The sequence below is a fragment of the Taudactylus pleione genome, unplaced genomic scaffold (assembly GCF_031769625.1).
Source record: "Taudactylus pleione unplaced genomic scaffold, aTauple2 ptg000013l, whole genome shotgun sequence".
Taxonomy (NCBI): Eukaryota; Metazoa; Chordata; class Amphibia; order Anura; family Myobatrachidae; genus Taudactylus; species Taudactylus pleione.
The window spans coordinates 3,630,605-3,741,025 of record NW_028284416.1 but is presented as its reverse complement, the minus strand read 5'-3'; the positions used below and the strand labels follow the sequence as shown (position 1 = coordinate 3,741,025).

At 47.9% G+C, this 110,421-nt stretch overlaps 3 protein-coding genes across 6 annotated transcripts; all 3 read right to left on the bottom strand.

The window, feature by feature from the left end:
- Window positions 1-9,359: 9,359 nt before the first annotated feature.
- On the bottom strand, window positions 9,360-17,885 carry LOC148542337 (transforming protein RhoA-like). Its single transcript, XM_088470317.1, has 5 exons — window positions 17,780-17,885; window positions 13,133-13,290; window positions 12,929-13,049; window positions 11,398-11,528; window positions 9,360-10,571 (listed from the first exon to the last, which is right to left on the bottom strand). The coding sequence occupies exons 2-5, from the start codon at window positions 13,286-13,288 to the stop codon at window positions 10,398-10,400; spliced, it is 582 nt and encodes a 193-aa protein (XP_088326443.1). The 5' UTR covers window positions 13,289-13,290; window positions 17,780-17,885; the 3' UTR covers window positions 9,360-10,397.
- Window positions 17,886-31,796: 13,911 nt separating this feature from the next.
- Window positions 31,797-63,734, bottom strand: UBA1 (ubiquitin like modifier activating enzyme 1). 2 transcript variants are annotated; one of them, XM_088470311.1, is made up of 26 exons: window positions 63,621-63,734; window positions 54,524-54,634; window positions 54,384-54,442; window positions 53,879-54,047; window positions 53,655-53,789; window positions 49,052-49,158; window positions 48,185-48,275; window positions 47,163-47,295; window positions 46,899-46,996; window positions 46,624-46,770; window positions 46,346-46,522; window positions 46,158-46,268; window positions 45,979-46,059; window positions 45,261-45,416; window positions 44,890-45,055; window positions 42,559-42,755; window positions 42,352-42,416; window positions 35,860-36,055; window positions 35,664-35,738; window positions 35,368-35,557; window positions 35,163-35,251; window positions 34,971-35,063; window positions 34,265-34,456; window positions 34,078-34,179; window positions 33,745-33,845; window positions 31,797-32,652 (listed from the first exon to the last, which is right to left on the bottom strand). In XM_088470311.1, exons 1-26 carry the CDS (start codon window positions 63,717-63,719, stop codon window positions 32,517-32,519), a joined length of 3,276 nt encoding a protein of 1,091 aa, XP_088326437.1. In that variant the 5' UTR covers window positions 63,720-63,734; the 3' UTR covers window positions 31,797-32,516. The 2 variants fall into 2 exon arrangements, with proteins under 2 accessions (XP_088326437.1, XP_088326428.1); XM_088470302.1 differs by lacking the exon at window positions 63,621-63,734 and adding an exon at window positions 57,814-57,933.
- A 9,583-nt stretch (window positions 63,735-73,317) lies between these two features.
- On the bottom strand, window positions 73,318-109,224 carry CCDC120 (coiled-coil domain containing 120). 3 transcript variants are annotated; one of them, XM_088470294.1, is made up of 11 exons: window positions 109,154-109,224; window positions 90,106-90,157; window positions 85,507-85,579; window positions 83,604-83,737; window positions 82,446-82,562; window positions 79,019-79,259; window positions 78,370-78,420; window positions 78,091-78,253; window positions 76,812-76,913; window positions 75,831-76,709; window positions 73,318-75,004 (listed from the first exon to the last, which is right to left on the bottom strand). In XM_088470294.1, exons 3-11 carry the CDS (start codon window positions 85,541-85,543, stop codon window positions 74,896-74,898), a joined length of 1,833 nt encoding a protein of 610 aa, XP_088326420.1. In that variant the 5' UTR covers window positions 85,544-85,579; window positions 90,106-90,157; window positions 109,154-109,224; the 3' UTR covers window positions 73,318-74,895. The 3 variants fall into 3 exon arrangements, with proteins under 3 accessions (XP_088326420.1, XP_088326421.1, XP_088326422.1); XM_088470295.1 differs by having other exon boundaries at window positions 109,159-109,205; XM_088470296.1 differs by lacking the exon at window positions 109,154-109,224 and adding an exon at window positions 109,116-109,133.
- Between the last annotated feature and the right edge of the window lie 1,197 nt (window positions 109,225-110,421).

Genomic DNA, 110,421 nt, shown 5'->3' with positions numbered 1-110,421 from the left:
TTGAAGAAGGTGATGCAGAAGAGTATTTAGAAGTTTTTTTGGGGAAATATAACTATGCCCATCAAATTTGGGGTACTTGAAAAGGGGTGCAAGCATATTTTTAAGTCCCATAAATGATTTTTAAAAATTATGCAAAAATGCACCTGCGGCATATAAGGGAACCCCTCTGGACTCCATTCCGCTAATCTAGAAGTGTGTTCCCAATTTTTTAAACCCCCAAATTGAACTCATTTTTTTGGGGTGTCCCTATTTTTTTTTAAAACTTTTTTTTTACACAGATCATTATAAGGGGGCATTCCCAAGGGTGCAGGATAATTTTTTTTAAGCCTGCACCCCTCAACTCCAATTCTGCACTTTTTTTTTCGCCAGCTAAAAGCTGGCGAGTATTTATCCCTGTTTTTTTATATTGACTTTTTGCACCGGCGAAAAGTCAATGTAATTGAATACGGGGTTAAATGAAATAGGCAAAAATGACATAATCGGCGATAAATTAAATTGAATACGGACCATAGTCTGTGTGTTACATAGGGCTTGATTTACTAAGCTTCTTGGTAGATATGGCCTTGAAATTGAATTAAGCACCAATATTAAATGAGAAGCGCTCCATGTTTCACATTGTAGCGCTGCTTCTAATTTCAAAGTCAAACACCGCTGAGAAGCACTTAGTAAATCTAGCGTCTTGTTTTATGACAGTTTTGTTCCCAATTGTAAAGTGCAATAGAAGATGCTGGCACTATATACACTCTAATAACAATAATAATATATTAAAGAGGGGGGTGTTTTTGTTGCTGCTGATGTTTACACTAACGCTGTACCCACAGACCCGAGAATTACACCCCCTAACAAAGCCGCGAATTGGGATGAGTCTCTAAGCTCTCTCAGTGCAAACCTACAGACATTTACAATGGAGTTGAGCTTTGGTAATGTGCCCCGAATGGTATCATCTGGTGTTACGGTTAAACATGGGAGTACATTTACTAAAGGTCGATTTTGGTTTGTTTTCGGCGATTTTCCGTCAGTTTTGCAAACCGATCAAAAGACAGTTACTAAAGTCAAATCTGATGGAAAACCGACCAAACAACTGACTTTAGAATGGTTTAGAATATCGGACAGAAAAAAAAATCAATGATTTAACATTGATGTCTATAGAATCCCAAAATTTACTAACAATCGGTTTAAAAAAACAACAAAGACCCGACAACAAACCCACATCCAAACAATAGACCTGCCCGTGGCGAGCGAGTTTGGGAGAAGCGATGCACAGATCACTATGATCCGTGCTTGCTTTGTTATAATAAACAGTAAAAAAAAAAAAGGGTTTATAGAAAAAAATGTGTGGAGACCCCCTCAAATCAGTAACCAGCCCCAGACCTCTCACCCAGGGCTGGTATGGGGAAATCGGGAGGAACGTGGTGTGGTGATCCCCCTATTTTGTTATAACCAGCAGGGCCACCATCCGGGGGGAAGGGGCTGCCGGTACTCCAGTCCCAGAGAGAGAGAGAGGGGGCCCGGGAGGGGCAGGCACTGGCAGGGAGAAAGAGCATCCATGATCGGCGCAGCGCGGAAGCGGTATTTGAATTATGGAGCCGGCCGCCAGCCAATGACAGCTCGCGGAACGGCAGCCAATCAGGAGCAGCCACTTCTGATTGGCTGTCGTTCCACGAGCTGTGATTGGCTTGCAGCTGGCTCTATTTTTCACATGCCGCTGCTGTGCTGATGCTCTTTTTCCCTGCGAGTGCTTGCCGCTCCCCGTGCATTCCTCGCTACTGCCATCTGGCCACCCTCTCTCAGGAAATGACGCCGGAGCTTGTGTTCCTTTTATGAAGAAACTCAAACCAGGTATGCTTACCCCCCACCAGCCTGCCTTCCCTGCCCCTCCACCATTCCAGCCAGCTTTCCCTTCCTAATCCAGCCATCCAGTTTTCCCTGCCCTGCACCACTCCAGCCAGCATTACCTGCGCCCCCCTTACACCAGCCAGCTCATCTTCCCTTCCCAGTCCAGCTAGCTAGACCGCCCCTCAGCCATAGTCCAACCAGCCTTCTCTAACAACTGCCCCCACAGCCCAAACTTTGAGAATGTTTAAAATGGTTTATGCACCAATTGTTGCCCCACCCCCATAGTGGCTCCACCCACCTCTGCAGCATACCTCCGGGCGGGGAGGGGGGGGGCCCTACCTATTTTGTCAGTACCAGGCCCCACAACTTCTGATGGCAGCTCCAAAAACCTACACTGGGCTAAACCAGCTGGGGAGGCTATAGTACGAGGACACACAGATGGGGTCCCCCGCCAACACATTAACAGCCCCAAACTGGTCAACCCAAGGCTGAAACTCCTTAGAAAGTGGGCCCCCAAAAATAAAATGGGGTCCCCCCCCTTCCGAGGAACAACCAGCACCCCAGCGCCACTTCCCACATCCTTGGTGGTAATGGGTGCGTGAGTTAATAGTTAAATAATAGTAAATATTGTTCCTTACAAGTGGACGATAAGTCCTAGTCAGCCTCCCCCAGCATGATGGCATTTGTTGAACAAAGAAAATATTGAAATAAACACAAGACATACACGCCCCCTGTTTTAATATTTTATTAAAAATAGAAAAAATATTTTTTTTAAAAATCAGTTACCAAACCCTTAGGTGGTCTCTTCCGGTCCATGTAGGCATCCATAGGTCTTTTGAAAAAAACCTTGTGATCCCCATAGACAGTAGTGTATATACTGTACTACACAAACCTCAGCTTATAGGTGGTCTCCGGTCACTCCATAAGAACGGTGCGCTTCCCCTCCCTCCTCTCATCAGAGTCAGGCTGCCTTGTGCCCGTTGCTGTGGGGACCCGGCTGTCCCGTTTGCAGTGCTGGTGCACCCGCTGATTGTCTGCTGGCTGTCCTGGACTCCCTCCGCTGGGCTGACCAGGCCATCGAGGCTGCTCCTGTGCATCTCCTCAGCGGTTATCCACCGTTTATATATCATATATTATGGCCATACTGACTTCCTGCAGTTTTCTTTTTCTAGTTTCACATATACTGTACTATGGTCTGTGCGGAACATTTGCACCTATTCTCAGAATAACTATACAGGTTTAATGTATTTCTGCCTTTGCTGCCCTCTACTGGACATTGCTTCACTTTACTTGCATTTTCTTGTACAGCCTGGAGGGCACTTTACTTTCATTGTTGATTGATTTACTCCACTTATGTTAGGCTGGGTACACACTAAGTCAGGGGTAGCTAACCTCGGTCTTCGAGAGCTACCAACAGTTCATGTTTTCCAGATCACCCAGCAGGTGCACAGGTGTATTCATTACTCACTAACACATTATCATTATCTCGCTCTGCGAACTTGGGGGCATAGCTGCGTAGTTGGTGGGCTGTCTACTAAGATGATAACATAGAACACTGGGACGGCCCAGGGGCCTTGAAGACGGTCATGCAGGGTCACTTAATTAGGTATGTAGCTCAAAGACGGAAGGAGGACAAAGCTAATTATACTTCTCTCGATCCGGCCTCTATAGAGACATATGATGACTGTGTGACCCAACTGACAAGACCCTGGTGACTTAGAAACAAGCGCAACAGTTACTGGAAAATGACCTTGTAACCTGGAGCCATGACACATTGACGCCAACTAGACTCAAATACTGTAGGTGGAGAAACGAGACGGGACGATTCCTTGCGTCCATGTCTGGTCCCTGAAAGACACATTCTGGAACCCTTAACTCATTGTTTATATACAAAATCAGCCGACATTTCAGCTCAGTTCCAGGAGGACTAGACTACTCTCCATGAGGGGTATTCAATATGGGTGTTTTTTGCGTTAATATCACTTGTTTTACTTTTACACCCTATTCAATTTCAAAGACTTTTCAAAACTGCGATAAGTCTTTGATAAAAAAACGGGGATAACTTTTCACCATTGAATAGGTGTAGAAAAAAAGTGCAGAATTGGGGTTTAGGGGTGCAGGCTTAAAAAAAATAGCCTGCACCCCTGAGATTGACATTTAAAAAAGAACTGTGTCAAAAAAAAGTTTAAAAAAAAAATAGGGACACCCCAAAAAATTATTTTAAAAAATGGGGTGCAAAAAAAAAAAAAAAAAGGGAAAAAATTGTTAAACAATAGGGAAATAGGTTCAGGGCTATTCTGCATGTATGCGGCAGGTGTATTCTAGAATAGGCTATTAGCGGCAGATGTTTTCTAGAATAGATTATTAGCGGCAGGTGTTTTCTAGAATAGGCTATTAGCGGCAGGTGTATTCTAGAATAGATTATTAGCGGCAGATGTTTTCTAGAATAGATTATTAGCGGCAGGTGTTTTCTAGAATAGATTATTAGCGGCAGGTGTATTCTAGAATAGGCTATTAGCGGCAGGTGTTTTCTAGAATAGATTATTAGCGGCAGGTGTATTCTAGAATAGATTATTAGCGGCAGGTGTATTCTAGAATAGATTATTAGCGGCAGGTGTATTCTAGAATAGGCTATTAGCGGCAGGTGTATTCTAGAATAGGCTATTAGCGGCAGGTGTTTTCTAGAATAGAATTATAGCGGCAGGTGCACAAATGCAGAATTTAAAAAAAATTACTTTAGGGACATCAAAATATGCTAGTACCCATTTTCATGTACCCCAAATTTGATGGGACCACTTAAAAAAAACAAAAAAAATAACCTAAGTGCTCTTCTGCATCACTTCTTCAATGTTGGGAAAAAAACACCTGCTGCGGCTATTTAAATCCCCGACTTTCAATTAAAGGCTAGAACGGGGGTACCCATAGTGTTCCCCCATGTTTTTACAACTTTAGGGGGGTCTTACAATTATTTTCAGGAAAAATTCGTAACTTTACGCAAATCCAACTTCGGAGTTTCCCGTTTTCATTAATTTTATTTTGAATACGGGGATAAGCGGGAGCGCGCACCAGATTTAACGAAGAAAAAAAAACTCCGATATGAAACGTTAACTTCGGCAGCGAAGTTAACGTTTCATATTGAATACCCCTCTATGAATCCACTTATGTTGATGTGACGCTTCCATCTCCATGTTCCTAAATTGACACAATCACAGCGAGATGTTCTTTCTGCAGACCTATCTCTGCCCTGACATCTCACAAAGCCCCCAGCCCAGCCCGTCTAACGACTACTACAACACCCAATTGCCCCTACCCGAGTTGAACTAATCCAGACTATACATAGGCAAACTCTCTACTAATGTTCCAGGGCTGCCGCATCACCTTTTATTTAATATTGCATTAGACCCTATATTGCGAATTTTGCTGAATTGACCCTTTCAAGGAATCCAAGTGGGCCAGAAGGAGATTAAACTCTTGGCCTTCGCGAATGATATTCTGTATATTTTCAACCCATGTTCATCACTCCAGTAGACCCTTGACAAACCTCATTCCTTTGGGCTGACAGGTTTCATCATTGACACCAATAAATCTGCTGCAATACTCAATACAGATCATAGGTGCCCAACTTGGGGAGAACACTACCCACTAAGGCCCGTATTCAATTTGAGCTGAGACCCTTTTTTTCGCCTCCCGGACTTTTCACCTACATCGCGTGTTTTGCAGGCGGAAAAGTATCACGCGTGTGCCCACGTATCGCCGTATTCAATTTGAAAGTAGGCGAAAACGGGACCCGGCGAAACTTAAACAAGCAGAAAGTACTGTCAGATTTGGGGAAATCAGCCTGACACCCCCCAACAGATGCTCTGACATGGGGGTTAGCTATGGTTACCCCGATTTGGCTTGCTGAAGGTATTTGGTGTTTTTAAACAGGCTCAATAGCTGGTAAATAGCGTTTTTCTATACGTGGTGCAGAATAGTATTCAGGAGTATTTTTTGCAGAAAATAACTTATCCCAGCAAATTTGGGGTACTTGAAAATGGGGGTCAGTATATTTTTGTTGCTAGAGTTAAGTTGGAAAAAAAAGCGTGAAAAATCCACCTGTCGCAAGCCCCAGCAATGGAGAAAAAAACAAAGAACACTCGGGCATACTTGGGGGCCCCCTCCCCCTTCCAAATTCAATACGGAGTAAAATCAAAACAGGCGAAAATGACGTCATCGGCGAAAAAGTTTTCGCCAAAAACACACGAAAACAGCTTTTCACTCCACATTGAATACGGGCCTAAGTTGGGATAAAGCCTGGACAGCCTAACATACTTGGGAATTCTATTATGCCAAACTATAGCTAATGGGGTCATACCAGACATTGCATTGTCCAATCAAGCAGCAACCTTGCGTTATATCAGGGACTGGATACATGGCAAAGACATATATGCTAATACAACACTTGGTAGGAACTTTCTCGCCTCCAAGGATCACAAGTTTCCTCCACCAGTATGACCAGGAGCTATCCTTTCACCTACACGATAACCCCCTGCTATGGGCAACACACAAACATTGGCACATACTGCGTTAGAAAGCTGGCCTTAATGCATACCACTCTATGCCTTTTATGGGTAACCCAAGTTTCAAGATGGCATGGCTTCCTATCCCTTCAAGCTGTGTCATAAGCCAAAAACCTATGTGGAGGAGTCCGATAGGTTTGATATTATACTTCCCTCCCCCTCTGGCATTTTTACAAGCCCAGCACTACATCAGCCAGGTTCTGCGGCATTGGTCCAACTCTAGAGATCACCTGCTTGCCCAAACCATACCTCCCTGTGAGGCCATCTCTACAGACGTATCCAATGGTAAGACAAGTGGCTTTCGTTTTTTTTTTGTTCCCTTACTATTCCTACATTGGTTCAGGCCCTAGCATTCTCCCAAAACAAAGTTTCTACCAGTATTTATATTATAATGACCTTTTTCCTCAATATTTTCAGCAACACCTACTTAGCACCGATCTGGTTCTCTCCACCACCCATACTTGCCCTAAATGTGGCAAAGAGCAAGCTGGCACCTATTAGTTTATAGGAATGCCCTTTCACTACATATTTCTGTCATTCTGTTCAGACATACGCAGAACAATGGACTAAATTATATTCCCTTCACCCCCGAATGGGCAGTTCTGGGATTTATGTCCCCGGGACGTGAGACAAAGGGCTGAAAGTCACTATTGTTAACCATCAGTGCGGCTGGTGGAAAGACAATTTTACAGAACTGGACGGGCTTCGGACCCCTGGAAATACAGGTGTCCCCCTATCTCCTCTGTTTTGTTTCTGCGGCCCACCTTCCCCCCAGGAAAGAAAACATCTGTTTTATTACCGTGTTATCACATTTTGTATTTTTCTTTTAAATTCCTGAACCCGGCGACTCATATTGGTTTTTCCTGCTGTGTTTACTGTGACCACAAGATTTTTTGCTATGTTCAATTATTGCAATTCCGTTTGCTCATTAGTATGTGACCATGTTTCAGTATTTTGCTGCCATTTGCTTCAATAAAAAAAAATATATATATATATATATATATATATATATATAAAAAACATCAAATAGCTTTCCCTTCACTCATTACGCTGGACAGCATTACTGGAGTCCATGAATGTGACTGATGAACAGAACAGGAAGCCTGGATAGCATCACTGCCTATGCCCTGAGTAACCGGCGCACCACAGCTAGTATAATCCTGCAACCCAATAACAGCAGCCCATCTAGGCTGCGTCCAGAGCACTACAGCCAGAGCCCTGTACCCAGCCTACTACACTACGTCCAGAGCCCTGTACCCAGCCTACTACACTACAGCCAGAGCCCTGTACCCAGCCTACTACACTACGTCCAGAGCCCTGTACCCAGCCTACTACACTACGTCCAGAGCCCTGTACCCAGCCTACTACACTACAGCCAGAGCCCTGTACCCAGCCTACTACACTACAGCCAGAGCCCTGTACCCAGCCTACTACACTACAGCCAGAGCCCTGTACCCAGCCTACTACACTACAGCCAGAGCCCTGTACCCAGCCTACTACACTACAGCCAGAGCCCTGTACCCAGCCTACTACACTACAGCCAGAGCCCTGTACCCAGCCTACTACACTACGTCCAGAGCCCTGTACCCAGCCTACTACACTACAGCCAGAACCCTGTATCCAGCCTACTACACTACAGCCAGAGCCCTGTACCCAGCCTACTACACTACAGCCAGAACCCTGTACCCAGCCTACTACACTACAGCCAGAACCCTGTACCCAACCTACTACACTACAGCCAGAGCCCTGTATCCAGCCTACTACACTACAGCCAGAGCCCTGTATCCAGCCTACTACACTACAGCCAGAGCACTATACCCAGCCTACTACACTACAGCCAGAGCGCTGTATCCAGCCTACTACACTACAGCCAGAGCGCTGTACCCAGCCTACTACACTACAGCCAGAGCGCTGTACCCAGCCTACTACACTACAGCCAGAGCCCTATACCCAGCCTACTACACTACAGCCAGAGCCCTGTACCCAGCCTACTACACTACAGCCAGAATCCTGTACCCAGCCTACTACACTACAGCCAGAGCCCTGTACCCAGCCTACTACACTACAGCCAGAGCCCTGTACCCAGCCTACTACACTACAGCCAGAGCCCTGTACCCAGCCTACTACACTACAGCCAGAATCCTGTACCCAGCCTACTACACTACAGCCAGAGCACTGTACCCAGCCTACTACACTACAGCCAGAGCACTATACCACAGCCAGAGCACTATAATAACCACCTATCTAGGCTACATTCAGAGCACTATAATAACCACCATCTATAATGAACATAGAGCCACATAATAACCAATATCTACACTGCATCCAGAGCACCATAATAACCATATACACTGCATCCAGAGCACTGAAATAACCACCATCATATGTATTAAAAGGCCAAAACTATAAATTGTTTTATATCAGAACTCAGCAAATTTTTTGGACTGTATAAAAGCCATATATTTGTATTATCATAGTAACCATCGCCGACATTGGATACACTTAGAGGTAAATTTACTAAAGTGACTTTTTAGAAGTGAGTTTTAAAAGTGAAGTTGAACATAGCAACCAATCAGATTCTAGCTATTATCTTCTAGAAGGTGCTAGTTAAATGTTAAGTAGAATCTGATTGGTTGCTATGGGCAACATCACTTTTAAAACACACTTCTAAAAACTCTCACTTTAGTAAATTTACCCCTTATACTTCACAGGACGGGGGTCCACCATTGTTGCCATGTAATCATATTCTCATTTGCCAATTCCAACAATAATATAATTAGTAGGAGGGAGGTACATTATCCCATATAATAATTAGAGAACTCATCTGCAGTAGCCAAACACATAGGACAAGAAATACATTATCCTATAAACTGTAGCACAGGTCCCCCCCTCCTCCCAAAAGCTGCTCAGCGGTCGGGCACATTATATGGCAGGAAATCCATGTCTATGAAGGCAGGAGACAGGTTTCTAAAACATGACTACACAGTTTTATTGTGAAATTCTGCTTGCTGAGAAAGGGTGTATATTCAGTAAATCTTTTTGAAAAAAAAAAACAGACAATATCAACATGAAAATAGGAATAAAATTAAACAGCTTTAAAAACACACAGATAAAGCGACTGCTGGGTCCAGACCTCGGGGATACAGAGGAACAGGATGGGGGGGGCTGGGGGCGATATGATATGGCACAGAAACAATCAGAGCGCAGGCTCCGATCACCATTGTACTCTTCTGCAATCCACTTCCTTTTCCTGTGGCCAAAACCCACCCTGACATCAGAGGCTCGAGGCCCACACGGAGGAGCTCCGTCACACCAGCGTTCCTCTCTGGGACAGGACAGAAGCTGCCAGCGGCATTCCAGATACGGCGGAACTAGAAGTCCCAGCGCGGTATGCCGGAGAGCCGCAGGCTGCCCGTCTCTGCTGTAGGAGATCAAGCCCAGCTCACTCATGTACAAAAACATCCGAGACACGTATATATATGTATAGAAAGGGAAGATCAGTTCTTGTGAAGCAGAATAAAACCCTCCCCCAAATTCTGCTGCTCTGCCACCCAGCACTGATAACTGGAGAGGTCAAGCAAAATGTGGCACTGCCCGCTGCCCCCATGAAGATGGCACTGCCCGCCCAACTCCTCCAATAGTCCTAGAAAACATGGCACTGGAGCCCAACCCTTTCTGGAAAAATGTCCCAAGGAACATGGCACAGCGCATGTCCCCCATCAATGGGACCTGCAGAACATGGCGAGGACCATATCGCAGGGGGGAGGGGACCTGCAGAGGAAGGGATTTGCCTCCCCGTTCTCCCTCTTGAGAGGTCCCTCCCAATAAGGCAGTGTGGCTGACACAGAAGGAGCAGTGCACGGCTTCATCGCGGGACCCCCTCCTCAGCCCCAGGTGTAGGACAGAGCCGGGGCCGTATGGGCAGAGAGGGGAGCAGACTGAGTGCGTGAGGAAAGGGGGGGCGGTGGGGGAGGTTGTTTCCATTCGCAAATCGGCTGGGCCTTACAGCAAGTCACACGTGTTCTTCTTGCGACCTCGCTTGGCCTGTAGAGCAGCTCTTGTTGCCATCTCAAAAACTTCCCGCACACCGTCCTTCGTTTTTGCAGAGCACTCCAGGTAGCCGAAAGCGCTGATCCTGTTAGCCATATCTCGCCCTTCTTCTGGTTTCACCGGCTCCTGTGCGGAAGAGCAACGTCAGGAACATAAATGCACAACTCTCCTTTCCTAATAACATTAAATGTTCCTTTCACGAGCGCTCCTGCTAGGCTGTTTTAGCGTGGTGCCGCGCCCTGCACGATTTCAAACGGGCAGAATCTGACCTTTTAAAACTTGCTGAGTGCCGTCCCCACCCGCGGGCAGGAAAAATACTGGTGCATCTATTCACTCAGAGACGAGAACTTGGGGGCAGCCCGGCATGTCCGTAAGTGCCGGGCACGCCCCCAAAGAGTGTTAAAAAGGGAAGACGCACTCCCTTTTCGAGCGCATGCAGAAGTACCTCTTTCTAGGTCCGATGCCGGACAGAGCGTTAACATCATTTCACCCCTCCTACTGCCCAGGCCCCTGACCACTCCCTCGCTTCCACCAAAGGCCAGACTGCTTCCTTTCCCATCATACTGCCCAGACAGGCCCCTGATCACTATCTTCACACCTGCTAATGCCCAGGCCTTTCCCCAATGCGCAGGTCCTGGACCACTACCTTCCCTTCCTGACGCCCAGGCCCTGACCATCCCCTTACGCCCTGTCCTCAACTGCTCCCATCCACATGACCAGGTCCTGACCATCCTCTTCCCGATGCCAAGGACCCAAACCACTCCCTTACCCTTCCAAGTACACCCCCCCCCCCCCCCCCCAACTGCTCCTTTTCCCTTCCAGATACTCAGGCCCATGACCATTGCCTTACTTGACCATTAGGTCAAACCCCGACCACTCCCTACCTTCTAATACAGAGAACCACCTCCTCCATCCTCCTAACATCGCTATGTGTAAAGTCTGTGTTACACACCTGCTTCATTTTGGCCAGCTCACGGCGGGTGTGCTCGTCATTCCTCAGATCTTTCTTGTTTCCCACCAATATTATGGGCACATTGGGACAAAAATGTTTCACCTCTGGAGTCCACTTCTCAGGGATGTTCTCTGAAGATTTGAGAAACGGAGACAAGGTGAGACATCACGAGTGACCCCCAAGTGAGTGGGAGAAAGTACCGCCAGTTATACAATAGGCCACATCATTCATTGAAGGGAGGCATTCAACTTTGTGCAACTTTAATGTTTCAGATTAAAAATTGTCATCCACCAACTTTTACTAAAGCTGGGCACGCACTGCCTGATTTTTTGGGAAGGCAAACAGGGCGATTTTATTTGGTACACCAAAATCCCCAATACCAGCCTTACACATTATGCGATTTTTTGATTAAAGTTACAGATTTTCCGGAAAATCTGTAGGAAATATGGGGAGATTATCGAGAACGCACACACTGCTCGACAACGGGAGATTTTCTACCTTGGGCGAACCATCGGATAATTGAAGGAATGAGTTTGTGGAAATTTTTTCAGTTTTGTCGCCAAAACGCCCATGCCTACACACTATGCAATATATCCGGCCGATCGCCCTTTTATTGGCAATTGGGCAACATAATTATATAGTGTGTACATAGTGTTCTGCCCAGGCTGTTTTCTGCGGGCGCATCGCCCGGCAGAAAGCCTGCCGCCCGGCACTTTTCCCCGCTGACCCCCGCAGTGGAACGCTGGCCTCTGAAGTGACCGGATGCTAAAGAAGCCTCCTATCGCTTCAGAGGCCAGCGTTCCCAGTGATGCACTGCGCGGGTGACGTCATGACGTCACCCGTGACCTGTGGAGCCTGCCCCGCGCGCCTGCTGGATCTAGTTAGGTCCAGTCAGCGCGAGCGGCCAGCAAGTAAAGGTAAGTGCTAGGCTGGGGCCAGGACCAGTCTGGGGGCACTATTTAAAGTGTGGGGGCACTGCATAAGGGACACTATTTAAGCCTGGGGACACTGCATAAGGGGCCAGCCTGGGGGCACTACTTCAGCCAGGGGGCAATGCATAAAGGGGAAAACCTACAGGGGGCACTGTATAATGGGTACTTTTGACAGAGCCAGTGGGGGAGCAGCCTGAGACCTGTCGGGCTGGATTGGTAAGGGAGATACCCCTTTTCCCGGCGCGCGCATAACTGCGAAGGTCCCCGCCCGGCTACTTTTGGATGCCAACTGGCTGGAAAAAAATTCTGGGGAGATCACTGCCTAGCATTAGGCAGCATTTCACTAAATGAATCCGGCTTTTTGCTCATTTCCTGCGTTTTTCACTATTCCACTTATTTCCGTTATAGCTTTTGGCAAGTTAAATTTGCATGAAAGTGGAACGCTCCATCACACCGTGCCCATTTTGAGAACATGCCTCAAGCTGGTGCAAACAAACTAACTTTAAAGGGCAAAAGACCTTAGAAAGTTACTTCAGCCTGAACTCACTCATCCCTCTAACCTACACCTAGAGAAATGTCCTCAAGATTCATGGACTCACCCAAACTGTCAGGGCTGTCGATGGAGAAACACATGAGGATGACGTCAGTATCAGGATAGGACAGTGGTCGGAGACGATCGTAATCCTCCTGGCCAGCTGTATCCCAAAGAGCCAGCTCAACCTGCAGAAGAGAGTTATTAGGCGCAGCTTTATCATCAGACCTTATTGCTGCTCTCAATCCACGTAGCGCGGCCCTCGCCTTACCTGTTTGGAGTCAACCTCTATGTCAGCCACATAATTCTCAAACACGGTGGGCACGTAGACCTCTGGGAACTGGTCTTTGCTGAATACGATGAGCAGACAGGTCTTCCCGCAGGCCCCGTCCCCAACGATCACAAGCTTCTTACGTATGGCAGCCATTCCTAGGAAAGCAGAGAGGCGGTCACACGCGGCAGGGAGCAGTTGTTAGCAGGCATGTGAGGGGGTGAGAAGCTCAGTGAGTTACAGGAAAAACGTCAAGACCTGTGATGTCACATGTACTGCAACATGCAAAGATGCGCCTGGCTGCAGCCCAACGTCCTGGGCCTGCGCTAATGATACAGCGTGCCTTGGACACTATGTGGGTGAGGTTAGTGGAAGCTGCAAACGCCCTTTTGTTTAGCCTTATTCCAATTGTATATAGGGTGCCAAAGTCTTATTTACCAAAATAGAATGGGTAATATGGCAATTTTAAAATAACAATTACAAGGCCTGGATAAATAGTACCGGAGAAGATCATGCCGGCTACAGCGCATGGAGGTGAAACTTAAGGTAAGAGGCCAGGATGGGCCAACAAGGTAAATCATGGGATGCAAGTAGGGTCCTCAGCAACATGGCACAGAGACACATGGGGGCCCCCTGGAATGACGGCACACAGGGGCCACCCTCGCACCCAATAAAGACATCACAGCAATGAGGTCACACCTCCCCTTAGTGTCTCTGGATACCTCGTTCTAGATTTAGATAATTGTCTAACCCACTGGTGTCTAGGGACATGTCTAGAATGTGAGCTCTTACCAGCAGGGCCCTCTACCCTCTTGTGCTTCTCCCTACTTTAATTTCTTCTACTTCTTACTCAGCACTAGGGAACCTAACGGTGCGTACACACTGGGCGATAAAGTGGACGACTGAACGATAACGATATCATTATCGTTCAGTCGTCCACTTTATCGTCCATTTTTAACACCAAAAAGATGAACGATGACGACGACGCGTCGCATGAACGACATTGAGCACAGCCTGCCGGGGACACACTACACGATATCGCTCAGGGTACATGTCGTGTAGTGTGTACGCACCATAGCACTTGGATGCTTATGCTCTGTCGTTTATCTGGGTGTTATGGTCACTAATGTAGCAATATACACTGGTGGCCAATATTGCGGACAGATTTTGAAATTTGAATGTTCTTCAACCTTGAATGCTTATAAAAACGGTTTCACTTCGCGCAGTGCAACGATTTATAAATCAAATGAAAGGAAATGTAATACTGAATTCAACACAATAAACAGGAGGTGAAATATTTGCATTACAAGGGAAGTTATGCTACTTTCAGTCAAAGAAGCACAGATGCCTTAGATTCAAGTAGCGGATTGTAGTAACAGCTACTACCAGCCAATCGGAATCGCCGTTCTGAGGACCAATCAGCTGTGGTTTATGAGTAGGTGCAAGGTCATGTTCAGAGGTGGGAAAGGTCAGTTTGGAGGTTTCATTTTGCAGAATAAAGTTGGTTACTGAAGTGCGATTATGGTCGGATGTTTGTGTGTATTGTTTAGTGCTAACGACGGTGTAAAAAATAAATACAACAATGTCATCCAGGCAAAGTGGTGACTGGTCACCCAGGAAGAGATCCAGGATTGTGGCGTTACGTGAAAATGGTCTTTCGTATGCAGCAATTGCCAGAGAAGTTGGTGGGAATGTGACAACATCAGGAGTACGAAAGTTTTGCTTACGTTATATGGAAACACAATCTATACAAAACAAAGAAGGAAACGGCCGGAAAAAGTGCACAACAGCTGTTGATGATAGGAGAATAAAACTAATTTGCGTCGGGGACAGATGGATGTCATCTGCGGCCATTAGCAGTGACCTGAGTGCAACTGGTGTTTTTGTCAGTGCAAGAACGGTACGGAAAAGACCAACGGAGGTTGGCCCAAAAGGTAGGATTCCCCGAAAAAAAGCCATTGCTGAATAAAAAGCAGCGGCAGAAACGAACACACGGGGGGAAAAGAACACATTGCATGGACACAAGGTCAGTGGAAACAAGTGTTATGGAGTGACGAAACTAAGATATCAATCTTAGACAGTGATGGGAGAAAATATCGGAGACGTCACATCGGGGAAGAGGTACATCCAGATTGCATTCAAGCAACAAGAAAGAATCCTACAAGTGTTATGATCTGGGCATGTATGACAGCAGATGCTGGAGGCCGCCTTTATGTCATAGATGGCACACTGACACCATCCTACAAGTGTTATGATCTGGGCATGTATGACGGCAGATGCTGGAGGCCGCCTTTATGTCATAGATGGCACACTGACACCATCCTACAAGTGTTATGATCTGGGCATGTATGACAGCAGATGCTGTAGGCCGCCTTTATGTCATAGATGGCACACTGAAACCATCCTACAAGTGTTATGATCTGGGCATGTATGACAGCAGATGCTGGAGGCCGCCTTTATGTCATAGATGGCACACTGATACCATCCTACAAGTGTTATGATCTGGGCATGTATGACAGCAGATGCTGTAGGCCGCCTTTATGTCATAGATGGCACACTGACACCATCCTACAAGTGTTATGATCTGGGCATGTATGACGGCAGATGCTGTAGGCCGCCTTTATGTCATAGATGGCACACTGACACCATCCTACAAGTGTTATGATCTGGGCATGTATGACAGCAGATGCTGGAGGCCGCCTTTATGTCATAGATGGCACACTGATACCATCCTACAAGTGTTATGATCTGGGCATGTATGACAGCAGATGCTGTAGGCCGCCTTTATGTCATAGATGGCACACTGAACAGGAGAAAGTACATTGACACCATCCTACAACCAAAACTTCTACCTTCTATCAGGGATCTTTTTCCAGGCAATGCCCCATTTTTTCCCATCAGGATTCAGCTCCCTGCCACACTGCACGGATATGCAAACCGTGATACACGGAGAATGACATACAGGTGCTGGGATGGCCAGGAAACGGCCCAGACCTGAACCCCATAGAACATTTGTGGTTCAGTTTGACAAAACTGGTACATCTGAGGCGTCCATCCAATAAAAGACAATTAATTGAGGCTATAATTGTCTCATGGCACCACATAATAAAGTAGGAAGAGCTCCAAACATTGGTTGGCTCAATGACACGTCGCTGTGCTGCGGATACCCAACGAAATACTGACAGGACAGTAACATCATAACTACACAGGGATTTTCACCCTAAGTGTTGATTTCACTGCATAACTTCCCTTGTAATGCAAATATTTGACCTGTTTATTATGTTGAATTCAGCATTAAATTTCCTTTCATTTAATATATGAATTATTGCACTGCATGGAGTGTAACCGTTTTTATAAGCATTCGAAGTTGAAAAACATTCAAATTTCAAAAAGTGTCTGCAATTTTGCCCACCACTGTATATTATCCATGTCCTTGTCCTGTAAGTCACTTGTCTACAATTTATGTACTTTGTAAGGCGCTGCAGAATATATATATATATATATATATATATATATATATATATATATATATATATATATAATAATGTAACCCACTAATGACATTACAATGAGGCTACATCTCCCCTTAGTGTCTCCGGAATACCCACTTCCTTTATTTAAATAATGGCATCACTGTGATGAGGTCACACCTCTCCTTAGTGTCCCCCTAAACCACTGACATCACAGTGATGAGGTCACACCTCTCCTTAGTGTCCCCCTAAACCACTGACATCACTGTGATGAGGTCACACCTCTCCTTAGTGTCCCCCTAAACCACTGACATCACAGTGATGAGGTCACACCTCTCCTTAGTGTCCCCCTAAACCACTGACATCACAGTGATGAGGTCACACCTCCCCTTAGTGTCCCCCTAAACCACTGACATCACAGTGATGAGGTCACACCTCCCCTTAGTGTCACCTTATCCATAAACCACAAATGATAACAGTGATGAGGCCACACCTCCTATTAGGGTCTCCAGTAACCCACTAACGATGTCACAGTGATGAGGTCACACCTTACATTAGTCTCACTACATCTCAAATGACGTCAGAGTGATGAGGTCACACCTCCCCTTAGTGTCACCTTATCCTTAACCCACCAATGCCATCAGTGATGAGGTCACATCTCCCTTCATGGTCTTTAGTAACCCACTAATGACATCACAGTAACTAGGTCACGCCTCCCTAAGTGCCTCCGGTAAACCACTCATGACGTCACAGTGATGAGGTCAGTGTATCAGTGACATCACTACCGCAAGGAGACTTTCTGATCAGAGCTAGGAGACGCCCTTATCCCACCAACCCTCTTGTATTTATCTGCCCCAGTCTGACCCCCGGCTCTGTAGCCCCACCCACACGGACCATGACGTCAGGACCACCGCCTGACGTCACTACCACAGTGCATCCTCCAGACACAACAAGCGCATCTATGCGGGTCCTCTCATACCCGGAGACACCCCATACATTGTGTTCTCATGACGTCACGCTTCCGCTATGACGTCACACGACCCACGGGCGGGAAACACCCTAAACGCGCGTTCTCGTCTCTTCGCGCAGGAACCCGTCTGACGCAGGCGCAACTGCACCCTTTCCCGAGGAGACGGAGACGTGGCTCGGGCTGTAAGTACGAGGCCAGGGCACCTACCGTCCGCTCTATCCCGCTGCTTCCACCCGTCCGACCAGCCGTGACGTGTCAGCTACCCCGCCTTTTCCGCCAATGGCAGCGAGCGCCGCCCATGACTGACAGCCCGGCCAGCCAATAGCGGGCAGGAACCGGAGAGATTACAAGTGACAGGAAAAGGATGTGATTGACGCTTCAAAAGAGCCAATCACAGGCCTGAGAGAGCAGCTAATCACCGCAGCATCTCGGCAGTGACGCTGAGTGGCCGCGCCGGTCACATGACAAGCCGGACACAGGGCCATATTGGGAATATGAAACCTGTGTATGTGATCACAGTGAGTGCTAGGTGGAGCAACCCTAACCTGGGAGAAGAGTTTAGACAGACGGGGTGGAGATAGCTGCTGTCCCTCCTCACTGCTTAGGGTTCTACAAGACATTGAGGCACATTTACAAAACTAAACTGCAGCAGCCAATTAGACATCGGCTTACAATGTGTAACCTGTGAACGCCTAATAAAAGCTCGCCACTGATTGGTTGCCGTGTGGAAATGGGCAGTGAAAGCTAGCATGGGCTTCAACCATCAAATTTTGCATTGCGACGGTAACAAACCATCGTATCAAAACTATTAGATGGAAGAACCATCACCAAGGTTTGCGCATGTGCGAGAATTGTGGTTTGCGCAAATGCAATACAGTCTGCAGACCATCGCTCTTAAACCATTCAATGGCAGCGGATATCTGAAAGCTATCACTTAGAAAAACCAATAGCATCGGAGAAAACTAAAAACATTAATATTTGTACTATCGCTGTCAGTGCCTATTTCTGTGGTAACAGGAGATGTTTGTGCCTAGATTCAGTGTTAATATAGAGCTCTATTAATGTATAAGAAAATTCGAGGGTCCAATAAAACAGACGAAGGGGCCTTATCACCACTCAGAGGAACCGTGGTGACAATTATATTCCAATCCATATCTTTACTTTCTGCTATGTGTCATTGTATGTTACAGATTGCTCTGAATATACAATCCTATGTAATATGTCCACATGAAGCATAATCATTTCTTTTTCATCTGTATGGGGGACACTGCGACTGTGTGAATGTAGAAGGTGCTCCGGTAGTTAGGCACGCTACAGCAGCGTGTACTATCTCCTTAATCAAGCTAGGTACACAACGTACAAACGTGCAACCAGGTGCTGCAACGAGACATTGTGCACGCCGTACACGCCACATCAATTGGTGTTCGACGGCGCAATGTATCATTGCATGTAACAGCACAGCGTTGTTTATTACGTCGTCCAATCTGCCGTACAGAACAGCAATTGGGACGATGCAATGAACAACTGATCGGGCACACACTATATGATGTGAACGATTTATAGTTTCAGTCTGTGTCGGAACGATGTATATCGCACAATACATCAAAAAGAGTATACCCAGCTTAAGTCTGCAGTAAAGACATAGGAGTCGTCACCCTACCCCCAATTTCATCAGGAAAGCCACCGACGCAATCTGGTCGCTACCAACTATAGTAGAGAATAAGAGTAATATGTGCCAACAAGCACAGATCAGCCTGTGCTCCCATAGGGAGGAGGTGGTTGCCTATTAGTGGTCAGTGCAGTATAGTTTATCAGCTGGGGCAGATCATGTAAGACAGCAAGGGGATTTATCAAATAGCCATCGCCTTAGGGGAGCTGCATATGCCCACCATTTTAATTTCCTCATTGGTGGGATGTACCTCTAAACCAGTGATTCCCAACCTCGGTCCTCAAGGCACACTAACAGTCCTGGTTTTAGTGATATCCATGCTTGAGCACAGATGGTTAAATAAAAATACCTAAGGTACTAATTAAGTCACCTGTACTCAACTATGGCTATCCTTAAAACCTGGACTGTTAAGCTGGCCACACACTAGACCAACTTACATCCAACCAGCCAACTTGTTGATTGGTTGGAATGAAAATCTGGTAAGGAATGAAAGCAAATGACAATCAGCAATTTGCTCCCAAACGCCGGAAAATGAACAAAAACTGTTGTTTGAACAAATTGTTTAGATCAAACATTTAACAAACTTGTCTGACCGACCATTTTCATCTGTTTTCTGGCATTTAGGAGCAAATTACTGATCATCATTTTCTCCCATACGTTACCAGATTTTCATTCCAACCAATCAACAAGTTGGATGTAAGTTGGTCTAGTGCAGGGGTTCCCAACCTCGGTCCTCAAGGCACACTAACAGTCCAGGTTTTAGGGATAGCCATACTAGAGCACAAGTGACTTAATTAGTGCCTCAGTTATTTTGATTAAACCATCTGTGCACAATCATGGATATCACTAAAACCAGGACTGTTAGTGTGCCTTGAGGACCGAGGTTGGGAATCACTGGTCTAGTGTGTGGCCAGCTTTAATGTGCCTTGAGGACTGTGGTTGGGAACCCCTGCTCTAAACAGTAAAACAGCCAGCCAACTGTGTACTCTCTTCTGTATCTCCCCAAAGGTAGACAATGCACCGTTATAGGTTTGTACTACGGTTCAATAATATAAACATCTAGTTCACGGTTATATTGTGCACTACACCAGTGGTTCTCAAACTCGGTCCTCAGGACCCCACACAGGTCACGTTTTTCCAGGTCACCCAGCAGATGGACAGGTGTAGTCATTACTCACTGACACATTTTAAGAGATCTACAGGTGGAGCCAATTATTTCGTCTGTGATTCTGTGAGACCTCTCTTCTCTTCTGACAGATTGTACATTGCACAGCCCATTAAGACTACTCATTCTGTAGATTCACTCTGTAATAGATTCTACACTACATATGCAGAGATACTTGAGTCACTTCCCTTTGAATGTAACGTCCTGTTTGGGCCGGAGTTAGGCAGGTAGAGGGCACCGAAGGAAAATGTTTTGACATTACCAGACCTAGAGCCCCAAATTATCAATACTTTCATTAGATCTGGGCTCTTCCATACCAGAGGAAATTCTGCTTTCTTACCCTAGGCCAGAGGTTCCCAAATGCGGTCCTCAAGGCTCCCCAACAGTTCTGGTTTTGGATATATCTATGGCTGAGCACAGGTGGTTAAATCAATTTGACTGAGGTGCTAATTAAGTCACCTGTGCTCAACCATGGATCTCTCTAAAACCTGAACTATTGGGGAGCCTTGAGGACAGTGTTTGGGAACCTCTGTCCTAGGCGAAGCATATAGGGAAACAGGCATGGTCAACCAAGAGATCAGCATCTACCTTTGATAAGCAGCTAGTATGAAAGGCTCTTGGCCCACTCATGAGTTCCTGTAAGGTAGTCCGCCTCCTTCTCTTCAAGGATCAGTGGTCCTGGCGAGATGAATAAAGGAGCTAAGACCTTCTGAAATTCCCTCCAAAGAGATTTTTAACTACCAAAGAGGCAGGGTAAAAACAGATGGGCAATCAGGGGGTGCCATTCTTTATTTGATCTCCTCGGGAGTGGTGGTTCCAGTTACTGAATAATTGAGGGGGGTTGGGATTTTATTTCAAACTTTTTTTTTTCGGCCAAGATGGACACTTAAATGAGTAAGAAAGGGCATGGCACAGGACGCATTACTGGTCTCCATACATTATCAAGGACACGTATCCTTCTGTCCCAATCAGCAATTATGTCTTTACTTCCAGCCCGGCTGCTGAGATGAGAGTTTTCACAAAAATGATGGCCGTTGTGGTCACTCTCCTGTGAGCCAGGGGAGTAACGGGGATTAAGTTACAGGGAGAAGGGACCACTGCACCTACTAATAATAAGGACCCCAATTGTTACCAATTATGCCAATGTTAAAGTATGGGGGTGCTGCCAAGGACCAATATGAAGACTCATATATCAGCACTCCAGGAAAATGGAAAAGAAATGTCCTATAGTGGCGGACAGGAGAAAAAACTTGTAATTCAAATAAAATATCATCTTTATTATTCGTTAAAACCTTATTCAGTTAAATATGCTAAAATTGTATAGATATAAGAAATAGTGGGGGAAAAAAAAAAAAAGAGGGATTAAAAAAAGTGAAAATAAAAGTAGACCCTGACACACTAAAGCTGCATACACACACACACACACACACACAACGATTTAGTAAATTAACAATTTTAGTAAACGATTTTCGTTCATTTTTTCAAGGGAAAAATGAACAAAAATAGTTTAATCGTTCATTTACTAAATGTAATGAACGATTTTTTTTTTTGAACGACAAACGATTTTTGCATATTCCCATACTGAAAATCGTTGAGTTGGTCAGTCTGAACTACAAACGTGAACTCGCATGAACGATAATAGTTTAATCGTATTAACTCAGAAAGTGAACGATTTTTTTCAACGATTGAACAATATTGTTATCGATAATCGTTCAAAAAATAGTTGTGTGTATATACACCTTAAATGTTACAATCCTACAATAAACTAATTATATATTATTACTGTCTATGACTTATTTGTAGCGATTTGTGTAGATCAATTAGGTTACCAATTAGGAATAGAGGGGAAGCCGACGGATGAAATCCTGACCGCCGGTTTCCAGACTGTCTAATCCCGGCAAGGTACAAATGACAGGCGTCAAAATCCCGACACCTGTCATTAGATCTACGCCAGGAGCCCGTCACCTGGCTTACAAATCGAAGGTAAGCCAGATGGGAAGAGGGGGAGGTTAGGCAGCACGCAGGTGACTTAGGGTTAGGCTGCAGGGAAGGAGGTGTTAGGTTTAGGCACCCCTAAAAGATGGTTAGTTAATACTTACCTTCCTAGCTTTGGGATCTTCACCCCTGCCGGGCTTCCGCTGCCGAGATTAGACCCGCCGGCCAGTGGTAAATCATACTGATGCCCCTTAGATTATACTGTATAATTGTCAAATTCAAGAGCAATCAATATTTATATCCAAACAATGAGAGTGGTTTCAAACATATAAAATATAGTTTCCCAGAAAAACTCAAATAAAATAAACCCTTGTTAGATATATACAGATATTTACTTCAATGTGAGTTTTTCTGGGAAACTCTATATATTATATGTTTGAAACCACTCTCATTGTTTGGATATAAATATTGATTGCTCTTGAATTTGACAATGATTCAGTATACTCTAAGGGACATATCAACTAGATAGCTATTCCGAATGCATTGGTAACCTAATTGATGTACACAAATATCCCTACAAATAAAAGTCATACACTCAGTAATAATATATAGTTTGTTAGGTTATATTTTATTTGAATTACAAGTTTTCTCTCCTGTGCGCCAATATAGGACATTTCTTTTCCATTTTTCTGGAGTGCTGATCTAGGAATAATGGGGGTGACCTATCCTTTCTCTAGCCGCTAGAAACAGGTAAGTGCATACTCTGGCACCACATTCATGGCTTACAGATCACCTTGCGCTCTCCCTATGAAAGGTAATTTAAGGACGGCTATGCTCTACTTTTCTTCAGGGTATTTTTACCAGCAGGCAAGGTCCTAGATCTACAGAGACAAATATGGTCTTTCCTTCATGCCTAGAGAACGTTACTTCTGTTATGCATGAAGGGACTGGAGAACACGTTTCATAACCAAACTCAATAAGAATTATCCCTTCACAGCTCGGGGGGCTGGATGATTGAGGTATAGTACATAGTGGTTACAGACAGCATAATTGCAATCACGCTTATGGCTAGGAGCTACCACAGTGCAGAAAGTCATTTCATAGTGTGAGGGGAGAGGTTTTCATACCTCCACTTTTTTGCAGGATGGTCTAAACTGTGGTTTGAGACTTTGAAAATAAATGCAAAATATGTCTTCAATACCCAAAGAAAAGCATCTTTCATGCTGTTGTAGAACTGGAAGTGTTTTCAGGTTGGTCTCGCTAGATTAGTATATAGTACAGCCCTGTCCTGTTTTTCCAATACGCAGTTCAGCAGAGCATTTGGCCAGTGGCACAAAGGCATAGACTGTACATTAGTTCCAGAAAACATGTACCTGAGATTTTTGCAGCTAAAGATGCACAGCAAATTTAGGCCGCGATTTAATTCAAAGCGATGAATAGCCCTGGGAGAGAGCTTCTGGAGCGATTCAATTCAGAGCACTGTTTGGTCCATTTAAAAAGGATTTCTTCTCATACGTTCCTGCGGGTGCACAGAGAAATCAGACGCGCGGCTGTTTTCCAGCTTAGCGTGGCGCTAGCAGCCTCGCGGCCGCTACTTTAATTGGTGAGAGTCAGTTCTCGTGATTAAACACCCAGGTTAAGTCGTGAGAACCAGCATTCTCCGACTTAACATTGTGCTGAATTGAAGAGCTCCGGGAGCTCCCTACCGGGGCTATTCATCATCGCTTTAAATTGAATTGCGGCCTTGGGGCGGTATGTACTAAGCATTGCATCAGCGATGCGGTACATCCCGCCTGTCTTCAGGTACATACCGTGGTTGATTACCGCGGTTTAACATCCAGAAGTCCCTCTGGCGTCCTTCTGCGCATGCACAGAAGGGGTTAGAGAGGGATCCAGTCAGATCCTTCCCAAGGGGAAGCGACCCTGAAAGAACCCCATGGGCGCCACCTGGAGGTGGCATTACCCACGGGTACAAAGCATCGGTGGGTTTTCCCCTTTAGTACATCTCGGCCTTAGCGTGAACCAGCACTTAACTATGACCATGAGGACTCTTAAGTATCTCTGCTGGGAGGAGATATAGAACGGGAGGAGCTTTTCATATTAGTGTATAACTCCTGGAGCGCCTTCTATACCCCCAATGTTTAAAGAGCTTCTCCCTCTCCCATCCCCATGAACTCAATGGATTTAAAGTCCAAAAATCTGGTTCTTTACAGTAAGATCTCGTTTTGGGTTTTAATTTAATGTTTCCAGTATTTTCTCATTCACAATTGCAGGGGAAACTCCCAATACAAACTATACACCCACGCCAGAAACCGGATTCTTTTTAATGTTGTTGTATTTATCATTATGAAGCCTAGCTGTGTATATACTCAGGACAGTCCCAGCTCAGCTCTGGAAGCACAATAGTGTGTACACTCAGGAGAGGCCCAGCTGTGTATATACTCAGGACTGGCCCAGCTCAGCTCTGGATCCCAGTATGACGCGCCCCTTTTCATAACACTTAGTGGCATGCCTGGCACTTACGGACATGCCGGGCTGGCCCCAAGCTCTCTTGCCTCCGTGGATAGATGCCGGGCAACTGGTGGTGATCGTTGCACCACTGTTTTATCCCACCTGCAAGACAATGCAGCTCGTGGGAAAGGACGGCACCCACCATGTTTTAGCGGGAATGCTAGTAGCAATACCATGGTCCATCGCCCTTTTCCTCTTCAGGGTCTACAGGCTCCACAGGGAGACCTTGGGGTATAGGTGATGCAGAGTCATCCGGGCACCTTACGCAATAAATTTCTCTCCCAGGATACACTCGGGTCTCCCTCTATACCCCGCCACCGGGCCAGAGGCACCTCAGTTTCGTTCGGGCTACTGATACGCAGGGGGCTGTAAACAGCCCCTGAAGAGTTTTTAAAGATTCTTAATTCCAGGGGACGTCCACGCAGCCACTCTGTCACCCACGCTGGCACTGATCCGGGGATCTCGGCGGGCCTCCGGGGTCTTTGGACCCCGCAAGGATCCATGGACTGCGGCCGGACGCTACGGGGAGCAGGTAAGTGGCGGGTCACCACGAGCGGTGAGCAACAGTCTTTTCCTCCAGGGCTAAGGGGACTCCCTGGGGATGACAGCAAGTGGAGCCAGGCACAGAGACCTGCACTACCACTAGACCACCAGGGACACACGCTGGCTATGTCTGGGCGCAAATCCAGTGTCCCGGGGATTAATCGCCGGCCAGGGGAGGCAGCCTTCCCTGTTTAACAGCCGGCTCCTCCCCGCTGCACAGCGCGCCTTTCCACTGTGGTCTGGTTGGGCAGAGGCAGCTCTACTCCTCCAGATACTCGCCCTCAGGGGTCTCTGGCAGCCATTTTCTCCTGGCTAAGTCACAGATCTTACAGGTGGTGCGGAGTCCGGCTCCCCCTACATACCTCTCCTCAAAGTGGTCAGCGTATGTAGCACTATAGCCTACCAGACACAGTCTGTGTAGTTGAATGGTAGTGCCATGTGTGCAGGTGTATTATTCTGCATTGTATGTGACTTTATGCTAGCGCTGTTGTCTATTTCTTTTTCTGTCAGCCATTTTACTTTCCCTGTGCTTTTTCTCACTGAGCTCTTACAGTCCAAGTGTTGTCAGGGTGTGTATTAAACCTCAGAGTTTATTTTTTTTTTTTCTGTGTGGTGGGTCACCTACAGCATACTCGCTATCCTCTACATTATGAGTGAGGATGAGGTGGAAAACTTGGCTCCTGACCTGCTGTCATGTAAAAGATGTGCTGCAGGGTTAGGTGTGGGAGACATAACCCCTCACGTACTGTGTGTGAGGTTATGCTCCTCCAGGTCCCTCTACGGTCTCAGCCACCTCCCAGGAGCCTCCTTGGGCGTGCTTTGCTCAAGCTCTAACGGCCATTGCGGGACATTTGGCAGTCCCTCCTGTGTTTAACCCGCTGGGGTTTCCACAGCAGCTGATTGGGCCCTCTCAGAGCCTGCTTCAGCAGACTGCACCCCTACAGGTTGTTCCTGAACCTCAGTGGGTGGATACTTTCACTACTGCGGTGCAGAAACGGAGGGATATGCTGCAGGGGGACACCTCCCTTAGACCCCAGGGTAGGTCGACTAAAAGACCATTGCTGTCACCTCAGTCTACTCAATACAATGGACGATGACATGACGTCTGATGATGGGGAGCTTCCTGATGATTCGGCCTCCTACCCCTCTGCACGAGGTGGAACCCAAGTGAAAAAAAAAATGTGTATTCCAGGTCCGATACGGGCAATGCGTACGGCCTTGGTCATAGAGGACGAACCTCCAGCCCCTAAGTCCAAACATACCTACTTCAAGGACATAAAGGTGACCGCTGCCATATTTCCTTTATCTGATCAGCTGGTAGACCACCTGGAAGTGGCATGAAAATCACCTGGTAAGCATTACCAGCCTCCAAAGAGTCTGGCTTATGCATATCCTTTTGCTGAGGAGTATTTTAGCAAATGGAAAACTTCCCAAGCGGTGGACGCTCATGTGATACGCTTGGTTAAAAGTGCGACTCTACCTATGTCATCCTTAAAAGGACACTACGGATAGTAAGGTGGAGATTTGTTTGAAATCCATATATTCTCTTTCAGGGGCAGCTTGCAGGCCGGCCATGGATATCTGCTGGGTAGCCAGGGCTATGGAGATCTAGGCAAACTCTTGAAGGGTTCTTGTCTTCAGATGCTACCAGAGAGCAAGTGAATCTAGTGGGCAACATCTGAGATTCAGCAACATATATTAACGAGGCGGCTCTGGATGTCAGCCTCTTGACTTCCATGATTTCGACTGCGGACATTGCAGCTCGCCGCACCCTGTGGCTACGCTCTTGGAGAGCAGATGCAGACTCCAAGAAGGGTTTAGAATGTTCACCTTATAACGGTAAGGTTCTGTTTGGTCCTGACTTCGACGAGATTGTGGATACGTTGGCAGCAGCTAACTCGGCGTGCCTGCCTTCTGCTCCCTCTGGGTCTCGGACCTTGTCCTTTCAGACCTATCGGCCCTAAGGTAAGCCTAAAGGTCAGTCCTTTCCTAGGTAGGTCAGTCTCCAAGAAGACTGCCAAGTCCAAGAAGCAAGTTTGGAGTGCGAGACGTCTGACTACCAAGTCTGATGACAAACCCTCAGCCTAACGGGATGGGCCTCCACTTGGGGGATCCCAGGATAGGAGGCAGACTTCTTCAGGTCGCCCAGTTCTGGTGTCAGACCACTTAGGTAATAGAAGTGATCTCTCACAGGTATGCCCTCTCCTTCCGAAGACCTCCCCATCAGTTTTTCTGCACAGGCCTTCAGTCGGACAAAGACAAGGCCTTACAAATCCAGAAAGCAATACAATCCTTGCTTCAAGCAGGAGTCATAGTACCTGTCCCGTTGGCCCAGAGGGGAACAGGTTATTACTCCAATCTCTTTTTGGTTCAAAAACAGAGCGGATGCCATTGGCCTATCCGCAATCTCACGTCACTGAACAAATTACTCAGGGTACCTCGGTTCAGGATGGAAACCCTACGCTTAATTATACTGGCTATGGAACCTGGGTATTTTATGATGTCACTGGATATTCGGGATGCATACCTGCATATTCCAATTACTTCGGCTCACTAATGTATTCCCAGGTTTGCGGTTCTGTTTCGGGTTCTACCGTTTGGCCTCTCTACTGCACCCCGGGTGTTTACCAAAATTATGGCAGTAATGGCAGCCCATCTGCGGCTGCAGGTGGTGTACCTGTTACCCTGCACTGTTGGCAGGGTCTCCAGAGATACTTAACCACCACCTACAGCTGACAATATCTGTGTTTCAGGAGCACGGGTGGTTGATCAATTGGAAGAAGTCCTCCTTGATTCCATCCCAAAGGATGCTCCATCTGGGAGCTCTGTTGGATTCACAACAGTATCAGATCTTTCTGACTGCGGAAAAGATCTCCACTTTGCAGATGCGAGTGCGCAGATGCCTCTACAGTTGCCAAGTGTCCATCCACTCAGCAATGCAGTTACTGGGATCCATGGTATAGACTTTCGACATTGTGGAACATGCCCAGTTTCATTCCTGGCCTCTACAGAGATTGATCCTCTCCAGGTGGGACGGATTACCCCATCGCATAAAAAGGCACAAACGATGGTGCTCTCTCAGGAGGTGCGTCTGTCTGTCTTAGTGGCTGTAGATGGGCCACCTCACCAGGGGGTGCCCCTTTTGGATTCTGGACTGTGTCCTCCAGACGACGGACGTCAGTCTCCAGGGTTGGGGTACAGTGACAGGTCCACACTCCTTTCAGGGGCGATGGACAGTAGAGGAGTCTGCCCTGCTAATCAAACATATTAGAACTACGGGCAGTCTTCAGGGCCCTGCAACAGACCAGACTCATACTGCACGGAAAGCCCGTGCAAGTTCAGACAACGCCAACACCATGACCGTGGCTTACATCAACTATCAAGGAGGAACTGGAAGTCAGGCGGCAATGACAGAGGTGTCATGCATTCCGACATGGGCGGAAGGTCATCTCCCAGCCATATCGGCGTTCTCAATTGGGAAGCGGACTTCCTCAGCAGTCGCGACGTGCATCCAGGGGAATGGTCTCTTCACCAAGAAGTGTTTCAGCTCCTAGTGGACAAGTGGGGCCTTAAAGACGTGGACCTCATGGCCTCCCAACACAATCACAAACTGCCAGTATACGGGTCCAGGACAAGAGATGCCAAGGCTATCTTGGTAGAAGCTATGTCAGTCAAGTGGTCCTTCCAGTTTGCGTACCTATTTCCTCCAATCTCCCTTGAGTGCTTCAGAAGTTCAAACAAGGAGGCACTGTCCTGCTGGTGGCTCCAGCGTGACCCAGACATCACTGGTACTCAGATCTTCAGAGTCTCTCCATCGCCACTACGTTGCTGTTGCCTCAACGTCCAGACCTGTTGTCTCAAAGGTCCTTGCCTTTACCCAGACCTGGGTCGTCAGACCTTAGAAGGGATGTCTCAAGAGTCATGCCGTCATAGACAAAGGGTTTTTCTGGCTCTGTGGTTAGCACCATGCTCAGAGCACGTAAACCAGCCTCTGCCAGGATTTACCACAGGGTGTGGTGTCGTCCCAAAGGTTACAATCCCCAGGTGTTTCGGATATCCAGAGTTTTGGCTTTCCTGCAGGCGGGTTTGGATCTTGGTCTCCACCTTGCCTCGCTGAAGGGTTCATGTATCTGCTCTTTCAGTGTGGTTCCAGCAAAGGATTGCTCCTCTTCCCGATATCCACACTTTCCTACAGGGTGTCCTTCGCATTCAGCCTCCCTTTGTCCCTCCTGTGGCACCTTGGAATTTGGCTGTTGTCCTTAGTGGATCTCAAATGGCTTACAGCCAATACGGTTTCTCTTCTGGCTATTGCTTCTGCCAGAAGTGTGTCAGACTTAGGGGGCTCTCTCTTGCCATTGCCCATTTCTAGTTTTTCACCAGGACAGTGCGGTGCTTCGGACTCGCCCTGGGTTCCTTCCCAAGGGGGTTTCTAGTTTCCACATTAATGAGGAAATTATTGTACGGGCCTTTAAATCTCCAGACCTCTCAGTAGATGAGGCCTCATTGGATGTGGTACGTGCCCTCAGTATTTATGTGGACCGTACCAGTTCCCTTCAGAAGCCAGACTCCTTGTTTGTCCTCTACGGATTCCACAAGACGGGATGGCCAGCCAATAAACAAACTTTGGCCAGTTGGATTCACTTGACGATCTCTGAGGCTTACACTCATGAGGGCCTTCCAATGCCACCCTCGGTTACTGCTCATTCTACTTGGTCTGGGGGTCCTTCGTGGGCAGCTCGCCGTGGCGCCTTGGCTTTTCAGACCTTTGTAAGGCGGCCACGTGGTCTTCTGTCCAGAGGTATTATGCATTTGATACCTTTGCCTCTCAGGATGCTTCCTTTGGGCGGCGGATTCTACTCTCTGCACAGGAGCGTCCCCACCCTTAAAGGGACTGCTCTTGGACATCCCCAAGGTCTCCCTGTGGAGCCTATGGACCCTGAAGAGGAAACAGCGATATGGTAAGAATTACCTTTGTTATCCCTTTCCTCAAAGTCCGCTGAGGCACCTGTGCTTCAGATGGGCTTCGCTCTGGTCACCGGATTTTCCGTCTCCTTCTGTGTGAGAATGTGATTGAGTGTTCCAGACTTTCTTCTCCCTCTTTTATCCGCCTTCGGCTTGCTACGAAACAGAGTTGCCTCTGGCCCGAGGTATAGAGGGAGACCCAAGTGCATCCTGGGAGAAAAATTTACTGCGTAAGGTGCCCAGATGACTCTTCAATCACCTATGCACCCAAGGTCTCCCTAAGGACCCTATGGACTTAGAGGAAAGAGATAACAAAGGTAAGTACTTACCATCTCTCTCACTTTTAAAGTTCTGCCACAAATCCGTGCCAATAGCTGAGACTGGTGGTTAGAGAAAAGACTGGTGCATAATCCCAGAACATTTATAGAACACAAAACAGTTTTTCAGTGCAGTGGTCCTACGGGGGACATTGCGAATGATATCATGCTGCAGAAGAACACGTCCATCCAGGGCCGAAACTAGGATATCTGTCACCCGATGCAAGGCAGCAATTTTGCGCCCTCTCCCTTACCGTACCTGGATTTGTCCTTGCTCCTCCACAAGGCAGTGCACTACTCAGACGTCCCTGGTATAGTGACTTAATTATTCCACACACCATAATGCCCATTACACATTATGCAACACACTGTAATGCCTATTACCAAAGTGCCACTTACATATTTGCCTAACACCGTTTTATACCCCACAGTAAGGCTTCTAATTACTTTAAAATTACCTGCTCGTTGCCAGGGGGTACCATGCTCGTTGCCATGGGGTTTATATGCTCGTTGCCAGGGGATTTCACGGGAGAAGATGCAGCTTTCAGCATCTTCTCCCGGCAACGCCAGCGTCCCCGGTGCCGGGAATGCTGTGTGCATTGCACTGGCCTAACAGACACTAGAGGTCTAGTAGAACCTCTAGCATCTGTCTCCTCCTAGGCGGCGGCCATTTTTGGATGGCCGTTTTCAGCAAAGTCCATGCGGCATGGAATTTGCAGAAAACGGCCATCCAAAAATGGGCGCTGCCAAGGAGACAGACACTAGAGGGCCAGTAAGGACCTCTAGCATTTGTCTCCTCATTGGCGGTGGCCGTTTTCTGAGTCTGCAGCCCCCAAGCCACCTCAAGTCAGCTTTTTTCACCCCCTGAAATCCGGCACCCAATGCACGTGCACCTCTAGCCCCCCCCCCCCCCCCCCTAGTTGCGGCCCTGCGTCCATCTCCCCTATCGGCAGCGACGGGGATCCAGCATGCGGCAAGTGCATACACACTTGCCGCACGTTAAGTCCCATCGCCAACGGTGTCATGCTGGGTACACATAGTCTAATGTGTACCCAGCTTAAACTGTACCTGCCGATCCAAGTAATACTAGAATTTGATAAAGACACTGAAATCAAAAAAATCTATGGTTTCATTTTTATTATTTTCAGATTTCAAACACAGTATAAAGAAACATTTCTACAAGATCAGCAGTACTGTATTTCTCGTTACACTAAAGCTGTATCTTACTGGTCTTTTAGCCCTCGGGTAACTGGCATGGTCTGTGTGGGCAAGGCAAGAATGCACTCTCCATGCAGCTTGCGTTAAAAGTTAAGAGCACTGTACTCTCCAGCTCATCTCTCGACGGCCAATAACCCTTCCTCCGGCAGAAGCTTTCGGTCCGGAGGAAGGGTTAAAGCAAAACGTGTGCACTACTACTACTGACGATATGGAGCAGAGGATGTATCGGAAAGGCCAGTGCTTCTAGGACCGAAGCACTGATGAGACTGGGCAAGTTTAGGGTGAGAGGACCAGGCTTGAAAGTGAGCACCATTACAGGTGTTGGGAGTGTGGGGAGAAGGGAGGGTGCAGGTACGGTGATCTAGGTGTTAGAAATAGTAATATCACGGAAAATGCTCACTAAACCCACACAATACCAGACGGGTGATAGGATAAATTACAATGAGGTTCGTGCACCCCCTTTGCCATGGTCCCTTCGCTGGATCGAAAGGGTTAATATCTAGCAGTAGAACAGTCGTCCCATATCTTTAACTCCTCCCCGTAAATCCTGTGCCCCCATTCCAATCTGCTCCAGGATCCCAACCCTCCCCCCGATACGCATCGCTGGTGGAGATGCGGCGGTGCTCAGCGCATGGTGTAACGCACGTACGGGACCTCCACGTCTTCTCCCAGGTCGTCATTGCAGCACAGCTCGAACACCAGAGCTTTGACGTGTTTCCCAATCTTCTTCTTGGACACTTTCGTCACAATTTCGGTCATCCTGCAGGACAGGTGGGAGCGCATTACAAGATTATCCATAACGTTTATAAAACATTGCCCCGCCATGGATTAGAGAGAGAACAGGAAAATTAATCGGATAAAACAGTCGGCTCTACAACTGTATTGAAGCCCGCTGTGCCACTCTTAATAAGCTGGGAGATAGTTAAATAGTCAACATATATGCTGGCGACAGTGTATAGCCGACACTGTAGTAATCTTCTATAAAAGCATTTTTACCAGTGTCAACAATGTAACTATAATCCTGATGCTTTACCATTACAATTAAAGTTATAATGCATATTATAACATTACCGCGACGGCCTTGTCCAGTCGACATTATGTTATCAACAGCGTGTCAACCGATCATACCGAACCCTAAATATCAGCTTGCAACCTTCATTTAAGGCTTAGTACAGACCAGTTTTCAAAAGAGACTATACAACGCACCTAGTTGCATCAGCCGTCATAAATGTTGCTATAAACATAATGTTGTACACAGTTATGCTAGGCATAAATCATACAGTTATCTGAGCAATCGGCGGATCGCCCAGATAATTGTACTCTGTATTCCTGCGACCAAACTCAAAATATCGATCAGTCGGACATGCCGAATCAACCAGCATGTCCATCCGATGAGACAGCCGCATCTTGCCATGTGCGCCCTGCCGCAATCAAACGACAGCAGTTTCCCTTTAATTCACAGGGAAGGAAGCCAGATCGTGTGCGATCATACAATGTAACATATCGCTCTTCGCTTTAGCGGACTGAGAACATGAAAGCAAAATGTCTGACCAGATGCTATTAAACAAATGCCTTTTTGGGTTTGTTTTTTTTAGCACAATTATCCCACTTGTATTAGAGCCCCCCCAATTATGTCTGTAAGCGTTTATTGCCGACTGATCATCGTGAAGGCCTCTATGGCTAACTAAATCACTTCGGCTGTGGGATGGAGACGTTAGGCCCAGAGTATTGCAGCGTATAGATATTGTACAAGTGCACAATATCTATACGCAATATCTTGTGCACCAGGCTTTTGTAGGTATGAAGCGCAGAACGCTAGATACATCATTGGACAGGAAGGAAAGATACGTACGGAAGCTCAAGGCGTTCCTTCAGCTTGGCAGCTTGCATGAAGAAAGAGTACAGCATAGAAACTCCTTGAGACAACATTGTGATCTCCAGCTTATGTTCATTCTGCAGACGGGACAGACACAAATGGTTTAGACATCAACCTGTTCATCCAATGAATTACTGTGCATTGCACATCATTATGTGACTGGACAGAACAGGGAGGAAAAGATAAAAAAAATATATATATATAAGTGATTCTAGGATAGACACATTATCTTCTACAGAGAAGACCTATTCTTCTCCAAGCTTTACTGCCTCAAACGCTCAGGAGAACCAAGACAGGTGTATCGCTCACCTTGAAGTAGTCCAAGAACTGCCTTAGCGTCATCTCGCTACCGTTGTCTTGGACGCCTTTCACCTCAAACCGGTCCCACAGCGTCCATTCATTTTCATAGTACTATTGGGAAGATGAGGAAGGGTCCTTTACTGGAGGTATGTAGGAGGGAGAATAGCGGAGCCAGCCATATAACCGGACCACTCACCTTGTGTTTCGGGGCTGCAATGGGCTCAGAGAAGCCGAAGAACGGGAGGGCCAGGTTCATGAAACCATTCTTGAAGGATTCCAGCTTCTTGTGTCCCTGGACAATCTTAAAGAGCTCCAGACACACCAGTCCCACCACAGCAGCTGTGGTTGTTGCTATGGCCGGGATGATCTTTCCAGCTATTAACTTGCTCTGCAAATCAAGGAGGAGGTCAGAATGAAACGAGATCCACCAGCCATGAAATAATCTCACAAGCAGAGCATTACATTGCAATGCAGGCCAGATATCAAACTACGGCAGCCTCTCAGCACCCAGCCAACTGTTACTCCAAGATGCTCTCTGAACACGAAGATAGTCAACCAAACTAACAAAGTTTCCCCCCTCTACACCAGTCTATTAACAATGCTTTTTACATTAAATTACAAAATCCCCCTTCTCACCGCAAACACTCTAATGTTACTTTGACCGACCGTACTGGCTCTACTATAAAACATACTCCTAACAAGAACTGGACCTTTAAACTACTGTATCAAACAATCAAACTACAGTGCCGCCTGACCAACTACGAAAGTAAAATGAAACGCCATCAGAATGTCTTCTAGCCAATTCCTAAGCTAGTTATTCTGGAAATTGGGGGTCATAATGGTGTTGGTAGTAGACTATTGCCTGATCATTTTACCACCCATCGTATCAGCCACTTACTTACCTTGTGACGGTCTGCTGGTGGGATGTCGTAGTTCTCAGCTCGCAGGTTAGAAGCAGCCACAATAAAGTCCATGTGAAAATTGGAATCATCGTCCTGTGACAGACAACAGTAAGTATGGGAGCGAAACTCCTGGTGTTTAACAGGAAAAGAAAAAAGAAATAAATAATAAAAATGTGATAATAGATTTGTTACCTTTTCAAAGTCGATAGGAAACATTTTGAATCCGCCCAGACTGTCTACTGTGGGGAGACCCTGTTTCAGTTCCTCCAGACGACTGTCATCTAGAATATTTGCAAAATATTATTGGTTTTCAGTTTCTATCACCCCCCCCCCCCCCCCCGCATTGTAAATTGCCACAACCGCCAGGCCCTACAAAGAACACAGGTAATATATGTACCAAGGGAGGCGTGTGCATTCTGCATCTCCTGATCTGACACGTGGATTTTGACTCCAGATTTGGGGGTAAATTCTGCCACTTTGATAGTTTTGAGAATTTCTAACAGAACCGCTCTGTCTGTGGTTACAGGAATACCGTAGGATTGTGCAAAGAGGTTAGCAGCTGCCATAATGTAGTCCATGTGCAAGGTCTGTGAAGGAGGAGGAGGACACAGTATCCAATCAATTCACTTCCCAGCAGCCCGGAGTAACCACCCGGACACAACCCAACCCAGACCACTCCTCAGCACTACTTACTACGTTGCCACTAAAATTCAACGGGTGAGGACATCTTTTGGGGCCTGACCAGAAAGGAGCACCAGAAGAGGTCAGCTAAAAGAAAACAAAAAGACAACTTTAGTAATTTACAGAGAACATAGGATGCCACATTTATAGCAATCCAGGGACGATGACACCAGAAAGCCTCATCTGTCCCAGCTTAGGGCCTACTGACCTGGTCCGGGGGAAAGTTGTGCAGCAACTGGCGGATGTTGTTGGAGTACTGAGTGTGCCAATGACTGCTGGCCCAGGACACACAGTCTTTCCAGCTCTTGGGCCGTTCAGTTATTAGACTTTTGTACACGGCTTCAATGACCTCCAGAGGCTGAGATCCAGGCAACTTTAATGTCCTCTCCATGAACTTTGGGTCTCTGGATGAACAAAGGTGAACTTAATGAAGCACACGTGTACATCTATTTAGAGCACCCCTTTACAGTATTTCCTTAGGTGAACTGTTATTATAAATGCAAAAATATGAGATATGGTAAGAACTTACCCTTGTTATCTCTATTTCTACGAAGTCCATAGGGTTCCACAGGATACCTTGGGGTATAGGTGTGACGTCAGTCGCAGGGCACCAAAGAGTTAAGCTTTCAGCCTCCCAGGATGCACTAGGTCCCCCTCCTATACCCCGCCCCCGAGCCAAGGCACCTCAGTTAGTTACCAAGCCATAGGCCGGAGGAGGAGAAGGAAGAGAGAGAACAAAGATCTGGACACATACAAGAATCACATTCTCACCAGAGGGAGACGGAAAACCGGTGACCAGAGCAAAGCCCATCTGCAGCACAGGTGCGACAGGGCGGGAGTCCTGTGGAACCCTATGGACTTCGTAGAAATAGAGATAACAAGGGTAAGTTCTTACCATATCTCATATTTTCTACTTCAGGGTCCATAGGGTATCCACAGGATACCTTGGGGATGTCCCAAAGCAGTATCCTTTAAGGGTGGGGACGCTCCTGTGCAGAAAGGAGAATCCGCCGCCCGAAGGAAGCATCCTGAGAGGCGAAGGTGTCAAACCTGTAATACCTCACGAAGGTATGGACAGAAGACCACGTAGCAGCCTTGCAGATCTGAACTGCCGAGGCACCACGTCGAGCTGCCCACGAAGGACCCACAGACCTAGTGGAATGAGCCTTCAGAGAAGGCGGGACCGGTAGGCCTTCATGAAGATAAGCTTCAGAAATAGCCATACGGATCCAGGCTGCCAAAGTTTGCTTTGAAGCAGGCCAACCCTTTTTACGGAAGCCAAAGAGGACAAACAAAGCGTCCGACTTCCTAAACGAAGAAGTGCGGTCAACATAAGTCCTTAAGGCCCGCACAACATCCAAAGAGGCCTCACCCACGGAAAGACCCGGTGAGTTAAAGGCCGGAACAACTATTTCCTCGTTAATATGAAACTGGGAAATAACTTTGGGAAGAAACTCGGGCCGAGTGCGGAGCACTGCCCTGTTCCCATAAAAAACCAAGAAAGGGGGTCTACAAGAAAGAGCCCCTAACTCAGAAACACGTCTGGCCGAAGCAATGGCCAGAAGGAAAACAGTCTTAGCTGTTAGCCATTTAAGATCCACTGAGCCCAGTGGTTCAAACGGCGGTCCTTGGAGAGCCCTCAGGACCACAGCCAAATCCCAAGGCGCCACAGATGGAACAAAGGGCGGCTGAATGCGGAGAACACCCTGCATAAAGGTGCGCACATCCGGGATTGTAGCAATCCTACGGTGAAACCAGACAGATAGGGCCGAAACCTGTACCTTCAAAGAAGCAAGGCGAAGCCCATGATCTAGTCCCGCTTGCAGGAAGGCGAGAATCCGAGACAGACGAAACTCCCGCGGTGCATAACCTCTCGGTCGACACCACTGGAAGAACGTATGCCACACGCGATGGTATATCCTCGCGGAAGACGGTTTCCGAGCTCGTAACATGGTACGCACCACAGAGCTGGAAAACCCCCGGGACCTCAGCATGGCCGTCTCAACAGCCACGCCGTCAAAGACAGCCGAGTTAGGTCCGGGTGAAGGCAAGGACCCTGAGACAGAAGGTCCGGTCGTAGCGGCAACCGCAGAGGAATGTCCACGGACAGACCCTGAAGGTCTGAGAACCAGTGCCGTCTGGGCCACGCGGGAGCTATCAACAGGAGCGTCCCTCCTTCCTGTTTGAATTTCCGGATTACCCGTGGAAGAAGGGAGACCGGAGGGAACAGGTATGCGAACCGGAACGTCCACCGGACGGACAGAGCATCCACCAGAGACGCCCCTTCGTCTCTTGTGCGAGACCCGTACACCGGCAACTTGTTGTTGTGCCGGGACGCCATGAGGTCGATTTCTGGAAGACCCCACCTGTCCACCAGTAGTTGAAAAACGTCCGGGTGCAGGGACCATTCCCCCGGATGAACGTCCTGGCGACTTAGAAAGTCCGCCTCCCAATTGAGCACTCCCGGGATGAAAACCGCTGATATGGCCAGAAGATTGCGCTCCGCCCAAACCAGGATCCGAGAGACCTCTACGAGAGCCGCCCGACTGCGAGTTCCTCCTTGCCTGTTTATGTAGGCCACGGTGGTAGCGTTGTCCGACTGGACCTGCACCGGGCGACCCTGGAGAAACCGCTGTGCCTGCTGGAGAGCATTGAAGACCGCACGGAGTTCCAAGATATTTATTGGAAGCTCCGCTTCTGTCGGCGTCCACCTGCCCTGGAACAAGTGTGGACCCGAAACTGCTCCCCAGCCCCGAAGACTGGCGTCCGTTGTCAACAGGACCCAATTTGGAACCCAGAACGGACGTCCCTTGTTGAGGTGGGTCGTCTGTAACCACCACGTAAGGGACAGGCGAACCTCCTGGGTGAGCACAATCGTCTGGGACTTCAGAGACTGAGTCAGCCCGTTCCACTTGGACAGGATCAGGTGCTGCAGAGGTCTGGAGTGAAACTGGGCGTATTCCACCATGTCGAACACCGACACCATGGAGCCCAGTAACCTCATCGCCGAGTGTAAGGACACCCGGCGGCTGTGCAGACAACTGCGCACCCTTGACTGTAAAGCAGAGATCTTGTCCTCCGTCACGAAGATCCTTTGCTGTCCCGAGTCCAATAAGGCTCCAAGATGCAGAATCCTCCGAGACGGGATTAGAGTGGACTTCTGCCAGTTGATTAGCCAGCCGTGCCGTTGCAGCAGTGCAATGGTCAGGTCCAAGTGGCGTAACAGGAGCTCTGGAGATCCTGCCACCAATAACAGGTCGTCCAAATACGGCAACATGCGGACTCCCTGCAGCCGCAGAGAAGCCGCCATGACCGCCATCACCTTGGTGAAAACACGTGGTGCTGTTGCCAGGCCAAAAGGTAACGCCCGAAACTGGAAGTGGTCGCTGCTGATTGCAAACCTGAGGAACTGTTGATGGCGCCAAAGAATAGGGACATGCAGGTAAGCGTCCTGTATGTCCAATGACACCAAGTAGTCCCCAGGTTCCAGCGCCAGAATGATGGACCGTAGGGTCTCCATCCGAAACTTCGGGACCCGCAAAGACTTGTTGAGTGCTTTGAGGTTGAGAATCGGACGATATGACCCATTGGGTTTCTGTACCAAAAATAGATTTGAATAGAAACCCTGGCCCCTCTGGGAGAATGGAACCGCCACTATAACTCCAGCCTGGAGCATAGTGTGCAATACCTTCCGCAGCTCCGTAGCCTTGTTCCGGTCTGATGGGAGACCCGTGGTGAAGAAGCGAGCCGGGGGTCTGTGCCGGAAGGAGAGGGCGTATCCGTGGGAAACCACCTCCAGAACCCAAGTGTCTGTCGTAGTAGTCGACCAACACTGGGCGAACTGTAGCAGGCGGCCTCCCACCCTGGGATCCCCCAAAGGGAGGCCCGGACCGTCAGGCCGCAGGCTTGTCATCTGGCTTGGGGGCCGGACGTCTGGTACTCCATGCCTGCTTCCGGGGCTTGACCGATTTCTTAGGGCCAGCCTGTCGAGGAAACGACTGTGGTTTGGGCCTGCCCTGGGCCCTAGATGACCGAAAGGACGATGGTCCCGAACCAGAAGGAGCAGCGGCCGACGGGAGACAGGCAGATTTGGCTGCCGCCAGCGTGGCCACAATCTTATCCAGATCCGGACCGAAGAGAACTTCTCCGGTAAACGGCAACGCTTCCAGACCTTTCTTGGAATCTGCGTCCGCCTTCCAGGATCGCAGCCACAAGGTGCGACGAGCAGCTACCGCTGCTGAAGAAATTCTAGACACCAGAGTACTAATGTCTAGAGCCGCCTCGTTGATGTAGGTGGCCGAATCACGGAGATTGCCAATCAACTCCGCCTGATCGGCCGGACAGTCGGATTCAAAAGAAGCCTCTAATGAATCCGCCCAGCGCTCCATCGCTCTGGCAACCCAGCAAATGGCCATAGCCGGCCGTGCTGCCCCCCCTGCAAGGGAATAAGCGGACTTCAGGCAGATTTCTACCTTGCGGTCCGTAGCATCCTTAAGGGAGGACATGGATGGCATCGGCAATGTGGCACTACGGACAAGACGGGTCACGTGAGAATCCACCTGTGGAGGGGATTCCCACTTCGCAAAATAATTATCCGCGAACGGATAAGCCACCGCCAGGCGTCTCTGCGGCTGGTATCTTTTGCCAGGTTGTTTCCACGCCTCCTCTAAATGGTCCACCAACTGACCCGAAAGAGGAAAGACTGTGGCATCGCCCTTCACATCTTTGAAAAAGGCATACTTAGATTTAGCCGCTGGGGGAACTTCGTCCTCAATCACCAAGGCTGTGCGGACCGCCCGAATAAGTCCAGGAATATATACTTTGGACTTAGCATCAGCGTCCTTAGTATGGAGAGGTTCCTGATCGTAAGGATCTAGAATCTCCCCATCATCAGACGTCCCTTCGTCATCCTCATAAGGAGCGGACAGAGACGCCACCGGCCTTTTATGAGACCGCATCACAGACTCCCCTTGCAACACATCCGACAAGTGCTGTACAGAACTCGTCAGGGAGTTAACCCACGCTGGCTCCTGAGAACCCGGGAGCGGGGAAATAGGGAGACTGTGGGGTACCACCAATTGTCGTGGGAACCCCTGCATGGGTGACGACACCACAGACTGCTGGGACAAACCCATCGGAGTAAACGCGGGCTGCGGAGCTAACTGGCCCACTAAAGCTGTTAACGCCTGAGCGAAACAAGCCCAGGGCGGCTCCTGTACCGGTGCTGTAACCGTAATAGGCCGCGCCATGGACAAACACTGCCGGCAAAGGCCCTCCGCGCTACCCTCCCCCTCCGCTAACGGTACTTTGCACGTGGTACACTGTAGCCGGAGGGTAAAATCACTTTCAGACATGATGGCACCACGTATGTGACCTCTCTCACCAATTAAGTATTAAATAGGCGAGAGACCACCCTGCAGCACCGCACCGCAAGGGCTTTAGCAGAAAGAACAGGGACAGTAATAAAGCTGACAGTTTAGAGAAGAAAAGATTACAGGCAGCAGCGCTAGCACAGTCACATACAATGCAGAAAAATAACAATTCCTGCACTAACAGCGCTGATCACTCAACTACACAGACACAGGGCCTGGTAGGACACAGCGCTGCATACACAGACCTGACCACAGCGGAGGAGAGGTATGCGGGGGGACCCAGACCACGATGCTTCCTTCCAGCGCTTCCAGCAGCGTTCACCATGCGTTCTGGAGAAGATGGCCGCCGAGGAGCAGAGAGGAGGCTGGCCTGGGGGAGGAGCGCTGCCACAGGACCAGTCGGCAGCATGCAGAGAGGGCTGTGTGCAGCGGGGGAGGCGCCGGCTGTGAGACAGGGAAGGCGCGCTCCCCTGGCATGCATTTAACCCCTGGGACGCCGCAGCGCTACCGCTCTGCTGCGGTCCGCTGTCCCAGGGGGTAGTGGAAGCGCAGGTTGGTCGCCTGGCTCCACGCTGCAGCCAGTCCCCAGGGAGCCCCCTGCCTGGGGACTTAGGACCATGTGATCAGCGGGGACCCACCGCGGGACCCCGCTGCTTACCTCTGTCCCCCTTGAATCCGGCCATGGTCCGGAGCATCTGGGGTCACCGCTAGCTGTGACCCCAGACGCCCACCAGCATCCCCGGATCAGTACCGGCGTTCTGGTACCGGCGGGGTGTAGGGAAGACAGCATGGACGTCAGGACTGACTGTCCATGCTGTTCATCCAGTTGTGCAGCCACAGCTGCATGAAGAATAAGCTTCAGGGGCTCTTCTAGCCCCCACTCCAACAGGTGCACCCGACTCCGGCCGGGCACCAAACTAAACTGAGGTGCCTTGGCTCGGGGGCGGGGTATAGGAGGGGGACCTAGTGCATCCTGGGAGGCTGAAAGCTTAACTCTTTGGTGCCCTGCGACTGACGTCACACCTATACCCCAAGGTATCCTGTGGATACCCTATGGACCCTGAAGTAGAAACACTTCGATATAGTGAACTGGTTCAGCACCAGTCATGGCGTGGCCAACATTTGTATTCGTGAGGCACAAGTCCTCATGCTGGAAGATACTATGGAGCAGATCTGTTGGGGAGGCGCGAGGATCGTGTCTCAGAGATGAGACACGCAAGATTGCAATACAAAGCTTGTGTCACACCATCCACGCAAAAGCCCAACTGCTCTATCAGGACAAGCGCCAGAGAATTGCATAAACCAATAAAGGGCCATTGGTCACTCACGTTAAATACTGATTGACGTTCTCGGCTGGTTGCTTAAAGAGGCCTTCAAATTCATCCCGAGCCCACTGCAGATAAGAGACAGAGAAGTTTGGTTAATTTCAAATATTGGCCATATTCAGCTGAACTGTAAACGAATGAATCAGGAATCTTCACACCCCATGTTCCACCATACACAGCTTATGCCCCCCCTTTATCATATCACCCCACCTGTAATGTGTGCTCGATGGCGTTGGGGAAGTTTTTCAGGGTACAGATGGGTATAGACTTCTCTGGAGGGTCCTGGCTGGAGCTGTAGGACTCTGTGAGGAAAGGTATGACGACTTGTACATTCCCTTTAGTTCCCAATGTTCCAGACTCCAGAAGTGGCTTACGGTAGTACACACAGCGGCGGTCCATATACATCCCTGAGGAAACAAAAATCGAAGAATAAGCAGAATATCACAGTATTTCCTATTAACGTCTTAGAAAGTGTACAAGTCTCCTACTCAAAAAAGGAAACGGCCGTTTCATTGGCTAACCCGTTATTCATGAAAAAGCAGGATGTCTTCCTCACCCTATTGAAGAACACTGGAGAAGTTGGGGTATAGCATTAGATCCAGGCTCAGTAAGTCTCCTTGCAGACAGTAAGGCCCCACTTAGGACTAAAATGGCAGAGAGGCTGACCTCGATATCTTAGGACTGGACCTTGGAGTTCTTGATGGGCTCCAACACTGTGCAGAAGTGTGCTAGAGGCGGTAGCCATTTTAGCTCAAGCATTACCATTCTGCACCATGTCTCCCAATAGGTTTTGGGTGATCATTCCTATTTAGTTCCCTCAGATTTACAATGCTCAGTGGGTTGTCTTTCCGATTGCTCAGGTTCATTTTTATATATATTTTTCATATGCTTATGTCCTGCGGCTGTTTGCCGAGTTCTGTCATGTTGGACAGGAGAGCCAAGGCAGGAAGGGGTAACTCCTATAAAAACATAGTTTTAACTTCTTCAAAACGGCCATTATATTGTGCCTGTGCTAGAATGAGGAGCAAGTGTGGCCTGTGCTGGGGAGTACTGAATCCAAAGTGGTGGAACAAGCCTAGGCCAAGTCCGTGGTCAACTCCCAGGAGCTACACACCAGCTGAACAAGTCATGAGGTCCGGTTGCCCCAAATTTGGCCGAGCAGGATCTCTTGGGTTCCGTGGCAGCCGCTTGGAGAGGAACTGGCTTGTGTGGGAGGGTTTTACCTCATCAGTGCAAGAGTCGATAAATGCGACGATATGTGTCCAGCTACATGGTGCGCAAGCGTAGATCCCTCCCTCCACCGCGAGGTTGTCCAACTCCTCTAACATTCTCATCCCTAGTGTAGCGTTCCTGAAGGAAGGTGCGGATTGGATGTTGGAAAGCCTACTTAAAGCAAGTTTTGTAGCAGCTAGGTCCTCTCTTAGGCCAAGGATGGCCACCAAGTGGGCGATTGCAGCAGTAGACTGGTTGAGCTTTCAGGCGTCTTACAGTCCAATAGATCATAATCAGGTTATCTTGGTGTAACATTCTCAGGACACCTTAGAGTACACGGATGATGCAGCACTGGATGCCATCACGAGGAGAAAATTTTATCATCGGCAGTATTTGGCATGCCGGACTCTGGCTCAAGTACTGACAAGCAGACATGTAGTCTAAGGCGTCTCCTGGTCCTATAGGATGCTCAGTAGAGGGGTTTGGCTGGCCTCCAGGATCCATTGCTAGGTGGATTACCTCGACCATCTTCCAGGCTTACAGTGTGGCAGAGCAGTAAATCAAGACACATTTTACCAAATCACGGCCATCACCTGGTCATCTGTTCATACATTCACCAGATTCTACAGGTTCCATGTATTTGCCTTCAGGGATACCAGCCTTGGAAGAAAAGTGTTTCCATTGAGCGTACCCACCCAGAGGGAAGCAACTTCGGGACGTACAGCACCTCCAGTGTTCCCAATAGGATGAGGAAGAAAAATTCTCATTATTCTATTAAATCCTTCTTGGAGTTCATTGGTGGACACTGGGCATCCAACCCTTCCTGCTCTTGTTCTCCTTTGGCTCCTCCTTCTTCCCTCTCTACCCTGTTCTTTGGGGCTTAGTCAACCATAACGAATGTCCTTACATAGGTGTATAGTGAGGCGGGTGCTACACACAAGCTTCAGACTTAAAATGCCTTCTCTCCCGGATCCCCGACATCTTTAGTGTCCCCGAATGGACTCAAGTAAAAAGAATTTAATGTAATATATAAAAATATTTTTTTAATGCCAGCAGAGAACTGCAGCATTGATGTACTCCCCGACACCTGGGCGAGCTTTCTAACCAGAGGCTCTTCTACCCGCCTACTAAAGAGGGTCCCTCTGGATCCATACACAAACTAGCAACGGTGGGCGCCAATCTAATGATTTTATCAATATTTAATTACCAGTCTTCAGGGACGTCCAATGAACATCGTAAATATAGTTGCAACTCAATTAGTAACTACCCACATAGGCATTTAAAAAAAAATAAAATGAAAAATAATTGGTTATTGCTTGGTCTACTCACTGGCATCCACATTGTCAAGTGCGTTGGCGACACCGTCCAAAGCCTCAAAGAAGTCGTCATCGTAGACCTTCTCAGTATCTGTGCCCACGCGATTCTGGTGCCCAGTGACGTTCAAGTGAGGGTTCATCTGCTTAACAGCTGCTGCCGCGGTTTCAGATTTCATTTTCTGATGTTAGAGGGGAAATTACTTACAATTCAAATCCACCAGCGCGGACATGTTGCCTTCTACAGGTCGTTTAAAAATAATTGTTTTCTACATATGCAAGTGGCTAGTTGGCAGGACACGCTTGTTGAAGACACTAGGTGAAGGGTGGAACCCTCCGCGTGGCCAGCACCTGAATAGATGAAAGGGGCCTTTGCTTCGCACTCACCGTGACGTCCCATGGTCTGAAGAGGAACTGTCTGTTCAAGTTGGACTTCTCTATAGTGTCCATGTCTGTCACAGTGATCTCTCCTCCTTCTCCAGCGCCAAGGCCAATCATGGCAAAGTTTTTCAGCAGCTCACAACCGATGGCACCGGCGCCAACCTGCGCAGGGATTATAACATATGGATATTGATTTACATTGAGCGCAGCACACTTACAGCCATCACCTGCCTTGCACGGAATCGGTATGATTTACCGGTATGAATCCCGACAGCGACTGACCGACATGGGTGAAAATCCCGATCATCCCTAAGGTATTGACTAACCTAATTCCCTCCCCTAACCCTCCCTTAGGGGTGCCTAACCCTCCCCCCAGTGCCTAAACCTAACCCCCCCCCCCTTCCCCGCCGCCTAAAGCCAAGTCCCCTAACCCTCCCTCCAAGTCCCCTAACCCTCCCTCCAAGTCCCCTAACCCTCCCCTAGCCTAACCTCCCGGGTGGTGCCTAACCCTCCCCCCCCCCCCCGCGCTCAGCATCTCTTTGATTGTGGATGCCGTGCGCCGGTCTCCCAGCGTCAGTAAACTGACAGGCGCCTAGATTTAGACAACTGTCATTTAACCCTCGCCAGGATTAAGTAGTCGGGAAGCCTGCTGTTGGGATTAGGTCCGCCAGCTTCCCAACTGCACACCACTTGCACTACAGTCGGATAAAACATCAAGACTCACCAGAAAATACTTCCGTTTGCTCAATTTTTCCTGCAGGTCAGATCCGAATACTGCTATTTGCCCGTCATAGCGAGACTGTTTCTGCAAAGTGGAAAAGTAGAAACAGATTGACGTAAGGGCACCGGCTAGAGAAGCCACCTGCAGTTGCTTTCATACAAATACGTCAGAAGCCGACTTACAGGGCTGCAGTTTTCCTCTGTGAGCAACGACTCCTCGTTTTCTTCAGGCAAACATTCTAAGGCATCGAAATACAACCACTGCATGACCGGCATGAACTTCCCCGATAAAGCCTGTCGGCAAGAGGGACGGTCAGGACAGACATTCATAGAATAAAGATAGAAGACGTATGGCTGGGAGCATTCAGTACCTTCATGGCCTCCTGTGCAGCCAGTCCCCCGACGAAAGCATTAACAGGGGCAATGTTCCCGGTGGCCTGGAAGGAAAGCTTTTTCAGGAGACATTCTTTTAGCTCCTCCTGCTTTGCGGATCCGGATAACTTCTCGTTGATCTCTTTGGTAAGAGCCAGCACTTCACTTGCATCCGCCTGGGAGAAATCACAGAAAAAAAACAAAACATAAGAAATCTATATACACAGAGTATTACTGCTCTGTGTGCAGGACATCGGACACGTGCTTCGACGCTCACCTCGTTGCGGGGTTTTGGAAGTCTGCCGTTTTTCTTCTGGAAGGCATGAAGACCCTGGAATCCCAGGTGCAACTGGGACGGGTGGTCGAACTTGGCAAAGTCGGTTATTACGAACTCTGGTTCTTGGAGAGATTTTCTTAGGGGTTTCTAGGGAACCAGAGTAAGAAAGAATTTGTTTTTAGGCATTTTTCACACCCATATAAAAATATTGAGGACAGTCGTACAACATTTATAAGCAGCATAGAAAGTTCTGCGGCAAGTTTGGGGTCACTTACAAAGCTGATCTTTTTCGGCATTTTGACTTGGCTGACGATTCCCCCTCGGATGTAGTCTGAGAATTTGGTTGTGTCACAGATGCTGAAGGTGTAGGGTCCTGGGAGGGAAAGAACAACTAGTATCTCAGCACACAACACGGACTGAAAACATATATTGGGACACGTTACTCTGAATTAGAGAGATACACCCTAAGGTGCATCATCCATTGGGAATGGGTGGGGGGTACAATATCATTTCAAAGGGTATATGAACCTGAAGCTTACCTAGGACTTTGATCTCCACCGGATCATAGTTGTTCAGCTCCGTCATGCCTTGGATTTCAGTGAAAGTTACAAAATCACCACTTTCAAAGCCGTGACGAGCCTCATCCAGGCAGGTAACCACGCCTGGGTTATCCTAGAACAACAACAATCTGTCAAATATGGAGGGCAACTCTCTTCAATAACCAACAATTAAAAAGCCCACAGGCAGCCCTTTCATGGGACGAATCATTATGAGAAAGCAAATAATCAATTCACCAGAACCACCACAGATGCTAGTCTTCGACTTTTGATGCACAGAAGTTAGCATAACACATGTACTAAGTCGCAGATGATCATTAAGTACAACGAAACGTAGCAGGAGCAACAGCCGCTCAGATTTTTAACTCATTTTGCCGAGACCCAGTCGCACACAGAAGTCCCGCAATGCCCATCGATCAGTGTAAGCTAGCAATCTAGTTTTGCTGCTCTTTGTTGTTTTAGCAGAGCGAATAAGACGCTCGGTGCATCCGAGCCGAATGAACCCTGGTGCACCGAGAGGGGGCTATTTGAGCCACTGAATAAGAGGACACATCTGTACACACATACATCATTTCTAAGCTTGGAATATATATTTTTTTCCCTACAATTTGACAGCCCCATGTAGTCCGATAGATCTTCATGCACCCTTGGGACTAGTGATGTCTAGACCTTATAAAGTATGTGAGCTCCTGGAAGGTTCAGTATCTAATACCTCCACTGGACTGCAATCAGGGCCCCCACCAGCCACAGAATTGTGACATCATGGATTATCACCAGGCTTCCAACCCACGCCACTTAGTGTGGAGACCACTCAATCCTCTGCATTCACTCTGATCATCTCGAGCTGGCAGGAGCCGAATCTCTCAGATGCTGCCCCTTTGGCTGTCCATTAAACCCCAATGATTGTGGCTTGTACAGGAGCAAGTTTGCAGTATACAACGATGTGAAGCAATCTACTGCCATGGGTTGCTAAGAAGAGACAGCTGTGTACGTATCTTGGATACCTTTGTAATCATTGAAATCATGGCACTCAGAGGCTGCTCTCCATTGGGATCCAACACGACCATTTCATCACCAAAGTCACAAAACAGCTGCCTGTAACAGAAGAGAGCCAGTGCAAAATGAGGCCGGGAGCGTAACCACACATAACTGGCACGTCCGATGTCTACAGTCGCCAGGGGCTATCCATCACCCATTATCTAACCCACAATAACCCTTTATAGGCGATCAGATAATACATTCACAATACAGACAGTTCTCAGAAGAACAAAACGAGACAACTACAACAATTAATCCTTTTTTTTTTTTTTTTTAAATTCAATAATTATTGATTTTCAGAAAAGAAAGAAAACAAAAAAAACCAAACATACAGTTGACAATATAATATCAGCAGATATAGAATATATCGGATTCACGATAAGATACATAATAGTAATCAACTCAAAGAATATACTGTATATTAGAGAGTACAAAAATCATAATAAATAAAAATGTATAGACCACTGCTATCACAAACCAAACGGATATTACAATGTGGACCCATAGGCGCCATCTGGGCCCACGTATTCTAGAACCATATAGATTAGGTTATACGAGCAGACAGAATATCTTGGCAGTACATATTCTATCCTGGTATGTGTAATTTTTGAAGACTAAGTACAGTAAAAAAAAATTAAAAAATATAACACTTCCACATCTGCCAATATATAAATTTAAACATTAAAATATATAGACCCCCCCCCCCAGAAAATCCCAAAACAACACTCCTCATAACCCCCCACCCTGTATAACCTAACCCCAATCTGGGCATTACAATAATTAATCCTTACAGCACATTTTCCATTTATGGACTAGAATCAAAACCCACTCACCCAAAAAGGCCCCGGGTGTCCGCCACGATGAACTTGATGTTGTGACTGTGGCAGAAATCGCCGACGCGCAGCTGCTCCTCCACGGTTGAGCTCGATAGAATCACCAGCTGAGGAGAGAGGAGAAATTGAGGCAGCGGTCGGGGCAGAAGGGCTCACAGGCAAAGCGATGGATAAACTAAGGGGGTATGAGGAATACCCGTTCCCACCCTCTGATGAGTCTCTGTAGGATAGTGTCAGCATTCATAGGAAGTGGCTATATCAATAACATGTGAGGAATCCCTATACAGGTATAGTAGTGTCTCGCAAGGAGTGGACAGCATGAATGGTCCTGTGATTAAATATACTGGCGATTCCTAGACCATTACAGAGCTTATAACATTGGGCCTGCAGCACTAGCTACTAGCGGTGTCATCTCACTGCAGCACCAAGTCTAAGAAGTAATAGCTTTTTATTCAGCAGAAAAGCAGTGCTTCAAAAAAGGTCAGCATTTCTCGCGCTGCCTGCATAGATATATGTAATATCCGAAAGGTAATTACCGCTGTTTAAAGGCCATGGTGCCAGGTGAAGGAGAATTTATAGACTTCTACTAAAGTCCTGTTTTGCTTGAGCAGATTCCCAGCTGGCACTAAACCGGTGGTCGGCTTGCGTCATGTACAGCTCGCCATTCTCCAGCACGACTGACCATTTATTCATCTGCCACCACGCTCACACGCCCATATCAGGATGGCAGATGAAGTACTTGAGATCTGCAAGTTGGACTTAAGGGCGCTAAATGTAGCTTTCTAACATCTGTAAAATCGGCTTGTGTGACAGTGGCCATTTATTAGAATAACAAGGCATTTAATCATGCTTGATGCAACTGGTGACTTTAGTTTTAGCTCCAGGTACCAGGCGACATGGTATAAGGATGACCCCTCAAATACTGGGGTCATCCTTATACCACTCAGGGAGAGCAGGGACTCGCTACTTAGCATTGCCAGGAATAACTGAACCATACATTATTGTTGGGTGGGGGTGAATCAGAGGGTGTTTTTCCTTGGGGCCATATTGGTTTTCATTTAAAGGCATTATAGAGAGGCAAAAAAAGCATATTATATAACAGGTTTTTTTACTATTCTTCCTTTAGCAACTTTACAGACAGGAATTCAACTTGCAAAACACTTCATGCAATAATTACACGCTGCAAAAAACCCTGGGAATACGACATTAATGTCAATTTGTCACGACAGTAGCATGCTGTAACGCTGGCTTGGGATCAGGGACAGAATATGTAAGTGCACTGGCATGGACAAGCTCAAACTCGGCCAGTCCTTTCTGCAGGGCAATCACCCTCATCACCAGTGTTTGTGTCGCATCTAGAACCGGCGGCACAGGACAGAGTCTTCTCAGACTGGTTTTACTGCAAATGTACACCTTTAAAGCGGTGTTCCCATCAGACTTTGCCGCGTGGAACCTGTGCCCGTCTGTCTGCCTGAGCGGTATTCCGATTCCACCAAGTCTTTCCGATGGCAGAATACAGCTAAACAACCCACAAGGAGGCAGTGTCACCCAGTTAGGATGATGGAGAAAGAATTTTAAAAAATCCCGCATCCATCTGCCATACCTACGGACAATGCCCCGAACAAGGGACCAATGGCTGGAATTGTGGCTAAACAAAATATTAAAAGTAGAAACTAGAAAAATATAAAGTTGGAACGTAAAGACGCCAAGTATCTCAGCTCGCCCATCGCCGACCCGACATCAGGGACAAACTACATTCTGCCACACATTTATTATTTTGTTTCGGATTTGGGAACAGTATTAAAATGATATTCTCCTAATAGTGTAAAAAGAAAGCCAGCTCTTGAGGCAGCAGGTTCAGGGTGTGGATTACAAAAGGGAGATATGGAAGGATTATTTTTAGACAGGGGAACTCCAGATCTGATGATTATTACTCTGCAAGACGGCAGATCTGCTGGGTAGATAAAACTGCCCCAATTGCAGACAGCAAAGGAACGCGGCTTTATCTAACACACGAGCAGCTTTAGACTAAATGGACTCCTGGCAGGACAGGTTTCCAGCGACAGTTCATGCCCAAAACACAATTACGTCCCCTAAAGGACCCTACACACTAAACAATCATTTAAACGATTTGGACGATTCTGACGCAACAAGCCGGTCAATAGTCAAGTGTGTTTGTACTATGCACGCACCCGTGGCATCGTCAGATCTTCTCTACATGCAGGAAGATCTGTCAATCTCGTTAACGATTCCCCTCAGATCGTGCAGTGTGTACGCACTACCGATCGATCAGGCGATATAGTTACATTATATAGCTAACAATCTAACCACCAATCGATATATCTTGCATATATCTCGTTTGTTACATTACACAGTGTGTATGCACTAGATCGTTTGCCCGGGAGTTCAAGGGAAATCATTGACAACATTGCATCGTTTGCAAGTCGTCTAGTGTGTACCACGATACAACAGACGTAAGCCAGCTAAACGACAGGAATATTTCAGAAAATTAAACGCAGCAGTCATATAACAACTGGCGTAACCAGTAATTATGGAGCACCAACCAATATACAGAATCAGATCAATCTCTGGCCACTAACGAAAGCAAAGCACTGGAAACGTTACCCCAAGCTCTAGAGCAGCACTTTTCAAATCCAGTCCTTAGAACACACTAAAGGGTCAAATTTATTAGCCGAGAGCCCCCCCCTCACAGTACTTCCAGACTAGCTGACCCTATAGGGCTGGGTACAAAAATCTGCAAGCCCGGGGGAAAGAGCAGGGCGAGCAGAGGTGCCACTGACGGAATTTCTAATCCATTCCAACAGCAGCTCACTTCTCTCACACATAATAGGATCGACCCCTAGCAGTGCATGTTTTGCAGGTCTCCTCACAGAACAAAAAGTTAAGCGATTGGAAATTCTGTGGAGCTTTTACAATGTATCAATTCGTAATGAATAACTCTCTGCTGTAGCAAGGACATATGGAAAACATGCACTGCTAGTGTGTCCAGAGGGTATCCGGTCTACAGTAAAAAGGTAGACAAATGTCTACATAGACACCAGATATTTGACAGGCAATAGGTTGACAGGGACAAAATGTCGACAGGGTCAAAAGGTCGACACACTAAAGGAAGACATGTAAGAAGGTCGACAGAGTCAAAAGGTCGACATGATTTATTTTTGTTATTTTTTTTTTAGGGTTAGGCACTAGAAGGGACGGTTAGGCACCAAGGGAAGGGTTAGGGTGAAGATTAGGGTTAGGAAAAAAAATAAAATGTCTCGACCATATGCATGTCAACATTTTGACCCGGTCAACCATTTGTACCTGTCAACCTTCTTACATGTCTACCTTTAGTGTGTCGACCCATTGGCTGACTGACATCTGCTGTCTATCTAGACATAGATCTACAGTAAAAAGGTAGACAATCATAGTGTTCCCACTAGCTCCGGCGGCAGCCAGGGCGCCGGAGCTAGAGAGGGCATGCCCGTGCGCGCGCCGAAGGCGCGGGCGCGCGGCCGAGAAGGGGGCGTGTCTATAAGACGCGTCCCCTTTTCGTCACTCTTGGGGGCGTGCCCGGCACTTACGACACGCCGGGCAGCCCCCAAGCCCTGCAGACAGGGAGAATAGATGCATGCGCCCGGCGTCTATTCTCCGGCGGTGACCGGGTCACCGCATGTTTCTCCACCCGCGGGACGCTGCGTCCCGCGGGTGAGAACGGCTCCCGCAGGCTGTTAGGGCAGGGTGCTTTTTGCCCTCCAGAAGGAGGGCAGGGCGCCGCGCCTCGCTAAAACAGCCTAGCGGGAACGCTAAATCAATCCATAACCGTCCCGAGGACTGGACTGGAGAAGCACTGCTGCCGAGCATTAAAGGTACACTAACAGGTACGATTTGGAGTTTCCTCCCACATTATAAAGGAAGGTCATAGCCTGGAAGGGAAGGGGGGGGGGGGGGGGGGGGAAGAGCAACCAGGAGCACCAATCACAAGACAGCTCAAAATGGGTTCTCCCAAAAAAAATAATAAAACCACCATTAAACCATATAGCGTCCTACCGCTAGCCCATTGCTGCCGTGGGAGACAAAAGATGCTTCTCTATCTGAACCAGCCAGCAGAGACTGTGGGACAACGCCATGCTGGCTTTACCTGCAGACATGTATATTGGTGTAGATCATGTCCATAACTGGCCGAAATTTCAGCTTTATGCTCTCTATCAGACCGGATTCGGAAGTGGACGCTCGTGCAGTCACTACTGTGAATTTGTCCTTACGCCGCAGCCAGTCTACCGTCAGAATTGCACGGATCTCTATGCTATTCCGATCTGCGTCCCCAGCGGTAACAAATCAGACACAAGAGCAGATTTAAAACACTGGGCGCATTTTAAAGGCTGACCCTCCTAAAAGATACGACATCAGCTAACCCTTCAGAGTTTTTTCATATATGAAGGTTTAGTCTACCAAGAACAGCTATTCCACGTTTGATGTCCACAAAACCCAAATCTGCATAGGAAGTCAGTCAATGTGCCACGTTAGAAGACATTGACTTATCATATGGGGATAGGTGACAGAAGCCGCAGAGCCGGTCAGATTCAGACCTCTGGTGACGCACCTGAAAGCTGGAGAGGAAGTCCTCGGTCATGGGGCTGCTGGAGGCGGATACAGGTACATAGGTGTTCAGCTCGGCCAGTCTCGGGTGAGAAACGTCCGCTCGATTTTTGCCAATGTCTCCCTCTCGGAGGTAGAACTGAAGCAGGAGACAACATTATGGGTTATTTGCCAGGCGTACGGGTGAATCGGTCTCAGTCATCAGCGTGGTATTAGTGGTCTGCTTACCTGAGAGGACAAATCTCCCCACTCCGTGTTCGCCTGGTCATGGATGGTGACCGACTTTACTCCACCCAGGATAATGTTCTTGGCAATCTCCACTCCTAGACCGCCCATTCCCGAGACGAGGACGTTGGAGTTCTGCATTCGCTTCATTGCCTCATGACCCAACACGTAGCTGAAGAAGGCAACCAACATCGATGAATGGCACCAGGAGGCCAACACCACATTGTACACAGATAGTGGTGGTTTTAATAGGAGCCAGCCTGACCGCTAAAGTCAGAAGTTATCCAAAGCCTTATTCTATAATGCAGATTGCTAACAGACATCCGTTACCGGGAAGAGGAGAGCTAATGGATTCTCCACAGCAATCATTGCAACTACGTAATAAAGTACAACAGCATTATAAAACAAAAGCACACACACAGCACATAGCAAATTAAGACGATTTGAATTAAATGCGTCCATTTTCTTCTTAAGCTTCATCGCACCTTGCGGCAGAGCTCATACTTACAGCTGACGCGAGTAAAGGCCCTCATCGATCTCGGCTTCATTCCCGTTTCGAGCCATGCCCTGCAACAAACCGATATCATTAACGGTTGTGGATACACGCGCTTGTTTGGGAAGATGGCAGGAGGGTGGGCGGATACTTACGTTGGCTGGCGTCTGTCCTGTGCTCACAGAATTGGAGGATGAGCAGTTTGAACCCGTCTTTGTATCAGATACGGCCACGCGACGCTTCTTGGACAGCGGCGAGCTGGACATCTGACCGGGAGGAAAGGAATGAAAGGAGTTAAAGACCCTTCTTATAGGAACAGAAGCCAGAGTCAGCTGTAAGGATCAGTGCTGTGTGTCAAACAGCGTACACTATGTGGTTGGTAGCGAGTGTTTTACAGCAGGTAAAGCCACCGTAAAACACTAAAATAGACAACATGGTACAATTAAAGACTTAAAATAGGCAAACGTGGCCCATAAAAACTGGTTTTAAAGGGGATATTCAACTTTACTAGAATAATTCTAAAAACTATTCAATATTTATTGTACTACTATACAGAAGTGTTATGCTGCCCGTCCACTAGGCGATTATACCTAGCGATGGAGCGATGATGGTCGTTATCACCCGCTAATCAGGCAGTAAAAGGTTAAAAACAACCAGCGATGCGCGCGCCCGCTGGTCGTTTTTAACATCAATAATCGTCCAAACTAGACTGTCAACCTGACGACCGCCTTCGGGTTGAAATGTTCGGGGAAGATTGATCTGCATACACTGAACGTCTCTGAACGTTCAGTGTATGCAGTTCACCCCGCGGGAGACGACGTCGTCGTAATCGTGCCGTCGTCCCGCATCGTTAAATGGATGGGCAGCATTAGACTGCTCTGGCCGGTTATAAAACACCAATATGGCAACACTAGAAAATGATTTGTTCTCAGACACATTTACATATTATTAGTGCTTAAAAACGCCAGTGGATGTGAGGCCTTATTACAGCTATTACACCGAAAATCCACATAAATGCATATATTAATGTTACTCTACTATTTATAATCCAACAGGAATGATGTCACCCACCCAACCAATGAAGACACAGTCAGAAAGACAATTTCAAATTGCCCAAGAAGCAGTGCAAATCGGTGCCCCCAAAATGCCCTGAACACCCCACACATACAACACAGGCAGCACAGTTGGTGTAATAGTTAGCATTACTGCCTCACAGCACTGAGGTATGGGCATCCATTCCCACCAAGGGCCCATTGGTGAGGAGTTTGTATGTTCTCACTTTGGGTATTCCGGCTTCCTCCCACAAGCCAGAAACACACCGGTACGTTTATTTGATGCTGACAATAAAACTAACCCTAGTGTAAGTGTGTGTGTGTACACATGATAGGGAATATAGGTGAGAATTCAGTTGGGCAAAATGTGCAGCGACCGCACAATGGAGCTCTAAGTAAAACTTGCGATTCCGGGGACGCCATGTTGCAGAACGGCACATCACGTCTGTTTCGGAAACTGAATCCCCCCTATAGACTGTAAGCTCCATTGGGGCAGGGACAGATGTGAATGGCTAAATATCCTCTATAAAGTGCTGCATAATGTGTGTGCTACATAAATGTTAATTAAATGTTTCATAGCCAAGAACATCCCCATTAAGGCGTTATGTCGGGTACACACTATTTATTTATTACCAGTTATTTATATAGAGCACACACATTCCGCAGCGCTTTACAGAGCATATTTGGCCACTCACATCAGTCCCTGGCCCAGTGGAGCTTACACTCTATATTCCCTACCGCATGTACACGCACACACATACAAACTAGGGTTAATTTTTGGTAGGAGCCAATTAACCTACCAGTATATTTTTGGAGTGTGGGAGGAAACCCACACAAGCACAGGGAGAATATACAAACTCCACAGAGTTAGGGCGTAGTGGGAATCGAACCCAAGACCTCGGTGCTCTGAGGCAGTAATGCTAAACATTACACCATCTGTGCTGATAGATATGTCGTCCGATCCAGTGGAACAAACACATAGATATGTCTATCCTCTACATCGGCGAGTGTTTACCCGCCATGTCACCGACTATGCGCGCTCCCGTCGGCAGCATGGCCCCCGGCATCAGCAAGTCTGTATGCACTTGCCGATGCCGGGAACCCCCGTTACCCGTCGCTCATGACATCGGCTGGGTACACATCGTTAAATGTGTAACCAGCTTTACACTGCATTATTCTCAATGCCACTGGCTCCCCTTCAGTGTGTCCCTCCTAGATCGTTGCCAATGAGTGCCAGTGTAGAACTGCTGCATGGGAAGATTAATAATACATGGCTTTTCTTTCGCTTTACAAGCATTAGTCAGCATTGTCAATGACACGAGAACAGAGGACTGTGAGTACTTTCCAGAGAACCTCAGGCTAACGTCAGCAGGAGGAGGAGAGACGGCCGACATACGGTCACCTACTGGGGTACAGAACAGATGGGGAGGGACGGGGACCAGGAGGGTTGGAGAAAGCCGGAAAGGATGGCGCTTAGAGCTTGCCGTGACCTCACTAACTTGCTCTAAAATAAACAACAGCCAGAATGACATCATTCATTTCTACATTTCCCTGGAGAGGGGGATAGATCGCTGAGCTCTGTAATAGGATCTCCTGTGCAGCCGGACCACATGTACCGGCATAAGCCCCCCCCCACCCCTCCCATCACTGCACCAGAGCAGCGGCACAGGCAGGCAGGGGTTAAATCAGTGCCAGGAAGAGAGAACGGAGCTCAGGGCGGCGACCGGCGTCAGGTTCACACAACACACGCCCAGGGCACGAATCTGTATGTAATATTATATTAAAGTCATGTCGCCCATGATCAATAGCGCCCCAACGCAAGGGAGACTGGAAAAATACTAATATATAAATATACACACTATAAACACACACACATATATAAAATTGTGTATGTATATATAGTATGTGTGTGTATATATGTATACATACAATATATATATTATATATACACACACACACCATATATTTATATACACACACTATATATATATATACACACACACACCATATATTTATATACACACACACACATATATATATATATATATATATATATATATATATACACACACACACCATATATTTATATACACACACTATATATATATATATATATATACACACACACATATATATAACACATACAATGTATAGACAACTACAGATAATGTACACTTCATCTATCATCTGTAACACACAGTGTGGTCACATATACATAAATATACACGTATAGGACATTACACAGACACTGCTGCTGCCAGTCAGATACACATACAGTAGGATGTACATTACACACACATCTGTATACATATTACCAGACCCTGTCAGTCAGTCAGTATGACTCCGTGTCAGTGACAGCCGGGGAGACCCCGGCCCCCCCAGTCAGCACTCACCAATCCCCCCGGGGCGCGCCCCGCTCTGCTCGCTGACTCCGCACACACCGGCTCCGGCCTAACACAAAAACAAGATGGCGGCCGCCCGGAACACGGCAGAAAAGAGTGCAGCGCGCCCGGCCTCATTAATATGCTGCGGAGGCGGGGCCGCGCCCGTCCAATGGACGGCGGGGGGGGGAGAATCACTAGGCCCGCCTTCTCCTCTGACAGCGCCGACACCACGTGTCTTGCTTGTCAGAGGGGGGAATGGGACGATCCCAGCTTTCAGGGCCCCTCCCTCCTCCTCCTCCTCCTCCTCTTCCTGGCGTGGGGCGCGCCTTAACGCAGCGGGGGCACGAGCGCAGCTAAAATGGCGGCGCGCACCAGGCTGGAACGCACAGGGGCACCGCCGCCGTCAAATATGGCCGCCCCACGGAGCACGTGACGTGGCGGCGGCCGCGCGCAGAGCCACGTGCTGTGGGCTCTATATAGCACAAGAGCCATACATACGACTGCATTCAAAAAGCAGCCATCAAATAGAGAAAACACTACCATCAGAAGAAACACATTGGGCGGAATTCAATTGATTATTCCCCCCTTCGCACCCGACGGAGCTATTCTATTGTTGCTCCTGTCGGGTGCGATCAGCTGCTAGCGCTCAAATTTCAGCTCGCAGCCCCAGAGGGGTGCGGGCTGAAATCGGCTAAAAGTGTCCTGTTTGGGCGCCCAAACGGCACTTTTCGCGATCGCGCCCAGCACTTTGGTCGGGGTTAGCCGTTTTACGCGGCTAAACCCGACCACTTTGGGTGCGCGATCAGCGTGAAACGCTGGCACAATTGAATAGCGGCCCGCGATCTCCTGTCACTTTAGACAGGAGATGCGGGCCGCGAAATCAATTGAATACGCGGCCCGCATCTCCCGTCTAAAGTGACAGGAGATCGCGGGCCGCTATTCAATTGTGCCAGAATTTCACGCTGATCGCGCCCATAGAGGTCAGGTTTAGCCGCGTAAAGCAGCTAAACCCGACCAAAGTGCTGGGCGCGATCGCGAAAAGTGATGTTTGGGCGCCCAAACATGTCACTTTTCGCACATTTCAGCTCTCAACCCCCAGGGGCTGCGAGCTGAAATGTAGCGCTTGGCAGCTGATCGCGCCCGAAAGGAGCAATAGAATAGCTCCGTTGGGCGCGATAGGGGCTGGAGAGAATTGAATACCGCCCATTGATGGTGTTATAGCATCGAGCATTGATGTCCATCCCTAAAATGAGCTTATAGTGTTTTGGAAGGATCCTTTGTGCTAACCTTATACATCTGGGAAAAAACGTGCCCAAATATCCTGGTATGAAGAGTTTCCCCAACTACCCGTAAAGCTGGGTACACACGTAAAGATTCTGTCCAAACATCTAACTAGTTGATTGGTTGGAATGAAAATCTGGTAAGGTATGGGAGTAACTGATGATCAGCAATTTGCTCCCAAATTCCAGGAAAATGGACAAAAACTGTTGTTTGAACAAATTGTTTAGATCAAACATTTAACAAACTTGTCTGACGCCATTTTCATCTGTTTTCTGGCATTTAGGAGCAAATTGCTGATCAGTTACTCCCATATGTTACCAGATTTTCATTCCAACCAATCAACTAGTTGGATGGTTGGACAGAAAATCTTTACGCGTGTACCCAAACTGTAGCCTAACTGTGCTCTATATCGTACAGTCCTTTCTTCCACCTTGGTAGAGAAGATTTTCTGCCTATTAGTCCTTTGCATTGAGCGTACTGATACTTCGCTATGCCTATTTTTAGACACGGGGAACTTCCTGCCACCAAAAGAACGAAATTAAAAACCGCTTGTGTTCCCCTTTTCTTTGCCGGCAGCTTAGCTTCCATAGATCTATCCCATTCTCTTTCCATTTCTCTAGTTCACCTCCTGCTATTTCTATAACCATCCCTGCTACTAACCAGACGGATGACTGGTACAGTATCAGTGAGAAGCTTAAAAGCAGGGCCGGCTCCAGGCACGATCCTTGTGTGCGGCCGCACAGGGGCGCCGAGGTCCGGCTGGAGAAGCTCCCCACCCACCTGCTACCGTAAATATTTTTTTATGCACGGGGGGAGGGCGCAGTGAGGGAAGGGGCGGAGGGAGAGTTTAGAACAGCGCTAAAGACGTTCAGTGACACAAACCAACGTCTAAAAATACGAGCAGGGCGATATATAATTTTAGTTTTAAGAAACGGGAGCTGCTGTATGGGATACTGCAGAGTGAGGGGGGCTGTATAAAAATGGAGCAATGTATCCTGGATAACTGTACCTCATACTGAATCACTGGTCATAGCCATCAAAAACAATATACAACCATATTGTTAAGTTGGCCATACACCAGACCAACTTTCCTTCAACCATCCAACTTTCCTCCAACCATCCAACACAGATTTAACTAGGTTAAATCTGTGATTTAAACAACTTTTCTGAACAGCTTTCCGATGTTTAGGAGCAAATGGCCGATTGTCACTTGCTCCCATGCATTACCGAATTTTTATTCCAACTAACCATCTAATTGGATGAAAGTCTGCTGTATGGTTTAAGTCGCATAGGAGCATTGGGCGCTGAAGCTTATTAGTATGTTAGCAAGACTGGAATAGATGGGATCCCAAAGGGTCTGCTACTTGCAGTAGGTGGTGGTTCAGGCTTAAAAATATAATTAATTATTCTACCATAAAAGAGATAAGGACTACCCATCAGATTTCCTCCGATACCCAGACCAGAGGTTCCCAAACGTGGTCCTCAAGGGACCCCAACAGTTCAGATTTTTAGTAGGCTTTCCGTACCATCCCTTTAAACCGGGATGGTCATGAATTACACAGGTTCTGTGGCTGGCTGACTTCAAGCCTGGATTTCACCTGGTTTTAATGAGCCACAGAACCGATGTAATCCATAAGTGAGATGGTAAGCCTAGGTTTTAGAGATATCCATGGTTGAGCACAGGTGGTTAAATCAAATTTACTGAGGTACTCATTAAGTCACCTGTAGTCAATCATGGATATCCGTAAAACCTGGACTGTTAGGGTGCCTTGAGGACCAAGTTTGGGAACATGGTACTTATCGCCCACCTGATGTCTGTATCACATACTAGGGATGGCCATTGGTGGGTTAACCATCGATGGTACCAACAATGGTTAACCTTGATGGTGTGCAACCATAGGCAGGAAACCATTGATGGTTTCGCCCACCGATGGTCAGTCCTGCTTTACTATGGTGGCCATACATGGTGCGATTCACAGTTGGTAAGATGTGTTGTACGATTGCCCTTGAAATTCTTCATACGATATGGTCAAATGGCGTATGATTGATCGTTACGATCGTAGGATAAGATGCATAGAAGTGTATCACATTGTACTCAAAAGATCGTAGATCTCTGCAAAAACCATCTTATCTGCGATCCAACTAGAGGACGGCGGGGACGCGCATCAGGGTCGCAGAACACACAAAAAACACCTATTTTCATAAGATTGGTCTGTACAAACCGTCGAAACTGTCCATATCGGGTAAAAAAAATCGTACCGTGTATGGGCACCATTAGTCACCAGAACAATCAGATTTGGGGGCTTCGAGGTTCATGCCATGGGTGGAGCTATGCTCTGTGTCCCAGGGCGGAAAAATAATAATAATAAAAAAAAAAAATTAAGTGTGGGTCTCTGTGCCATCAATGGCAGAGTACCACTGTATCTTATAACTGATTGCCACAAGTGTTGAGAAGCACTGTATCTCCACCTACCGATGGCAAAACCACCAGATATTAGTAGTTAACCATCGATGGTTGGTAATCATCAATGGCCATTCCTATCACATACCCAGCTAATTATGTATTCTGTACAGCATTGCTATGTTATAACACACTATATTACATATCAGGTCCATTATGCATTCTAAAATCACTTGTACAATGACCATTATATTATAGATTCTATATCACATCCACAATACAGTATATATCATATATTGCATTTCCAGCTCATGATACATTACTGTACATATCACATCTTGAGTCCACCATAAATTGTATGATATATATCCCTCTAAAAGGTCATCCACAAAACAAGTCATATTTTGTGGATTTCTTTAATCATGCACAGGTTTAGGTAATCAATAAATAATCTATATTCCTGTATTAGTAATTATCCCAGCTGCTTCTACAAAGATAAATCCTAAAAACCATGACCTGTTGGGGATACTTGAGGTTGAGAACCACTGCCTTATACCATCCTTGCTATATTATAGATTCAGTACAATATGCCTGACCCAATATCGGCCACCTCTAATACAGCATCCATTCTGGTAACATCTCCAGTCCTGTATGTACACTATATAGTCATGTCTTGTGCATTAGGTCTTCCATCTCTTGCCTGTGGGGGTTGTGTATTAGGTTCAGAGATTACATAATTAGCAAGATTTCAGCAAGCTCACCGCTAAATTTAAAGAGACAATCAGTAATAAGGATGGATATGCTTTATAATTGATTGCTGCTTTAAAATAAGGAGCGAACTAGCTGAAATCTCACACCGGTTTCGGAAACAATATAAACCCCTATATCTATAGATCATCTGTCTGCTATTGTGCTGCATATAAATCCAGCCCCCAGTCTTATTATATCCACTGTACATTATATATTCCATCTCAGAATATATATTACAACCCCAGTCCACGTGGCATAGGGTATGGCGCAGAGCCTATACACATCACCCCCCCCCCCAGTACGGATGGCGCAGAGCCTATACACATCACCCCCCCCCCAGTACGGATGGCGCAGAGCCTATACACATCACCCCCCCCCCAGTACGGATGGCGCAGAGCCTATACACATCACCCCCCCCCCAGTACGGATGGCGCAGAGCCTATACACATCACCCCCCCCCCAGTACGGATGGCGCAGAGCCTATACACATCACCCCCCCCCCCCAGTACGGATGGCGCAGAGCCTATACACATCACCCCCCCCCCCCAGTACGGATGGCGCAGAGCCTATACACATCACCCCCCCCCCCAATACGGATAGCGCAGAGCCTATACACATCACCCCCCAGTACGGATGGCGCAGAGCCTATGGATCACCCCCAGTACAGCTGGTACAGGGCCCATGGATCACCCCAGTATAGAGGGTACAGGACCCATGGATCACCCCCCAGTATAGAGGGTACAGGGCCCATGGATCACCCCCCAGTATGGCGGGTACAGGGCCCATGGATCACCCCCCAGTACAGCTGGTACAGGGCCCATGGATCACCCCCCAGTATAGCGGGTACAGGGCCCATGGATCACCCCAGTATAGAGGGTACAGGGCCCATGGATCACCCCCCAGTATAGCGGGTACAGGGCCCATGGATCACCCCAGTATAGAGGGTACAGGGCCCATGGATCACCCCCCAGTATAGCGGGTACAGGGCCCATGGATCACCCCCCAGTGTAGCGGGTACAGGGCCCATGGATCACCCCCCAGTATAGCGGGTACAGGGCCCATGGATCACCCCCCAGTATAGCGGGTACAGGGCCCATGGATCACCCCCCAGTGTAGCGGGTACAGGGCCCATGGATCACCCCCCAGTATAGCGGGTACAGGGCCCATGGATCACCCCAGTATAGAGGGTACAGGGCCCATGGATCACCCCCCAGTATAGCGGGTACAGGGCCCATGGATCACCCCCCAGTGTAGCGGGTACAGGGCCCATGGATCACCCCCTGTTCCATCACCTGGTATATATCTACCCCCAAGCCTATTGTTTCGGTGTATATCGCTCACACAGCCCCCGGGGCCCCGTGCGTCCTGCGGCCGCCGCCTGTACCTGCGAGCGGGTGTCACACAATGAGATGTCACTGTCCCTCGCCGGCCGGTCCTCCATGTCTCCCGCGTCGCGCAATATGACGTAAGACCACTGTCTCATCCCTGTGACGTCAGTAAAGTTTGGGGCTACTCGAAAACGTCACTATGGTGCGACCGCCCCCCTCCCTCAGCAGCCAGCACCACAAAGGGGGAGGGGGGAGTGTGTATAAGCTGCTGGTGTTTTATTCATCACAGTCAGTGTGAGGAGGGGGCTATGGGCACCATCCCACCCTTACTGTATATAGGGGTCTTTATAATGTCATAAACAAGCAGCATGTACCCCCCACCTCTCACTGACATGCACCCCAGACATATAACCGCAGTTATCCCCCTCCCCTAATAACACCCTATGCAAGGCTACTCACCTGCCTCAGTTATCCCCCACTCCCCTAATAACACCCCACCAAGGCCACTCACACCTGCCTCAGTTATCCCCCTCCCCGTAATAACACCTCACCAAGGCCACATACACCTGCCTCAGTTATCCCCCTCCCCCTAATAACACCTTACCAAGGCCACTCACACCTGCCTCAGTTATCCCCCTCCCCGTAATAACACCTCACCAAGACCACTCACACCTGCCTCAGTTATCCCCCTTCCCCTATTAACACCCACCAAGGCCACTCACACCTGCCTCAGTTATCCCCCTCCCCCTAATAACACCTCACCAAGGCCACTCACACCTGCCTCAGTTATCCCCCTCCCCGTAATAACACCTCACCAAGGCCACATACACCTGCCTCAGTTATCCCCCTCCCCCTAATAACACCTTACCAAGGCCACTCACACCTGCCTCAGTTATCCCCCTCCCCGTAATAACACCTCACCAAGACCACTCACACCTGCCTCAGTTATCCCCCTTCCCCTATTAACACCCACCAAGGCCACTCACACCTGCCTCAGTTATCCCCCTCCCCCTAATAACACCTCACCAAGGCCACTCACACCTGCCTCAGTTATCCCCCTCCCCGTAATAACACCTCACCAAGACCACTCACACCTGCCTCAGTTATCCCCCTCCCCGTAATAACACCTCACCAAGGCCACATACACCTGCCTCAGTTATCCCCCTCCCCCTAATAACACCTTACCAAGGCCACTCACACCTGCCTCAGTTATCCCCCTCCCCGTAATAACACCTCACCAAGACCACTCACACCTGCCTCAGTTATCCCCCTTCCCCTATTAACACCCACCAAGGCCACTCACACCTGCCTCAGTTATCCCCCTCCCCCTAATAACACCTCACCAAGGCCACTCACACCTGCCTCAGTTATCCCCCTCCCCGTAATAACACCTCACCAAGACCACTCACACCTGCCTCAGTTATCCCCCTTCCCCTATTAACACCCACCAAGGCCACTCACACCTGCCTCAGTTATCCCCCTCCCCCTAATAACACCTTACCAAGGCCACTCACACCTGCCTCAGTTATCCCCCTCCCCCTAATAACACCCCACCAAGGCCACTCACACCTGCCTCAGTTATCCCTCTCCCCTAATAACACCCCACCAAGACCACTCACACCTGCCTCAGTTATCCCCCTTCCCCTAATAACACCCCACAAAGGCCACTCACACCTGCCTCAGTTATTCCCCCCCTCCCCTAATAACACCCCACAAAGGCCACTCACACCTGCCTCAGTTATCCCCCTCCCCGTAATAACACCTCACCAAGGCCACTCACACCTGCCTCAGTTATCCCTCTCCCCTAATAACACCCCACCAAGACCACTCACATCTGCCTCAGTTATCCCCCTTCCCCTAATAACAACTCACCAAGACCGCTCACACCTGCCTCAGTTATTCCCCCCCTCCCCTAATAACACCCCACAAAGGCCACTCACACCTGCCTCAGTTATTCCCCCCCTCCCCTAATAACACCCCACAAATGCCACTCACACCTGCCTCAGTTATTCCCCCCCTCCCCTAATAACACCCCACAAAGGCCACTCACACCTGCCTCAGTTATCCCCCTCCCCCTAATACCTCACCAAGGCCACTCACACCTGCCTCAGTTATCCCTCTCCCCTAATAACACCCCACCAAGGCCACTCACACCTGCCTCAGTTATCCCCCTTCCCCTAATAACACCTCACCAAGACCGCTCACACCTGCCTCTGTAATTCCCCTTCCCCTAATAACACCTCACCAAGACCGCTCACACCTGCCTCAGTAATCCCCCTTCCCCTAATAACACCTCACCAAGACCACTCACACCTGCCTCAGTTATCCCCCTTCCCCTAATAACACCTCACCAAGACCACTCACACCTGCCTTAGTTATCCCCCTTCCCCTAATAACACCTCACCAAGACCGCTCACACCTGCCTCAGTAATCCCCCTTCCCCTAATAATACCCCACCAAGGCCGCACACACCTGCCTGTTATTCCCCTTCCCCTAATAATAGCCCACCAAGGCCGCACACACCTGCCTGTTATTCCCCCCCTCCCCTAATAACACCCCACAAAGGCCACTTACACCTGCCTCAGTTATTCCCCCCCTCCCCTAATAACACCCCACAATGGCCACTCATACCTGCCTCAGTTATCCCCCTTCCCCTAATAACACCCCACAAAGGCCACTCACACCTGCCTCAGTTATCCCTCTCCCCTAATACCCCACAAAGGCCACTCACACCCTCCTCAGTTATCCCCATTCCTCTAATAACACCCCACAAAGGCCACTCACACCTGCCTCAGTTATCCCCTTCCCCTAATAACACCCCACCAAGGCCACTCACACCTGCCTCAGTTATTCCCTCTCCCCCAGTAACACCTCACCAAGGCCACTCACACCTGCCTCAGTTATCCCCCTTCCTCTCCCTCAGTAACACCCCTGCAATGCTGCTCACACCTCCCGCAGTAACACCCCTGCAATGCTGCTCACACCTCCCTCAGTTACCCCCTTCATCTCCCCCAGTAACACCCCTGCAATGCTGCTCACACCTCCCGCAGTTATCCCCCTTCATCTCCCCCAGTAACACCCCTGCAATGCTGCTCACACCTCCCGCAGGTATCCCCCTTCCTCTGCCCCAGTAACACCCCTGCAATGCTGCTCACACCTGCTGCAGTTATACACTTTCCTCTCCCTCAGTAACACCGCTCCAATGCTCACACCTACAGCAGTTATACCCTTTCCTCTCCCCCAGTAACACCCCTGCAATGCTGCTAACACCTGCTGCAGTTATACTTTCCTCTCCCCCAGTAACACCCCTGCAATGCTGCTCACACCTCCCGCAGTTATCCCCCTTCCTCTGCCCCAGTAACACCCCTGCAATGCTGCTCACACCTCCCGCAGTTATACTTTCCTCTCCCCCAGTAACACCCCTGCAGTGCTGCTCACACCTCCCGCAGTTATACACTTTCCTCTCCCCCAGTAACACCCCTGCAATGCTGCTCACACCTGCTGTAGTTATACACTTTCCTCTCCCCCAGTAACACCCCTGCAATGCTGCTCACACCTGCTGCAGTTATACACTTTCCTCTCCCTCAGTAACACCCCTGCAATGCTGCTCACACCTGCTGCAGTTATACACTTTCCTCTCCCCCAGTAACACCTCTGCAATGCTGCTCACACCTGCTGCAGTTATACACTTTCCTCTCCCTCAGTAACACCCCTGCAATGCTGCTCACACCTGCAGCAGTTATACACTTTCCTCTCCCCCAGTAACACCCCTGCAATGCTGCTCACACCTGCTGCAGTTATACACTTTCCTCTCCCCCAGTAACACCCCTGCAATGTTGCTCACACTTCCCGCAGTTATCCCCTTCCTCTGCCCCAGTAACACCCCTGCAATGCTGCTCACACCTCCCGCAGTTATACACTTTCCTCTCCCCCAGTAACACCCCTGCAAGGCTGCTCACACCTGCAGTTATCCCCCTTCCTCTCCCCCAGTAACACCCCTGCAATGCTGCTCACACCTCCAGCAGTTATACTTTCCTCTCCCCCAGTAACACCCCTGCAATGCTGCTCACACCTCCCGTAGTTATACACTTTCCTCTCCCTCAGTAACACCCCTGCAATGTTGCTCACACCTGCTGCAGGTATACACTTTCCTCTCCCCCAGTAACACCTCTGCAATGCTGCTCACACCTGCTGCAGTTATACACTTTCCTCTCCCCCAGTAACACCTCTGCAATGCCGCTCACACCTGCTGCAGTTATACACTTTCCTCTCCCCCAGTAACACCCCTGCAATGCCGCTCACACCTGCTGCAGTTATACACTGTCCTCTCCCCCAGTAACACCTCTGCAATGCTGCTCACACCTGCTGCAGTTATACACTTTCCTCTCCCCCAGTAACACCCTTGCAATGCTGCTCACACCTGCTGCAGTTATACTTTCCTCTCCCTCAGTAACACCCTTGCAATGCTGCTCACACCTGCTGCAGTTATCCCCTTCCTCTCCCTCAGTAACACCCCTGCAATGCTGCTCACACCTGCAGCAGTTATACTTTCCTCTCCTTCAGTAACACCCCTGCAATGCTGCTCACACCTGTTGCAGTTATACTTTCCTCTCCCTCAGTAACACCCTTGCAATGCTGTTCATACCTGCAGTTATACCCCTTCCTCTCTCTCAGTAACACCCTTGCAAGGCTGCTCACACCTGCTGCAGTTATACATTCCTCTCCCTCAGTAACACCCCTGCAATGCCGCTCACACCTCCCGCAGTTATACACTTTCCTCTCCCTCAGTAACACCCCTGCAATGCTGCTCACACCTGCTGCAGTTATACACTTTCCTCTCCCCCAGTAACACCCTTGCAATGCTGCTCACACCTGCTGCAGTTATCCCCCTTCCTCTCCTCCTGTAACACCCTTACAATGCTGCTCACACCTGCTGCAGTTATACACTTTCCTCTCCCTCAGTAACACCCCAGCAATGCTGCTCACACCTGCTGCAGTTATCCCCTTCCTCTCCCTCAGTAATACCCCTGCAATGCTGCTCACACCTGCTGCAGTTATACACTTTCCTCTCCCTCAGTAACACCCTTGCAATGCTGCTCACACCTGCTGCAGTTATCCCCTTCCTCTCCCTCAGTAACACCCCTGCAATGCTGCTCACACCTGCAGCAGTTATACTTTCCTCTCCTTCAGTAACACCCCTGCAATGCTGCTCACACCTGCTGCAGTTATACACTTTCCTCTCCCTCAGTAACACCCCTGCAATGCTGCTCACACCTGCTGCAGTTATACTTTCCTCTCCCTCAGTAACACCCTTGCAATGCTGTTCATACCTGCAGTTATCCCCCTTCCTCTCCCTCAGTAACACCCCTGCAATGCTGCTCACACCTGCTGCAGTTATACTTTTCTCTCCCTCAGTAACACCCTTACAATGCTGCTCACACCTGCTGCAGTTATACTTTCCTCTCCCTCAGTAACACCCCTGCAATGCTGCTCACACCTGCTGCAGTTACACACTTTCCTCTCCCCCAGTAACACCCCTGCAATGCTGCTCACACCTGCTGCAGTTATACACTTTCCTCTCCCTCAGTAACACCCCTGCAATGCTGCTCACACCTCCCGCAGTTATACACTTTTCTCTCCCTCAGTAACACCCCTGCAATGCTGCTCACACCTGCCACAGTGTCGAAGGGGCACTTTTCACAATTGTCCTGTAATTGGGTATAAAGTCCTTATATGTTGGACAAACGGTCAGACCCCTCATATGGGGCCAGTCCCACCTATCTTGGGGCATTCAATTCCCAACAGCGTCATCCTGTCAGCAGTGAAAATCCTGATCATCCCAAGGTATTTTCTACCCTATTCTACCCCTAACCCTCCCTTAGGGGTGCCTAACCCTAACCCCCCCCCCTTCCCCGCCGCATAAACCTAAGTCCCCCGGGGAATGCCTAACCCTCCCTTCCCCTAGTCTAACCCTAAACTGCCAGGGTGGTGCCTAACCCTAAACCCCCTCCCCCAGCGGTTGTCTGCGCCCGGCTTACCTTCGATCGGTAAACCAGGTGTCTGGCTCCCGGTGTAGGTAAAATGATAGGCGTCGGGAATTTGAGGCTTGTCATTTAACCCTTTTCCGGGTTAGACAGTCGGGAAGCCGACGGTTGGGATTCCGTCCATCGGCTTCCCGACTGCTTCCCTTAGAAACCACTAGCAAAATCCCTGTATTGTATAGAGGCCACTAGAAAGCTCCCTGTATTGTATAGAGACCACTAGAAAGTTCCCTGTATTGTGTAGAGGCCACTAGAATGCTCCCTTGTTGTATAAATACCACTAGAATTCTCCCTGTATTGTTTAGCGAATCAATCACTAGAATTCTCCCTGTATTGTATAGTGTTTGCTCTATGTATTGTGAATTGTGTATCTGTCACTAGAATGAAGTCTGTACTGTGCCCCTTGTTGAGAGATCCACAGAATGCCCTATGTATTGTATAGTGGCCACTAGAATGCTGTCTGCATTGAATAGAAGTCACTAGAATGCTCCTTGTACTGTATAGAGGACACTGTGTGTCAAATATGAATAATTAATGCTACATCTATCATATTAGTCACTAGAATGCTCTCTCTCTCTCTCTATATATATATATATTGTCATACTTGCCGACATTCAGCTCCCTCCTTCCGGGAGGGGGCTGAATGTCAGCTTACAGCGGGGGCGTGGCCGCACTATAACGCCGTTGCGGGGGCGTGGCCAGTGCAGGCCGGGGGTGTGGCCGCGAGATCGCGCCCCGCTGCGGGGGTTTCCCTAGTAACTCTGCAGGGGGGTAGGGAGGGATGGCGGCTTGCGGGAGGCTTGCCTGCCTTCCCAGGGGGTCGGGAGCGGCACCCGAAAATCGGGAGGCTCCCGGCCAAATCGGGAGGGTAGGTAAGCCTGTATATTGTATAGAGGATTCCAAAATGCTCCATGTATTGCTTGGAGATCACTAGAAGTACATAGGACCCTAGAATACTGTGTGTTGTATAGAGGTCATTAGAATGCCGTTTGTACTGTATTGATAGTTGGTACTTTATCTCTCTCCAAGCTTTGATACATTTCCTTGTATACATGTTGAGGGTGCAATAGTTAGAGCTACATTACTTCTAGTTACAGTCACATTTTTTTTATCATCAGGTGGAACCTTTATGCCAGTAACATCAAAGAGGAACCATGGTTCATTTCAGTTGTTTCCTCGGACCGAGGACAATGTGTGTGCACCGATACATTTTTGGGTGGTGAGAAACTTTGGGCCTGATTCAGAGCCGGACGCTATTTGCGCTCGCTCGTTCAGAAAAAGGTACCGGATATTTAAATAGAGCGCTCGCTCTTTGCGGTCTGTTGACGCCTCTATGTCTGACCGAGCGAACGAAACATGCGCTCACAATTTTTTTAAAAACGCCCCCTGGCCGCTCGCATCCTACGTCATCTCTGCTATTTATTAGATTAATCGAGTACATCAAAAGGCATCTGAACTGCTCGCAGTGCTTGTGGTAGCATTTTCCTACCGCAATCATGCGAGCAGTTCAGGCTAAAAGACAACCAAGTGACGTGGTCGATGACGCTGCTTTGTTAATTATGCACACCCTTAAAACGCCCGTTTTGACCGTTTGGCACGCCTGCGTTCGGATCTCCACTCCCCGTTTTCAAGCACCTTCCCCTGTTACCACCCACAAACGCCTCATCCTGTCACTCAAATTAGCAGGCATTCGCTATTTTGCGAGCACACAATTTCCGGCCGCAATGACTGGTTCGCGCATGCGTATTACAACCCATACGCATGCGCAGTTGTGCGAACGAGCGGCCGCTTACGAGCGGCTCTGAATCAGGCCCTTTGTGCGGCTGACACAGGTAACAGGAAAGTATATGCTGGAAGATAGGACTAATGCTGGGCATACACTGCCAGATAAAATGTCTGTCACACCGACAGACATTTTATCTGGCTGCCTGCCAGCCGCAGATGTCGCCGGCATACACTGTGAGAGAAATCTCACAGTGTATAGCCCGACATCCGCGCTCCGCCCCCGGGGGAGGAGACATTTCCCTGTTCCTTCCGTAGGAAGTCACACAGGAAATGTCTGTCTGTCGGCCGCGCTGGGCATACACTGCCTGATGCGGCCGACAGTTTCCCGGGTAAATATCGCCTCGGACGGGCATGCTGGACAATCCAGCATGCCCGACCGAGCAATATTTAACCCTCGGTCACCTGCATACACGCTGCAATTATCGCGGTGATCCGCCGATATCGGGCGGATCGTCCCGATAATTGCAGAGTGTATGGCCAGCATAAGTGATGCAAACTAAAAAACATGACTTCATTCAGCTCCTACCTAAACACTGATCTGTACGATACATTACTATCTACAACCCTGCAATTCTGTCACTTAGATACATGAAGCTGTAGATTTCCTGGGAGAACTATTCAGGACTACAATTTATAATTACTAACGTTATCATTTATAATACCGGTAAACATATACATCAATGCCGCTGCTTTAACTATTACACTAATTACAAGGGTATGCAGTCGGGATGCCGACGGTCTAAATGCCGACCATCGGCATTCCGACTGTCTAATCCCGGCAAGGGTCTAACGGCAGGCGTTGAAATCCCGACGCCTGTCATTTTACATACGCCGGGAGCCCGACAGCGGACGGTCAGGTTAGGGGCTCTCGGGGGGGGGGGGGGGGGGGGGACGACTCAGGGTAAGGCCCCCCCCGGGAGGGTTAGGCTAGGGGAAGGGGGGGTTAGGGTTAGGCAACCTCCCAGGAGACTTAGGTTTAGGCTGCAGGGAGGGGGGTTAGGTTTAGGCACTTACAAGGACTTGCACATCTGTAATAGCCCAGCGACTTGTTTATGTGCATTGCTCGCCCATACTCGGATGGAGTAACTGCAGCTGCCATAGCTCTGATGCAAGCGGTAGTTCAGCGTGTACGGACGCAAGACTTCGGAAGCGCACATCTCCACCAAGGAATGACTTTGTAGCAGCATTAGTACAAAGACGCAACTGCGGCAAAGCACGCGGCCTGAGAGTTCTCCCATGCAGCCTAAGGCTCGTGCATCTAAGTGACTGGCCTGAAGGCTCAGATTATAATAAACGTATTCGTTTTACCAATTTGAGTTTTGTATCCCATTGTGGCAGTGGTTTGTCCAGTGACTAAGTGGGGGGGGGGGGGTGGGGGGGGATTAGGAGTTTTGCCATCAAAATGTTGCCCATAGCAACCAATAAGATTCTAGTTATTACCTTCTAGAAGGTGCTAGGTAAATAAGTAGAATCTGATTGGTTGCTATGGGCAACAACTCCACTTCTAAAAAACAAACAAACTGCACTTTAGTAAATATAGCCCCAGTAGCGTAGTGAAAATACACTGCAGCTTTGAGGGGGTGGATTAAAAAATATATGTAGAAAAGTTGTTTACTAAAAGAACTTTGGTTCTATCCAACCACTACATGGGGTATATACCACAAAACTCCATGGCTTGGGGTACCCTCACCACTGCCAGCATCCCCAACTACTCCAGGGATCACAGGCTGCAGAATTTGTCAGTTGATGCCAACCTCCATCTGTGGTGCCTTTTTGTACTTACAGAGCAGATGTCAGTTAGGCGGCGCGGTTGCGGCCATCTTGTGAGAGGAACCATGGTTCAAGAAAAATCCAGCCCCAGTGCCATCGATGAAGCAGATTACATTTTATTAAATGATAGCCTACAGATAAAGAAGGCAGGGGGACCAATATATATGGGAATGGCATCTTCTCAGGAACCAGTGACATCATCGATGTCCTACAGACGGGAAGTTCATCATTCACCCAGTCTACACAATTTCCATTACTATCCTTCAGTACAGGGGTGGGGAACCTTTTTCCCGCCTAGGGCCATTTTGATATGTGCAAAATTATTTGCATGCCACGCCCCCTCCATGTGATGTCACACAGGGGTGGGGCCACAATCGCCAGTGATATTAGCAATGCCCGAAGCATCCTGAGGATGCTTCGGGGAGCTGTAAGGGTAGCGGTGTGACCGTCTGAAGTGTCCTAAGGAAGCTTTAGGTGGCACTGCTGCATAGATTCTGGCTGCAGGGTGACATTCTAGGCACCCTGCTGGCCAGATGAGGCTAGCGTAAAAAAGCTCCGAGGGCCAGACCAAATGATTCTGGGGGCCTTATACAGCCCCCGGGCCTGAGGTTCCCCGTCCCTGCTTCAATATATTCCAATATGCTGCTTGAAGACGATGGAAGAAGCTGCTCGATGTGTAATGAGAAAATAAGCCGTATGACAGAGAGGTATTCATGGCCTAGATATGCTTTGGTTATCCTTCAGAGAATAAAATTCAATATATAAATGTACATATTTTTTCCAGAGTTTATTGGTAAACTGTCTCGCCCCATAAACAAATTAAAGCCCCCCCCCACCCCCAATAAAATTTGAGTTTGTACATATTGCACAGTGTTATCCAGTCACGATTTAGTGTTAGTAACAATAATAACGAATCACAAGAGATATTACAAAGTCGGTCGCTTCTTTGAAGATCGTCCCAACCAACAGGAGGTTGCAAGTCCAGCTTGGCCTCCCGTCCTCCGGCGACCACTTCAATTGCCCCCCCAGTCTCTCCAGTGTCCCTACTTACAAACATTCAGTGTGAATACAGGATATCAAAATATACAGTGCTTTATAGAGAGGCTCCGCAAACCACTGCAGAGCGGTTTTCGTTCCGTTGAGTCCACTGGTTTGGCGAAGGGCTCTGGTACGATTCCACCAGCAGAGAGTGAAACACATGTAAGGTTAGATGCCAGGACTCGCCCGTCAGACAGTGGGTACAGAGACCGAGGGGGATGCAGAGATTCAGCTAGGCAGCATCATTCATTGTACATAGTAAATAGCGTTTTTCTCACTTTACTCCCCCCTAAACACATCAGGAGACACACGCCAGTGTAAGAACTAATAGGACCCAAAACTCATCTGAACATACAAACAGTATTTATACAACGAGCCCCCACCAGGGAGGTTACTTGGCATTTGTGAGATAGAGGGAACAAGAACGCCCTCCTTGCAGCAGTCCAGCCCTGTCCTACCCAGTATGGACAAAAAAATAAAAAACACAAGGGTGGGTACTTATTGCACTTAAAGAATGAAGAGGCAATAACAGCGGACAAAACCCATTGATCGGAGACAATTCCTGTCCTCCTTCCTAAACCCGCACAAGTCGTCTTATTGCTGAAGGACCCATCAGATGAGTGCGGATGCTCCGATTTCTGTTCCTGGTGGAAGATCTGTCTTCATTTCCCAAAGGGATGGGTCGTCATCCAGTGTCTCACACTAATGTCCCGGGCGGAGTACCCTCAGCGGACTGCTCACCCTGTGACCGGGTCGGCATGGCCGTCTGGCTATACAGGTCCTCGTCTAGGTATTCTGAGAAGTGTCTGGTGTGGCGGGCAGGTGACAGATGAGAAGTGTGAGGTGGGGGGGGGAGGTGGAGGCGAGTGAAGGGCGGATCAGGCAGTGTGATAAATACAGGAGAATATATATATAAGATGGGGGGAAAGTTTCGGCATCAGGGTGAAATTAGTAGCGTTTGGGGGAGGGGGGGAGAAGCGCAAATGAGAGAAAAGAGTAAAATAAAATGAAAAAGAAAAGCGAAGGAGTGATTACAGTGAAACAAGATAAATCGTAGTGTCGGTATTGGGGATGGAGGGAAGTGACCAGGAGGGGAAAAGAGCCAGGAATAGATAACAGCATGGGTGTAATATGGGGAACATGGTGTACAGTGGGTGGAACAGGAAGAACAAATAAAAAAGGGGGAAGCAGAAAGAAGTATTAGAGATGACGAAAGCAGCCTACACCCACATTGAGAATTTAAAGGGCCTACCCAACCCCCCCCCCAATAAAAAAAAATAAAAAAATGTTACCCATAATTTACCCTCTGAAAACGTCTATATAGCTCAAATATCATGATATCAGAAAAGGAGGATTGCAACATCTGATACCCCCACCTCTGGTACTCTCTTGTGATTGGCTGTACCACACGATAGGCCAGCCAATCACAATATCGTGCTGTATTTTTTTTTTTCTTTTCATTTTAAATAACAGTGTTCTGTCTGCAGTGGCAAAAAGTGTGAGTCATAATACTACTAAAGGCTGTAATTAAATAAGACTCTTAAGTCATTGTAGAGCCGGACGGACCTGCCAGGAGGGTAGAGGCAGCATGCACGAGAACAGGAGGAGGGGTTTTAGTAAAGCATTTCATACCTGCCATGCAGAGGGGCCCCAGTAAAACTGATTGAATGCGGAAGAGGGGATCCAGCCTGATAGTGTCCGTCATGGTACCCAGTGCGATAGTATCGCTGATATTGCACGTGGGAGGGAATAGGGCCCCTTTGCACTCCCCCAGGTGCAGCGGAGTTGCGCAAGTACCAGTCCCGGAGTCCTTCCAGTGCCAAAGCTTTGTGCACGTTCCTCTCCATTGTCTCAGGGGGAGGGGCCCGTGGCTGACTCCTGGACCGTGGACCTGGGTGGGAGCCCTGTGGAGCAGAGCGATGTTGGAAGCCATCCGAATGCCAAGGCTGCTGAAACTGGGTACCATCAGTCAACTGGGGGCCACATGACTTGTTGCGGGCAACAGTCCTGCGCTGCTGGGTTTCTGCGCGGCTCCGGAGGGCTGGACTTCCTGGATACCCATCGTAATAACCATCTCTTCGTGAGTAATGGCTACTGCCATCGGGCTCTGCCCACCAAGGAGCTTCAGGTTCCACCCACCAGTGGCCTTCAGGTTCTACCCACCCTCGTGTCTGCTGTTGTTGCTGTCGCTCCATATAATAGTCTAGTAATATTTCTTCATAAGGAAGCCGAGAGTTGCCAGTGGATGTCCGGTGATCTGGAGACCTTGCCCCCCTCTGTTGGTGGTGTGATGGTGCTGCTCCAGGCTGAGGCCGCTCACTCAGAGCCTCTGAACTTTTGAAGGACGGTTTTCCCTGCGTCTCTGAAGGAGGAGGTCTCTCGATGAGAGCTTCCGAACTATTACTGCGCCGGTTCCGGGCTGTCTGGACATTTGTGCGGTCACTGGGGAAGCCCACTTGAGAGTCTTGGCTTCCGGACCACTGTTTCTGAGATAACCCTGAACCTTCCGACCTGAAATGAAAGGAAAAGACATTGAAGATGCAGAGATCCAGAATCCATCCAATCCTCAGTCGTCACAGTTATCTGAGCATTGGGGGGGGGGGCCGTACCCACCTTAGAGCAGAGCTGCTGCAGGCATTGCGGCTCAGTATGGGAGTGGCGGGGACACTCCGACCTTCTAGGCTGGACAGACTCCGAGGAAAGGAGCGAGTAGGGCTGCGGGTAGGAAAGAAAAAACTATTAAAACAAATACATTCTTGCGGAAATGCAGATGAATAAATTATGGAGTATGTTTAACAAATGGAAGGCAGCAGAATTTCATGGCGGTGTGCAGTCCATACAGCTCCCAGCCAAACACCCCTGGCCACTCCACTGTGTTCCACCCATCACTCATCCAAACTGCCTCCAATCTAGTCCCTACAGCTCCTCATACAGAACTAGTGCAAACTGTCTGCAGCCATACAGCCCTGGCCATATAACTCCTGCCAAGATACTTCTAGTTCATTCAGTACCCGGCCACACAGCACCTGGCTCTATAACTCATACACAACCTGGCTCTATAACTCATCCAGTACCCGGCCACACAGCACCTGGCTCTATAACTCATCCAGTACCCCGCCACACAGCACCTGGCTCTATAACTCATACACAACCTGGCCCTATAACTCATCCAGTACCCGGCCACACAGCACCTGGCTCTATAACTCATACACAACCTGGCTCTATAACTCATCCAGTACCCGGCCACACAGCACCTGGCTCTGTAACTCATACACAACCTGGCTCTATAACTCATCCAGTACCCCGCCACACAGCACCTGGCTCTATAACTCATACAGCACCTGGCTCTATAACTCATCCAGTACCTGGCTATACATCACCTGGCTCTGTAACTCATTCAGTACCCAGCTATACAGCACCCGGCTCTGTAACTCATCCAGTACCCGGCCATACAGCACCTGGCTCTATTAAATATCCAGTACCCGGCCATACTGCACCTGGCTCTATAACTCATCCAGTACCCGGCTATACAGCACCTGGCTCTATAACTCATCCAGTACCCCGCCACACAGCACCTGGCTCTATAACTCATTCAGTACCCGACCATACAGCACCTGGCTCTATAACTCATTCAGTACCCGGCCACACAGCACCTGGCTCTATAACATTCAGTACCCGACCATACAGCACCTAGCTCTATAACTCATTCAGTACCCGGCCATACAGCATCTGGTCAACCAGTCCCCAGCTAAACAATTCCATAAAAACCTCACATACAGTAATACAGCTTTGGCCCAACTCCTGGCAGAACAGTTCTAGCTAACATATAGATAAATCCTCTGCACTCCCTAAACCTGAGCATCAATGTGCTGCCCCAGCCCGCTCACCGCACCTTGCCGCACTGGCCATGGAATTTCGCCGATTGCGAATCTCACAGTACATTTCCATGGGTGAAGCCTTCCATCCGACCCTCCTCTCCGGACTGCTGGAGATGGCACGGGAGTGCTCAGTGATCCGACCGGTGGCCGGTCTTATACCGGAAGCCAGGACGTCGTCTGCAGGAGAACAGCAGAGTTAGACGTGAAACCATAGCGGTGACTTATACCCTTCACTGTCCTTCTGTCTACCACCCAAACTGCCGATACACCTGTAGCCAGTAACGCGGACTTACCGTAACTAGCGCTCTCTGATAGTGAGCTACACTCCGACTGGTAAGCTTCATCTGCAAGGTAAGAAAACAAATGTGTCACAAAGCATCCACAATCCCCAGACCAGGTCCAACAATGGCGCACTCAATAATCACACAAGATGGCACAATCCCTAGACCAGGTCCAACAATGGCGCACTCAATAATCACACAAGATGGCACAATCCCCAGACCAGGTCCAACAATGGCGCACTCAATAATCACACAAGATGGCACAAACCCCAGACCAGGTCCAACAATGGCGCACTCAATAATCACACAAGATGGCACAAACCCCAGACCAGGTGCAACAATGGCGCACTCAATAGTCACACAAGATGGCACAAACCCCAGACCAGGTGCAACAATGGCGCACTCAATAGTCACACAAGATGGCACAATCCAGAGACCTGGTGCTGGAACACGCAGTCCCCAACCAAGTGACACACCAGGCTGCACAGTCCCCAGGTTAGGTGCCATAGTGATCATGAAATACACCGATGCTCTCGGGCCACATATTAGATGCCACACTAGCACGCCCCCCCCCCAAAAAAAAAAAAACTAGATGAGACCCTAGTGTACACACTCTGTGCCCACTTCCCTAGCAGGTGACACAACGGGCACAATTACTCACCCAGCAGACTGTGTGGAACTCTGTGCGTGGGTCTCAGCCCCAATTTCCTGCGCAGGTTGTTACTTTGTTCCTCTAACTCCTGAAGTCTGCGCAGAGCGTCCAGATAAACGAGCCTCCGCTTTCTGCGCTGCTCCACAGTCAGCTCCGCACTCTGCTCAGCAGCTACACTTAGCTTCCGGGCTGCCTCCGCCATCTGCAGCTGCAGAGCAAAGTCCCTCTCCAGGCGCTCCAACTGTACTTCCTGCAGGAGAAGAGACACGAAAGGCAGGTTATAAAGGGGGGAAAGTATACAACTCATCAACGAACACAACTTTACCGTCAGGGGAACGGTTGCATAGTGGTTAGCATTGATGTCCCTGGGCACTTAGATCAAGTCCAATTCCCGATCATGGCCTATCTGTGTGGAGCTTGTATGTTCTCCCCATGTTTGCCTGGGTGTCCTCACACAATACAAAACGTATCGTAGCGTGTATGTGAGCTTGTATGTTAGGGTATTTAGAGTGTAAAGCTCCAATGGGGCAGGGACCAATATGAATGACAATTATTCTCTTTACAGCAGGGTTGCCGACATTCTGGCTGCGACTTCCGAGAGGGAGCAGCCAGAACGGGATATGGGGGCGTGGCTGGACAGTTTACACTTGATTTCTGGAGGCGTGGCCACTTGATCACATCATTTTGGCCCAGCCCCCACCACACAATGGCAAGATTACCAGCACTGTGAAGCAAGGGGCGGGGCCAAAAATTACATGATTCAGCGTAAATAGTGTCATATCCCCCCCACCCGCTGCGGAGATTTCTATTATAACCACAGGGGGGGGGGAGGCGGATGGGTCAGCAGCCGCCGAGAGGCTTGCCTGCCTTACTGGAGGGCTGGGAGCAGCACCTGATTTTCGGGAGGCTACCGGGCGAATCGGGAGGGTAGGCAAGTATGCTTTACAGTAGTGCGTAAATTGGCGGCGGCCATATAATTAAAAGATAATAATGCACAACCCAGCCAGCTGTAATACTATAAAATAGTCACTAGATGGCAGTCTAAATTGCCAATAGAGATGACCAAACTATTTCAAAACAGTTCCACAAAATGTTTCATTCTGCTTCGGAATTTCATGTCTGTCCAAACTAGTAATTTGGTGGTAGATGCATTAAGCCTTCTAAATAGTGGAGAAGACGGCAAGTGGAGAGGATTCCCATATTAACCAATCAACTTCTACCTATCATTTTATAGAATGTACCTGATAAATGCTAGCTAGAAGTTGATTGGATGCTATATGAGCAGCTACTCCAATCTTTAAAAGGTTTAATAAATCCTCCCCCACCCTAAAGCCTTTCCAGTCATGGCTCAACCACAGCAGATTAATCAACTGTTGTGACCCCAGCTGTATGCATAGATTAGACCTATATAAATGTACGACATAACACGGACTCAGAACTCAGCAGACTGTATTAACGGAAATTCATGCCTTAGCGAGACAGCCTGCGACACTGGATCACATGACTTTGTGCTGATCTCTGCATGCCAGCTTCCTCATATCCCAACAGTCTACATTAACCGACCGGAGTACTCGCGGGGGAAGTGGTTTTACTTAGAATGCAGAAAAAGTCATATTTTCAGTGGTTTGTATGTTGTGATCAGAACTTTGGAGATTTCTTTTCCCCCCCAGTTGAATAATAGGTGCTTGTACATTACTGGGCAACGCCAAAAGTGGGCAAGAGTTGCCAGCAAGGTTAGGGTGAGGCGGGCTAAGAGACAGCAGGAACTAGGGACGGCTATTGGCATGAAGTGCGGGATGGGAATAGTAAGCAGGAAGGATTTGTTGTACGGTGGAGACGCAAGGAAAACAAACATGCATCTGAATCTATGGACAAAGTGCTGCGAACGCGTTTTTTTTTCCAAGCCAAGTTCCGTTGTGCTTTGTATACAGACTCATTTGCACACAGATATACAAGTGTCGCTTATCAAATTAATCAGCGCAGTCTCCTTGCGCGTCCTAGTCCCATCGCGATGTAGGGGCATATTCAATTCGGTGCAAAAAGTCGAGTACTTTTCGCCTTGCGAGGTTTTCGCCGTCATCGCTGGTTTTCCATGCGAAAAAGTATCGCGCGTGTCCCCGCTTATCCTCGTATTCAATTAGATATCGGCGAAAACGGCACCCGGCGTAATGCAAATAGGCGAAAATTGCTGTCAGATTTGAGGAAATCAGCCTGACACCCCCCAAAAGATGCACTGACATTGGGGATCAAGGTAGATGCCCCCGAATAGCCCTACTGAAGCTATTTGGGGCACTTAAATGCTCTCGTTAGCTGCTAATTAGCGTCTTTGCACAAGTGGTGAAGAATAGCATTAGGCAGTTTTTTTTGTTGGAAATAACTAGTCCCAGCAAATTTGGGGTACATGGAAATGGGTGCAAGCATGGTTAAAAATCGCAAAAAGTGAGGTTTTAAAAAACGTGAAAAACGCACCTTCAGCAAGCACCTGCAATAAACAAAAAACTCCCCCATACTTGCAGACCCCTCCCAAAGTCTATTTTGTTAGTTTTTAAGTTTGTACATTTTCGCCCCCTTTTTCCAAAATCTTTTTTTTTTTTGGAGTGTTCTTTTAATTATTTTAGGATTTTTTATGACGCAGTTTACCTTTGGGGACCTGTCCTAAGGGTGCAGGGTGGTTTCTTCACCTTTGCACCCCAAAACCGCAATTCTGCACTTTTTTTTCGACTGCTATTCATAGGCGAAACTTTTCCACCGGGTACATTGCATTGCGTTTCCGCACCAGCGAAAAGTCGCCACAATTGAATACGGGGACAAGTTTCCGCTTGCGAAATTACGTCACTTGCGAAACTTTGTAACCGAAAACGCTAATTGAATGGGGACCTAAGACGCATTTTTGGCCCCCAAAAAAAGGTGCCCGGCACTAGCAGAGCTGCACGGCACCTGGCGACTCACTCACGTCAGGTATCTTGCGCTACGTGGCGTCTTGAGGCTAGATGTGTGAGGACACATCATTAGAATCATATGCAAATATACCCATCCCACATTGCAATGCAGATTTATTACATCATACGGCTATTTGTCCTGGCCGTTCTACGGAAGAGTATGAAACTGCACATCATGATGGCGGCATCAGTGGGGGGGTCTCATTTTGCAGGAAAAGGGGGCACTCTCTAATTAATGGGTGTTAGTACATCCCCCCCTCCCTCCCCGCAGCTAAAGGACGGATTTTTTGGTGTTATTTTTGGTTACGCACGCTCAGGAGGACCTGGCTCTTCCACATTCCAGAAGCGCGTGATGCAGGAAGTGTGTTTATAAAAAAATATGGGCAGAAATACACGAATGTAATAATACAATCAGCTGTGTGACAGTGACGGCTTTACAGCCGCAGCCCCGATGTCTCCTGGATGTCATGGCCACTCATTGCGTTTCATAATCTCACCTCTGCCCTCGTCACAGCCGCAGCGCTCATTCTAAACGCCCTCTGTCTCCTTGCGACGTTCGGGGGCCTCTCGCCATACTCCAGAGGGTACTCAGGGGGCACCTGTCCCGTCAGCTCCTGCAGGGTAGGAAACAAAGGGTTATATTCAGCCCAGTAACTGGCTGCTGAGTAATGAAGGGGTTAGAGAGCGTGGGGGGGGGGGGGGGGGGATTGGTTTGGCACATTACTCTTGGTTTGATGGGGTCAGTCAATACAGCTAGTAGGACAGGACACATTCATTAATCACGGTGTCACCCTCTTTACACCGTCATAATCACACTAAGGGAAGCAGGGTCTAGAGAGATTAGTAATGATTAACGTAAGTGGGCAATTTGCTAAATCGTTCCGAAAGCAGAGAGAGTGCAATAAATAAAAAGAAAGAAAGAATTTCACATTTGAGGGTTGGTGTTAAGACTTCGATAGCTTCAGGGCTTTAGACAAGTTTATGGTTTGGGCTCCAATCAGAACAAGGGCTAATGTTACGTCTAGAAATAAAGCTTGTGGAATGCATTATACCGGCTAATGACAGGGTTACGTAACCGTCGGGATTAAGACGATTGGTTTGATTTTTAGATTTGTTTTCCTCCATTTGACATGCTCCCTAATTATAACGAGGGGTCTTCATAGTGGAATCTAATGGCCGAGCTGCTACCTTTTGCAAATACCCTGTTGGACGTCAGAAAACTATTTCCCTTTTGATAGATTTGTAATCCTAAATAAAGTTGTTTAAAAAAAAATAAAAATAAATCAATACTCAGAGAACCATATAGACAAATGGGGTCACACTTATCACAGTTGAAGGGGAAGGGTGGGGGGGCGAAGAGGATGACGCCATACTGGTAGAAACTACGTTTTTAAAGGCTACCAGGGCTTGTCCTCAGTTGCCTGCGGGGATCACCATGCCCATTGAATAAGAGTGGTCTACACTTCAAAAGACAATTACTTTACTCATTATTAGCCCTGCACAAATACAATCTGTCACTTAAACATTTGTAACAGCATAAAAGCTTATTTAAAAACAAAAATCATCTGTTATTTTGTTTCCCCCTCAAGACCTGCTGCTTGTGTCAGGTGCCCAGTTACACGGCCGCCCCTGGGCGCCAGGCTGGTGATACTCACGGCTTCCTGCAGGCACAGCCTCCTCAGTTCATTCACTTTCTGTCGCAGAGACTCCTGCAGATCTCGCTGCTTCTCCGCCAGCTCGGATATCAGCTGAGCCCTCTGCTTGGAGCTGGCATCAAACAGGGCACCGCCTGGGAAGAGAGGGGGTACATAAGGCAAGGGGGCCCCGGGATTGAGTTTATGACAAAAGGATCGTAGAACTGGATTAAAGTATTGTTTGGTTATACTATAAAAGGACACAAAGGGGGGGGGGGGGGTTAACAAAAGGTGAGGGAAAAATTAATCTAGTAACGGCATATTCCCAACCACAGGGCATCACCGGCCCAGTAAGGCTGCTACATTACCACAATGTAAGAATGGGAAAAGACTCAACAGAAAAGCCAAATGTATTCCCAAGGCAGCAAAAACGGTGTCAAAGTTTACCGATGGCTGTTCGATGACAGCGGCATCGGTCATCAGGGTCTGCGGAAGCACGGTGCTCGCCACAGGTGGAGCCCAACCCCACACGCCACCAGTACGGTGATGCCTACTGCTTTTTACCCTAGGGCAGTGGTCAGGGAACAAGGGTAAATTAACCCACATGGGGTAAAAATGAAATTCCTGGGGGTAATGGACGGACAACCGGGCATGCATATGAATCATTCTATAATATAGATGATTCATATGCATGCCCGGCTGTGCCGCAGGGAGGCTCCAAGCCGGATGCCCGCTGAGATGTTATTACCAGCGGGCGCCCGGTTCCTTCCCTGCACCGCTGAGTTAGCCGGAGGCTGCAGTTCTCTTCTGAACTCCAGCTTCCGGCTCTCTCCATGCGCATTATGGGAGAGACACCATGACGTCTCTCCCATAGCTCCGAGGAGCAGCCGGACGGACAGGACGGAGGCGGATGCAGGAGCGGGGATTAAGGCAAGTGTTTTTTTTTTTTGTACAAGCAGAACTACGGGGGCATTATATGGGGGCACTACTACAGGGGCATTATATGGGGGCACTACTACAGGGGCATAACTATGGGGGCACTACTACAGGGGCATTATATGGGGGCACTACTACAGGGGCACTACTACAGGAGCATTATATGGGGGCACTACTACAGGGGCATAACTATGGGGGCATTATACAGGGGCACTACTACAGGAGCATTATATGGGGGCATTATATGGGGGCACTGCTACAGGGGTATTATATGGGGGCACTACTACAGGGGCATTATATGGGGGCACTACTACAGGGGCACTACTACAGGGGCATAACTATGGGGGCACTACAACAGGGGCATTATATGGGGGCACTACTACAGGGGCACTACTACAGGAGCATTATATGGGGGCACTACTACAGGGGCATAACTATGGGGGCATTATACAGGGGCACTACTACAGGAGCATTATATGGGGGCATTATATGGGGGCACTGCTACAGGGGTATTATATGGGGGCACTACTACAGGGGCATAACTATGGGGGCAGTACTACAGGAGCATTATATGGGGGCAGTACTACAGGAGCATTATATGGGGGCACTACTATATGATTTCCTTCCTTTCAAATCAAGGGGGTAATGTCGGCCTATCTAAATATATTTTGGGGTAAAAGGTAAAAAAGTTCCCTGACCCCTGCCCTAGGGGGAGATATCCCCTGCTCTCCCTTCAGTCTGGGAGTGCGACACTGGACAGTGACCTCACAGCCCAGCACCATCACTGACACTGAGGAACAGCTGCCGACAGCTATGAAGTAATTGTTCGTTTCTCCTCCATGTCAGCGATCATCACTGGCTGAGTGACGTCATAGGGCGTAGGATGGCCTATTGGTAACAGCGGCCCTGCCAGGGGTGTTTATTTAGGGTCCCACACACACACTCTTATATTACACACACTCTTATATTACACTTATATTACACTTACCTGCTGTAGTAATCCCGCAGGGACTCTTCACCTCCATATTGATTATCCAGCTTCAGTCAGTGCTGCAGGAAGCCTATAATGAGGGGAGAGGCCGGTCAGAATAATTACTTCTGAGGGGGGGGGGAGCAGGACATTACAGTACATGGGGAAAGAGAAGGGGGGAGCACAAGACCATATTCTGCCTCTGTACCTGGCTAAAGACCCTCAGCCCCACACTCAGCCGCCCCCTGTATGTTATGCTAACACGTAATAGCATTGTGCCCTGCCGATAAAGCTTATTGGAATTGAAATGAGAAGAGAAAAGGAAAATAATGGGATAGAAAGGAGTCGGGGGAAGGGGTGACAAAGTTAATCTGATGCAAAGTCCAACCCTGGAGCTGGCACCGAATGGCCTATAGTATGATCTGAGGGGAAACATGCTGCCAGCTCCAAGCACATCTGACTGGCAGTAAAATAAATAAAAGGCAGGATGTTCCCAGTACAAAAAGAGGCGCAATGTACTAAGTTTTTGTTTATTGTAAACTTTTTCCTGGGAGACAGAGAGTGAAACCGAGACAGCGACAAAGAGATGCGGATTTGGTTGTGCTCACATCTCAGCTCTTGGCTCTCAGCAGGCCTTTCACATGCAAAGTGCATCAAACACAACTATATAATGAGACGACGTAGTGTAAGGAGGGGAAGTGTGCAGGAAGCAACATTACTACCAGGTGCCATGCACATTGCCCCAATATTGTACTGTGCGTGGCCACAACCACATCTCAGCACTCGGTCATCTGCTGGTCATACTACAGTGATCCGTCCACTTTCCCCCCCATCTGACCACAGGAATCAGTGACCAAACTGGAACTCGCACTGCGTAAATGTCCTTGTGTATTACTGAGCTAAATAATACACCTGGGCAGCAATACATCCGGCCCAATACTGCTGACAGGTGAAATAGCCGGTTATGATGAGGGAATGTTTCTAACATGCAAACTAGAGTCTGAGTCATTTTCTTGCGGCCTCCTAGGTAACACGTGCTTGGTTTAGAGACTGGATTTGGATTTGCTGCAGCAGTTAAAAATTTGTGGCCGACATCAGCACTTCATTAGTAATTATTAAGGGAGGAAATACTTCACTACCCCTCATCAGTTTAGATTTATACACATTACACGCACACACACTTAAGCCTGGTTTTTACCTATGAGCAAAATGCAGGAATGGCAGGCTCCGTATGGCTGTTTGGTGCCTTTAAGATTCCAGCGACAATGTAATGTTATGCTGAACAGAAGAAGCTGTTAATCTGTTTTGTATTCACAAGAACAGAGCCTTGCTCCAGGCCATTCTTTTTAAACCGTCTTTTTGAACGCACGCACACACACACCACTCTGTAGCCTTCTGCAGTCTACACTCCCCCTACATCCAATTTATATCAACAATAAACATAAACTATCGATCCATGGGATAAATGTTATATATATATATATATATATATATATATATTATGCATGGATAATAAATATATATTAAATTATATGATATATAATAATTATATCATGACAAGTAAAAAGCGACAGGCGGTACAGACAACAAACCTGGTAGAGAGATAACTGACTTTATGGGCTGTTTTTGAAAAAGAATAGGAGCTGATTGGTGGGTACTTTATCGACGTCCACTTTCTCTCTCTCGAAGGCTTAGTACACAGATCCCTATAGCTCTCTCCACGGCTTAGTACATAAACCCCTATATCTCTCTCTCCAAGACTTAGTACATCTACCTCTATATCACACCGTACATTATCTAAAGCCTGGCAGTCATCTGCCGCAGTGATTTCACCACAGGAGCGCCCGTTACCATCCTGCTCGGCAACTCCAACACAGCCGTGCCCTACCAGCATACACAAGCTGTAACAAAAGGTCACGTGCGGCCCTGCCAGTCTCACCAGACAACCCGTCTCCGACCTGACGCTTACATCCGCATCGCTGCCAGATCAGGCGCTGGAGTCCTCTATCCAGCAGCTACCCAACAGAAAGTGCATTGTTGGTGGAATGAAGCCTCGGATCTGTCTAACCCCATTCTGATACTGGGAGGTTAAAGCCTAATCCAAAATAGAGCGCACCTCCACATTACAGCGTTTCTGTCACTCATTAACACAATGCATTCCTTTGTCAGTGGCTTGTAGCCCACGCCTTGCTGCTATGTCATGTCCCTGCCTAACGTTACACCAGCAGCATTGCCACATACCCGCATTCTCTCCTACCAAAGATACTACTCACGCAGAGGAGGCAGCTGCTGTGCCTATTGGCGGCGCCCGCAAATGTGCGTCCAAATGTGCAGGGAGTGAGACGCCCGCTGTCGACGTCAGTACTCGCAGCAGTGCCGATTGCTGGTGACACCGTCGGAATTGACACCAGCCCTTTGGCACTCGCAGTTTCGCCGTCTGTGTGTGGCGACCGTGCGTCTGTTTACGCAACCGCTTTCACCCACACGCCCGCGACTCTCTCACAACACGCCCATAAGACGGACCAGCTCCCTGCATGCTCTGGCACACCTCCCACTACGCTTCTCATTGCGTGCACCTGAGATTACTACTGCGGCTCTGTACGGACACAAACGGGGCGTATGCGTGATGCGACAGGCGCATGTGCAGTAGAAAATAAAGATTAAAAAACAATTCACTACGTCAGACATCTGCAGTGTATACACCTCCTCTGTATCAGGGCCACCGGCACCTCGGACCTCGTCAATCATTCATTAGGCAACCGTAGCTCATGTGGTCGCAGAGGGGCCCAGATTCCCCTAACCCATTTACAAGTTTGGCAAGTGATAATTAATGAATACACACACTATAATATATATATATATATATATATATATATATATATATATATATATATATATATACACATATACATACACACCTCTGACGGAAGATTTTTCCTGGGCACACAATTGATGTGGATTTGAAGCTACATTTGGAGCTTCACAGGGGTATTCAATTTGTAGCGAAAAGTCCGTGCTGGACTTTTCGCTCCACATCGCGGATTTTCCTGGGATAAAGTATCGGGCGCGTGCCCGCTTTATCCCTGTATTCAATTAAAAAGCTACGAAAACGGGAGCCTGCGAAATAGGATCGGCGAAAAAAACGAGATTTACCTGGAATAAATTGTAGGACCCCCCTAAAGCTGTCCAGACATGGGGGATCACTATGGGTACCCCCGTTTTCGCCTGCAAATTAAAGTCGGGGTTTTAAATAGCCGCGGCAGGTGTTTTTTTTTCAGACATTGAAGAAGTGATGCAGAAGAGCACTTAGGTTATTTTTTTCGTTTTTTTAAGTAGTCCCATCAAATTTGGGGTACATGAAAACGGGTGCTAGCATATTTTTATGTCCCTAAAGTAATTTTTTAAAATTTTGCGAAAATGCACCTGCCGCTAATAGCCTATTCTAGAAAACAGCTGCCGCATATTTGCAGAAGAGCCCTGAACCTATTTCCCTGTTTTAAACTTTTTTTCCCCATTTTATTTTTTTTTTCACCCCAATTTTTAAATTTTTTTTTTGGGGTGTCCTTAATTTTTGTTTTTTACTTTTTTTGACACAGTTTATTTTTAAATGACATTCCCAGGGTTGCTGGCTATTTTTTTTAAGCCTGCACCCCTAAACCCCAATTCTGCACTTTTCTTCGCCACCTATTCAGTGGTGCAAAGTTATCCCCTTTTTTTTTCAAATACTTTTCGAACCTGCGAAAAGTCTTTGAAATTGAATACGGGGATAACTGAAATCGTCGAAAATTACGCCATCGGCGATAATTTATCGCCGATTCCGAAATTTGTACTCCAAATTGAATACCCCTGTTAGTCTTTTCATGAATTTGTGGAGCAATTGACTCATTCTGACACACTGTATTCTTGGCCACGTTTTTTGGGACATTGTTCTCTGTATGAATCTGTGGAGTAATTTGTCCAATTTTGATTGTACCCCTGAAGAAGTCCCATGCTGGGGACAAAACACATAGAGTCTCTGTTTTGGTGCCAAAATCCATCCGCCACCAGTGAGGTTATCAACCATAGAGCTCACACCCTTTGGGGTGATGATGTGAAGTTACATCTGCCCCACATAGGCGCTGGGTATTTTTCACCATTTTATTGGATGTAAGCAAATTTAAATTTTTGAAAAACTTTTTATAAAAATAAATAAATAAACAAATTGGTATTTTACTAACAAGAGGCCCTTCGGCCATTTTTCAGGTGATTTTTTTTTTCTTGGTCAGAGGGTCTAATTCTAGGAAGTTTCATTTAATCCATTGATGGAGTATTCCTGGAACTAATACAAGAAGATTCCACCCTCATTGGTTCCAGGAACCAGAATTAATTAAAGACATGTTCACCACAACAAGGAACTAATCATACGGTTAAGAAACCGGGTCTACATTTATATATCTGCACCTTTCTAGCGCCCTCAGTTCTTTTTCATTATATATATATATATATATATATATATATATATATATATATATATACACACACACACACACACACACACATTAATGTACTGAAATAAGTGTTATGTACTAATGTCGTCAATGCACCCACACATAGATAATATACTGCGACATTTCTCACCAGCGTGTGTGATCCGGCAAACAGCCATTCACCTCCCAGCGCTGCCTTGAACCTAGAGCCATGAGAGAAAAACCATATTAATATTATATGTTGAGGGTAAAGAGCCGAACGGTTCTATAATAAAAGATAATAATAAATATTACTCAGCGGATGGATATTTTATACTTTATAGTAGATTCAAAACTTTTTTAAAGGAAAGAAGTGATGAGATGGAGACCATTGGTCTTCTGTGTCCTTCCTCCGTCTCTTCCCCTCTGACAAATCGCTCCCAATGACGCCTGATGTATTCAGGACCCCTTCTCTCTCCATTTCAAAACTATGTAATGTGTACGCGTTTCATACCTACCCTTAACGCGTTTGTATTTTTTTATTTGTTTCCTTTATCATTATTGGGTGCTGATCACCCCATGTGAGTGTACCCTCTTATCCGCTGTGGATTATTTTGGCCCCCCCTTTCCTCATTTATGTTTTTTATTTAATGGTTTTATGGCATATTGTATTGTAAAAATTCTTCAATACAATTCTATTGTTATATAACAAAAAAAAAAACCACTTTAATAAAAGTAAAATTAAAGCTGCCTACGAGGGAACGCTGCCATCGCTACACTGTTCCTCCAGCTCTAGCGCCAGTCTTGCCATGTGCACAGGCTGCCCTGTCACATGTAGTTCTGTGTGCTGTGCCCAGTGTATGATGTAACATACGGTAACTGTAACTGGTTCTGTAGAAGCACCGGTGAATCACAAGGGCAGGTCTTTGCAGGGGGGACAAATAGTTTCCAAGTACAAATAACAGACTGTGTTGCTGGCAGTGTCCGCTGCAGTGATGTCACCGGTGTAATTACACAATTATATAACCCTGCACTCCCTGCTTGTTAATACAGCTCTATGAAACACACCTAGCTCGGTTCAATCGCACACCTACAGGGCCTCGAGAGACTCGCTGCTCCATCACCTCCATATATAACCCCCCCCCCAAAAAAAATAATAATAAAAATTATATATATATATATATATATATATATATATATATATATAAAATCACACAGTAGTATATACAGTATATATCACCTGCATACTCTATAGCGTTTTACAATTGGGGACTATCACCATGATAAGACAAGACCAGGTATTGCCAGGCCACAAAGTGGTAGGAGGGCCCTGCTCGCAAGCTCACTGTCCCCTAGGTTTTCCCTGTCCTCCCTATTTATACGCCGCCTGTGCAGATGTGGCAGAGATTACTGTAGCAAAGTTCACCATGACACAGGATAAATCGTTATTAATTTCCAAACTAATCAAGACACTGGTCATAAAAAGCAGCCCTAACGATCCACTTAGTCCTCAGCCCCGTTGCACGGCTCACTGCAATAAACTTCACTCCATCTGTATTTTTAGGGCTTGGACATACAGTTCACATCTTGGTTTTGCATGTAGCTGGACGGCAGGACAAATGTAAATGTGAAAAAATAAATAAATATATGGACACTTTCTTTTTATGTATAACTTCATTACTTGTAACGTGCGGGAATGGAAACATTTGTGACGTAGTTTAGCTGAGAATACACTTTCATACCACTCACAGGGGGAAGTCACCCACAGAGGACGTGCAGATTCGACAGGGATGTGGTAGTGAGGGGACTCTGGGGGTGGAGTGCCTATATGATGCCCAGGCATGTGCCCAGTTAGCCTTCACGCCGGTTAAATGCAACTTTTCTCCTATGTAGGATGAGGTCACCACAGGAACAGTGTCACCGTCAGCTCTTTTGGGTCAGTAATGTCACCCTTATCCGAGTTGATGATGAAATCATGATAACAATTTCATGCTCTCGGCATGATGTCATTAGAAGTTCTAAGGGAACAAAGTGACAGTGAGCTCTTTGGGTCAGAGTGACGTCACCCTCAGCTGACATCACAAGGTCACCGTCAGCACTCGGCATGATGTCATCACGTGACTCCATTACTAGGAGGACTGCACTCACCGCAGTCTGATAGGCCTGTCATGGATGGTTCCCCAGCACAGGTTAATGTCTGGCTTGTGTCCAATATCAGCAGGAAACGTCAGTAATCTGCAGGAGCCTTACTCAATATAGACATGTGCAGTGCACACAGACACATGTAAACAGCCAGCAAGCGAGGACACGCCAGGCTCGGCTCACTGAGTCACCCAGCAGCTGCTTCAGCTCCCAGGCCAGGAGTACTCTTCAGGCTTCCTGTACGGGCTGCCTCCTGTACACTGTAACCCCCCCTCCTCCTCCAGTGAAATTAGGGATAACATGTAAACTCCAGAGTCCACATCTTACATATACACTTTTGAGTTTTGTATAATATAGTGACACATTTGACACTAGGGTCCAGCAGAGCCAGGACTGGTTAGGTAGGAGCTGAAGGGACGCTGCCCCAGTTCCCGTCTCCAAGGCCTCGGCCCTCTAATACAGCGCCCCAGTTCCCGTCTCCAAGGCCTCGGCCCTCTAGTACAGGGCCCCAGTTCCCGTCTCCAAGGCCTCGGCCCTCTAGTATAGGGCCCCAGTTCCCGTCTCTAAGGCCTCGGCCCTCTAATACAGGGCCCCAGTTCCTGTCTCCAAGGTCTCGGCCCTCTAGTACAGGGTCCCAGTTCCCGTCTCCAAGGCCTCGGCCCTCTAATACAGCGCCCCAGTTCCCGTCTCCAAGGCCTCGGCCCTCTAGCACAGGGCCCCAGTTCCCGTCTCCAAGGCCTCGGCCCTCTAGCGCAGGGCCCCAGTTCCCGTCTCCAAGGCCTCGGCCCGCTAGTACAGGGCCCCAGTTCCCGTCTCCAAGGCCTCGGCCCGCTAGGACAGGGCCCCAGTTCCCGTCTCCAAGGCCTCGGCCCTCTAGCACAGGGCCCCAGTTCCCGTCTCCAAGGCCTCGGCCCTCTAGTACAGGGCCCCAGTTAGGTATCTACTAAGCGGTTATAAATACATAAATTACAGAATAATCATATAACAATCGTGCGTGGTCTGTGCTGAGTCAGACATGCGCAGTTGGAGCTGGAGGGCGCACATCGGCTCCCACTGCGTGGTCGCAGCCAGGGTTAGTGTAGGAAGCGAAGGAGGGAGAGGTTAGACCCGTCAACCCAGCTGACTCCCAGTCCAATATGCTAGTCATAGTAGTTCTAATAATATTATTTAAAAATGTGGGGGGAGGGGGCTACGTTTGTACATCTCCCAGCTGTCACGACTTAGTAGGGATAGCCCCGATATGAGGGCCCTTTTCAAAAGTTCATTAGAAAAAAAATAAAATAAATAAATATTGTGTGAACGCTTTTAAATATAGGGCAGAGTGTTCTAACCACTGGTACAAAAATAGTGTCAGGTTATTGTTCTCCGTGTTGTACTGATGTGGAAATCACAGGCTCATTAACAAACCACAAGGTCCGGCCTCACACTGCTTCCTTATGTGCACGGGGCCGCCAAGAGTCAACGCTACACCCTGCACACGCAAAGCCTGATTCTGAGCCGGACGCTAACCGCAGGCGATGCCAATATGCACGCAGTCGGCCGATGTTGGAAGTACTGCGCATGCGTGATGATGGTTACTGCACTGCGAGACACAGAATTAATTTGGTCGCAAGATCTCTGGATTTCAAAAAGGCATTCCCCGGAGGTTAGTAGGGAATGACTAGGCAGACGCGGGCAGGTCGCCGATGCAGAACCGTTCATACAGGACGCCATTTTCAGACGGAGGAAAAAGTACAATGACCACTCCTATCGTACGTTGGAAGACTGCCCCGGCCTTGGCCCACCAATCAGTGCAAATCAGCACATAAAACAGCAACGTGATGACAAAAGCATTTGCACTGTGGGCCGACAATGACTTTTGCAGATGTATCAAGCTTTGGAGAGAGATAGAAGTACCAACATATCAGAATCTAACTCATACTTGCCTAATCTCCCGAAATGCGGTCGTGAAGCCGGCCCTCAGTATACTGGCGCCAGAATCCCGACAGCAGTCGGAATCCCGGTGACAGAATCCCGACAGCAGTCGGAATCCCGGTGACAGAATCCCGACAGCAGTCGGAATCCCGGTGACAGAATCCCGAGTGCAGGCATCCCGACCGCCGAGATCCTGTACCCAACCCCTTGGTTGCTATGGGCAACTCCTTGTTATCTCAAAGGTTTGGTACATCTCCCCCTGGGTCTCTGCAAGAGTCTCGCACAGAAGTCAGGTCTCGCCTGGTAGACTTGGTGCTGTATTCACTCAGTGAGGGGTCAGCAGACAATTATACATAATAGTTATCGCTTATTTATATACCACTACCATATTATGCAGCATTGTACAGAGATTATTATTCACATTGTTCCTGCCTCATAGGACTTGTTCTAAGTTCCCCATCTCACACGTACACACTAAGGTATAATCCATGAACCTACCACTAACTTTTTGGACTGTGGAATATCGGAAATCCCAGATGACACGGGGAGGACATACAAACGGCTCAAACAGTAATTCGTGCCCTCACTTACTGTAGGAGCATTTGTTCTCTTATCAGGTAAAATATCATCTCTCTGGGCAGAGTTCAGTTTCACAGCAGACGGCCAGGTCCACAACCATCGATATCGCTGCTTAACCGCTGAGGCCGAATACTCAGATGATCTCTCTGGCTGAGAGAAGAATGCATTCATTGTACCACAGACAAATCAATTAGGAATCTACTGCCACATCCACGACTGCGGCTGCTGCCTGAGTCTCCTACTTAAGTTGTGGTAAATTTTATCGGGCCCGAGCCATTTCTATAGACCCAGCCAACATATATCACATCACACAGTCATACTCAAGGCCGTAACTAGGGTAGTGCGACCTGTGCCATGGCACAGGGCACCGCAGGGCAGGGGGCGCTGTTTGGGCCTGTCACTTTTCCTTTTTATTATCATTCTCACTTGTAGCTTCCTCTTCTTTTATCCCCAGCATCTCCTGGCGTCCCCTATCTCTTCCCTGGCCCTTCTCCATGAGGCCATGGTCCTCTCTCAGGTGCACTATATAATGTCCCTATTTATCCCCAGCATCTCCTGGCCTCCTCTATCCCTTCCCTGGCCCTTCCCCATGAGGCCATGGCCCTCTCTCAGGTGCACTATATTATGTCCCTATTTATCCCCATCATCTCCTGGCCTCCTCTATCCCTTCCCTGGCCCTTCCCCATGAGGCCATGGCCCTCTCTCAGGTGCACTATATTATGTCCCTATTTATCCCCAGCATCTCCTGGCCTCCCCTATCTCTTCCCTGGCCCTTCCCCATGAGGCCATGGCCCTCTCTCAGGTGCACTATATTATGTCCCTATTTATCCCCAGCATCTCCTGGCCTCCCCTATCTCTTCCCTGGCCCTTCCCCATGAGGCCATGGCCCTCTCTCAGGTGCACTATATTATGTCCCTATTTATCCCCAGCATCTCCTGGCCTCTCCTATCTCTTCCCTGGCCCTTCCCCATGAGGCCATGGCCCTCTCTCAGGTGCACTATATAAATGTCCCTATTTATCCCCAGCATCTCCTGGCTTCCCCTATCTCTTCCCTGGCCCTTCCCCATGAGGCCATGGCCCTCTCTCAGGTGCACTATATAAATGTCCCTATTTATCCCCAGCATCTCCTGGCTTCCCCTATCTCTTCCCTGGCCCTTCCCCATGAGGCCATGGTCCTCTCTCAGGTGCACTATATAATGTCCCTATTTATCCCCAGCATCTCCTGGCCTCTCCTATCTCTTCCCTGGCCCATCTCCATGAGGCCATGGTCCTCTCTCAGGTGCACTATATAATGTCCCTATTTATCCCTAGCATCTCCTGGCCTCCCCTATCTCTTCCCTGGCCCTTCCCCATGAGGCCATGGCCCTCTCTCAGGTGCACTATATTATGTCCCTATTTATCCCCATCATCTCCTGGCCTCCTCTATCCCTTCCCTGGCCCTTCCCCATGAGGCCATGGCCCTCTCTCAGGTGCACTATATTATGTCCCTATTTATCCCCAGCATCTCCTGGCCTCCCCTATCTCTTCCCTGGCCCTTCCCCATGAGGCCATGGCCCTCTCTCAGGTGCACTATATTATGTCCCTATTTATCCCCAGCATCTCCTGGCATCCCCTATCTCTTCCCTGGCCCTTCCCCATGAGGCCATGGCCCTCTCTCAGGTGCACTATATTATGTCCCTATTTATCCCCAGCATCTCCTGGCCTCTCCTATCTCTTCCCTGGCCCTTCCCCATGAGGCCATGGCCCTCTCTCAGGTGCAGTATATTATGTCCCTATTTATCCCCAGCATCTCCTGGCCTCCCCTATCTCTTCCCTGGCCCTTCCCCATGAGGCCATGGCCCTCTCTCAGGTGCACTATATAATGTCCCTATTTATCCCCAGCATCTCCTGGCTTCCCCTATCTCTTCCCTGGCCCTTCCCCATGAGGCCATGGTCCTCTCTCAGGTGCACTATATAATGTCCCTATTTATCCCCAGCATCTCCTGGCCTCTCCTATCTCTTCCCTGGCCCATCTCCATGAGGCCATGGTCCTCTCTCAGGTGCACTATATAATGTCCCTATTTATCCCTAGCATCTCCTGGCCTCCCCTATCTCTTCCCTGGCCCTTCCCCATGAGGCCATGGCCCTCTCTCAGGTGCACTATATTATGTCCCTATTTATCCCCATCATCTCCTGGCCTCCTCTATCCCTTCCCTGGCCCTTCCCCATGAGGCCATGGCCCTCTCTCAGGTGCACTATATTATGTCCCTATTTATCCCCAGCATCTCCTGGCCTCCCCTATCTCTTCCCTGGCCCTTCCCCATGAGGCCATGGCCCTCTCTCAGGTGCACTATATAATGTCCCTATTTATCCCCAGCATCTCCTGGCTTCCCCTATCTCTTCCCTGGCCCTTCCCCATGAGGCCATGGTCCTCTCTCAGGTGCACTATATAATGTCCCTATTTATCCCCAGCATCTCCTGGCCTCTCCTATCTCTTCCCTGGCCCATCTCCATGAGGCCATGGTCCTCTCTCAGGTGCACTATATAATGTCCCTATTTATCCCTAGCATCTCCTGGCCTCCCCTATCTCTTCCCTGGCCCTTCCCCATGAGGCCATGGCCCTCTCTCAGGTGCACTATATTATGTCCCTATTTATCCCCATCATCTCCTGGCCTCCTCTATCCCTTCCCTGGCCCTTCCCCATGAGGCCATGGCCCTCTCTCAGGTGCACTATATTATGTCCCTATTTATCCCCAGCATCTCCTGGCCTCCCCTATCTCTTCCCTGGCCCTTCCCCATGAGGCCATGGCCCTCTCTCAGGTGCACTATATTATGTCCCTATTTATCCCCAGCATCTCCTGGCCTCTCCTATCTCTTCCCTGGCCCTTCCCCATGAGGCCATGGCCCTCTCTCAGGTGCACTATATTATGTCCCTATTTATCCCCAGCATCTCCTGGCCTCTCCTATCTCTTCCCTGGCCCTTCCCCATGAGGCCATGGCCCTCTCTCAGGTGCAGTATATTATGTCCCTATTTATCCCCAGCATCTCCTGGCCTCCCCTATCTCTTCCCTGGCCCTTCCCCATGAGGCCATGGCCCTCTCTCAGGTGCACTATATAATGTCCCTATTTATCCCCAGCATCTCCTGGCTTCCCCTATCTCTTCCCTGGCCCTTCCCCATGAGGCCATGGTCCTCTCTCAGGTGCACTATATAATGTCCCTATTTATCCCCAGCATCTCCTGGCCTCTCCTATCTCTTCCCTGGCCCATCTCCATGAGGCCATGGTCCTCTCTCAGGTGCACTATATAATGTCCCTATTTATCCCTAGCATCTCCTGGCCTCCCCTATCTCTTCCCTGGCCCTTCCCCATGAGGCCATGGCCCTCTCTCAGGTGCACTATATTATGTCCCTATTTATCCCCATCATCTCCTGGCCTCCTCTATCCCTTCCCTGGCCCTTCCCCATGAGGCCATGGCCCTCTCTCAGGTGCACTATATTATGTCCCTATTTATCCCCAGCATCTCCTGGCCTCCCCTATCTCTTCCCTGGCCCTTCCCCATGAGGCCCTTTTTAAAGGTGCACTATCTTCTGTCCCTATTTAAAAAATGGAGGGGGGCGCCAATGTTCTCTCTGGCACAGGGCACCAAAAAGTCTAGTTACGGCTCTGCTCACACTCCATGGATTTCCTGGAAAGAGCAATGTCTGTCACCCGATAACTACCTGCTTTATTGGAGCACTGCTGTAGGTTGGGTGGAGGGGGGGAGGTGAATAGTGGACACTGGGCAGTTTAGTATGCTAATCACACGTCCTTCTGAATTTTATATCACGCCATCCAGTGTGGGCTTTGAAGGACCTTTAGGTGATAAGAGGAAGTAGCCACACAAAACATAGGTCCCAACTGTGTCAAAACTGAGCTGGAATTATTTTTAACCTGGCTCCAGACCGAGCTGGATCTGAACCCTTATTTGCATGTTACAATTAAACAGAAGAGCTTATGAACTGTGACTGTAACGCAACAGTTTAGAATATTAATGCTAGCAGCTGATTGGTTACTGAGGATTACTGCACATTTGGGTACCTTATACCATGTTATCAGATAAGCCCCAATAGCTTAAAGGCTAAGTCCATCTAAACCAGTTCGACATTTTTTTTAAAGTGGGGTCGTTGGGCAAAATGCGTACTACTAACAGTATAAAAGGCAAAACCCCTGAAAAGATGATGTTTTTTTGTTCTTCATCAGAGCAAGGGGAATACAGTGTGTACGCAGCTTCCCAGCTTTAAACGTGCAAAATTTATTAACTACACATTAACTGGGATAATTCCCAATATCTGTAATAGCACTTATGACTGAAATCACCTGCTGAAACAGAGGGCCTGATTCAGAGCCGGACGCTATTTGCGCTCGCTCGTCCAGAAAAAGGGGCTGGCTATTTAAATTGACCGTTCGCTCTTTGCGGTCTGTTGACGCCTCTATGTCTGAACGAGCGAACAAAACATGGACGTTTTTTGTGTAAAAAACGCCCCCCTGGCCGCTCGCATCATACGTCGTCTCCGCTATTTATTAGATTAATCGAGTACATCGAAAGGCGAATGAACTGCTCGCTATTCTTGTGGTTGCATTTTCCTACCGCAATCATGCGAGCAGTTCTGGCTAAAAGACACCCAACTGACATGGTCGATGACGCTGCTTTGTTAATTATGCACACCCTTAAAACGCCCGTTTTGACCTTTTGGCACCCCTGCGTTCGGATCTCCACTCCCCGTTTTCAAGCACCTTCCCCTGTTACCACCCACAAACGCCTCATCCTGTCACTCAAATTAGCAGGCATTCGCTATTTTGCGAGCACACGAATTTCGACCGCACTGACTGGTTCGCGCATGCGTACTAAAACCCATACGCATGCGCAGATGTGCGAACATCGCTCGGAGCGAACGAGCGGCCGCTTACGAGCGGCTCTGAATCAGGCCCAGAGACTCATGCTGTTGCTGCCACTTTAAAAGGTAGGATGCGACAGTTACCGACCTTCATTAGCAACAGCTGTAATCACGAGAACAATCGGTGCAGCCCACTATTTAATTCTGTAGTTGAAGATGTCGCTAAGAGTCTTGTTATTCTCCAATGGAAGCAAGAATATGTTTCCTAGTTTTTAACAAGCAATTTCAGGCAAAAAGTCCTATTTCAGCTATAAAGAGTGATTTCCGTAAGTCCTAGTACCCAGCGTGGTGATTTTATTGGTTCCCCTAAGTTAGAAACTACAAGGAAACACTAAAGACCTTCGGATAGTTTTAGGCATACTGGGGGGGGGGGGGGTGGATTTCTGCAAAGGAAAATAGGTGGTATTCATCGTGGCAGCCAATATGTTCTCAGATGACAAACTATGTGCGCACCTTAAACACTGAAACCAAATATCTGATGGGTAGCTATGAGCAGGAACTTGCATTTCTTTTGCACACGCTTCTATAAATATTTCAAGGATTTCTTATCTGTCAATAAGGGGGAACGAGAGTCCTCCCTCTGTCTGGCAGCGAGCACGATACTAAATATATTCTCTGGTCAGACAGGTGATCCGAGCTGGAGGATAACCACTAGGTGATGGCAGAAAGATGCGTCACCGAGCCCAAGACAATTAGGACACACCGATGGTCGTGCAATATGATCTCTCATCATTTGGCACCAAATCCATGACCACATGGACCGTGGAGGGCTCTAGACTTTGACGCCATATCCCCAGTACCTAAGTCAAGTGACCGTAGCATACACACGCCTTCTCCAGAACCAAACCAAGGAAGAGGTTCTTGATTAGAAAAGGACGCTCATTGTTGTCAGCAGCTGATTAGGTCTGTACAATACCTGGCTTATGTTTCATGTCTCCACCTTCCTCTGTCTCCTCATTCCAACTTAACCGGTAGCTGGACGGAAACGCCAGTCACCAAAGGCAGCTTTTTTACATTGTCGCTCACGTGGCATCTACCTTACAATAGCCAAACGCACTTTTCCCACCCCCCAGCTACAGTTATTATTCCGTTACCTCATATAGCATGTGGTCCTCTTAGATTGTAAGCTCACTAGGGTAGGGCCATATTTACCTTTTCAGTTACTGATGGTAATCTATTTGCACAGTGATTCCATCAATGGAAAGAGCTCCGTGTGACTTGTTTGCGCATTATAAATAAATGATAATTATCATCAAGCACCAAAAAAAGTTTTCTAGCATTTTCGGTGCAATAATACAGACATCGCAAACATAGCAACGAAAGTACTGGGTAACCAGTATAATATGTGGAGGGTTCAGAGTAAAAAAAAAAAAAAAAAAAAAAACAAGTACATAAGAGTCAATTTTGGAATTAATTAACCATTGTCTAATAATTAGTTTTACTGCTTCAACAACGTTGTACCATATATAAAATACATACACACACACATACAGGGGGAGGGGACTTATTAAACTCCCCCTATTCAGGCCGCCTGTAGCCCCGAGCTAACAACCAGAGGGGGAGATTCAATTCAGGGCGCTGTTTAGTCAAACTAACGATTTATTCTTACACCCTCCTGAGGGTGTGGGGAGAAATCTGACTAAACTGCCGGCCCCGCGGTTGTTTTCTGGCTTAGCGTGCCGCTAACAGCCTCGCGGCCGGCACTTTAATCGGAGAATGCCACTAAACACCCTGGTGAAATCGCGAGAACAGTCATTCTCCAACTTAATAGCTTCCCGTGGGAGTAACCATCGCGGTGAATTGAATAGCGCCGAGAGCTTCCTCCCGACGCTATTTAACTCCTGCTGGATTGAATCGCCCCCAGAATGTCACCAAATTTGGTAAGGAGGCCAATTAGGACATGGGAAGTAGGATTTTGCACATAAAACAAATGTTAGCACAAAAAAATGTGAATTATCTGTGTATAAATAGTCCTGGAGGGCCAACGTCTCCTTTCTGATTAGTGTATTGTATGTATGTGTGAGACATACTGGGTGATGCAACAGAAGAATGGAGGGCCCTGCTCATGAGAACTAACATTTAATGGGATAATAACAGTAACGTGATTATTAATAATAGAAAATATCCCCTATTTTGTATACAGTCTCACACTTGTAATATCAGACATTTCGGCTGTACACCTCTACCTCTCATTACAGAGAAATGTGCAACACTCCCTCTCTAGGTGAGGACATACATGGATGATCTCACTCCCCACCTGGCCTACACAGAGGTCTGCAACGTGACTTCTCATCAAATCATCCCTCAACATCAAGATGTAGCGCAGGACACAGCCCGCACTCCGCAGGACACAGCCCGCACTCCGCAGGACACAGCCCGCACTCCGCAGGACACAGCCCGCACGCTCGGACTGTTGTATCTTCCAGACCTGATGCATTCCGCACAGCTCCACCATCCAGGGTTCCCCCTGCTCCTTGTCACATCCCGTTTCCCCACAATCTGCAAACTCTACCCTCCTTAATAAATCTCATCTGCCACCCTCTGCGAAACTCTTAACAACTCCCATAGTTATAGAGCAATGGGTATGAAATACAGACAGCTGAATACCCGCCGGTTCTCATACCGACGACGGAAGCCCGAGAAAGACATATCCCAACAGGGGCATGTAAGGACCTTAACCCTCCCCCTCCCTTGGTGGTGCCTAACCTCCCTGGGGGGTCCATAATCCTAAACCTCCCTTCCCCCCGGTGGTGCCTAACCCTAACCCCACCTCCCACACCCTAAACCTAACCCTCCCCGGGGGGTGCCTAACCCTAACCCCCATCTCCACTTAACCTAACCCTACCGGGATTTCGACGCCTATCTTTAGTTCTAAGTCAGACTTCCAACGTCGGGATTCGGACGGCCGGCATTCCGGGCGGCGGTAATATAACGACATCCCGTTATAGATGTGAAAATAAGTTTCTAGATTTCTTTTGCCATTTAAAAGTTCTTAATATTGTTTGAGTGTAAAATATAAAACGAAATAATGTTGCCACAAACAGTGAAAGCAACACTGCCTAGAGCAGAGTAAGTAGTGCAATGGATGTCACAGGACCGGTCTATTACAGTCACAACTGGGGTGATGCAGAAATTGAACCAGTTACAATCAGGGCCAGACTGAAAATAGGGCAGGTGGGAATACAGCGCCAGGCAGCCACATAAAACGAGGTCAATCACTATGTCAGCGTGAGGACGGCCGTGTACACCCAGCTGACAACTGTTGGCCCATAAATGTATTAAAACTGTATTTCTACTTTCCTCTCAAAATTATGTAATTTTTCTCTTTTTACATATAATTAAAGGATGCGTTGGGGCTGGGGGGAGGGGTCAACACGCTCACATGGCACTGGCCACACCCACAGCACTGGTGACAGCTGCTCTGCTTCTCAGCAGAGGACCCTTGTGGTCCTTAATCCTGCCCTAGTTACAACCTAGTTTCAGTAGTAAGCGAAGATGCGCAGGTTTCTGTATCACCGGCAGTTACGTATGGTCGGCTGCGGATCGCGCACAGTAGCTCATTCAGACCCGCTGGCTAAGATGCATACTCTCGCTGCTGCCGATGGTATGCATTGTGCTTGTGCACATACCTTAGCGAAAGTTCACAATGCGTTCGCTCGCTGCGCATAGACAGCCCAGCAGAGTGAGTGACAGGAGAAGCCGTTTGTAGGTGGTAATAGGGGCTGGCCATTAAAAACGGGGGAGTGGAGGTGCAAACGCAGGCGTACCTGAGCATCTCAATTGCGTTTTAGAGGTGCGCATAATTATAAGACAGCGTCATAGTACATGTCACCTGGTTTGTTTTTACACTGACGTGCTCGCAGTGCTTGCGGCAGGGATGGTCAACCTTAAGCGCTGCAATAGCATCCGATGTTACCCGATGTACCGATGGTTGCATACACTTCCTGGACATGACGTGCACAAGTGGGTGTCTTAAAACAGGCTGGTGGGTGTCTGCATACACTATGTGATCGCTCTCTAAGAAATACTGGGCGTGCTAATGCATTGCTGCACGATAGCACTGCCTGCGCAATTAGCATACACATCGTGCGAGCGTCTCTGAATCAGGCCCACGGTGCTAAATTGAAGATACGCTGGGAACACAGACTTGCCTTCAGTATATTTTTTTCTATATTACTTCCTGCTTATAGAACTCCACCAGCTCCATAAGCTCAGAGGAGGCCAAAGTCAGACAGACAATTACTTGTAGCAACTAGCCCTGATGTATGGAGACAGGGAAGGTACAGGGCCTCGGCCTCGCAGCGATGGTGCGCAGCGCGTTACGTTTTCTGTGAGCATCCTGGAAGGTGAACAGACACTGAGACATCATACGACTCACAGCCCGTCACCCTGACAGTAACTAGACGAGAGCCTACCCTGGCATCCACCATATGAGGAAACATTTGTACTGATTGCAGTCTGACACATCCCATATGTCTCCATATCCACACGTACTGCAAACCAGTATAAACATTCTGCCTGGCGTACAGAGACGTGTATGTGGCCATGGCCTAAGCGTGTGATATAGCTAATGTAGCAGGAAAACTGATGTATTATAAGGAAGGGACTGGAACTTATTTGTGTGACCTGTATAAAAAGCGCTCGCCCAGTAGCCTTGTGGTTTTATAGCCTCTGTGACTTATAACAGCTTTATAATTTATACTAAGTGTACATTATCCCGTCTATACTATATGTACACACACGCCTACAGTAACATGTCATCTATTAGATCTGTAATTATTATACACAGACCAACTAAATGCAGTGGGCCAGCTGCCTGATACACAATAGATTAAGAACCTTTGTAGTCGATGGTTTGCATACATACAACGAAAATATGAGGTATCATGTATAGACCTGTTACATGTACACAGTGTATCACACACACATATACACTAAGGGCCTGATTCAGACCCACTCGCAAGCAGGTTGATGGTGGTCCAGTGTGAACGCGTGGCGTGCGCAAACCCCGTAGCGAGTGAGAAGTCACTCGCTCCTTGGCTCGCAACAAAACGGGGCGGCTGTTGATGTTGATTGACAGCTCACCCCGTTTTGTAGCCGGGGAGGAGGGGTGGCTGAACAAACGGAGGTGTTCCCGAAGGAAGGCCTGCCATTTGTGGGCGTCCCTACTGACATCACTCGTGATGTCAGTAGTGGACTTCCTGCTCGATTAGAGCAGGAAGTCCACTGGGCTTGCGGGAGCTGAGACCCTAACCCAGGGTCTCCTCGCAAGCCCGATGGTCGCAATAATCGCGACCATCACCTGCCCGCTCGCACTAGCTGTGGGTGGGCACCCACAGCTTTGCGAGCGGACAGGAAAAAAATAAAAAAAAATGTCCTCCCCATCCTAATTCAGAGCGTGCGCTCGCAAATAGCAAGCGCCCCTGAATCAGGCCCTATATTGGATATATACATAGCACATACTCACATAGGGTATATTATGTAAAGTGTAAACACAGGAATATTACATACACTGTATGTAATATGGCTGTATTACCATGTATCTGCCTGATACATGGTAACACAGCCATATTACATACAGTGTATCAGACAGATACATGGTAACACAGCCATATTACATACAGTGTATCAGACAGATACATGGTAACACAGCCATATTACATACAGTGTATCAGACAGATACATGGTAACACAGCCATATTACATACAGTGTATCAGACAGATACATAGTAACACAGCCATATTACATACAGTGTATCAGATACACTGTATGTAATATGGCTGTGTTACTATGTATCTGATACACTGTATGTAATATGGCTGTGTTACCATGTATCTGTCTGATACACTGTCTGTAATATGGCTGTGTTACTATGTATCTGTCTGATACACTGTCTGTAATATGGCTGTGTTACTATGTATCTGTCTGATACACTGTATGTAATATGGCTGTGTTACTATGTATCAGACAGATACATAGTAACACAGCCATATTACATACAGTGTATCAGACAGATACATAGTAACACAGCCATATTACAGACAGTGTATCAGACAGATACATAGTAACACAGCCATATTACAGACAGTGTATCAGACAGATACATGGTAACACAGCCATATTACATACAGTGTATCAGACAGATACATGGTAACACAGCCATATTACATACAGTGTATCAGACAAGATACCTTGTTACACAGCCATATTACATACAGTGTATCAGACAAGATACCTTGTTACACAGCCATATTACATACATATACATAGTAACACAGCCATATTACATACAGTGTATCAGATACATAGTAACACAGCCATATTACATACAGATACATAGTAACAGCCTCAGACAGCTACACAGTAACACAGCCATATTACATACAGTGTATCAGACAGATACATAGTAACACTGCCATATTACATACAGTGTATCAGACAGATACATGGTAATACAGCCATATTACATACAGTGTATCAGACAGATACATGGTAACACAGCCATATTACATACAGTGTATCAGATACATAGTAACACAGCCCTATTACATACAGATACATAGTAACACAGCCATATTACATACAGTGTATCAGATACATAGTAACAGAGCCATATTACATACAGTGTATCAGACAGATACATAGTAACACAGCCATATTACATACAGTGTATCAGACAGATACATAGTAACACAGCCATATTACATACAGTGTATCAGATACATGGTAACACAGCCATATTGCATACAGTGTATCAGATACATGGTAACACAGCCATATTACATACAGATACATAGTAACAGCCTCAGACAGATACATAGTAACACAGCCATATTACATACAGTGTATCAGACAGATACATGGTATCAGAGCCATATTACATACAGTGTATCAGACAGATACATAGTAACACAGCCATATTACATACAGTGTATCAGACAGATGCATGGTAACAGAGCCATATTACATACAGTGTACAGACAGATACATAGTAACAGCCTCAGACAGATGCATGGTAACAGAGCCATATTACATACAGTGTATCAGACAGATACATAGTAACAGCCTCAGACAGATGCATGGTAACAGAGCCATATTACGTACACTGTACAGACAGATACATGGTAACACACTCATATTACATACAGTGTATCAGACAGATACACTGTATGTAATATGGCTGTGTTACTATGTATCTGTCTGAGGCTGTTACTATGTATCTGTCTGATACACTGTATGTAATATGGCTGTGTTACCATGTATCTGTCTGATACACTGTATGTAATATGGCTGTGTTACCATGTATCTGTCTGATACACTGTATGTAATATGGCTGTGTTACTATGTATCAGACAGATACATGGTAACACAGCCATATTACATACAGTGTATCAGACAGATACATGGTAACACAGCCATATTACATACAGTGTATCAGACAGATACATAGTAACAGCCTCAGACAGATACATGGTAACAGAGCCATATTACATACAGTGTATCAGACAGATACATGGTAACACAGCCATATTACATACAGTGTATCAGATACATGGTAACACAGCCATATTACATACAGTGTATCAGATACATGGTAACACAGCCATATTACATACAGATACATAGTAACAGCCTCAGACAGATACATAGTAACAGCCTCAGACAGATGCATGGTAACAGAGTCATATTACGTACACTGTACAGACAGATACATGGTAACACAGCCATATTACATACAGTGTATCAGACAGATACATGGTAACACAGCCATATTACATACAGTGTATCAGACAGATACATGGTAACACAGCCATATTACATACAGTGTATCAGACAGATACATGGTAACACAGCCATATTACATACAGTGTATCAGACAGATACATGGTAACACAGCCATATTACATACAGTGTATCAGACAGATACATGGTAACACAGCCATATTACATACAGTGTATCAGACAGATACATGGTAACACAGCCATATTACATACAGTGTATCAGACAGATACATGGTAACACAGCCATATTACATACAGTGTATCAGACAGATACATGGTAACACAGCCATATTACATACAGTGTATCAGACAGATACATGGTAACACAGCCATATTACATACAGTGTATCAGACAGATACATGGTAACACAGCCATATTACATACAGTGTATCAGACAGATACATGGTAACACAGCCATATTACATACAGTGTATCAGACAGATACATGGTAACACAGCCATATTACATACAGATACATAGTAACAGCCTCAGACAGATGCATGGTAACAGAGTCATATTACGTACACTGTACAGACAGATACATGGTAACACAGCCATATTACATACAGTGTATCAGACAGATACATGGTAACACAGCCATATTACATACAGTGTATCAGACAGATACATGGTAACACAGCCATATTACATACAGTGTATCAGACAGATACATGGTAACACAGCCATATTACATACAGTGTATCAGACAGATACATGGTAACACAGCCATATTACATACAGTGTATCAGACAGATACATGGTAACACAGCCATATTACATACAGTGTATCAGACAGATACATGGTAACACAGCCATATTACATACAGTGTATCAGACAGATACATGGTAACACAGCCATATTACATACAGTGTATCAGACAGATACATGGTAACACAGCCATATTACATACAGTGTATCAGACAGATACATGGTAACACAGCCATATTACATACAGTGTATCAGACAGATACATAGTAACACAGCCATATTACATACAGTGTATCAGACAGATACATGGTAACACAGCCATATTACATACAGTGTATCAGACAGATACATGGTAACACAGCCATATTACATACAGTGTATCAGACAGATACATGGTAACACAGCCATATTACATACAGTGTATCAGACAGATACATGGTAACACAGCCATATTACATACAGTGTATCAGACAGATACATGGTAACACAGCCATATTACATACAGTGTATCAGACAGATACATGGTAACACAGCCATATTACATACAGTGTATCAGACAGATACATGGTAACACAGCCATATTACATACAGTGTATCAGACAGATACATGGTAACACAGCCATATTACATACAGTGTATCAGACAGATACATGGTAACAGAGTCATATTACGTACACTGTACAGACAGATACATGGTAACACAGCCATATTACATACAGTGTATCAGACAGATACATGGTAACACAGCCATATTACATACAGTGTATCAGACAGATACATGGTAACACAGCCATATTACATACAGTGTATCAGACAGATACATGGTAACACAGCCATATTACATACAGTGTATCAGACAGATACATGGTAACACAGCCATATTACATACAGTGTATCAGACAGATACATGGTAACACAGCCATATTACATACAGTGTATCAGACAGATACATGGTAACACAGCCATATTACAGACAGTGTATCAGACAGATACATAGTAACACAGCCATATTACATACAGTGTATCAGACAGATACATAGTAACACAGCCATATTACATACAGTGTATCAGACACAGACATACTATACACAGTGTAACAGGCTGCTATCACACACATGACTGCACACAGCCTGTGACATACATGTAGCATACAGCACAGCAGGCAGGGCTGGCACTGACCTCACCTCTCCGGCCGCAGGTACCAACCTGCACTCTCTGCTCACACAGGAGCTTCCAGCGGATCATACCAACTGCTCCTCCACCCGGGGGGAGCCGGAGCTGCGAGATCAAACCATTCACTGGAGAGGTTGTCCTGGACCTCCCTCCCCCAGCAGACCTGTCGGTGTGTTGGTACAGTCCGACCTCAAGGTTCTGAATTCCAAAAATTCCAGAAATAGGGAACTGACCCCTTCAGTGCCAGAGCCACACAGACACCCTGGGCATGCGCTGCCAGGTAGAGCCCATGGGCACAGGTGCTTAACCCATTCACTGCCAGACAGAGTCCATGGGCACAGGTGCTTAACATATTCACTGCCAAAGCCCATGAGCACAGGTATCTAATCCATTCACTGCCAGAGCGCATAGGCACAGGTGCTTAACCCAGTCACTGCCAGACAGAGCCTATGGGCACAGGTGCTTAACCCGTTCTCTGCCAGACAAAGGCCATGGGCACAGGTGCTTAACCCAGTCACTGCCAGACAGAGCTTATGGGCACAGGTGCTTAACCCATTCACTGCCAGATAAAGGCCATGGGCACAGGTGCTTAACCCATTCACTGCCAGACAGAGCCTATGGGCACAGGTGTTTAACCCATTCACTGCCAGACAGAGCCCATGGGCACAGGTGCTTAACACATTCACTGCCAGAGCCCATGGGCACAGGTGCTTAACCCATTCACTGCCAGACAGAGTCCATGGGCACAGGTGCTTAACATATTCACTGCCAAAGCCCATGAGCACAGGTATCTAATCCATTCACTGCCAGAGCGCATAGGCACAGGTGCTTAACCCAGTCACTGCCAGACAGAGCCTATGGGCACAGGTGCTTAACCCGTTCTCTGCCAGACAAAGGCCATGGGCACAGGTGCTTAACCCAGTCACTGCCAGACAGAGCTTATGGGCACAGGTGCTTAACCCATTCACTGCCAGATAAAGGCCATGGGCACAGGTGCTTAACCCATTCACTGCCAGACAGAGCCTATGGGCACAGGTGTTTAACCCATTCACTGCCAGACAGAGCCCATGGGCACAGGTGCTTAACACATTCACTGCCAGAGCCCATGGGCACAGGTGCTTAACCCATTCACTGCTAGACAGATCCCATGAGCACAGGTATATAACCCATTCACTGCCAGAGCCTATGGGCACAGATGAATAACTCATTCACTGCCAGACAGAGCCAATGAGCACAGGTTTCTAACCTATTCACTGCCAGACAGAGCCCATGGG

Coding starts and splice junctions, on each gene's coding strand:
- CCDC120 (XM_088470294.1), bottom strand. CDS start 85,543: ATGGAGGTGAAGAGTCCCTGCGGGATTACTACAGCAG. Junction 82,563..83,603: donor GGCTGTGCCTGCAGGAAGCC/GTGAGTATCACC, acceptor CCTACCCTGCAG/GAGCTGACGGGACAGGTGCC. Junction 79,260..82,445: donor CGGCTGTGACGAGGGCAGAG/GTGAGATTATGA, acceptor CTTCTCCTGCAG/GAAGTACAGTTGGAGCGCCT.
- LOC148542337 (XM_088470317.1), bottom strand. CDS start 13,288: ATGGCTGCCATACGTAAGAAGCTTGTGATCGTTGGGGACGGGGCCTGC. Junction 13,050..13,132: donor TAGAGGTTGACTCCAAACAG/GTAAGGCGAGGG, acceptor TCTCTTCTGCAG/GTTGAGCTGGCTCTTTGGGA. Junction 10,572..11,397: donor AGCTGGCCAAAATGAAGCAG/GTGTGTAACACA, acceptor TCTTCCGCACAG/GAGCCGGTGAAACCAGAAGA.
- UBA1 (XM_088470311.1), bottom strand. CDS start 63,719: ATGAGACAGTGGTCTTACGTCATATTGCGCGACGCGGGAGACATGGAG. Junction 54,048..54,383: donor GGCCTTTACTCGCGTCAGCT/GTAAGTATGAGC, acceptor TGCCTTCTTCAG/CTACGTGTTGGGTCATGAGG. Junction 42,756..44,889: donor ACTTGACAATGTGGATGCCA/GTGAGTAGACCA, acceptor TTGTTTCCTCAG/GGATGTATATGGACCGCCGC.